General features: G+C 40.3%; 2 protein-coding genes across 2 annotated transcripts; both read right to left on the reverse strand.

Annotated features, from left to right (window-relative positions):
• Positions 1-16,217: 16,217 nt before the first annotated feature.
• Positions 16,218-26,563, reverse strand: CAVIN4 (caveolae associated protein 4). Its single transcript, XM_060013359.1, has 2 exons — positions 26,156-26,563; positions 16,218-18,617 (listed from the first exon to the last, which is right to left on the reverse strand). Exons 1-2 carry the CDS (start codon positions 26,561-26,563, stop codon positions 17,937-17,939), a joined length of 1,089 nt encoding a protein of 362 aa, XP_059869342.1. The 3' UTR covers positions 16,218-17,936.
• A 520-nt stretch (positions 26,564-27,083) lies between these two features.
• Positions 27,084-121,634, reverse strand: TMEFF1 (transmembrane protein with EGF like and two follistatin like domains 1). The gene is made up of 10 exons (XM_060014423.1): positions 121,071-121,634; positions 95,093-95,202; positions 78,364-78,493; positions 74,727-74,753; positions 72,448-72,544; positions 57,305-57,453; positions 54,835-54,900; positions 42,718-42,841; positions 31,679-31,837; positions 27,084-28,177 (listed from the first exon to the last, which is right to left on the reverse strand). The coding sequence occupies exons 1-10, from the start codon at positions 121,264-121,266 to the stop codon at positions 28,093-28,095; spliced, it is 1,143 nt and encodes a 380-aa protein (XP_059870406.1). The 5' UTR covers positions 121,267-121,634; the 3' UTR covers positions 27,084-28,092.
• Positions 121,635-135,272: the final 13,638 nt, after the last annotated feature.

Raw genomic sequence — 135,272 nt, forward strand, 5'->3', positions numbered from 1 at the left:
AAACCATTGTCAAAATGGGTTTTTATGTCAAATGTTTATGCCCACTTTTTCTAAACAACACAAGGATATTCTCACACATGTAAAGGTACAGACACATATAAAAAACATGTAACACACATACTTTCATTATTAAAAGTGCTTGAAGAAATCAGCATACTGAAGCATAAATCAACATTAAGAACTCTAGAAGAGGGACTTCTCTGGTGATGCAGTGGTTGACAATCTGCCTGCCAACGTAGGGGACACGGGTTCGATCTCTGGTCCAGGAAGATCCCACATGCCACAGAGCAACTAAGCCCATGAGCCACAACTACTGAGCCCACGTGCCACAACTACTGAAGCCTGTGCGCCTAGAGCCTGAGCTCCACAACAAGAGAAGCCCCTGCTCGCCGCAACTAGAGAAAGCCCACACGCAGCAACAAAGACCCAACACAGCCAAAATAAATAATAAAAAAAATTTTTAAAGGAACTCTAGAAGAGCAAAGAAGTTTAACACTGAAATTCCTTAAATTTAAATCATAAATAAATACAGCTCTGGGTTTGTAGCAAATGTATTTTACTGTTTAAAACTTGCAAAATGAATTAATGTGATTTTGACTCAGCGTTGTCTGAGCACTAACAAATTCATAAATAAGCCACAACAACCATGCCAAGAATATTTCTTGAATGCAAGGTAAATAGCTACAAGACCTTTGGCTGGTACCATGAAAAATGAAGTACAGGTAATTAGCATAACAGTGACTTATTAATCCTGCTGTTGGAAAGCATGGTAAGCATTTCCAACATGTACGCCCATATCATGTACGCCCATATTTCCACTTAAAAAAGAAAAGATGTAGCACACTTAAATGTGCAACTCTTGAAATGAATTAATAATTTCCGACTTATATGGGTACCACTATAAGTAACCTCAAGGAATCCATATCATTTCCACCCAGAATGTTTACTTCTTGTAAAGAAAGACAAGTCTTTCCCCCACAAGGTCAAATCACTACTTTTTATGGAATGTCAGCTAAATGCTAACCAGATATCAAGGCTTCTAAAAAGTTTACATGCCTCTAGACCAAATGTCCCCTAATTTTGTCTTAAAGGACCAGACAGTAAATATTTTTGACTTTGCAGACCACAGGGTCTCTGTCAGTGTATTCATAGTTGTACAAAATACTGACAGTATATCAACAAATGGGTATGGCTGGGTTCCAATTAAATTTATTTACCAAAACAGGCAGAGAGCCAGACTTGGCCCTAGGGACACAGTTTGTTGACCCCCTTGCTCTAGACCTTTCCTCTCGAACTCACAGTTAGTGCAAAACAAAGACTGAGGAGAGGGGCATAAATATTCCTGTCGCCTCCGCACGCACTGTCAGGTCCCTATTTTCCCAGATGAATCAGAGCTCAGGGTCCTTGTGTCTCCCTAGAACTGTTCTCTAAATAGCACAGTAGCCCCTCAGGCAAGCAAGCAGAGAATCTCTCCTTTGTCTTGCTTATTAGTATCCCAGATTGTTCTTCCGAGTCAGTGAAGAAGTGGAGATGCAGAGAACATTTTCAGAGAAATCTTCTGTAATATGTGACTCAATCTCACTTCAAAGGGATCCTCTTCTGGCTCAGAGAAAGGCCTTCCTTCTAACCTGAAACACCACTTCTTTCTCAAAGGAAATTAAGTACCAGAGTGTCTTAGCCTGCCATCTTGTGGCGAATTGGAGTATTTCCAAAGGGAAATCCTTGGGCCAAGACAAGGGCAACAAGATATTGAAAACAGTTCCCTTTAGCTCAGTTTCTGGAAAAGAATCCGAAAAGGAATACATATAAATATATATATACATACATATAACTAAATCACTGCTGTGCTGTACACTAGAAACTAACACAACATTGTAAATCAACTATACTTCAATTAAAAACAAAAAAGACAAGGGCAACGAGGTGACATGCCTGCTTCATAACAGCCATTCTGTAACATGTGCTAGACATGCGGCTATACAGGGAACCAAAAGAGCCACAGTCTCTTGTCCTCAAGGAGCTTACGGTCTGTAAGACAGCAGATAAATACTAATTTTTAAATTGCACAAACATATGTAAAATTACAACCAAGAAAAATGGTCTGAAGGAGCCTTACACAGGTGCTCTGAAAGTAAATAAAAGGGATTCGACCGAGGCAGGGAAGGTGGAGAAGCTTCCCTGAGGATGGGATGATTAACTCAAAGTGAGTAGGGATTTACCAGGCAAAAAAGTGAGGGAAGATGACTTCAGAGAAAGGGAACAGTGTCTGTAAAAGCTCTGTAGCAGGAGGAAAGCAGGGGGGGACTCTGGTCTGAGATAAGGCCAGGGAGGTAAAGAGGGGCCAGCTTATGCAGGGCCTCCGAAACCATGAAAATGAGGGGGGTAGTTTTTTATCTTATAAGCAGAGTGAAACCATAAAATGGTTTTAAACAAAGAGGCATGACAAAATCAGATTTACATTTCACAACGATTACACTGTGTTATCAGTCAGGGTCCAATCAGGAGACAGAAACTACACAGTAATTTGAAGAGGGAAAGTTTAATATCAGGAATTATTAACTATTTAACAGGAGGTCAGAGTAATGAGGGACTGGGCTGTAAGACAGGAAGAGAATTCTAAAAAATACAGGTGTAGCAGCTACAAGGAAGAGCCACACCCCAAGGGAGGGCCTCCCACTCCCAGGGCTGAGACCCAGACCTTGTTGGAGAGGGAACCTCTGTGGCTCCCTGTATGGCAGAGAAGCTGCAGAGCTGGAAACCCGTCACCATCCCCCTCTAGGGTGCCAAGGGAAGCCGTTCAAAGGGCAGGAACTCTCTGAAGGCACACTGCTATGAAGCCACCCAACGGGGGCACCACAAGAAGTTTCTGGCTGCTGGGTGCTCCTGGCCACTGTGCACTACAGGAGCTGGGCCCAGGATCCTGGGGCTGGAGAAGCCGTGCACACCGCGGAACCTGCAGAGTGCAGGACATCCCAAGGAGGAAAAAAAACTCCTTCCTCCTACAGTGTCTCTCTAGTGCCCTCTACTGACAGAGTTTAGCATCACGCCAGCCCGCAAAGGAAAAATATTTAAAGGACCCAGCAGAGCAGGCAATGCAAGTGGATTTGAAGCTGAGAGGCTATAAATTGATAACCAGAACACATTGGCCTCCATGTGGTGAGCCTTCTAAAAGAGGAGCAAACAGACCAGTTAGGAGGTACTTAAGCAGTCCAGGAGAGAGAAGAGAAAGTGGGAATAATCTATAAGGTGCTGGACAAAATACACTTGCAAGTCCCCCATGGGCTACAGGAAAGACACCAAAAAAGCACAGTTTATGTCCTTGTGCTCAATGGACTTGCAGAAGTGCTGCCTCAGAAATCATGGCTAAGAGAACGAGGAGGGTCAGCTGGCAGGGGTCCCAGGACAATAGATGGGCAGCACCAGCCATACTGAGGCAACTCTTTCTATACAAAAGGCACAGGAGTAGTATTGCTCCCAAGAGACAGATTTGCCAGGCTTAACAAACAATCAAAGCTGCACGCAATCCATGCAAACGCTACCACAGCCGGGCTTGCAAGAGCAGGCCTTTTGGGTCTCATAAGTTACTAGAGAAGAGTGAGCATGACTTGCGACAAACCATCCACTCCCATTTTAAAAAAGCTTTTAAATGAGTGGTCTTTTTTAACAGCCAGCAAGCCTGACTTTCTGGTCTTTCATACAGATCTTGAACCTACCCACTGTATGAAGATCATCAGGGAGGCAGGGTCCAGGTGAGGGGGGTAAAGTGCCGCAGCTTGTCTGTAAGGAGTCACCCCCTCATTTTTCCAAACCATTAACATCGCCAAGGAGTAGAACTTGAGTACCAACTGGGAAGCGAAGGTTGAGGTAAATTTCTCAACAACTAAAGTTTACTAAGCACAAAGATAAACAACTGTGTATAATGGATCCTTCTGGGCGGTGAGACTGAGGATGGGGAGGGGAGTGGGGCAGTGATTTTTAAATAAACCCTTCTACGTGGTTTGATATTTTTTTAACCAGGCGTGAGAGGAAAGTGGAGAGAAGCTTTCCAGTGGATAAGAGAAAGTTGTTAGATTATGACATTGGACTGGAATTGTAATTACTCAAAGATTACTCTTGAGTCTGAAAGTGACCACAGGACTTCTTATCTGAGAGTGGCTAAAGAAGTTATAGGATACGCCTGAGCTAATCAGTGGGGAAAGAACAGTTTCCCTCTGCTGGCTCCCCTTTGATTCCAGCTCTCAACACAACTGCACCCCTAGCGTTGAGAAAGAATTATGTAGAATAAAGCTCTGCTTGTTCAGTGGAACTAGGATTTGGACACGTCTGAATTTAGGGGTAGTCTTGGTTCCTGAGATAGAGATCAGCAAGGTCTTTTATTCCGGGAAAGTTTTGCTTGCTTCTTGCAGTTCAATTTTGATAATGCTGCAGCATCAAACCCAAACTCTTCCTGTTTCGGAGGCGTGAATCGATATATCAAAATATTTTGAAGCATGAATCAGTCATGAAACAGACCATCCTGGTGCGTTTGCAAAGAAGGACTCAGCTAAAAACTTCTTGAATCCATCATCCTGCCCATAAAGAAAATATAAAAGGGCAAGAGTAAAGTTTGTAAGGGAATTGGAGGATTTCTTCAGAGAGCCTTGCTGATCCTCCAGAGGTGGTGGGTGTGAGAGCCCTGCCTTTCTAACTTCAAGCTTAGCAAGGGGACCTCTGCAAGACCACCCAAAGAGCTTACACTTCCGGAGTCCCAGTGGATCGCTGTCTACTCCCACCTGGGAAATCTGGAGAGCAGCGGTGCCTTCCACAGGTGGCTGGTTCTCTTTCTTGTGGTCTTTCAGAGGTTCCTCCTGCAATGCCTCTCCTCCAGCAAATCCCTGACTACACCCCACCACCCTCCGCAACTTCCGCATCTAATAGTACAGCTCTAGGCCCTCTGCTGAGGTCTCCTCACCTCTGAGCAATGCCCTTAAGGAGAGTTCTTTTCCAAGTGACGTCCACGCCAGCTCCCTACCACAGACCCACATGGTGCAGAGAAAACTCACTCATCATTGTCCTTCTCTCATTATAACAACGTGTTCATAATCTAATTCGACCCAGGGAAAGAAAGTGCACTTGTCTTACCCTCAAATCTTTGAATTAACAGCTTGGACACCAGCCATTAATAACAATTCAACGAGAGAATATTGGTACTTCGACTGCAAAGAGACCAAAACACACACACACACACACACACACACACACACACACACACAATTTAGATTTCTGGCTTGCATGGGTGGGGCTACAAAATATTCCACCTTATGTACATAACCATATTTTAATTAACAAATTCCCTATTTGTTAGACGGTTCGATTGCTACCAACTTATTTTATTAACGCAATTCCTGGAAACCAAAATGCCGAGTCACGTGGGACTCCAGGCAGGCGCAGAGCTGGGATTCTAACGCACCAGAAGAGAAACGCCATGCCCAGCAGGCCTCGGCGCTTGCGCACTGGAGCCGACCCTTCACTGTCGCGCTTGCCGCGCGCATGTATCACCCAGGCAGTGCTTTTTCACATCCATCTTCCCGGCTCCCGTAGGCCTCCTTCCAGAAATTCAGCTTTCACTCTTCCTGCTTCCTCTCTTCCTGCTTCCTAGAGGATCCCGTTTCCAGACGGTTAGGGGTGGCTTCTGAAACCGCCCAGTCCTGGAGAGCACGCCCCCTACGTCCTCCCCTAATGGAAGCGTGCGCTCACCATCCAATCTGGGGGACCGGGCGGGGCCCCGGGGAGGGAGGAACCCTATCAGAGTCGAGGCCCCGCCCCTTTCGCAGCACCTGTTGGGACAGGGGGCGTGGTATTGTACTGAAAGATTTGTGAGCGTTAAAGGAAGTACTAAAAGTTCCTGACGCTTATAGAGCATAAATAAGTTGTAGCTGTTGTTACTGCCTCCATGGCTACTCATTTTCCTTCCAGCGTCAGTAGTAGTTTATTTCCTCCTCTCCGAAGATTCCTCTTGCGCGCTCGATCATCTTTCACCTTCTCAAGAACTTTTAACCAGCTGTCACTCCTGTGGCCTTCACTTTCTAGTTTTCTAACTGGACCTTCTCCTTCAGCCCGTCTTCCCATCATTTATACACAAATATCCTGTTCTCTTAGCTCCTCACTGCTGTATCTACCTCTCCTTTGTCGCTCTTCCTGTCTATTGAAAACCAAAGTTACCCCGTCTGTCTCTTCTTCGTCCCTCCAAGCCCATCTACTTCACTGGAATCTGGCTGCTTCTACTCACGCCACTAAAACTGTCCTCAGCAAGGTCTTCAGTGGCCATATCATTAAATCCAAAGGACATTTCCGTGCTGCGTTCCCTACAGCACCTGACACATCTGCCTGTATTCGCTGTAAACTCCTTTGCTGCTCCCTCTGCTATCCATAGCGCTCACACTCCTGAGAGGTTTTCCTGCCCCTCTGATCACTCTTTATCTGCCACGGGTTTGTCTTCCTTGCCCTGCCTCCCTCTGCTGCTTCCCAGGTCACACTAGTCCTCTGTGTCACTTTCCACACTCCCATGGGTGAGCTGTCTCATGTCATTGTTTTGCTGTGCCAATGACTCCCAAATCCATACCTCTAGCCCACATCTTTCTTCTGAGCTTCAGACTCTTGGCTATCCCAAAGGAACTTCTGACTTAGCACCTCCAAAACGTATCTTTTCCAGAAAACCTGCTTCAACTTCACATCTTTTCCTGCGTTCCTCATCTCGGTGGATGGCATCATCTGCTGCCTCAAGCCGGGAATCGAGGCGCTACCTAGACTCCTCCCTCTCCTCCACGCCCAGTTGTGGATCAGTTTCCCTAGGAAACAGACGCTGAGACATATGTGCAAGTGGTTTGGGGGTATAGGAGTGCCTTCAGAAACAGCACCTGTGAGGGCTGAGGGAGGGAGGATCCGAGGAGGGAGTTGAACTGTTCACGGTAGCCTCAGCCAATCCTGTGGTGAGCTCTGGACCTGGAATGGCCCTTCAAAACTGTCCCAGACTTAGGCAAGGGGTGGAACACATATCCCCCAATCAACCTGTCACTGGATGTGGTGGGCTGCTCTCAGGAGGCAGTGTGACCTTAGGTGAGGTGGTCTCCTTGCTGAGGGTAATTCCTGTGGAGGGATTAGGCTGACTGCCATCAGCCATCAAAACTCCCAGCACCCTGGAGGAATGAATGCCCAGTCTTAAAGAGGGAACCTGGGCATCACACCACAGTACCCACTAGACCCCTCACACTCGAGTTAGTCATCAACCGTTTTACCTATTTCTGCACTTTAATATTCAAATCAGATCCCACCTCCTTCACACTACTCTCTTTACTATTCAAAAAAATATCTGAGAGTCTAAATGTATCAGGCACTCTGGCAAGGACAGAACGACGGGTCAAGCAGACACCATTCCAGCTTTTAAGATGCTTAAGGTCTAGTTGGGAAGCAAATAAATATATACTTTAAAACTGTAAGTGTTCTGAAGAAAAACTAAAAGTGCAGAATGCTATGATATCTTATAACAAGGGAGGCTTGCCCAGCCTGGGAGTGGGGTGGAGTCCGGGAAAGCTTCCCTGAAGAAGTGTCATTTGAGCTGGAATCGGAAAGATGAGTGGGCATTAATTAGCAGGTGTGTACTTGGTTGTTGGGGTGGGTAGGGTGGGAGAGATGTGGACTGGCTAAGGAGACTGCCTGTGCAAAGGTCCTGAGACAGGTGGAACAAGGTGTTGGAGGACCCACAAAAATGCCAGCACATCTCAGCATGTCTGGTATGCAGAAACTGAGGGGGAGTAGTAGTAAGAGATCATCTGAAGAGGCAGGCAGGAGCCAGGTCCCACAGAGCTAAATATTTGGATCTTTTTCCCTAAAAGTAATGAAAGCCACTGAACAATTTTAATATTTATGTAGTATAATGATATACCTTAGGCAGAATATTCAACTACCCCCAATCAATGCAGATAAAATGGATCATATAGATATACGAAATAGTTAAAATCTAAATTCTGCTAATCTTTTTTAAAATTTTAATTTATATATTTAGTTTTGGCTGCGTTGGGTCTTCGTTGCTGCACGCAGGCTTTCTCTAGTTGCGGCGAGCAGGGGCTAATCTTCGTTGTGGTGCACGGGCTTCTCATTGTGGCGGCTTCTCTTGTTGCAGAGCACAGGCTCTAGGCGCACGGGCTTCAGTAGTTGTGGCACACGGGCTCAGGAGTTGTGGCTCACGGGCTTCAGTAGTTGTGGCTCGTGGGCTCTAGAGCGCAGGCTCAGTAGTTGTGGCACATGGGCTTAGTCGCTCTGCGGCCTGTGGGATCTTCCCCGACCGGGGTTCGAACCCATGTTCCCCTGCGTTGGCAGGCAGATTCTTAACCACTGTGCCACCAGGGAAGCCCAATTCTGCTAATCTTCAGTACTGGGGGAAAAAAAAAAAAGTTTTTTAGTGCGGTACTATTATTACTACAATAGCCTGCTTCTCTACCTCTAATGGCTACTCATGGTTCCTCTGAAAAATAACACCTAGCTGCTACTGACTGCGTACTAAGTGCCAGCATGTTAAGTGCTTTGCATAAATTACCTGACTTAATAAAACACCTTTACAAAGTGGGTACAATTTAGAAACTGAGATACGGAGAGTGCAATTCGCCCAAGTTCTTACAGTCAGTATGTAAATGGCAGCGTAAGACATGAAGCCAGATGTCCAATTATAAAGCTAAAGCTCTTGACTGCTGCACTCAATACCCCATTTAAGCGTTGGGAACCACTTAACTGCACCTGACTTTGAGTATTTCCCCACTGCCCTCAACTCCTCCCATCATGCCCTGCTCGTGACCTCAGACCCCTTTTGTAAATCAGTGTCAACCTGACTCCCGGTCAGGTTTGGAACACACACACCCTTAGATACCACACAACAAACCACAGGCTAGAAGGGCACTCGTAGAACCAGAGCACTTTCTCCCAGTGATTCCACCCAGTGCTGACTTATTCTCCCTCTACCAGCCCATGATTTTCCTACCACAATCTTCTGGCAGCTAAACCTACCAGTTTTAACAAATACTTGTTAGAGGAATGCAAACTCACCAGAATATGATCCAAAGAAAAACAAGGAGGCAAGTCTACTGTAATCTTCTCCTAAGATTATTATGATTGTTTTATCATCCTGTTTGTGATTTTTACGTTAAAGCTCACCTTCTATTTCTAATCAAGAGCTGGAATGTTCCAATTTGCAGGCTTATAAACAATTGTGAAAATATCCACTAGATGTCAGCCTTGAGCTGCAATGGGGTTCCTGGGATGTGGCAAAGGACTAAACTATTAAGGAGAGCATAGAACGGAAAGTGTTTGGAGTTTGGATGATTTTTCCTTTGCACTGTGAACTAAGACAGGAACTCTAGTTAGCTTTTTTTGTTTTTTATTTTTGGCTGCATTGGGTCTTCGTTGCTGCACGCAGGCTTTTCTCTAGTTGTGGCGGGCAGGGGCTACTCTTCATTACGGTGCACAGGCTTATTGCGGTGGCTTCTCTTGTTGTGGAGCACGTGCTTTAGGCACGCGGGCTTCAGTAGTTGTGGCAGGCGGGCTCAGTAGTTGTGGCTCGCGGGCTCTAGAGCGCAGGCTCAGTAGTTGTTGTGCACGGGCTTAGTTGCTCCGCGGCATGTGGGATCTTCCCGGACCAGTGCTCGAACCCGTGTCCCCTGCATTGGCAGGCGGATCTTAACCACTGCACCACCACCAGGGAAGTCCCTAGTTAGCTTTTTGTATGAACACAATGGTTTGACTTTTCAACAAGTATAAACAGATCAATAAATTACATCTTGTCACTCTGCTCAACAAGCTTAATATGCCCCCTTCTCCTTCAGAGTAAAAATCACACTCCTTACCACAGCCTATGTAACACCCCACTGGTCTCACTCTTCCATCCTCACCCACTTCAGCCACACTGTCCTCTGAACACACCTGAAATTCTTTTCCCAGAAATTCTTGCATTAGATTCAGGACACTGACTGTGGCCACCTTCTCAAGAGAGGCTTTCCTGGACACGCTTTGTAAAACAGCACCCATTGGGCACCACCCCACCCAAAATGTCCCACCTCCTTACCCTGACTTATTTTTTCCTAACACTTTTCACTGCCTAACATATTACATTTACTTACTCATCATTAGTTTCCCTCTGGAATGTTAGTTTAGCTCTCTTTGAAAGCAGGAACTTTTTGTCTTTTTCACTGCTTTTTTTCCCCAGAGCCTAGAAAAGTGCCAGGCTTATAGGAGATGCTCAATAAATACCAAATAAATAAATGACCTTAATTCAAAGATATTAAGAAAAGATGTCATACTTCAAAGAATCATTTGTTTTCATTCAGTAACTACTTAGTAAATACCTAATATAAAGAAAGCACTGAATTATGGGAGGTACAAGATAAGATATTATCTTATTGGTGGGAAATAGTCTCTTGCTCTTAACTCATAAAATCCCAATAAGCAGGCATGAACAATGTTTTAAGAGGCTTTACAAAAAGAATAATATGAATATGACAATCATGGCTGCACATTGTAAGAAACTACGGAACAACAAAAATGTGATGCATGCATTCATCTCTAGGCACTTCATTTACTACCCTACCTTAAAACAGAAGAGGGTTCAATTCTTAAACCCTTTGAAAATGTTTCTGCACAGTAGGGGCCTTTCTTTGTGGAAATCCCCTGCATTTGAAACCCATTTATTTTGCTTTGTCCTCAAGGACAATGGAGACCACCCATTTACCCTTATTCCTCAGCGTGTACTATTTCAAGGTGTTCCTGGCTTTGATCTTTAATTTGTAGCTGAGAGAGTTGTTTTTTTGCCCAGAAGACTCACGACTAAGTTCCATGATTTCCATGTCCATTCTCTGCATTCCTATATCGTCTGCCCCTGGGGAAAAAAATGTAATAATCATTGCCTTTTCGGCACAAAATTTTGAGAGAAAGTCAAGAAACATAATCCACCATATGTATCTGTGGCCTCCATCAAACCATAGGAGTAAATTCAGGCTCCTTTGGTCCCTATAACCAATGATTTAGTCTCTCTCCGGCCCCTCTACCCTCACAGATGCTGTCATTCTGGAGAGGAAAAACAAGGAGATGTTGAAGTAGATTATCACTGGAAGATGATTATTTAAGAATATGGGAGAATAACTAGTAAATCTTAAGTGATTTTACCCTCCAACACAGGTTTGCCTGTAACGTTGGTGATTTTTTATGTGAGACGGACGTATGAGTTTCAGGTAGAGAACATTTGGGTGCACTCTCCTCATGCATCTATAACCTATGGTTTAACAGGATATTTTCTCTCCTCTTGAAGAAAATTTAGTCCTATTTCTTAACAGTTGACAAGCATACGAATGTTTCCCTCTGAAATCTTCTCCGTTGCTTTGAACCAGAGCCAAGCACATCCCGTGCATAATTCTGCTAATTTATTTCTTCTCCTTACAGAAACTTTCCAAATAAATGTGGCCACTTGAAAGGTACTAATACAATTAAAGTGAAAGACTCATTTCAATGGATTTTATTTTACCCTAAAACAACATATCTACATAACCACAGTCTGAGAATTTGAAACTTATTCAGATAAAAGGCCTAATGAGACTGATAAGTTGTGAATATTAGCCCATGAGATTATACGGGTAACTTGGCTGCTTTGTAATATTATGCTGTAGGCAAACTTTAGCCATTAAGTAATACCTTAATGGACTAACAGCAAGAGACTGAAGGAAACCCTCCAGACTGTGGTGCTCATTGTAGTTCTAAATTTAAGGTTAGAACAATATTTAGTGCTTCTCTTATCCTAAAGTGAATTGTATCAGGGAGGTCTGGAAACCAGACAGTGTTTAACAGAGAATTCTTGCCCTTACGAAGATGGTTAATAGACTGACCAGGAGAAAGTTCTTGAAATAAGAGCCCACGAAGAATTGTTCAGAAGAAAAGCTGAATTTACAAGTTAGCCAACTTCTTGACCCATTCCTTTCTTGAAAGATCTTTATCCACTGTTTCTTTCAAAGTCAAACTGCCAGAACTTTCTCATGAAAACCCACAATTTCACTTACCTGTGCTTCGTCTAACAAGTGTTTCTCCAGCCCTCTCCTTTGGTCTGGGACCTGTAGTATCTACTTGCCTGCCCTCCTCGTGGTCCTCAATTTAGTGTGTCCAAAATAGGCCTCAGTGGTAGTGGCTACCTTCCGTGGGCTAGGTTTAACTCTGCACATGAGGCGACAGTACAAGCCAGGCTATGGCTTCAAATCAGACCCTTCGTTCTGGGATGGTGGGTTTTCTGGGTCAGGAGCCCCAGCCTCCCTGCCTCCCATCTCCTTACTACCTGCCCACCTGAGCCAGGGGGCAGAGGGGGTCCCTCCATATCCCCTGCTCCCCCTGGCTGAGTATGTGAGGCTGGCCTGTGGGCTTCATTGCTAGCTGATAAAATGGACCCTGCTTCTGCTCCACAAACCTTGCTCTCTCTACTGCCACACAAAGTATGCAGGTCCCCAGGGACACAGCAGGGAGTCTCTCTCTCTCTCTCTCTCTCTCTCTCTCTCTCTCTCTCTCTCTCTCTCTCTCTCTCGTCTTAGGTCTAAGCCACATTCTCCAACAGAATCCACCAGATGCTCTGCATTTGGGGGAAGTATTAGACATTTGCCCAGCCAGTAATAAGATGACACCTTGGTCTCCATTTTGCTGGTGATCCTTAAACGAACTCTTCCATCAGCCAGAACCTTGGAAAAGAAGAAAAATGGGTTGCATCAAAGCCTATCTTGAACCCCCAATACATCTGTGATGCCATGACTCAGATCTCATGTGACAGACACCAAGGGATGAGGTTTGAAACCAAAGCACCCATGATGAGATCGAGGCTCTTACTGTAGCCCCAGCAGCCGAGTAGCTACATGAACCTGGGTGACTGGCCTTGGCCAAGGTACCAGGTTACAGCAGCTTTTACTGTAGTGTCAGCTGCAATACCAAGCACAGCTTTGGCTAGAACCCTTGGGAGCCAAACAACAGCTGAGATTATAAAAAGAGAAATAAACAAATCAAAAGCATCCATTCTAAGATCAAGGGCAGCTTTTCTTTGGACCATACAATGAGCAAGCAAAAATCTGGCCTTGAACAAAGATACTGATGGGAGAGAAGCTCTCACAATGGCCTTACATCTGAAAGGCAATGTTGCTTCCCAAGAACTTTGGAGTCCTGGTGGAGAGGGCAAGGCACTTGCTAGAACCAGGAAAGGATCACTCCAAACGAGGCTTTCTTCAAGCATGGGTGAGAGCCACAACGGCTAGATTAGGCAGACCTCAGTGTGGGAGCTTCTGGAGTATACGCATGGCTCCCCTTTGTTTCTCAGGTTATGCAAGGGACCGGCAACAAAGGCTGTCAGAGCAGAGAGTGAGAGGGGCAGCAGGAGAGTACTGTCTAAGAGTCCCCAGACAGGATACCACATTTCCTGTCTCAGTGAATGGCAGGACCACTCACCCAAGTCAGAAACCTGGCTATCATTTGATCCCTGTCACAAGCCACATCTAAGTTTATCCCGTGCAGAGCTCTGTTAATGCTTGAGGTCAGGTGCTATTCTCATCTGGAAAAATGTAAGGGGCCTAGTAACTGGTCTCACTGCCCCTGCTGCTAACAGAACATCCTTCCACAAACATCAGTCATGGCACTCCACAGCTTTCGATCTCAAAGGCTCTCTATGGCCTTTGACATAAAACCCAAAACATCTTCATACAACCTCTCCAGCTGCATCCTGCCTTGAATTCTGTTATTTAGCTGACACTTGATTGGTCTTCAAATGCCAAGTGACGCACCATTTTCTCTAGCTTTCCCTGACACCCCCTCCTCAGCTGGTTAGACGCTCTTCCTCTATGCTCCCATCATCCTTTCTTAGACATGAGGCTCCAATCACATTATGCAGTGATGTTGGATTACATGTCTGTCTTCTCCACCAGAGGAAAAGCTCCTTAAGTGCAGGGTCCATATTTTTCATATCATGATACCTAATGATGCCTAGCACTTGGGAGGCTCCCAAGTGCTGGGGACCCAAAGATGAATAGAATAGAGTTCCTGCCCCTGAGCAGCACAGTCTAGTCTAGAAGACAATCACACAAATGAACTAAAATGTAATGATAAGTGGTATGACTGACATATAATCTAAATTCTGTATCAACATCTTCCATCTCTACAGTTCCATGATATTATACACATCACTAGTCACGTTGCTGAATTTTGGCTTGACGGACTCCTAGAAACAGTGAGTCTGAGATCAGGGCTGGGAAAGGGGAAGGAAGAAAAGGGGAGAGGGGGAAGGGGAAGAAACAAGGACTATGTTCTATTCATCTTTGAATTCTCAGTGCCTCACACAGAATCTGGCAGATCAAAGGTGCCATGTATATTGACTATATGGAATTAATCACACCCTTCTTAAGGGGTGGGAGGTAACCAAGCAAAGCTAAAAGAAGGAAATGGACATTATCACTGAACTTGAAACTCATCTCCCAAACCACAAGAGAGACCCAACGGCATGAGCAAAGGCATCAAGAGGCAGAGCAGTCTAGGACGGCCCCTGACAAGCACAGCTGAGTTTAGGAAGATGCCCAGAGTAAATTCAAAGCCTGAGGATGTTCTGCCACTCCAAGCTATTCTCTTGGGGATCCTTGGATGTCCTAAGAGACTCACAGTGAAGAGCTAGTTATCCTAGATCTCCTATCCACCCAAGAAATACACTGAAGGATTCTGACATGCTAAGGACAGCTATAAATCCTCAGAAATCACATAACTCAGAAGTGGTCACAAGAATGACACACAAAACTCAGCACTAAGGCTTATTCATTTTTCATTCACTACAGACCAGATACTAGCATGCCCCAAATTCCAACAGAACTGAGGATGAGACCACAGTGGTCATTCTCCCTAGTCTTGACCCAGATATGCCACAGCAATTATTGGGGGATTGTAACCTATAATATTTTTAGTAGGGTTCAATAAAAGCTATAGAAAACATGTCTCAGAAGAAAAACAGGGCCAATAATTTCATGTTTGGGGACTGTAGAGTTAACAGTGATTCTGTGAAATATTTTACATAAATGACCCATGCTCTCTAGCTGATAGAATCACAGTGAACTTCAGACTGTTCTGAACCAAACCCTTATACGTACATGGAAGGTAAACAATAGAGTCAAAATGAAATACTGTAGTTTGGTTTGTATTTTTAATTTATGAAAACCCATTCAAGGGAGTTTACACACACCACAAATACGCTCTCAACAAGCTGAATTTTCATGCTCCTCTTATCACTATTTACATTGGGCCCTTTTCTCTAACCTATGGCCCAGAACCAGGCCACCATAGACCCTGAGAGGAAAGCCTCTGGATCCATCATGTGCAGGAGACAGAGTTGCACTTTCCTCTTCTCGTCTGTCTATTCTATAGTAGAGCCTGAGAGTGGGCTCCATGCCCTGGGTGTCTATGGATGTCGCATTGTTCTGCCTCACAGAAAGAAAAGGGGAGAAATCCTGCTAATGGTTTTATTTCAATAAACTGTTTAAAATCTAACATATAATTTCAAAAACACAGAAGAGTAAAATGAGGAGAAAATCTGTGTCGTCTGAAACTTTAAAAATAGAGAATGTTGACTATATTCCTTGCATTAAGTGAAGATGTATGATTCTGCAGCCTATAATAAAGACATTCTTTATGTCAAGAGAATGGGGTGAAAGGAGAAAAAAATCATGAATGTGGAATTGAGGAACGCTCTAAACATGGGGGGAAATGTTGAGAGACAGAAGTGACACGTAGGGGAAAATCCTAGTACCAAGAAAGCAGTGTAAGTTACAATGAACCTCTGGGAACATGAAATTGTTCAGAGTCTACCATGATGAAGAGCTGGCCAGGCTATAATGCCTTCTAAATCAAAATTCAAACGTACCTATGTGGGAAATGTTCCATAACATATCAAGTCTGCTTATATAATGGGTCAGTAAGCAAATGGACTTTACAAAAATTCCTTGACAGTGATATTTTGCTCAATTGTAGGACTGTGTAGGGCCAGAAAAAAAAAAGCATATAACTTCTTTACATTCTGCTTAACCTAGAAACATATCTATAGGGTTACTGTATCAAATACATGCCATACTGTTTGCATTCATTATTAGTAAAAATATTTACAAAAAGGACACTGACATCAAACTTTGTAATAATGTCTTTTTTAAATTCAAATTTATTATGGCTTTAAGGAAATGTGTGATTAGGCATCCAAGCTCTTTCTAAACTCTAACATTTTAAAAATTATTCCTTTTAAAGTATTGTTCAAAGCTGTATACACTTTAGTTTTCAATAAAAAAAGATAATGAGATTAACAATTCATGATTTTATGTATTCACGCAGAGTGAAGAGGAAATGATGCTGAATCAAACTCCCAAACCCAAACAGCTGGGTAACTGAGTTAAATATTTTAAAGCTGATTCTGTGTGTGTGTGTGTGTGTGTGTGTGTGTGTGTGTGTGTGTGTACAATTTTTAATTACTAATTGAGCATCCAAAACTGACTGAAAGCTGACTGCTGTCCAAACTCTTCAAATTCCACAATTCCATCATTTCTTCCCTTTTACAAACCAGAAGATTTAAACATACACAAGTGCAGGACCGTTATGACCATTTCTCTTTCTTTAGCAATAATATCTACTTCTAGATTGGCTAGGTCTACAGCTAACAAATAAGTGGAATCTGGCTTCCTCCCAAAGCAGTTATGATGAACACCTACGAATACTGTTTTGGACGGATGGGCCCTGAGGGGTTCACTCTGGAAATCAGAAGCATCTGAGGTCATTTCCAAGCACTGCACAAGGGCTGACTTCAGAAAGCCCTCTGGAAGACACAGCCACAGTTGCAGGCTTCATGCTGCTCGAAACAATGCTGCTCCAGTCCACCAGAGATCTGAATCAGAAGAAAATCAGAAAAGAATTTTCCAGGAAACGTTTTAAGACCCAACTCAAACCCAAGGTCTGGTTTTAGTCTTTGACAAAAAAGATGTCACCCAAACATTGACTTTTGATTCCTGATTCTGTGAAAACGCTTCTGAAGACCAACTTTAGTGTCTGTCCGACCTAGGTCCTCACTGCTTGGAGCTCAGGACTTTTTCAGAAGATGGAATTATTTCGATTCTGCTTTTGAGGAACCAGTGGGGTTTGTTTTCTCTGGAAATAGCTCTTGTTCCCCCAGAATGTATAACATTTCCTTATCTTCACAACAGTCCTCTGAGAAGGGTAGGACAGGCGAACCCTCTCCGTTGTACTGACCAGACCATTAGACGACTTGCCAAGTGGCTCCCTGTAAGCAAAGCTGTGATGCCAGAACTAAACGCTCAAGTCCAGCACTTCAACGTTTTTACGCAAAGGCATCAAAAAGGGGTGTGACTGCTAATTTACTAAAAAATCTATTGATGTGAACATACAGATAAAATACACATGTGACTTATTCCCCTTTGAGCTTGGCCACAATATTAATCTAGACCAAAATCGAGAGTTCACTTGCAAATAAATCATGGCCATAAATTTGGCCTTCATTTATTGTAGACTACCGAACACCTAACTGGGCCTCACTAGGAAACTATTTTTCTGATGGGCAAGAGAAAGGAACTTAAAAATCCACACAGCTGCCATGAGAGGTGACCTAAGAGAGAAAGCTGATAGAATCATGTAAGTCCTGGGGGAGGGGAAAAAAAAAAGAATTCCCCAGGAAGTGTATATTAATTAAGCAAATGTATATTAATAATTGTATTACCTTTAAAATTTTAAACCTAAGAAATGAGACAGCCATACCACTTATGTTTTCCTATATGGCATATACATGTAAATGACTATGCTAATTAAACTAAAACTGTGTGATTAAGGAGACTTACAATTATAATATACTTAATTCCTCTTTATAATTACTGCTTTAAATCTAGCAAAAGAGATTCGTCATCCTCTACTTTCACCTGGGGTTTAAAAGTAACTTTTAAAGGCTCGGGGGTCGAGATTTCCCCACCTTCTCGGGGAGGATGTGAGGCTCTGGCCTCCTTGGGGTCTGTTTCACTGAGCACCTCGGTGTACAGCTCACTGATGGGGCCCAGAGACTCGCTCCTGGCAATGATGTCCACCCTTATCTCCCTGACCTCTTCGGGACCTTCGGCCGCAGCACGGTCTTTAGTTTTCCGAAGGCTATGCATCTTAAAAGCTTCCTTTGAAGGAGCTGCATTAGAAATAGATTTCTTAAACCTTTCCCCTGACTGCTTCAGCCTCTCCCCTGACTGCCTTAACCTCTCCCCTGACTGCCTTAGCCGCTCTCTCCTCTCTGGCGTCACTATTCTAGTCCTAATTCTGTTCACTTTCTTGTCAAAATTCTGCCGTGTCTTCTGCATGTTTTCTTTGGAAAAGGCCTTTTTGATATTATCAATGCGCTTCCTGCCTGACTTTTTAAGCTTGGCAGATCTGCTCTCTTCAACATAATATTCTTCATCCGAAGACAGATCAACTGGGGGATCGAAGATATCATCCTCCTCCTCTGGACCCTCAGCAGTCAAGCTTCTGTCTTTCATGATAGACAGGGACGTTGGACACTGAATATCCTCCTGAAGGAGAGAGAAAGCAAGCGTGTTAGCGATGGGTTCTTTAACCTTCCGGCCACGCCTTTTCAATCTCCTCCACGGGCTGCTTATCCTCCCCCCACTCCCTAAATGCTGGCATTTCTCAGGGTTTCTTTTTCTTCATCTCCCAAGCTCACCCCGAGCAAACTTATCCACTGCTCTACCTTCACATCCAGGCAAGCAGACTCACAAATCTTTTACCTTCACCTCTCCCCTTCCCCTAAGATAAAAACCCATTTCTACATGTCAGAAAGACTTCTCCACCTAGATGTAACACAGGAACCTCTAACTTCACATATCCAAAAATCAAGGCCCAGCCATCATCCTTTCCTGGACCTCTCAGCACCAATACCTCCAGGTGCCACCCAGAAAAACCTCAGAAGCATGGTCCCAAATATTCCCTCTCTTCATCCCATTTCCAACTGGTCACTAAGCGCTGTCGATAATATTGCTTAATAACTACTAACTCTTCTGTTCCCGCCTCCTTCCTCCTTGCCTCTACCAACGTCTTAGTTCAGGCCCTGTCATCTCAGGCCTGAACTCGTGCAATACTTATACCTCTAAAACATCACCAAAGTACTTCCTGAGAAATGTTTCTAAAACATAGCTCTGATCACATGCTTTCTCTACTTTAAAACATTGGGGAGCTCACCAATACTCAAAGGACAGAGTTCAAATTCTTCAGTATAATTAGAAGGCTCTCCAGTTTGAGCAAAACCTACTTTCCCACTCCTCCAGTCCAGCAACACAACCCCTCTGAGTTCCTTAAACACATACTGTTTTCATCCCTGCATGCCTTTATAAACGTGGTTTTTGCTACCTTTCACCTCTTTCCAGCTTTGTGAATAAAATCTTTCTTCGAGTCAATTCAAATATCCCCAACTTCCCCCAGAGGTCAAACCTGTCTCCAATCTATACCATAATGACACATGCATTCCTCTACTTATAACATTTATCACAGTCTGAATTGAATCAGAACTCTACTCATTTATATATGTCTCCCTGAGGCCTTCACTAAATAATAGCTTCCAGGAAAGCAGAGATGTATCTTATTTATGTCTTATGCCTGGCATCTATCAGAGTGCCTTGTACATAGTAGGTATACTCAACAAATGACGGTTGGAACAAATAAGAAGCATACGCCTTCATTCAACAAATTGTTACTAAGCACCTACCATGCACCAGTCACTAGTCTAGGAACTGAGAACCTCCCTCTTTGAATAAAACAGAGTAAAAGGGCTTCTCTGGTGGCTCAGTGGTTGGCAGTCCGCCTGCCGATGCAGGGGATGCGGGTTCGTGCCCTGGTCCGGGAAGATCCCACATGCCGCGGAGCGGCTGGGCCCGTGAGCCATGGCCGCTGAGCCTGCACATCCGGAGCCTGTGCTCCGCAACGGGAGAGGCCACGGCAGTGAGAGGCCCGTGTACCGCAAAAAAAAAAAAAAAAAAAAAAGAGTAAAAGAACTTGTATTCTTGACGAGAGAAATAAACAAGTTACTTACATAGTATGTTGGATGGTGATAAGTGCTAAGGTGAAAAATAGAGCAGGGCAGGGGGATACACAGTGACTGGGGAGGACGCTCGGAAAGGCCTCACTAATAAGGTGACATCCAAGTCTAGACCTGAAGGTAATGCATATAACTGGGAGGAAACGAGAAACAGCAAGGAAGGCAGTGTGGCTGAAGCAGAGTGACCAAGGGGCAAGAGGAGAGAGGGTAAGAGAGGTAGTGGGAGGGCCAGCTCACGTAGGGCTCTGTATCCGATCATAAGGACCGTGGCTCTTACTCCGAGTGCGATAGGAAGCCTTCTAAAAAGTTTTGAGGAGGATAGTGATATGACTTGACCTATGTTGTAAAAGGGTCACCCTGCTGAAACGAGGCTATCGAGGGCAAGATGAGAAGCAGGGACAGCAGTTAGAGACCACTGAGCTCAATCAGGTAAGAGATGGATCAGGGTGTGGACAGAGGTGGTGGTGAAAAGTGGCCTGATTCCAGATCCACTTTGAAGGTAGGAGCCAACAGGATCTGCTGCTGCTAGATTGAGATGTGGAGAGTGTCAAGGATGATTCTCTAGTCCAGGGCCTGAGCAGCTGAAGGACAGATTAGCCATTCATTGAGATGGGGAAGGATGGGATCTGAACATGCTGACTTTGAGATGCCCACTGTACATCCAAGCAGAGATGTTGAGTGGACAGCTGAGTACATAAGTCTGGGATTCAGGAGAGAGATCTGGACTAGAGATAAATTTAGGCATCATTAACATAAAGATGAAACTAAAAATCATGAGACCAGATGAAAGAGATCACCAAGAGATTGAATGAATGGGTCTACACTCCATTATTCAAAACTCCTTGGAACCAAGCTACCTTTCAGAAATCAGAATATTTCAGATTTGGGGAAAATAATATATTACATAACATTCCCAGTGAGATCTTGGGAAGAAACCTTTTTGTGGCAAAAAAATACAAACATTCACTCTAAGGTGGGACAAAGAGTATAAACAGCCTCATGCTACTTGAGGTTGGGTTTTGGCATCCACTGAGTTCAGGTAAAGCTAGGTCTTGCTGCCAAATAAGTTACGATAAAAATTTTATTTTTACAGATTTTTGAATTTTGGTGTTATTGATACATAAATGGATTTTGGACCTGAAGATAAGAAGGAAGAGATGAGGGACTTCCCTGGTGATACAGTGGCTAAGACTCCACACTCCCAATACAGGAGGGCCCGGGTTCAATTCCTGGTCAGGGAACTAGATCCCACATGCTAAAGAACTAGATCCCACTAAAGACCCTGCATGCTGCAACTAAAGATCCCTCATGCTGCGACAAAGATCTCGCACGGGGCAACTAAGATTCCATGTGCCGCAACTAAGATCCAGCACAGCCAAATAAATAAATAAATAATTCAAAAAAAAAAAAGAAGAAGAGGAAGGAAGAGATGAGAAAGAACCAAAAAGGATAAATGTCAGCCAGTGAGGCAGGAGGAAATCCAAGAGCGAGAGGCACCCCCAGAAGCCAAGGGGAAAAAAGTTTCAAGAAGAGAGGGAGGGACCAACTATGACAAATATGTCAAAAAGGTAAAAGCACTCATCAAATTGGATTTGGGAACATGGCAGACACTGGTAACCTTGAGAACCAGGCCAGAAACATGGCTGCTAAAGGACCCCCACTTTCTATTTCGGGGTTATTTCTAAAACTAAACAGGAAAAACTTTAAAGATCATGGGATTTTTAACTGAATCCACGAGTTGAAATTTCTAAAAGAAACTGTGCTCCTACTTGAGATCCAGATTAAATCTGTTCAACCAAAAAATTTACTGTGTAAGAAATACATTTATACGTATTCCAAAACCTATCATCCTGATAGTCAAGAACGTATCCCCAGAACTTTACTTCTCTGGATACTTATTTAAAATTAAATTCTTTGGCTACAGGATTGGAGAGTCTAGGAACTTAAAAAAAAAAAAAAAAAGGTAGAGTGGGTATCTCATAGCTCTCTGATGAATCAGAAGCAGCAACATTATTCCTCTCCTTTCCTGACACCTACTACAGGGAGTAGCTTCAGCAGCACTGAGTGGGTGGGTATGGACTGAGTAGGTATAATTAGAAAAGGAGCCAAACAATAATTACTGTTTCATATGAAAAAACCCTCACAATCCTGCTGTGAAGCAATCAGTTATGGCTTAACTCAAGAATCACAAACCCTTCTTCAACTGCACAACAAACTCAGGCTTAAAAACAAAACAAAACAGGGGTAGAGACAGAGAAAGTACCTGCTATGTAAATCTATTTGTTGCAACTCCTCTGAGTCAAAGATACCATGAGTTAGTGGTGAATACACTGTAATAATAATTGAAAATTATAGGGTTGAATTATAGTTGATTTCCAAATACAATTATTATACATTTTTTCATGTAAAATTCTAGGTAAAAAGATGATTTTTGTAACAAAATGAGTATTATGAGTCAGAGTATAATGGCCTTGATTATCAAAGTAATACTGCTAAGAGAATTTCGAATATTTAGAAGTCCGGGACTTATCATTAGGGAATGGCCAAATACCTCATTTGGGAGGCACGGGCATGTGGTTAGTAAGCAAAATTGTTAGAAGATATGGGAAGCCTCCTGGCTTTCTTTCATGGTGAGGAGGTTGCTAAGGTGAAAGCATGTTCAAGGAGAAATCATAACTGTATGATAAAGAGCAGATAATTTTTTTCAATGCCAGTGTCCACATTAGGTGAAAGCTCTGCCGTACACAACGGTGGGAGATAAAATAGCAATAAAGACTTGCCACCAAAAGATATATCTAGGGAAATCTTTTTGAGGAAAAACCCAAATCGAAATGAAAGTATGCTAGAGCTGAATTACTCAGCTTCAAGTTAATTTTAGTGGAAGGAGCAATCTCAATATAGCCACTTAAACATATTAACTGTAAGAATGAATTATAAGAATTTTGGGAGTTCCCTGGTGGTCTAGTGGTTAGGATTTGGAGCTTTCACTGCCGTGGCCTGGGTTCAATCCTTGGTTGGGGAACTGAGATCCTGCAAGGTGCGCAGTTTGGCCAAAAAAAAATATATATATATATATATATATATGCACACACATATATATATGACTTTTAACTGTTAAGCATATGACTTCTAACTGTTAAACCCATATGAATGCTGTATACAGTGTTCTAATATCTAATGAATCATTGAATCCATTGGTATTTATCTTTTCTTTACATGCTCTCCCATTACAAGAGATAGCCACTGCTTATAGATAAAGTGCTGCTTACTCTGAACAACTTAACTTCACACTCTTCATAGCATTATGTCTCTCACTAGTGCCTCTCGCTTCCTTTTTCATACAATCTTCTATTTATTCAAGTAACTGTAGGTGCTCAAAGAAAAAAAATAGCAACTTTCAGGGAATAAACAGGTGAATATAGAAACAACTTTTAAAAAAAAGAATTATGTCAATAGACAAACAAGGGTCAATTAGAACTTCTCAGAAACTCCTCTGCTTTCTTTAGCCTTTGTAAATCTTGATTGTTAACCTGGTCTACTCTTCACACAAAGGTTCTCAGGAGAAATGCTGGATACCAAGAATGTTTCCTGGCATGCCCCATGCAAGTGGAGGGTGAGTTATACCCATTACTGTTTGTTTGTTTTTTTTAAACATCTTTATTGGAGTATAATTGCTTTACAATGGTGTGTTAGTTTCTGCTTTATAACAAAGTGAATCAGTTATACATATACATATGTTCCCATATCTCTTCCCTCTTGTGTCTCCCTCCCTCCCACCCTCCCTATCCCACCCTTCTAGATGGTCACAAAGCACCGAGCTGATCTCCCTGTGCTATGTGGCTGTTTCCCACTAGCTAACTATTTTACGTTTGGTAGTGTGTATATGTCAATACTACTCTCTCACTTCGTCCCAGCTTACCCTTCCCCCTCCCCGTGTCCTCAAGTCCATTCTCTACGTCTGCATCTTTATTCCTGTCCTGCCCCTAGGTTCATCAGAACCATTTTTTTTTCTTAGATTCCACATATATGTGTTAGCATATGGTCTTTCTGACTTACTTCACTCTGTATGACAGACTCTAGGTCCAACCACCTCACTACAAATAACTCAATTTCATTTCTTTTTATGGCTGAGTAATATTCCATTGTATATATGTGCCACATCTTCTTTATCCATTCATCTGTTGATGGACACTTAGGTTGCTTCCATGTCCTGGCTATTGTAAATAGAGCTGCAATGAACTGTTAATGCCCGTGGAAAAGTGAATTCAAGAATGGATACTACATTCTCCAGTACTAAATTTAGATCCCCATTACATATACTACAACTGGCTTCTGAGAGTAAGATGACTGATTTTTTTTTTTCAAAAATTTAAGTCTGGAGAAGGACTTCCAGGGACCTGGGAGGAGAGGGAAATGGTAAAGGCCTTCAGATGGCATAGTCGAACTTGACTACCTTTGAAGTAAGCAACCCTCTCTCTCCTCCCATTCTTCCTCCTAAATAACCAACAGGCTCTTAAATACAGATCCAAAATACCACTCTGCCATCCCCGTGTAACCTTATCAGCCAACAGTGGGCTATGGAGAATTGACTAAAGTGTAAAGAATGCCCCGGGAGTTATGGCCCACATCCCTGGTATCTTTCAACTACCTACCAACTGTGTTCCTATTTCAATTTGTTTTTATTCTTCTAGGCCTTTTCCCTATGCATATGGGCATACATTAATTTTAAAAATACAGTGTGATAACACTGCATATATGTACCAGTGAACATGCCCGCACACATTCCTGATTTTATGCTTACAACAAATTCTTTGACATTAAATTTTGGGGCCAAAAGGTTTGCGAATTTTTAAGGTTCTTAACACATAATACCAAAACCGCCCTCCAGAAATGTACCATTTAATATTCTACCAGCAGAATATTTAAGTGCTTATTATTTCCTACTCTTAAACTCTGCGAATGTTTCAGTAACTGCAAATATTTACATAGGTGAAAATGGAATTTTGCTCATTTACTTTGTCTTTTGTGAACCGACTGATAATGACTTTCCAATTTTTCTACCATGAAAGTTCAACTTTTTCCTTTTTAATTTGTAAGAGTTTTAAAATATATTATAGATATTAGGCATTCACCATGGATGTGTTCCTATTTCAAAAAATATGAGTATCAAGTGCAGAGTAAGATAGGAACTTATTATCTCAACACACAACGCCACACAAAAACTATCATGTAAAATCAGCTAAGTAGGGACTTCCCAGGCGGTCAGTGGTTAGGACTCTGTGCTTCCTCTGCAGAGGGCACAGGTTCGATCCCTGATCAGGGAACTAAGATCCCACAAGCTGTGCAGTGCAGCTAAAAGAATTCAGCTAAGTAAAGACTTGGTAATCAAATATAAGGAATTACTTATGTGACTCCTACATTTATATAACTATAAGAAAAAGAACAACTGTCTGATTGTTCATTAAGAAATAGACCGTTTGTCTTATTATTGTGACTTATACATTATTATAGGTAAAAATTCCAATAGACAAATTATATTCTGAAAAGTTTACATTTTACTGTTTAGGGCTTTCTGGGCTCTCCATAATAAGGGAAAGAACCACTTTGCAGAGCTACAGGTCCTCAGTTTCTTTTTTTCTATAACAAAGAGGTGTTTTAAACTGGAGGCTTCTTAGATATCTTCTAGTCCTAACCTTCTCAAAGGCTTTGAGAGGGCATCATGCTAATACAGCTAATATGCCAAAAGCAGCTTACCAATATTAAGTTTCAAAGGCAAGAAATAGACTCAGCTATGATCCACAGTTCATATTACATGAAATGGCTGAGAAGCTCAAAACACTGACATGATCGTATACCAGTTAACATAGAAATGGTTTTATCCTGAGATCTCTGATGATACAGAACTCCACCACACACATATACACAATCGTTACCTTGTGACAGGTCTGACAAGACCTGTTGGCCATTAAAGGACGAAAGAGACAGCAGTAATCGAGCTAAACACAGGTGCCAGCTTACCTGGAATATTACCACACGGAATTTGTTCTTCTTCATTATTTCCTCTTGCTTGGATTCAACTTTTTTGACGTGAGTTTGTTGCTTCTCCACTCGGGCCCTCACTTCTTTAATGTGAGCACTGATCTTTCGCGTTTTCTCCATCAGCTTGTTAATGACATAACCTGTGTTGCTGTGTGACTGCGAAAACTTCAGCAGGTCAATCTGGACGGTCTTCATGGCATTTTCCATCGCCCTGTGTCTCTCCTCTATCCTCTTCTGGCTGGCCTGCACGCTGTCCACGATGGCAGCTACTTTGTCCAGCACAGTCACGATGGTAAGAGCAGCGTCTTGGTCTTCATCTTCTGTCACACTCGACAGGCGATTCTGGTGGATTTTATCAGCATTTGAAGCAGACCCATTATGTTCCATTTTATTTATTTCTCAGTGAAAGATGTCTTAGCGCAATCAATTCTGGCACTGAGAGCAAGAAGTTAGCCTGATAACAGGGAACAGGGTTGTTTAAAGGGTTGGAAACCCCACCCCTGGAGACTGGTCAAGTATTTGTAACTACAAATACCCATACGTGACTGTTCTGCAATATGAACCCTTGCAAAAGCACTGGGTGCTGTTCCAAACATGCTTACTGATGACTAAGGGACTCAAATAAGACTGTGTGGGTAGAAGAGGAAAGCTTTTTAAAAAAAAAGTTCCCTAAGGCCACCATGTTACTAATATTAAGCCTCGAAGCCAAATAACCAAAAAGGCAAACTCCAAGCGCTGGGTGAAGCTTCTACCTTTAGACAATTTCAAGCAGTATTTGTAAAAGCAAATGGGAATTTTGAACTGAAATCTGCTTTTTCTATTAATTTCACATATTAAACATACTGATATGTCAATATCAAAGAATGCAGTAAATAAACACACCAAAACAGAGGCCGTATAGTGAAAACATTATATTATAACATGCTTTTCCAAACCAAATATTAAAATTAATATTTTGAACATATTCTTAAATTCTACATGCATACTTCTGAATACCTAAACTACATGTTAAACAGCTGAATACATTCTATTCACACTTCAGATCTTTAAACACCAACAATCTATTAGTATAGCTATTACTACAGGACAAATTTGGAGAGAGGTCTTAGATGATTTTTAAGCTCATGTGAAGAGCACCAATCGTTAACAATCATTTTTGCATTTATTCACAAACACTGATACAATTGGTTTATTTATGTTAAAACAAATATTTCTTTAAAAATGAATGTGTATAGAAGTAGTTTAAATGATAGCGTAAGCTTTATTCCAATCTGTTTGTTAAACAGACTATTTTCACAACACCTAAATCTACTTTTCAGTGATCCGTTCCATCATTGCTACCATATACTTTTAAAAATTCAGAATTATTTTTTCAAGGAGAGAAAGGATCAAATTCCAGTCCATACACCTTATAAATATTTTACATCTAACACACACAGCTTTACAATTCATGCGATAGGCAGTGTCTAAAAAATCGGTTAATAAATCTCAAAAACATTGAAATGTCTAAACACAGAGTCTTCTAGATTTTCTTTTGTAAGAAAAGTAATCTGTAAACATCTTTACCTTCAGTTCATGCTTGGTCATTTGCTGTGGTCATTGTGGAAGAAGTGGGTCTGACTTTATAACCATTTGTGAAGTGGTCCATCTTTGCAAAAATATTACATTCCATGGGTAAAGAACAAGTCTTAGAATTACCATGTGGTACAAATTTGTGAAATCAATTTCTGTATTTAAAAACATAAAACAAAGACTACTAAACAGTCCAAAACTGTTGTAGCTGAATATTCTAAATACAAGCTAACAGTACTACACTAAAAATGTCCAAAAATAAGGCCTCTGAAATAAATATTTCCATTCTTTAAAAAAAGACAAATGTACATCACATGGTCAGTGTACATATAAAAGTCATCAGTTTAAACCATTCTGGATGATGTATCTGAAGTAAAATGACCTAGGTTTTGCTTCTGTCGTCGTCCTCTATTGTTTTTAGGGCATTTTCTGTTGAATTAAGAAAAAAAAAAAGAAAAATGTCATTTTGTTTAGGATATTTCAAATGTTTCCAGAGTAACACACACTTCACATGTAAAGCCATACTGCATGTGACCACATGAAAGGGAAACAGACGCTATTTGATGAGAGACCAACATGTCAGACTGCCATCTTCTCTACAAAGCTGGGAGGTAAGAGGGTTTGATATATGATGCAGGTATGAATACAAATGGAACTCACTCCTGGAGTCTCCCCTGGTGCATGTGCATCCCCGAGAGGAATCCCCACCCTTCTTCTGGCCTGGCAGCTCCCAAGACACAGTGACTGCTAACATATAAACTCGTGACAGTAGAAAGGCTCCTGGCTTATGTACTTTCCCTGAGCATGATGACACCCCCAAAAATGACAAGGACAGCTTAAATGAAGGAGAAATCAGGAAGAAATGTGCTTATTAACCTCAGATCAGAATACACAGGAAATGCCTAGCAATTTCAGACAGTAACTAAGAAGAAGTCGTTCCACACCCTTCTAGGGCACACCACAGAACCCAGAATAGAACTGCCCTCCGGGGCATAAGGGATATTCCTCGACTCTGCTCTCACTGTTCCGTACATGTTCCTCCGCGGGGGTATAAAGCTCATCGTGCCGTCACTGCTCTTGTGCTTGCCCACTAGAATGCAAACATATCAGCTCCTACTGTGCACAAAGTGCTATGCTACACAACATGGAATAAAGGGACTGAGATGAGTTCCAGTAATTCTGAGTTTGGGCTCTGCTAGAAACTAGCTGTGCAACCTCCTCTTCCTATAAGCAAATATTAAAGTTGGACTAACCTCTAAAATCTCTGCCAGCAAGGAACTTATAATCTAATGGAAAGAAAGTCTTGAGAGAATGAGTGCTTCTACTGTAAGGTTCCAGGTTTTTATTCAGTTTCAAAGAGCACTACTTTGTCTTGACTTAAAAGCCTTGATGGTAACGCTTCCATTTTACATAACTGTTTTTCACAGATTTTATCTTACTCATCCTCATAAAAACACTTGGAGGTAGACAGTGATGGAATCATCTCCATTTCATAAATGGGGACACTGGTTGAGAGGGCAAGCAACCCTCTGCAACTGTCACAAACTCACCTTGACATTGGACAAGTTCCAACTTCCCGGGACCACGGTTTTTTCATCTATACAATAAAGGGATCTGGCTAAGGTGATGTTCAACATTAAAGAAGATTACAAGCATAAAAGAAGAAAATTTCACTTATGCAGTCTTGATAAGTGGGTCAGTGAGAACATCCTTTTAAAGGAAGATTCCTCATATGTAACAGCCACCCCAGGATAAGTGAAGAGCTGTCCCGTAATGGACTATGTGGGAGAGGCACTCCTTAAAAATGCAATGCAGATAAGTCCAGGCGCATAATTATAATATCCTAAATCCACATGAGCAAGACATTCTAGAGGAGAAAATGCCACAATAAAAAACCCTCAGGGAGAGATCTATGATAAATTCAATGAGTTGACCCTTCAGACATAGAGATGGAGGGCAGTGTAGACACTGTAACACAGTTAAAAATAAATATATGGCAATGCTGACGTGTCTGTGAAGGCAGCAAATGCATTTGGGGTATAAATTGGGGGGGGGCGGGGTACTACCTTGAAAACTACTTGCCGGGTATCTTTAATTTAGTCATTGAGGATTACAGCACAGTGAGAATCAAAGCAGAGAGCTGGACAAAAGGCTGGATACGATCTGTAAAAGGGCTGAACTATCTCTGTGATCTTGGCTAAGATACTTCCCATCCCAGGGCTCCAGTTTCCTCACTTCTCTAGAATGAAGGGGTTGAATGCAAAATAACTCCCTGCTGACTTTAACATCCTTTGATCTTAAAGATGGCACTGTCACTGGGTCTCAAAATCTTCCCTTCCCTTTACCTAATTACCTTATTTCTTTCATTCATCTTCAAAATCATCTATTACTCCACTCCTGCTTTACTCTAATGATGTCCTAAATGGTCTCCCCCAACCTCACATTTTCTCTCCTCTGGTGAATTTTTCAGATGACACTCGGATTAATGCTCTGGAAAAAGGGTTCATACCAAGTCCCTCCCCCGTTCAAAAACCCTGAACCACTACAAAATCAAGTTTGAACCTTGCTCCCATGCAATGGTCATACTTGGCAAATATATTTCCCAAGATGACTCAACACAGACCCTCTTCCTCTTGGTGGTTCAGTGGAAAGAGGAATGATTTAGGAAATGGGGCAGCACCAAATCCAAATCCAGACACTTCCACTTGCTAGCTGGATGACCACAGGCAAATTACTTAACCTCTGAGCCTATGTTAAATAGCCACAGGCAGCCCTGCTGTTACATGTAGTTTTTTTTTTCTATTTTCTCTTTGTGCTGTCATTATTTTTTATAATATTATGTCTCTACTTTAATCTACTGTCCAATTTTATACTCAGTAGTCTTGCCTAAGGGCAGATCATCTGTTCTACAGAATAAAAGTCCACTGGCTTTAGTGCTTAAATTTTATGAAAAATATCTGCTTCTCAGAGAATATTTTTTATCATTTCTAGATTTATCATTTTAGCTCCAGATGGCTGAGACCACTGAAGATCTGCTTCTATCCTGTCTTTGGATAGAAGAGCCATAAATCCATTATGGCCTGCCAATATCTGCACTTGATAAATTCCAACCCTCTGCCCAGAGTAATACAGAAAAGTATAGAGATGATGTTTATGGGACTCTGAACCAAGCCTTAAAGGAGGTAGGACAAAGCAAGCAAGAAGAAAAGACATGAGACTGGGAAGCATAAAGACAAGATGAACTTAATTTGCTTTTACATCTCCCAGGTCCAGTTCAGTTCTGACTTACATATTTCCACTCAGCCTGGAAAACACCCATTTTTAGGCTAATTGCACTCCAAATACGTCCTTTAGTTTGGGGGCTAGTTATGATAAACTCCAACAGTTTTAGTTATGATAGAGAATTTTGAAGTTTAATATTTATGACTGTATTCCAGAAAATGAAGTAATGTTAAGACAACATATAAAAAAGCAGTTTTCTTTAACCTCTGATTTCCTCCCTTATTATATTTACTATGGATAAAGTATATTCTTAGGGCATAAGACCTAGTCAGTTCTGCAGGACTTAAAACGTTTCTGCATGGCTCTTACGTGCATGTGCAGACCATTCTGCTACCATCGCTGTCCCTAAATTCAGTGCTTGAAGCACACACATAGTTCTAAGATCTCGAAATTCCTTTATGCCACTGAATATCCTCCCGCTTCCTCTGCTTGCAGCCTGTAACCCTGGGAGTGAGTTCTTGACCAAATTCTAAAGCAGCAAGACACTGAGAGGTCAGACCTACGTGGAAACCTTAGAGAACTGATCCTAGGATTTCTTCCTAATAGGCTGGTGGACATAAAGTCCCTATCATTTTGAGTGTTTCAAGGTTCTTGAACACAGCTACCCACCTCTAATTGAAAGTTGGTGTTTCTTATGCCATTACCTACCTTGTTATGCACATGACAATTGCTACTATAATGGCAATCTGTACAGCTCCAATAATTGCTGCAATAAGAACATGAGTGAGCTTTTGCCTACTTGGCACTACATAGAGAATACTAAAGTCTGTCTTTTCACAGTGCTGTCCAGTGTAACCAGATTCACATCTGAAAAAGGGAAAAAAAAAGGATTCCTATAAATTTCAATAATTCCAGGTTTTAAAATTAAAACATACAAAAGAATGACAAACTTAAACAAAAACAGCAAATCAGGCACTCTCCCACCATCTAAAAAAAAAAACATTGCCATCATTGTATTTCCTTCTACTCTTTCTAATATGACTATTGTATAAAGTGCTTCTTCCACTTATCATTATATCACATTAATTTTAGAGCTGCTAAGTAGTCTTTATACTACTTTATTACTGCCATTTAAAAATGGATTCACAATATCCCATTCGGTGGCTATAATACAGCTAACATATCTATTCCTTGCTCTTAGACGTATCAGTTATTTTCCATTTTTCAGAATTATGGATTAGGTGTGGTGGATATTATGATGAATGTGCACTTTTCTATATTTAGTGTTATCCCTTAGGCTAGATACTTGGAAGTGGGATTATTGAATAAATAGATATAAACATTTACAGTTCTCTGAACGTAACACCAAATTATATTCAAGATAACTTTTCAGTACACATAATACAATCACTTAAAATGCAGGGGGGGAGATGAAAATAAGTTATTAATGACAGAAACACAGCCAAGCAGTCAAATAGGTGTGAATCTTAGAAATTATCTGAATTCCAATTAAGAGTAAATAAAAAGGCAACATCAGGTGATGATAGTAACTTGACAGGGGGAAACATTTAAGATACTTAATAGAAAATTCCCATTTTTTAGTTGACAGAAGCAAAATGTGTAAATTAGCCAGCCTTCGGTTAGAACTGATTAATAAAACATCTGACGTATAAGGATATTTATTAATGACCCACACTTCATTACAAAAAATAATTTTTAATAAAACACACATAGCAAGAAAGAAACCTGGAAGTAAACAGGGGAAGCCAGGGGTGATGTGAGTCCACAATTCCTACCCTTGAGGTTCCTAGCCGCCTGCCAGAAGGTTGCACACTGGGTTCTAAGCTTCCTAGCAGACAGAAAATAGTAGTACAGTAGATATACAGATCAGAAAACATAATTGAGAGCCCATAAATACACCCATACATCTATGGTCAACTGATTTTCGACAAGGGTGCTAAGGCAACTTGATGGGAAAAGAACGGTCTCTTCAACAAATGGTGCTGGGACAACTGGGCATCCACATACAAAAGAATGAAGCTGGACCTCTTTCTCACAACATACACAAATTAAGTCAAATGGATCACAGATCTAAATGTAAGAGCTAAAACTACAAAACTCTTGGGGGGAAAAAAGGAAAGTAAATATTCATGACCTTAGATGAGGCAATGATTTCTTCATATGACAACAAAAACAACAACAAAAAAGTTAAATTGGGCTAAATCAAAATTAAATCTTTTGTACATAAGGACACTATCAAGAAAGTGAAAAGATAACCCACAGGAGAAAATTTTTGCAAACTATATATCTGATAAGAGACTGTATCTAGAATATATAAAAATACTATTACAATTCATTAACAAAAAGACCAAAAAATACAAAATAGGCAAAATATCTGAATAGACATTTCTCCAAACAAGATAGGTAAATGACAAATAAGCACTAACATCATTAGTCATCATGGAAACACAAATCAAAACCACAGTATGATGAGGTATCTAATATAGCCATTAGAAATCAAAAAGTCAGATAATAACAAGTGATGGCAAGGTTACTGTAAAGAACATAAAATGATGCAGCCACTTTTGATAATAGTCCGGCAGTTCCTCAAAAAGTTAAACATAGAGTTAGCATTTAGCCCAGCAATTCCACTCCTAGGCAATTACCCAAGTGAAATTAAAACATATGTCCACACAAAAACTTGCACAAAATTATTCAAGGCAGCATTATTCATAATAGCCAAAAAGTGGAAACAGTCCAACTATTCATCAACTGGTAAGTGGATTAAAAAATGTGGTATTACCCATCCAATGAAATATTATTCAGCCACAAAAAGGAACAACATACCGATATATGCCACAACATGGATAAACCTTGGAAACAGTATGCTAAGTGAAATACACAGAAGACCACATATTATATGAATATAATCCACTTAAATGAAATGACCGGAACAGATAAATCTATAGAGACAAAGTAGATTATTAGTTGTCTAAGGCTGAGGAGGATGGGGAGATTTGGGAATAATAGCTAAAGGGTATAGAGTTTCCTCTTGGGGTAATAAAATGTAAAACTGACTGTGGTGACTACACAACTCTGTGAATACACTAAAAACCATTGGATGAAGGAAAGAAGGGGAGAGGAGAGGAGGGGAGAGGAGAGGAGAGGAGGGGAAGGCAGGGAAAGGGGAGGGGAGGGGAGGGGAGGGAAAGGGGAGGGGTGGGGAGGGGAGGGAAAGGGGAGGGGTGGAGAGGGGAGGAAAAGGGAAGGGGAGGGGAGAGGAGGGGGAGGGGAGGGGAGAAGGATAGGGGGAGGGGAGAAGGAAAGGGGGAGGGGAGAAGGAAAGGGGGAGGGGAGAAGGAAAGGGGGAGGGGAGAAGGAAAAGGGGAGGGGAGAGGAAAGGGGAGGGGAGAAGGAAAGGGGAGGGGAGAAGGAAAGGGGAGGGGAGAAGGAAAGGGGAGGGGAGAAGGAAAGGGAAGGGGAGAAGGAAAGGGAAGGGGAGAAGGAAAAGGAAATGAAAAAGGAAGAGGAAAAGGAAAAGAGATAAAATCACTGATACAAAATACAATCTCCACAAAATGAAATCAAGCCAGTTGTTCAAAAGAATCACAGTAACTGGACAACTACATGTAAAAGAATGAGATTAGAACATTTCCTCACACCATATGCAAAAATAAACTCAAAATGGATTAAACCTAAACATAAGACCTGAAAACCATGAAACACCTAGAAGAGAACATAGGCAGAACACTCTGACATAAATCGTAGCGATATTTTTTTGGATATAGCTCCCAAGGCAAAAGAAATAAAAGCAAAACTGAACAAATGGGACCAAATGAAACTTAAAAGCTTTTGCACAGCAAAGGAAACCACAGACAAAACAAAAAGACCACCTAATGAATGGCAGAAAATATTTGCAAATAATACAACTTATAAGGAGTTAATACCCAAAATATATAATCAGCTCATACAACTCAATATCAAAAAAACAAACCAATCAAAAAATGGGCAGAAGGTACTTCCTTGGTGGTCCAGTGGTAAAGAATCCGCCTTACAATGCAGGGGACGCAGGTTCAATCCCTGCTCAGGGAACTAAGATCCCACATGCCATGGGACAACTAAACCCACATGCCACAACTACTGAGCTCACGCGCCTCAACTAGAGAGACTGCATGCCACAAACTACAGAGCCCACATGCCCTGAAGCCTGCGTGCCACAATTAGAGAGAGAATACCCAGACGCCACAGCTATAGAGAAGCCCACGCACTGCAACGAGGAGTCCTCGCGCCACAACTTAAGATCCCGCATGCCTCAATGAAGATCCTGCGTGCCGAAACTAAGACCCAATGCAACCAAAAATAAAAATAAATTTTAAAAATTAAAAAAAAAAATGGGCAGAAGACCTGAATAGACATTTTTCCAAAGAAGACACACAGATGGCTTACACATGAAAAGATGCTCAACATCTCTATTTATTAACAAAATGTAAAACAAAAAAAAAATGAGATATCACCTCACATCTATCAGAATGGCAATCATCAAAAAGTCCACAAATAACAAATGTTGGCAATGATGTGGAGAAAAGGGAACCCTCCTACACTGTTGGTGGGAATGTAAATTGTGCAGCCACTATGGAAAACAGTATGGAGATTCCTCAAAAAACTAAAATAGACCTACCTTATGACACAGAAATTCCACTCCTGGACATATATCCAGAAAAAAACAAAAACACTAACTTGAAAAGATACATACATCCCAATGTTCATAGCAGCACTATTTACAATAGCCACGATACGGAAGCAATCCAAGTGTGCATCAACAGACAAATGGATAAAGAAGATGTGCTATATATATATATATACAATGGAACACTCCTCAGCCATAAAAATGAATGAAATTCTGCCATCTGCAGCAACATGGAAGGACATAGAGTATATTATGCTTAGTGAAATAAGTCAGAGAAAGACAAATACTGTATGATATCACTTATTTGTGGAATCTAAAAAATAAAACAAATAAATGTAGATAGCAAAAAAGAAACACACTCACAGATATAGGAAACAAACTAGTGGTTACCAGAGGGGAGGTGGAAGGGAGGAGGTACAAGATAGGGGTATGGCATTAAGAGATACAAACTACTATGTTTAAAATAGATAAGCAACAAGGATATTGTACAGCACGGGGAATTATAGCCGTTATTTTGTAATAACTTTTAATGGACTATAATGTATAAAAATACTGAATCACTATGCTGTATACTTGAAACTAATATAATATTGTAAATCAATTATACTTCAATTTAAAAAAATAAAGAATCACAGTTACTATTTTTAATAAATTTAAGGGAACTTTATCTCATTAGTCCTCACTTAAAGAGGGTATTTTCTGGTAATTCCCTGGCAGTCCAGTAGTTAGGACTAGGTGCTTTCAGTGCCAAGGGCACAGGTTCAATCCCTGGTCGGGGAACTAAGATCACCACAAGCCGTGTGGTGTGACCAAAAAAAAAAAAAAAAAAGGAGGGTACTTTCTCATACAGGGAACTTCCCTCAATAATACAGCTGCAATAAATTCAATAATGAAGTCTCATAGGATTATTTAAAATAATGCCTTTCATGGTAGGCTAACAGCTAAAACTCAAAGCTCAGTGAAATAAAAATAGTTCCATAGGGAGCTATAACAATGTCCTAGTTATTCAGCTCTCTGACACTTTAGCTTAACCCAAAGATTAAAAATCAGAATATCGGGTTTCCCTGGTGGCGCAGTGGTTGAGAGTCCGCCTGCCGATGCAGAAGACACGGGTTCGCGCCCCGGTCCAGGAAGATCCCACATGCCGCAGAGCGGCTGGACCCGTGAGCCATGGCCACTGAGCCTGCGTGTCCGGAGCCTGTGCTCCGCAACAGGAGAGGCCACAACAGTGAGAGGCCCGCGTACCACCAAAACAAACAAACAAAAAAAAATGTATAGGCCATATATGATTCAGGCAATCCTCCCTGGACATTATTTTCTGCACCTGACTTTAGGGTTATACTCTCCAAATACCCAGAGTATTAACTTCTAGGTTAGCACTACTTTTTCTGTTGCTGGATAAAGGCAGATCCAGACATTTGGTCCTCTACTGCCTATTCTTTCATCCCCATACCCTCCATAGTAATCTCATTCACTCCCATGGCCTCATGGGCTGACTCATTCACTCATCCATTTAACACATTTATTGAGAACCTGACATGTGCCAAGTACTATAATGGGCATTTAGGTTACATCAGTGAACAAAGATCTCTGGCCTGTTTACCCTCTAGTCAGGGAGGGAGGGTCAAGAAACACGCTAAGCAAATTAAATGGTTATGTTAGAAGGTGACATGTACTACACAAGAGAGAGGAGAGAGAGAACTAAGGGATAACATGAATGCCAGGTATGGGCCAGGAAGGGAGGACTGCAGCTTTAAGTAAGGTGGTCAAGGTAGGCTTCAGTAAGAGACATGTGAGTAAGGATGTGAAAGAGGTCAGGGAGTTTGCCATGTGGACAAGTGGGAGGACAGCATAACAGGCAAAGGAAGAGTCAGCACAAAGGCCCTGAGGTGGGAGCATAAGTGCACGGTGTGTCCAAGAAATAGCAAGTATGGCTGGAGTGGGACAGCCGAAGGGAAGCAGGGGACCAAGACAGAGAGGTAAAGGGGCCCACCTGTGAAGTTCTCCTCATTCAGAAGATGGAGGAGTTGCTGGAAGGGCGTTAGCAGAAGAAGGACATGAACTGACTTTTATTTTAAAAGTCTCACTCTGGCTGCTGTGTTGAATATGGACTATTTAGGATACAATCAGGAAGGCTACTGCATAATGCCAGAGGGGAAAAATGGTGCCTAGACTAGGAATGGCAGTGACAATGATGAGAAGTAATCAAATTCTGGATATATTCTGAAATAGAGCGAACAGGACTCTTCAACTGACTAAATATGGAGTACGACAGAGACAGAAGTCAAAGATGTATCAGAAGTGTTTTGTCTAAACCAATGAAAAGATGGAGTTGGCATCAACTGAGATGGAGAAGTTATAGATGGAACAGGTTTACGGGAGGGTAGACAGATCAGGAGATCAGCTTAGGTCCTGTTAGCTTGGGGTGTCAGACAACCATGTGAAAATGGCAGTGAGGGAGAGAGATCTGTGAGTCCCACACTGAGGAGAGAGGTCTGGGATGGGGGTCATTAGCATATGACATGTAAAGCCCTGAGGCTGGATGGAATCACTAAGGAAAAGGACCAGGGCTGGATCCTGGTGGTACACCAACACTGAGAGACCAGGAAGCAAAAGAGGACCCAGGCAAGAAGGCTGAAAGGAATGGCCAGTGAGGTAGGAGAAAACCAAGAGAGTGTCGTCCTGGAAGCCAAGTGAAGAATGTCTATCACACAGGAGGTCAAACGCCACTGATCGTTCAAAAGTAATTTAAGACTGAGAATTGACTAATGAATTTAGTAACAAGAACAGTCTCAGTGAAGTGCTGGGTGGCAAAAGCCTATTGGGATGGATTCATGAGAGATGGGAAGTGAGAAACTGAAGACAGATTATAGACAACTGTTTTGAGTTCTTCTACAAAGGAAAGGACAGAAATGGGACAGTAGCTGGTAGAGGTCTTTCAAGGTAAAAGAAATAAAAATATATTTACAAATATATTAAAAAATATATGTACACAAGAATATATGATAAGAAGAAAAGGGGGGAGCACTGCTGGCAGTGATAGTAAAAAGTCTGTGGGCATTCTCCTCATATTGCTTCAGTTTTCTCAGTGAACTTGGAAACAAGATCATCAGCTGAGAGTGAGGATGAGAGAGGAGTGAGTCTGAAGAGAGGGGTGACGGTATAAAGCAGTCACCTTATCTAGGACAGGAGGATGAATGGACCGCAGTTATAGAGTGACTGCAGGCAGTATACAGGGCCCACTGAGTATAAAGGTCAGTGAGACCAGTCAGTCTGGTGAGTGTAGGTATACAGCAGGCGGGAAGCTGGAATGAACCTGGATTATAGTTTTGTCAAGTGAGTATATGATGAAGCAAGAGACGGACTGCAAGGATTGACCACGAGTTAAGCTGAGTAAGGAGGCGATGAGGACATGCAGGGTGAGAGATCAATTACTTGGAGGCCCAGTGGGGTGGAAGGACTGCTGAGTAGGAATTAGAAGGGATACGCTAGAGATGGAATGATTCCCAAACACACCTTCAATGTGCATCTGTCTCATGAGTTCCAAAACCACAGATACCCAGTAGCCTACTAGGTAAGAGGATAGCCCACAGGCACCTGAGAACAAGCATTACTAAGCTCAGTACATCATGTCCCCGCAAACCTCCTGCCCCCATTCTCCTTCCCCACTCAATTCTGCATCAGCCAGAAACCAGGGAGACTCTTGATTCTTCCTTCCCATGACCCTCCACCAACTCCCACATTCCCATCTTCATACCCAACTGGTCACCAAAACCTATGGATTCAGCCACCTATTTTCTCTCTGCAACTTATCTCCTCATCTCATTCCTACTACAACTTCTTTACTTGGTTCAGGCTCTCACTGTTCACTCATACACAGTCTCCTAACATTCAGTCTTCTAATCCATTTTTCACCAAGCCACCAGGGTGGCTTTCAGATCTGACCACATCGTTCTTATTTAAATCCTTAAATGGCTTCTCACTGCCTTTAAGACAGAGGACAACCTCCTGGGTTGGCACAAATGTCCCTGTAAGACTTGTCCCTCCTCCTGCAATGTCCTCCATGCCCCCTTCAGGTTGAAGTGCTTTTTTGAAGTCCCAAATCACCTCATGCATATCTACGTATGATAGCATTTTTCATATTATATTTTAATTGTGTATTATTTGTCAGTCGCTGCCACCAGACTGTATGTTTTTTTGAAGGCTAGATCCATGTCATATTTGAATTTGAGACCCCAGTGTCAGGTAGGATTTGGTACCAAATAGGCAATAAATAAACAAACTAATGATGGGACAATGCTAAAAGATTTTAACCTAATAATAGGACTGTGCCTAAAGGGTGTTCATCTCTGCCTGTTTCCTGCTACTCAAACACATACACCTACCAGTGGAAATGCACGTGATACTATGGCCTGGTTCTTGTGGACACTATAAATGCTTAGACAAAAAAAAAAAAAGATCACCTGCTTTTTGGAGTTACAAGAATGCAGAAAAGAGATTCTGTAGCATTTAAGAAACACCTCTGGTCTGAAGAAGAGGGAAAAGTTGGCCATGATCACATGTCATTCAAAAACTATTTACTGAGTAGCTACTGGAAGTGGCCTTATGCTACTAGGCACTAGGGAGAGAGTGGTTGGCAGAGCAGAGTCCCAAACCTAATGGTGTGTACAGTCTAATAGCATCAATTGCTATTTCTTAAACACACATTGTGTAACAGGCACTGTGCTCAGCACTCTGCATACACTAGCTCATTTAATTTTAACCACACTAGGAAACAAGTACCATTATTATTTTTTTTACAAATAAGGAAAATGAGGCTTAGAAATTTTAAGTAACTTCCAAAGGGCATAGCCAAAAACTGGCCAATCCGATATACCTGATTCCAAAGCCTTTAACTACTAAACCATTCAGTCTTCTTTTGTTTTTTTTAAACAAATTTGGTCTATTCTTCAGTTCTCTTTTCTGTTTTTGTTTTTTTATTTTATTTTATTTATTTATTTATTTTTATTTTTGGCTGCGTTGGGTCTTCGTTGCTGCGCACGGGACTTCCTCTAGTTGCGGCGAGCGGGGACCACTCTTTGCCGCAGTGCACGGGCTTCTCACTGCGGTGGCTTCTCTTGCTGCAGAGCACGGGCTATAGGCGTGCAGGCTTCAGTAGTTGTGGTGCACGGGCTTAGTTGTTCTGCGGCATGTAGGATCCTCCCGGACCAGGGCTTGAACCCATGTCCCCTGTATTGGCAGGCGGATCCCCAACCACTGCACCACCAGGGAAGCCCCCATTCAGTCTTCTTACTGTCAATGAGTAAAATACTACAAAGTGACCTGGTATCATTTCATTATCAGGACATCATCCTCTCTCATCCCTCAATGTTAGGTATCTTAAAAGACACTCTATCCTAAGAGGACAACACGATCTGATCTTCTTTCAAGGTATGTATGTCACTGTGAGACAAGTATGAGGAATCCACTGTATGATTTTATTTTAAAACTGGCCTGTTCTCCCTTGCATGGCTATATTTTTTTTTAACATCTTTATTGGAGTATAATTGCTTTACAATGGTGTGTTAGTTTCTGCTTTATAACAAAGTGAATCAGTTATTACGTATGTTCCCGTATCTCTTCCCTCTTGTGTCTCCCTCCCTCCCACCCTCCCTATCCCACCCCCCTAGGTGGTCACAAATCACCGAGCTCATCTCCCTGTGCTATGTGGCTGCTTCCCACTAGCTAGCTATTTTACGTTTGGTAGTGTATATATGTCAATACTACTCTCTCACTTCGTCCCAGCTTCCCCTTCCCCCTCCCCGTGTCCTCAAGTCCATTCTCTATGTCTGCATCTTTATTCCTGTCCTGCCCCTAGGTTCATCAGAACCATTTTTTCCCCCTTAGATTCCATATATATGTGCTAGCATACGGTATTTGTTTTTCTCTTTCTGACTTACTTCACTCTGTATGACAGACTCTAGGTCCATCCACCTCACTACAAATAACTCAATTTCATTTCTTTTTATGGCTGAGTAATATTCCACTGCATATATGTACCACAGCATGGCTGTATTTTTTTCAATGTTCAGGAAAAGAGGTGGGGTGGGGGGGAGGCTGGTGCTAGCTCCTTCAAAGACAAGAAAACCTTTCAATCAGGAAGAAGCAGAAAGTTTAACAAAGAATTCTTAGTAACCATTAAAACAGTTTATAGTGTTTTGTTTTATTTTTTAAGTAGGAGGAGAGTGGGGCAGGGGGGTAAAGAGTCAGGAGAATGGAGCTAAAGGAATAGAGGAACCAGGAGACCTGGTTTCACACAGCTTTCTTTTACTTCTTGAGAGAAAGATTCACTGGCCAAACTGCAGGGGGGCAGGAGTGAGCAGAATGAGAGCAATCTCCCCCAGTCTGGAAACATTGCCTGGCCCACTAGACCATCCTGAGGTGGAGGACAAGCTCCCAGAAGCAGCGGCAAGAAGTGTTATCAGTACAGACACAGAAGAGCAAAAAGCACAAAGATCATCAGGTTGAGTATCAGGAAATTTGAGACCTAGTTTTGTCTCAGCTCTATTTCTAACTTGCTGCTGAGTTTCAACAAGTCGCATAACCTCTCTGGAATCGCACAGTTAAAGATTCACACCCTTTCTGTTTCCATCTCTCATATCACACCTGATTCTACATCCACATTCCCTCATTTTTAGAAATCTATTTTACTATAAATTTTATTTGAGTTACATGTCCTCGGTTCTTAACACATTCTCTAGTCCCTCAAACCACTCTGTGATAGACTGCTTAAAAAACAGAATAATGTTGGTTTATGGCATATTTTTATATTAAAAAATACATAGCATAATATTAAAAATGTTAAGTCCATCTCAAAACCCTAAGAGAACATTTGTTTTTGTTTTTGCATATTACTTGCCAGTTTTTTCCAAATGATGCTGCTAATTTATTTTTTAACTCAATTGTAAATAAATACTACCTTTTAGTAATATTTTTAATCCACATTTCATTGCCTTCTATAGAGCAGTGACCAATGATGGAAAAAATGTCTCACCTCTGATCTGGAGGTACTCTGACTTACCTACAAGAAGCCTTCTGAGTAGAATAAATGAATTCACATTTTCCATGGATGCAGTAACCATTGAGGTTTTCAGGGCAAGGCATGTGGTTTCCAATATAAACATCTTCCCTTTGATCACTAGCATCTTACAAGAACATAAAACAGGTCAATAAACAGTGAAAAGCAAACTGAAAAATATGGACTTTTCAAAGGTTCTAAGGCAACAAATAAATTCACCCCTTGCTGGGTAATTTGGAAAGGAAATGTATCAGATAGGAGGCTGGACAAGAACCAAGGTCTCATTATGCCACAAACACAGCAGGTAGGCTCTTTAGACTCAAAGCATTTAAAAGTATTTGCAGGATGTGACCACTGTGAGCTACTGCTGTTTAAAAACAATCTGCCAAAAAAAAAAAAGAACCAACAAACCTTCAACATCTTTGCTATAAAAATAAATGTTACTTCTAAAAGAAATCTCACTTCCCTGACGGAGGGATGGCGTATACAGCATTGGCTTTTGGAAAGCTGACTTACTGTAACCATTCACCTTGAGGCTATGAAACTGAGGCCAAAGAACACTGGTATGGCAGAGAACAAGTATGAGATTCTGAAATTTTAGGATAAAAGGTTTATTTTGGTATGAAAACTATCCAGCATACTGATTTTTTCCCAAATGAAAATAGTTTTGCTGTTCTTTTTATATAGTTTTTCTTCATATATGTTACTATAAAAAAATTCAAATAATACAGAGAACAAATAAAAAAGAAATTTAAAATCACCTGAAATCCCTCTAACCAAAGAGAACCATTGTAAACGTGTTAATGAACATCTGTTTGGACTTAGGCATACTGATTTGAACTGAACTGTGTTGAACTGAAGAAAATAAGAAGGGTGGTGAGTAATTCCACTATCAGAAATGGGAAGAGAGTCAGGAAGGAAAGATAGAAAAGGGCAGGAAAGATGAAGGCATGGAGACCCAGTCTTCTAAATCAATGATATTCATTCATTCATTCATTTCTCTCTCTATCCTTATTTGTCTCTTTCTCTCATATAGTTACATACGCACGTACTCATTCACATACACAATCTGGAATCGATTTTTTTTTTTACTTTTTTTTCTGGCATATACTTAATACTTTAGTCCTCAGCTCTATGGACCCAGAGTTCCCCAATGTTTACAGGCCTGTCCATGTGTAGCAAAAATTCCCAGGCTTCCTGCCATTTCGTACAGTTCCAGCTTACAGATTCTGTGCATAATTAGCTGTGTGACGTTGAACATACCACCCTCTCTAAGCCTGAGATTTCACAACTGTAAAGTCGGGACCACAACAGGACTATACTTAATGCAGTTTTGAGAGGATTATGTGAGATAATTAATGTACGTACAAGACCACTAAACCAACCAGCTCTCCATGTACCAGATCATGCAACAGCAAAGGCTTATCTCCCCAAAATACAAAAAGTGTTAATATAATCTGAAGAAAGTTAATGGAGACAAATTAAGAAGGAATAAATAGGAGGCTATGTGTATATCTGTTTATACAAGTGTGGGGAGAGGAAAAGCAAGGGAGAAATGGGAATAGAAGTACCAAGTGTGAAAAAACTGAGAACTGAACATGCAGATTTCTCTGGAGATCAAAATTTACATACAAAAGGAAAAACATTTAATGACTATTAAGCTCAAAGATATGATAACTACAGCAGAGAGTATCACATCATCCTTAACAAGACCAAACTTACGTCATTTTACCTCAAATTTTATATATTTACATTATACTAATTTATGCCTAGGAAGAGCACTAAACTAGGAGAAATCCAACACGTAAAGTCTCAATTTTAAGGGTATCTCTGCTATTTTGTAACCTTAGTCAAATCATTTCTAAGAGAGTTGAATGAGATCAGCAAAGTCTATCAGAAGTATAATACAAGACATGTACATAATTTTTTATTTTCTAGTAGTCATATTTTTAAAAAGAAATAGATAAATTAATTTTAATCATATATTTTATTTAACCTAATATATCAAATAAATAGCATTTCAACATATATAATCAACACATAAAATTTTGATAGTTTACATTCTTTTTTCTCAAATAGGTCTTCAAAATCTGATGAGCACTCCACACTCACAGCACATCTCAATTCCGACTAGCCACATTTCAAATACTCAATAGTGTCACATGTGGCTAGTAGCTACCGTGTTGGACAGCACAGAATAGGTTACTTATACATTTATCATCATTCATCACCTTCCATATGTCAGGGACTCTGCCAGGTGCCAGGGATAGAAAAACGGTTAAGATATATCCTGTCCTCAAAGGGCGTATAGGGTCTCCTCCAGCTCCCAAACTGTAATTCTGTTGTGGCAAAAGAAATCAATCCCTCCTTTGGGCTGCTATAACTCTAGCACCCACTTCTGTACTACAATACTCACGATATTGTCTTATAACTATTTAGGTTTTTTAAATCAGTCTCTACCATAAGACTGTGAGCTCCTTGAGAATCTAGATGCTTGTATTACTCATTTCTGTATAACTCCTGACACCTAGCATGTAGTACTTTCTTGCTATGGTATCAAGCCAAAAGTACTATTCTACCTTCGCAATCAAGCCATTAAGTGACTCGAGAAATGCAACTGTCTCCCATAGTGCTTATCACCACCCTGCAACTTCTCAGAACATGATATTTTCATGGTATGATACACCAGGAAGTATATAATAATAGGATTATAGAGACTGGGGTTATGTACTAACCTGTAATAACAAAGTCCTATAAAGTGTATAACAAAAAGACCATATTGGTCTATAGAGACTGTGGTAATGTACTAATCTACCATAAGAGAGTCCTAGAAACAGCAGGAAATTTCAAGAATAATGCTGAGCTGAAAGCGATCAGAGAATTCATATGCACGATAGCAATAAGAAAAAGTTAACTAAATTAATAATGGGTTTTGAGAAATTAATAGACAAAGTATGACACCAATAGCATTTACTGAATGAATTAATAAAGAATGTGGTATCAAGCTCTAGACAAAGCAAAGCCATATAAAACATGGACACGTCTATTAAGACTTTGAAATCTGTGCCTATTCCAGAGTCCAAATTCAGCATCCTGCTCAGGGCCGGCACTATTCATTCCTTTATACTTACATACTATTTCTGTGCACATCCATATGCTCAGCTAAGCTGCAGAAGGTATAAAGAAAAAGCGGTCACAGTCCCTACCCTTATGAAGCTTATAATCAATTTAGGGAATCACACAAAAAGCTGAACAACAAAAGGGAAGGGGTCCCACATGAGAGTGTACAGCAAAATACCAAAAGAAGGTTTTATAATACTAGGTGCTATGGAAGTTCACATGCAAAGGAGAACTCATTTTAGGCAAGATAACCCAGGAAAGGATTCATAGAAAAGGTAGGACTCAAGTTAGGTCTCAAAGCATAGACAGATTTAGATAGAGGAATGGTGGAAACTGAAAGACAGGTATAACGCACCTGTTCTCACTCTCAAGAACGAGAGTTAAATGACCTAGCAAGAGCAGTACATTCAGACTGGAGAGAGGTGTAAGTCAAAGTTGGAAAAATAAGCTGAAATCAGAGTACGGAAAAATCTGAACCTCAGGTGAGAAATGTTTTCTTAATCATATGGACAAGAAGGACCCTGAACTCCTCCTAGCTGGAAAGCAACACAATGAAAGCCACGTTTTACAAAAGAAGTTAACTGAGAGTGGTTACCTAGGGCTGGTGATTCGGAGGCAATGAGGAGTGACTAATGGGTGTGAGGTTTCTTTTGAGGGTGATGAGAAATGATCTAAAATTAGATTATGATGTGATGCTAGTACAACTCTGCAAATATACTAAAAAAAAACCCACTGCATTGCACTCTCTAAACAGGTGAACTTAATAGTATGTAAATTATATCTCAAAAAGCTGTTAAGAATTAATTGGAAGATAAAGGTAAAACCAGGTGACCAATTAGGAGGTTACTACATAATCCAAACTGTGGCACTGAAAAGCTTGAGCTCAGAAGTTGGAATAGATATTAGAATCACAGAAAAAAATAAATATGGCTGGAAGATGCTTTGGAAAGTAAATGAGCTCAGAAACTCAGATCTGAAAGGGTCCTTGGAGGCCATTTGGTCTGATGAAGGAATTTCTTTAGTTATAGCCTCGAGATCCCATTTCTACTTAAACACTTCCAGAGATAAGGAACTCAACATAATACAGTTAATTCCAATACTATCAAATTCTCCTCATGTTAAGTGAAATCTCTCTCTCATTAACTTTGTGTGGATTTCCCCATGTCTGCTCACCACCTAACCCACTGCCTACCAATTTTTTTTCTTAAGGTCAAACTTCCCCAGTTCCACCCTTTATATAGTCTGCAACAACCAACTCACTAACATTTAAGTGCTTAGTAAAACAGAACTGACCTCCTTATTGAAGATGCTCCTAATATAGAGTTGTGTAAGACAACTTTGCTTCAGAGAGGATAAACAATTGGTCAATAAACATACAAAAAGATGCTCAACATCACTAATCATTAGGCAAATGGAAGTCAAAACTACAAGATAGCACCTTAATACCCATTAGGATGACTACTACCCCAAAACCAGAAAATAACAAGTATTGGCAAGGATGTAGAGAAATCGTAACCCTTGAGCACTGTTGGTGAAAATATATAGCAGTACAGCCACCAGGGAAAACAGTATGGTGCTTCCCCGAAAAATTGAAAGTAGAAGTACCTTATGATCCAACAATTCCACTTCTGGATATATACCGAAAAGAACTGAATGCACGGTCTGAAAGAGATAGCTATATACCCATATTCATAGTAGCATTATTCACAATAGCTAAAACAGGAAGCAACGCAAGTGTCCATCAATGGATGAGTGGATAAACAAAATGTGGTATATTCATGCAATGGAACATTATTCCGGCCTTAAAAAGGAAGGGAATTCTGACATGTTATAACATGGATGAACCCTGAGGACATTATGTTAACTGAAACAAGCCAGTGACAAAAAGACAAACACTATATGATTTCTACTTATGTGAGGTACACAGAGTAGTCAAAATTATAGAAACAAAAAGCAGAATGGTGGTTACAAGGGCTGAGGGGAGGGGGGAAATGAAGAGTTGCTGTTTAATGGCTATAGTTCCAGTTTCACAAGATGAAAAGGCTTCTAGAGATGGACGGTGGTGATGGCGGCACCACGGCATAAGTTTATTTAGTACAACTGAACTAAACACTTAAAAGTGGTTAAGATGGTACGAGTTGCTATATATATTTCACCACAATAAAAAAATTGCAAAAATGACTCTAATGTGAGCCTAACGACAGGAGAGAGAATGTAGTAAACTGAGTTCAAATTTAGACCTCCAGTCCTCCGGAAGGTATTTATTAAGCACCTATCATGTTCCAGGCAAGACGGCAGTTCCTGGAGGTTCAGGCAATGGCAGTTCAAACAAAACGTAAGTGCAAAGACCCACTAGGCAGCTGAACGTATGAAACTAGTTCTTAGAGAAAGATTAAAGCTAGAGAACAAGTGTTCGCCAAGGTGATAGCTGAGGGCAGATTAAATATTCTGAAGAAAATTAGAGAAAGTAGGCAAGAGAAAGCAGGCATTTTTTCCACAAATCCCTACAGTTAAGAAATTCAATATACTCTTTCTTGCTTCCCCTATACCACCCTGCACCCCAAGCTTCATCACTAACACATCCTTCCCTAACCCGAGTCTCCTTGGACCCCAACAGAGAATTATTTACCTAGGTAGAAACTCTTACCTACCCTCCAACACCCCCTATGCTCTCGTGTCTAAATCCCACTCTTTTCTTTATCAACCCTAACTCTTTCTTTCCTGGTCTTTCTACTCTGCCCAGTGAAATACCTTTTCTAATGTGCAGAATTCTGGAACAGTTGTGATACAAGAGAAAGAGCACCAGGGCTTAGGGTCAGAAAGTCTGATTTCTGATCTTTGCTCTGCCATTCTACATGAGCCACAAACTCTCACAGTTTCAGCTTCTTCATCTGCAAAATGACAATAATATGGCTGTGATGAGGATTAAATATGCGTAAGCACCTGGCACACAGTAGGGCGGTGCCGATTAAGAATTGTTGAGTGGATGAACACCCTACTGTCACTCATGAACCACATGAAACATGCTATAGACAGGTAGACTCACCAATGGCGAGAACTTTTAACACAGCCAGGCTTCTAACAACGAAATTAGAAAACAAAAATATTTACAATCATCATAATAACATTGATAAGGAATTCAGTGACACAGCATTTAATACTGAAAGTAATCCTAGGTAGTAGATATCACTGCCCCCATTTTATAGAAGTGATCACTGAGGCTCAGAGAAATCAGGCCACACAGCCTTTAAAGTGTAGACCAAGTCTACTTCAGAGCACAAGCTCTTAACCATCACACTATTACTTCACCAAGCTACGCTGGGAGATGGGTAAGGAATGGACATAAGTGGAATGTCCAAGCACCTGTTCTCTAGGCCAAGTAAATTAGATAACTTCAAAAAGGAAAGATTAAAAGGCATTAAAGATGTAATGAAGCACAGTTTCAGAAACCACAGCAGAGATGGAGCCTCACACGGCAAGAACTGGGCACAGTCCTGAACAAACAATGCCCTCGGGCAAGTGGTGACAGGCTCCATGAACAACAGCTGCAACTGTTAGTCTCTGAACAATTATAAAAAGTGTGCTTGGTCACCCATCGGCTCCTTCCACCCACAGAGGCATGCAGAAACAAATCTGCCACCAGCGGCAATGTTTTCAAATACAAAGGGGAGTATGGTTCTAAGTGATTATATTGTAAGAAAGCCCAGCTCCAGATGGCTTATCTGCAAAGCCATGTTTCACTGGCAACCTGTCCTGGTCCATCCATGCCGCACTCAAATAAAGCATCAGGAGTTGCCATTAACAACCAAGACATGCACCTAGAAGATGCTGCTGAGGCAGAAACAACATCAATGCTGCCAAGGTAACTCTAGGGCTCATTATTTCCACAAATCCCTACAGTTAAGAAATTCAGTATACTCTTTCTTGCTTCCCCTATACCACCCTGCACCCCAAGCTTCATCACTAACACATCCTTCCCTAACCCGAGTCTCCTTGGACCCCAACAGAGAATTATTTACCTAGGTAGAAACTCTTACCTACCCTCCAACACCCCCTAGTCTCTCATGTCTAAATCCCACTCTTTTCCTTATCAACCCTAACTCTTTCTTTCCTGGTCTTTCTACTCTGCCCAGTGAAACACCTTTTCTAATGCACATAAACTCATCCATCTCCGCAGCTGTTTGCTTAGGAAGTACTCCTTTCATCTCCCTGATATACCAAAATCACATTACTCCTCCATCCCCCTTCCTTTCATCTTCCCCTGCTGTGCTCACCACCTGTCACCTCCAGATCAGCATCCCACTCTCATCTCCCAACGAAGGCCCTCCCGTGGGGGTCTGTACCATCCACCTATGCAGCCTTCTAACCATCCTCATCATGACTCTCCACCACGCTCCACAACACACACTCTCACCTTCCTTCAGTGATTTTAGCAACTGGCTCAGGCTTACCTTTTGATGAGGCAAATTTATCAAGACCATTTTTAAAAGGGCATATCAAACAAGCTGTATTAATACGGTTAGATTTTAGGCTGTATGAAAACATCTTTGGATAAAAATGGCCACATTAAAATGTCATTTGCCACAAAGGAACTTTCTGGGTGGATGGAAACGTTATAGACTACGATAAGGTGTAATGCAGATGGGGTATATCCATTTGTCAAAACTGATAGCTAACATTTGTGCATTTCAGTGTATGTACATTACATCTAAAAAAAAACCTGTAGGGCTTCCCTGGTGGTGCAGTGGTTGAGAGTCCGCCTGCTGAAGCAGGGGACGCGGGTTCGTGCCCTGGTCCAGGAGGATCCCACATGCCGCGGAGCAGCTGGGCCCGTGAGCCACGGCCGCTGAGCCTGCGCGTCCGGAGCCTGTGCTCCGCAACAGGAGAGGCCACAACAGTGAGAGGCCCATGTACCGCAAAAAAAAACCCTGTAAAATACGAATAATGATAATCCACTGGGTAGAGATATATAGGCAAAACAAGAAAGACAGAATGCTCTTAACCATTGATGGTGGCTGGGTACATGAGGTTTCATCATACTATCCTGTTCGTTCATGTTTGAAATTTTCTACAATCAAGTTTTTAAAATGTCACATACCCAGCTCCCACACACCTCATGCTCTGCCATCATATCCCTTTATGACGTCAACATCTGCAACCAAGCTTCTAACACTGCGATTTCAATATTTACCACAGGTTTTCCAACAGCCCAAGAAAGGCACTGATTCAGCCACCCTGCTGGACATTCAAATACTCCATTCTGGGAGCACCCTTCTCCAAGAGCTCAGCTTTACAACATTCTTACTGAGCACTAGCTTCCAATTTTTCTTTCTGATGCTGTGTCCCTGCTTTTCACTTTGTAGCCTCCATTCCTAGATCCTGCTTACCTAGTCTTGGTTGTGTACTGGGGACACAAATATTTACTAAAGGGCTCCTATAAATGCTTGTGAGAACAACAACAAAAAAAACAAAAGCAAATGGGGTAAACATACAAAATAGAGTTACCTCTGACCTTTATTCCTTACTACTAGCACATGTGTTAACTCTTACAGTCTGGATTTCATCTTCACAACTCTATAGAAACTCCTTGGTCCAAGATTACCAATGATCCCCTTGTCTTCAAATTCGATGCTTGTCATCTAAGTCCTTTACGCAGCGTTTTAAACTACTAGCCAACCTTTCTGTTTGACTTCTGTGCCACTGCACTCTTGATTTTTTTCCTCTGGATCCTCTTTCTGCTTCATCCTGGCCTCCTCTCCTTTCTTTTTTCTTTCCTTCTTTTTTTTTTTTTAATATTTATTTATTTTTATTTTTGGCTGCTCTGGGTCTTAGTTGTGGCATGCGGGATCTTCGTTGTGGCATGTGAGATCTTTACTTGCGGCATGTGGACTTCTTAGTTGCAGCATGCGGACTTCTCAGTTGCTGCATGCAAACTCTTAGTTGCAGCATGCATGCAGGATCTAGTTCCCTAACCAGGGATCACACCCAGGGCCCCTGCATTGGAAGCATGGAGTCTTACCCACTGGACCATCAGGGAAGTCCCTAGCCTCCTCTCCTTTCTAAATAACAATGTTGTCCAACAGAACTTTCTGCAACTCTTGATATGTTCTATTTCTATGCTGTCCAATATGGTAGCCACGGGTCACATGGAGCTACTGAACATTTGAAATATGGCTAGTATAAATGAGAAACAAAACCTTTACTTTTATTTTATTTTAATAAATTTAAATTTAAATAGCCATGTGCCCAGTGGCTACCCTACTAGACAATACAGCTCTATAATCTCTCTCACTTGTTCTCATGACTTCGGTTATCACCTCGACTGACTCACAAATTTATGCTAATAAGCAAAGTCACCTGGGTGAGTTCCACAAGCAACTCAAACTACAAAATAAATCACCTCCATCGTCAACTCCTCCCTTACCTTACGCCAAACACCTTTCCCCTCCCAACAGTCTTAGTTCTATAAATAGAATCCATCAACTAAGTTATCTGAGCTTGAACTCTTTATCCCCCATATCTAAGCAGGATCCTTCTGAGTTTACTTAACTGATCTCCCTGCCTCTAGTCCAAAGTACATAATAAGCACAATTTCTGCCAGATATAATGCATTCAACTGGTTAACTTTGTTGTCTTGCCTTTTTCAAATATATAATGATTTTGCCACTGCCCACAAATGAAGTTTAAACGCCCTAGGATAACACAGCATTCAAGACTTTACACATGGGAATTCCCTGGCAGTCCAGGGGTTAGGACTCAGCCAAAAAAAAAAAAAAAGACTGTACACAATCTGGCCCCAAGCTACTTTTCCAGTCTTGCCTTCCACTTCTGCCTCTTAAGCCCCCTACTCTCCAGCCAAAAACGGATTCCTTATCATTCTCCAATACATTCTCTATCACAATGTTTGTCTGCATCCATACCTCTACTCATGCTCTTCCATCCTCCTTAAATACCCTTTTGACCTCTGTTCAAATCCTAACCATCCTTCAAGGTTCAGCTCACATTCCGCCTCTTTCATGAGTTTCTCAGATCTTCACCAACCCCCACCAAATAGTAATCTCTTCTTTTCTGAGTTCTCACTGCACTTTTCAACAGCACTACATTTATGACAATAACCCATTTCTACTTTGTTAGAATTAGGTTATATTCATTTCTTATTGTATCACAAGCTATTTAAAGATGGATGTCATGTATTAGATATCTTTCTATCCACCAATAATTCCTAGTAAAATAACCAGTATAAAGTAGGCACTTAGTAAATTATATCTGCTGAGTATGATAATTTCATTTGCATTATAGACAAATTCTTATGTGCAAAGAATGTTCAGTATCTCAGAAATGGCTTAGGCACTAAATTATCCCTGTAATTTTATCAAAGGCAGACAAGTATTTTGGGTATACACAATTCCCCAAATTGCCTTAAGTAGGAGCTTCTAACTACTGAAAAAGAGCCTTCCTATTCTGGTCATGTACTATCAGTATAAAGAATAAAACTAGCACCGATCTATTATGTCTCCTATGAGAATACAGAGACTTCTTATTTTAAATATAGCACTTTGTATCAACAGAGGAAACTGATATGTCAGGGGCTCATGGGATATAACTGATTCAAGTGACAGAAATAACAAATTATTCAAAGATAATAACAGCTACCATTTCTTGCACACTTATGAGTATGTCAGATACTATTCAAAGCACTTGACACGCATTATCTCATTTAACTTTTATGACACTCCATGAAATAGGGCCTGTTATTCTCATTTTATATATTTTTTAGAAATTAGGCATAAAAGGTAGATCACATATCTTTAAAAAATTGTCCATTAGCATAACCAAATGTGTAGAAGATGCACACGTGGAAAAGCAATTATACAGAAGCCTTGGTCTAGGATCCCAAGATGGAGACCTGCTTTGGTTCACTAGCTATAACCTCACTGAGCCTCAATGTTCCCACTGGTCCTTACCCCTCAGAGTAGTTGTAAGAACCAAATGAAATAATGAATATGAAAATGAGGAGTGAAAGAGCACTGGACCTGCAGTCAAAGGACCTGAGAATCTGACCTTTACTATATGTAAGACTTTGTACAAATAAACCCTACAGTTTCTTTGAGCTGCATCCATTCTTTTGACAAGTGTGGAGCATCCATGTAAGTACCAGACATTCTGCTAAGTGTTAGGAATCCCAAAGTGAACATGAGAGATACAGTCTCCTGTCCTCACAGAACTCATAGCCTAGAGGGGGACACAAATGAGTAGAACAGACAGTTATACTTAGAGTAGGTTAAGGGGTTGGAGAGGGGAGTATGCAGGAGAGGCACCTAATCTAGATTTAAGGGTCAAGGGATAGTTCCCAAAAGGAAATGACTTCTACGGTGAGACTGGAAAGATGAATATTAGGCAAAGAAGAGTTCCAGGCAGAAGGAACAAGGTTCAAAGACCCATGCACAGAGGGTAAGTGTTAACAGTAGATTCTAGAGAGGTAAAAAGGATTTTACAAGCAAATATGAGAGAACTTTCTGTATAATTTCTTACAACTGCATGTGAATCTATAATTATCTCAATAAAAATTTCCATTTAGGACTTCCCTGGTAGCACAGTGGTTGAGAGTCCGCCTGCCGATGCAGGGGACATGGGTTCGTGGCCCGGTCTGGGAAGATCCCAAATGCCGTGGAGCAGCTGGGCCCATGAGCCATGGCCGCTGAGCCTGCGCGTCCGGAGCCTGTGCTCCGCAACGGGAGAGGCCACAACAGTGAGAGGCCCGCGTACCGCAAAAAAAACAAAAACAAAAACAAAAATTTCAATTAAAGAAAAGCATATGTGAAAGTACTCTGTAAACTGAAAGGTACCTTAACTGTTTCAGTATTATTACTAATATTCAACTGTATATTGCTACAGAGAGCAAAGTTAGAAACGTCCTTATAATGGAAATAGAACTACTAAGGACAGCTAGTGACCATATTTCAGTAGTTGGCCAAAATTTGGGAAATTGTGATTCAGTACCTTTCACATCTGGTCGATATTGTAGTCCATCATCTTTCTTTCCCAACAAACTAGTGTCATCTGTGTCTGTAAGAGAAAAGTTTTCAAATTAAGATACATATGATGTTTAAGTCACACCACGAAACTCCTAAACATTCCAAATGCTCCAGGTCCTTCCCAACTCTCTCCACTTATCCTGCTCACATTTTCTACCACTCTCTTGATCTATTGTGCCACTTCTATCTCAGCCTCAAGGCATCCCAGATATAAACGCACTCTGCGTGATGAACAGTCTAACTTCACTCAGACTTCAGCTCAAATATCATCTCCTTAAAAAGTCTTCCCTGAAAAAACAAAAGTCTTCCCTGTGCTAACTGAAATAACACATACCCTGAAGAGAAAGGATTAGTCCTTTCTCCAAGGGACAATGGTCTCAAGATTTACCTTCTCCCACCAGTTTCCCTGGAAAAATATCAGATTAAGATAAACGTGGAACCTCAAATGTGTTATCAGACAAAATTTACTATAAAAATGACCGCTGACTGATTAATTGTAGTAGGACAGGAAGACTGTACATGAACCATAAACACCTGTTGAGAAGCACAAGCTTCAGCTTCCCAGTACTAGCGGGTGTGGGGGTGGGGTTGGGGGGAGGAATACTCAGGTGTAAATGGGTACCAAGACAAAAATTAAGGACCAGTGGGCTTCCCTGGTGGCGCAGTGGTTGAGAGTCCCCCTGCCAATGCAGGGGACACGGGTTCGTGCCCCGGTCCGGGAAGATCCCACATGTCGCGTAGCAGCTGGGCCCGTGAGCCATGGCCGCTGAGCCTGCGCGTCCGGAGCCTGTGCTCCGCAACGGGAGAGGCCACAACAGTGAGAGGCCCGCGTACCGCAAAAAAAAAAAAAAAAAAAATTAAGTACCAGCTACTCCAAACTCACTTCTAAATCGGCATGAGTTTCAATTAACAAAATCCTCAAACGACCAACTGTTCTGAATTTGAAATTCCAGATAGTACCATTCAATCACGTACCAGTTCCTCAGAAAAGATATTCTCTCTCTAAGCTACTCTTTAACCTACCTACACTCTAAATGCCACCCCATGAAAGAAAAGCAAACCATACTACTTCTTCCACCTATAAGGGGTCCCTATCAGCAGTTTCCTGTACCATGTGCACACCTGACCCCCACGTGGCAACCCTATGATGAGCTTCTTGGGCATTCTTCGGTAGCTTAGACCACAGATATTGCAATCAGTTGTTCAGTATTTCACAAATAGCTTGCTATCAGTATAAAGTAGCAAACTTTGGCTTGCAACTTTCTTCCCTTAGCTCAGATAAAAACATATCCCTTTAATAAGTCCAAAAAAGGGACGGGGCTTAGAGGGAGGGTGGGTTAGACCTCGTAAGCAGGAAAGATGCACAATCCTAGGCCATGAGAATGTGTGGGGCCCTTGTTTGTTACTAGGAAATGATATATTATTTCAGCCCATGTATGTATTACTGAGGAAGAAGGTTGAAAAACTGTGCCTTTAGTGACTGGATACTTCTAGTAGGAAAAGAAACCAAAATTCATTCTTAGTTGGTATCATGGCTTCTAAATGATGGCAAGAAGAGAAAAAGAATTTTAAACTGAAGGTAATAATTTTTCCTTACACTCTATAAATTCACGCCAAAATCTCTAACAGTATATAATATGTAGGAGCAAAAACTACAGAGAAAATGTGAAAACAAAGTAAACTATTATTCTCTAGAAAAAAAGATGAAAAAAAATATGGTTGGGACTTTCCTGGCGGGCCAGTAGTTATGACCCTGTGCTGCCACTGCAAGGAGCACGGGTTTGATCCCTAGTCCAGGAACTAAGATCCCACATGACACATGGTGCAGCCAAAGAAAAAAATATGGTAATACTTATAGTTTTACTATAATTAAAAAAAGCTAATTCTTAAGCAACTAAAATCATTACAAATTTGAGACAACTTTCAAGAACTATAAATATATCTACAAGTCCATGTTAGGATCAGCTTAGTAACTAAATAAGTAAACCAAGACCATTGTTTGTATCTTGAGATAATGAAAATAAGTGGGAAAAAAAAGCTAAGTTAGTAACAGATCAAAGAAATTCTAAAATATATAGTAATAAAAAAATAAAGCATCAAAGATTTCTCATTTTCCAAATTTGGAACACTACCAAAATGTACAAATAAGACTGCAGACATGTGATATTCAATATTAAAGACAGGGCTTCCCTGGTGGCGCAGTGGTTGAGAGTCCACCTGTCGATGCAGGGGACGCGGGTTCGTGCCCCGGTCCGGGAAGATCCCACATGCCGCGGAGCGACTAGGCCCGTGAGCCATGGCCGCTGAGCCCGCGCATCCGGAACCTGTGCTCCGCAAGGGGAGAGGCCACAACAGTGAGAGGCCCGCGTACCGCGAAAAAAAAAAAAAAAAAAAAAATTAAAGACAGGTCTCTAGATAAGTAGAATGAATTTTACCTGTGCAATGACCAAGATGCCTTATATCAATTTGTTCTTGTTTTATACAAGATGCTTCTCGAACAAAACAGGGATTGTTATAGGAACTCCCATCAGAAGCACACACAGGATTAAAACTGTATCCACTGCAATCTATATTACATACACACCTGTTGGAAAAAAACAAAAATTACCTATATTTTACAACAAAAGTATTTCACAATGCTGTAACAGCAAAAATGAGCAATTCTTTTTTTTTTTTTTTTTTTACTTTTTAACTTTTTTATTGAGGTATAGTTGGTTTACAGTATTACATTAATTTCAGGTGTACAACAGTGATTCAATATTTTTAGAGATTATTCTCCACTTAAAGTTATTATACAATATTGGCTATATTCCCGGTGCTGTACAATATAACCTTGTAGCTTATTTATCTTATACATAGTAGTTTGTAAGCAATTCTCTTTTTCTGCTTTCTGTAACAGAAGTCAATACATTGTTTTAAGTCACTGATAAAAGTTTAAGCAAAGTGACTGCTCAGCTAACAATTTCTTTCAGGTGAGAATTTAGAGATAATTTCATCCAGATATTATTAATCCAGTAGTTTCTCTAAAATTTTCATATCTAAAGATAATAATCAAGGAATGTCAAATGTCAACAACATTAGTTAGAAAGCAACATGGTATAGCAGAAAGGACACAGAATTATAAGTCAAATGTCATGAATCGGGCTTCCTTGGTGGCGCAGTGGTTAAGAATCCACCTGCCAATGCAGGGGACATGGGTTCAAGCCCTGGTCTCGGAAGATCCCACATGCCACGGAGCAACTAAGCCCATGTGCCACAACTACTGAGCCTGCATTCTAGAGCCCACGAGTCACAACTACTGAAGCCTGCGCACCTAGGGCCCGTGCTCCGCAACAAGAGAAGCCACTGCAATGAGAAGCCCGTGCACTGCAACCAAGAGTAGCCCCCGCTCTCCACAACTAGAGAAAGCCTGCACACAGCAACAAAGACACAATGCAGCCAAAAATAAAAATAAATAAAATAAATAAATTTATTTAAAAAGTCATGAATCTAAATCCTAGCCCAACTAATAACCAGATTTGTGTCCATATTCTCCTTCTAAGTCTTAGTTTACTGATCTGTAAAACAGAGCTAATAATATATGTAACCTTACCAAATAATTGGGAAGATTAAAAAACATAATAGATATAAAACATGTAAAATAGAAGACCCTCAAAATTGTTTCCTAGCTGCACATCCACCTGTAAAACAGACTGTCCACTTAACACTGAGACTGCATTATAGAGAAGGCCAAGAAAGTCCAAGGTATCGTCACTCCTCTCAAGGACAGTAAAATCTAACTGGGAATATAAAAATAAAAAACACAGAGACTCTCCTGCTTCCAGCAACATGGTGAACTCAGAACCTGTACTAATCCTCCTAATGAAAACAACAAAAAATACTGGACGAAATATTTCAAAACGTCCTCAAATGCATTCATAAGTTGTCAGGAAAGCAAGGAATTTTAAGACAAAAGTTATATGAAGACAGGAATAGAGAAAGGTCAGTTAAGTTTACTAAAGCTGATTTTCACCTTGAAGGCATTTACCAAACTAGGTAAATTCAATTATCAATTTTTTGGTTTTGTAGGCCTCTGAGAACAGAAGATGAATAATACTGACCTACCTAAGGTAGAGAGTCTAAACACTCTAGAGAAAAGCATGAGGGTAGAGTATAAATGAGATGTCATATTCCAAGGGGACTGTTTTAAAGGAAAAAAATATTCTGCTGTGGTTTACACAGCATTGAAGAGAGGGGGAAAAAAACATCTCCCCAAGAATTCAAAAGTATAAGCCAGCCCTCACATGAGTAATTACGACTTAAAATACTACTTGGGTGTTCTGAAAAACCTCAAGTCCAGCATTTATTTTAAGAGTCAAAGACTGGAAGGGGCCCTAGACAACTGACAAAAGTAAATGCAATCCTCTCTGTAGAAACCCAACTTTATTATCCTAGACCTCAAACATTTCCAAGATACAGTTCTGAGCAAAACAAGTATATCACACACATGCTCACTCACTCTCATACCCACAAGAGACAAGGAAATAAAACACCATGGGCAGAGCAAGCTGATATGAAAAAGAAACAAAGAGAACTTCTAATAAATAAAGAATGCACTGTTAGAAATAAAAAATTCATGGGCAGATTTAACAGGCGATTAGATAAACTAAAGGTGACTCCATGAACTGGAAGACAGGTCAGAGGAAACTACTCAGACCATGGCAGAGTCAAAGAGACAGAACATATGAAAAAAAAATTAAGAGACATGGAAGACAGAGTCACAAGAGCTAATAAAAATCTGACTGGAGTTCCAGATGAGTTAAAAGAATAAGGTGGGGGCAATATTCTCAGCAATTTCTCAAACTTTCTAAAACTAAAGAAAGATACTAATCTAAATAACCAAGAAGCTTAATAAATTCTAAACAGGATTATTAAAAAGGAATCCAGACAGTGAAATATCACAGTGGAATTTCTGTAACAACAGCAACAAAATAATATTTTTAAAGCAGCCAGAAAGAAGAGAAAGATTACATTCAAAGAAGCAACAAGAGAGACAGGTGTCTTCAAAAGCAATACTGAAGCCAAATTGTTTATTTATAGCCAAAAGACAGTGAAATAATACCTGCAATGTGCTGGGATAAAATAGAATTCTATGTAAAAAGATCTATCTTTCATGGTTAAGTGCAAAATAAAAATAATTTGGAAGAAGTAAAAATTTAGAGTTTGTCACCTGCCAACTGTCAATAAGGGAAATTATAAAGGCAGTAGAAAAATGATCCTACAAGTAAGATCTGAGATGCAAACATAAATGAAGAACAAAAGTGTAAATATATACATAATATTAACAAAATACTGACAATATAAAATAATGACAACAATGCTAGGTGCTGCTAAATTTTTTTTAAAACAGTAAATTAAAATATTGATAGCATACAAATTGGGAGGGACTGAAATTACAGTATTTTAAGAAGAGCAAAGATATTGATGAATTTTAGACTGCGATAAGTTGAATAAGCACGTTAATGCTAAGGTTACCACCAAAAGGAGTATGTATAACACTGAAACTAAGAGAAAAAAACTCAAAAGAATGCAAGAAAGGAGAAACGAACAGAAAGCAAGACAAAAGTACAAAATAAGATTTTTTAAAAATCAAAGTACATCAGTATTTATTTTATATATATATATATTTTTTAATTCTTACCCTTTATTTATTTATTTATTTTGGCCATGGCACAGGGCTTGTGGAATCTTAGTTCCCCAACCAGTGATTGAACCTGGGCCCAAGGCAGTGAAAGCGCCAAGTTCTAACCACTGGACCACCAGGGAATTCCCTATAATATATTTAAGTGAACTAAACTTTCTAGTTAAAATACAAAGATAGTTAGGCTGGATAAAAATACAAAAGCCAGCTATATGCTGCTTGAAAGGTACATATTCAACTGTAATGATATGGGTAGTTGCCAGGGGCTGGGGGAGGGGGGAATGGGGAGGTTACTGTTTAATAGATATAGTTTCAGTTTTACAAGATTAAAAGAGTTTTGGAGATGGATGGTGGTGATGATAGCACAACATTATGAATATATTTAATACCACTGGACAGCACACTTAAAAATAGTTAAGATGGTTAATTTTATTATGTGTATTGTACCAAAATAAAAGAATTGTGAGAGATATATCATACCTGGAATGGAAGAAACCTAGTATGGCTATATATCTTGGCTATATATCTATATATATGTCAAACATAAGAGACTTCAGGGCAGAAAAGATTTATGAGAAAGAAGATCCCTCATAATAAAAAATTTTATTCACCAAGAAGATATAATTCTAAATATTTTTAAACAGCCTCAAAATCTATAAAGCAAAAACTGATAAAATCACAATAAAAAACAGCCAAATCTACCATAGTAGATTTGAACGTGCATCTCTCTGTAACTCATATATCAAGCAGATAAAATATCAGTAAAACTGAAATAACTAGAGATGAAAGGACATAATGCTGGGATTTTCTTTAAAATACTGCCCCCAAAAAAGGTGGAGGGAGGGCTTCCCTGGTGGAGCAGTGGTTGAGAGTCCGCCTGCCGATGCAGGGAACACGGGTTCGTGCCCCGGTCCGGGAGGATCCCAAATGCCGCAGAGCGGCTGGGCCCGTGAGCCATGGCCGCTAAGCCTGTGCGTCCAGAGCCTGTGCTCCACAACGGGAGAGGCCACAACAGTGAGAGGCCCGCGTACCACAAAAAGAGAAAAAAAAAAGTGGAGGGAAAAAGAGAGAAAACAAAATTGGATTTTTTACACTAACTGAAACTGAGTGATGGGTATATGGGGAGGGGTCCACTTTATTTTTTTCTCCTCTTCTACATGTTTGAAGATTTCGTTAATTCCTGGTGAATTAAAGACCTAAATGTGAAAGGCAAAACTACAAAAGACTTAGAAGATCAAACATAAGAGACCAATAAATTTAACTTTGAAATAAAGAACACCTCACAAAGAGAATAAAAACGACAATCTGCAAACAAACAAAAAAACTACAGCCCATGTAACCAGCAAATAATCAGTATCCAGAATACATATAAAAATTAATTTAGGGCTTCCCTGGTGGCACGGTGGTTGAGAGTCCGCCTGCCAATGCAGAGAACGCGGGTTCGTGCCCCAGTCCGGGAAGATCCCACATGCCGCAGAGCGGCTGGGCCCATGAGCCATGGCTGCTGAGCCTGCGCGTCTGGAGCCTGTGCTCCGCAACGGGAGAGGCCACAACAGTAAGAGGCCCGCGTACCGCAAAAAAAATAAATAAATGAATAAATAATTTAAAAAATGACATAGAACTTGGAAGCATATGAAAACAATATATGTAAAAAGGTGTTCAATCTGCTCAATAATCAAAAAAATGTAAATTTAAACCACAATGAGATACCATCACATTCACTAAACAGCAAAAATTAAGAGAACAATACCAAGTGTTTACAAGGATGAGGAGCAAAGGGAATTCTTATCCTCTGCTGAAGGGAGAACTTACTGGTACAACCACTTTGGAAAACAGGCATTACCAGGAAAAGCTAGACATGCACATGCCCAATAATTCCACTCCTGAGTAAGGCCCTTGAAAATCTCTTACACATGTGCACCAGAAGACATGCATATGTTCACAGAGCATTATTCATGAGAACAGAAGACTGGAAACAATCCAAATGTCCATCAACATTAAAATGGACTATAAAAGGATGTGGAAACGTTAAGCAACTGAATTCAACTAAGCAACTATGAGCATTAACGTGAATAAATCTTAAAAACATAATGCCGAGCAAAAGAAGATACACATAGTATGATTCCACTTATATAAAACTCAAAATCAAACAAAAGCCAAGTAATATATTATTAGGAGGGTTATCATGTGATAAAACTATAAGGAAAGCAAAGGAATGATTTCCACAAAATGCAATAGAGTGGGTGGATCAAAGAAAGATGCAGTTGGGGAGGGTCACAGGGCTGGGGGCAGCTCTAAAGTATTGACAATACCCTATATTTCTTGGCTTGGAAGGCAGGAGTCACAATTTGTTTCATTTTTGCACATTAAACTAAATGTGTAAGTTTTTCATAAACTTTTCAATATATGCTCTGTTTCACAATTTAAAAATTAAGGCACCATAAAAAAACTTTAAATTCATAAGAATATTTACTAACAAGTCAAAAATGGCTTTTACATTTTTAAAGGGGTGGGGAGAGAGAATATGTGACAGAGACCATATGTGGCCCCCAAAATGTAAAATATTTACCATCTGGTCCTTTATAGAAAAATTTTGCTGACTCCAGGTTTAAGGAATAAATGGTGGCCAATGGAAGAAAGTATTACAGAACAGTTTCAGGGATGAGAAAAGGCTGAGCAACAAAGGCAAGATCCCGAACCAATCTAGTAAGGAGAAACGAGTGACTCAGAAGAGGGCACTACAGCTCAACAGGAACCTCCTTGATCACGTGTAGAAAAGGTCCATGTAAGACCAAGAGCTGTGAGAACAACCATTGCTAATGTTTTCAATAGCACGTGACAAAAGAAAATGAAACCACCATCTCAAGGAACGTCCAGCTCAGTGAAACACTGAGGAGAGGAGGACAGTATTAGACCCTAGAGGCTGCTGACACTACTGATTACAGCGGTTCCCCGTGTCTGCACACTGGCAATGGCAGCAGAGGGCAGGATGCTCAAGCACAGGAGTGTGCACTAAAATGGAAAGAAATCGCTTCAGCAAACACGTCAAATTCAAAACATTTAACAACCATTTACTCTGCACCTACTGTGCAGGGATAGTCACATTTGCCTCTTTAATCATGACAACAAATTATGAACAGGGAAGCTGAATATGAAAGACATTAAAAACCCTTAGATCACAAATCTAATGAGTGACTGAGATGGTGTTCTCCCCACTCATCACAGTTGTCACATAAAACAGACATCTCAGCAAGGAAAGTGACAGATGAAAGGAGATAAGTAGTTATTTTCCACACTTATATCATGAAAAATCTTTTCACTAAATTGGTCTTGCTTTTCTCTCAAACACACCAGGAACACTCCTGCCTCAGGGCTTCCCCTCTTCCCGGAACACTTTTCCCTCAAACATCCACTAGGTTTGATCCCTCACCTTTTTCAAGTTTTATCTCAAAATATTAAATGAACAGCCAAAAGTTAAATCACTAAGCATCCATTTAAGAAATTAGAAAAAGAGCAATGGAATAAATCCAGTGAAAACAAAAAAAGAAGGGGAAAAATATAGATGACACGGATATGGATACAGATTTATAGATACATCTAAACAGAAATAGAAAACAAAGTTACAACAGAGAAGATCAATAAAGCCAAAAGTTGGTCCTTTGAAAAGACTTTCAAATCAACAAAGCAGGATGAGAGAAAAATCAGTATCTGGACTTAAAAAGACTACAGATTATGGTTTAAAAGATAATAAAAGTTTATTGTAAACAACTTTATGCCAGCAAATTTGAAAACTTTGGTGAAATGAATAGCCTTTAAAAAATATTAACTATTAAATTTGACCAAAAAAGAAATAGAAGCTGAATGGTACTAAAATCATTAAAGAAATCAGTTTAAAAAATGTCCCTCAAAGACAGCATCAGATCCAGGTGTTTTTTTAAAACGAGTTCATGAACACATTCATTCCAGTCATTCAATAAATAGACATTTCTATTCTTACACAAAATCATCCAGAGAATAGAAAGCACACTTACTAATTCATTTTATAAGGCCATATGACCCCCAAAACAATTTAAAGTAACAGATTAAAACTCACTGAATAAAAATGAATAAAAGAAAACCTCATACTTATAGCAGATAGAATACCAATAATGCAAGCCACAAAAACATACTGCAATCATAAAACAAAAATAGGATGCTATGAAAAGAGCACCATGAGAAAAAAACGAGCTCTTAGAAATTGAAAAGTACAGGAGAAATGACAAATTCAAAAAAACAGCAAAAATTTTTCTAAATAGAAAATAGGAGAGAAAAGAAAATTAAAGGACTAGTCCAGAATGTCCAGCATCCAAATAACAGAAATACCAGAAATAGAAAAGAGAGGAAAGGAAGTCATCAAAGAACTAACTGAAGAAAATTTCTCAAATCAGAAGTCAGTAAGATTCTAGCAACTGTGAAATTTCGTTATACTGAGGACCAAAAGGAGATTCTACATGCTTCAATAGAGAGAAAACAAGTCATATACAAAGGACCATGAATCAGAGTGGTTTCAGACTTCAACTGGAAGCTAGAAGCCAACAGAGCAATGCTTTCACAATTCTGAGGGAAAATTATCTGCCACCTGGAATTATGCACTCACCAAGTCATAAGTCAAGTATTAGGTGTAGGATAAAAACACCTTAAATATAAGGTCTCACCTTGTACCCTTTCTCAAGAACCTACTGAAAGATATACTATAATGGAAGAGTAAAACAAAAAAGTTAAAGGTAAAAAAATGCAAGAAACAGGATATCCTATGTAGGAGAGAGGTAAAGGAATTTCTAGGATGATGTTTGTGGTATAACAAAAAATATGTTTAGTCTTTGTCCCCTGCTCCTGGCAGAGCTCCTAAAAGCCTTGGAACTTTGACAAAAGAGTCTTTTGTATGCCAATGAGATGACTCAGCTCTTTCCTTAATTCCAAGTCATTTTAGCAAATTATAGAACCTTAAGGGAGGTCTTAGGAACCTCCAGATTCATAGTATCCTGGGCAGAAGTGCAGGGAACCTCATTTGCAGCTGGTGTCTAAAACGGGGGCAATTTGGGGGTCTAAGCCCTTACCCTGTGGGGTCTGTGCTGACTCCAAGAAGTGCATAAAAGAAATGAATTGTAGGACACCCAGTTGGTGAAGGAGAAATGGAGAACTGATTGTTGTTGGAAAAGACACAACATTGAAGGAAGATTCCAAGATGACAGCTATATTAAGAGGGCAACCAGTCCACATTGCATTTTTTTGTTTTGTTTTAATTTTTGGCTGCGTTGAGTCTTCACTGCTGCGCACGGGCTTTCTCTAGTTGTGGCGAGTGGGGGCTACTCTTCATTGCAGTGCGCGGGCTTCTCATTGCAGTGGCTTCTCTTGTTGCAGAGCACGGGGCTCTAGGCACACGGGCTTCAGTAGTTGCAGCACGGGGGCTCAGTAGTTGCGGCACGCGGGCACTAGAGCACAGGTTCAGTAGTTGTGGCGCACGGGCTTAGTTGCTCCATGGCATGTGGGATCTTCCCGGACCAGAGATCAAACCCGTGTCCTCTGCATTGGCAGGCAGATTCTTAATCACTGAGCCACCAGGGAGTTCCCCACACTGAAATATTGATAATTTCACTCTGTGTACAGTTGTATTGCTAGATGCCATTACCAAGATGCCTACTGCCCTCTTTTTAGCCAGAGAAGAGAATGCCCAGGTAAGCCTGGCTCAGATTCTTAATTGTACTTGCCTTGATGAAGTTCCTGCTCTCCCCTTCATGTCAACTACCTGAACCAAACGAGCACACTCATTTAACTGACGTGCTCCTGAGAGCTGGAGATCAGCTACAGTGAGACTGGAAGTAGAAAACACAGAGCAGTCCACTCTCTGACCACATTTCTGCCAATCATCCGTACCTGGTGACATGAGAATCCTACCAGATGTCTCAACTATGAGCCCTATGACATTCCCCATAACACTCAGGGTCTTGCCCACCCACTTCCCCAGAAGGGAATCTTGTAAACCAGGAAGCCAAAAGTCAGACTCTGACACAGACTGTTCAATGTGTCTTCTTCCGTAAGCCTTCATCTAACAGTGCCAGCTAAGTCAACACTCGGTACTGTGAATTTGGCAATATTCTATTTTGTGCCCTAGATGTGAGGTATATAGATGTAGTATTCTCTAAATTGCATGTGTATGTTTTAAACACATCTGTATGCAAAATGTACATTTTACAAAGAAAGTTTTAAATAAAGAGTAGAGCAGTATGTATAGTGCACTGCCATTAGTTTAAAAAAAGGAGAGGAAGAGAATTCGTGTACATACATGCTTGTACATGCAAAAAATACCTCTGGGAGATTAAGAAACAGATCACAGTGACTGCCTCTAGTGAAGACAATTGGGTAGCTGAGGATCAGGGGTGGGGTGGGAAACAGACCTTTTACTGTAAAGCCTTTTAAAGCTTCTGAATTTCTAACACTATGAATTTCAAAGGCATGAATGCATACATACATACATGAATAAATTCAATGACTTCTCTGATTTAGCTCTAGGATTTTGGCAAATCACAACTCTGAGTCTTTAATAATAGTGATAATACCTCAAACACTGGTGACAGAATCAAATAAGCTTTTGTAAAAAGCCCTTTGAAATAATTAAATACTATGTATATCTGAAAGGTATTATTATTGAAAAATATCTATCCTGTCTCTTCCTTTCCCCTTACTGTGCATAGAAAGTGTCATTCCTTCTCCATATGGTAAGTTTTATTTAGCAGTTAGGAAAACACTGGCTTCAACTAATTCATGTGAAGTTAGTTAGATTTCATAAACACCTAACGAAGACTGCAACAAGTTCACCTGCTACAAATTCCTCACAATACTACTAGTCCTTTTCACACATGTTAAACCCTCACAACGCACCTTTGTGTGGCTCTAAGTGAACAGGAAAGCCCTGTGTGAACTGCCACGAGTTCAACAAGACCTATAGAGGGACCGTAAGATACCCAACCTTATGGCAAGTTCATCCAACATAGAAACCAGCAAGACAAAGTCCCTGTACTCAGGGAGCCCACAATCTGTTAGTTATCCCAACAGTATAAGTGCTATGTGGAGGTTGTTTTTCTCAAGACCAAGGGAGAAACACAGAGTTAGTCACCTAACTCATAGGGACTGCGGAAACAGCAAGGGAGGCTGCTAGGAAGAGGTGCTGAAGTCATACTTCATCCAAGCTGGAAGGAAGAGTAGGAATTAAACAAGTAGGTATACAGGGGTGGGACTTCAGGCAGACAGAATAACAGAGGCAAATCATCAAAGAGTAACAGAGCATCCAGCAAACTGCAGGAGGCCATGGGGATACTGTGTTCTGCATTTCTGGACAAATGAGCCTGTCATTATTAACATCTGGGTTATACTTGGTATAAAATAACGTTTAATAGTGTTTATTTCCTGTTACCAGAGCCTAATGGACAACATACAATTATTTTCCCATTATAATCTAAGGGGCCTTGGTAGAAATTTATTAAACCTAAATAGTTTTAAAAGTCTAGATTCCAAATATCCAGAGTCAGGCAATGTTAAATGATGAAAATTATTGTCATCTCTGATTAGGAGGAAAGCAGAAGCGCAGAGTAGATAACGGTAGAAAAGTACTCCTTTGGTTGTTCTTTTTTTTTAAAAGTATATGCAACTTCCAGAAAGGAGGACGTTAATGGAGACGACAGATGTACATCATTACTCTCTCTGTTTAAACAACAACAACAAAATTTCATTCCACGTTCTGAGGGAGAGACTCATCAGACTGTGATAGTGGCCAGCAACTGTGTCCAAGCAGAAAATGGTACCATAAATGACAAAGATGTCCAACAGGTGAATTAACTGGTTCTCAACGTTGTCTGTCATACTGCACACCTACATGATTCTTTCTCTGAGCAACTCTGACAGCTTACATCACTCAGGGGAAAAGGGAAACAGCATCTCCAAAATGACTGACATCAAAGAGGTAGAAGAGCAGGGACAATTTCCATAAAGCACATGGCAGACGAAGTTCAAAGGAATAATTGGAGGTTTTTTATAACTCGCCTGTACTGACATCATGCCAGATGATTTTACAGACTATTCAAATCGTTCATGGCAGGGATTTAGGTCAGGTATATAAAAGGTCTACCTGGCTGAAGGAGTTCTATGATTATCTGGTCCCACTGTCCAAACAGCTGAGGGCTATCTTGTAGCAATAACCTCAGTCTTGGACAGGTTAGAAATATTGTTTAGATAAAGAGGGGGTGTGGTTGCTACGATTATGTAGTTTAAGAAATACAATTTTCTGTAAAGCAGGTATTGTTTCCAAGTTTTAAGACTAAGCAGAAAATAAAAAAGACTAAGCAGAAAGTCTAGCCACTGTATGTCACAACGGTCGCAGTGGAATACTGAAACCTCACCCATGTGGGAGTCAAATTTCTTGGAACCTCAACTACCTCGCTCTAGGTATAAATTCAAAAGGTAAGCATCAATGAAGATAGCCATCACAAACCCATGCAAAGCCCCACGATGCCATTAGAGAGACACAGTGTGCTTCGGGAAGAAAGAGGAAAAAAGCCTCTCACAAGCAAAAATAATTTAAATTATAAATAAAATAGCCACTGAGCAGACAAGAGAGACAAAATTCATGCAATATCTGACGTTCATACACTCCACGAAGAACCTATTTACTCTGATTTTACATTTAGAATGTATTCCTACATTAGATATAGTTTCTATAAGCATACTGTTTCCTATTTCAGGGAAGCAGAGAGGCAATTAATAAGTTGGAGTCATCTACAGTCAGAATCACTGACAAGGCATACTGACAGCCCTCAGATGCAACAGCGAAGAGCCTGACATGGGAGAAGAAAAATCAATTTTATAAAACAATGTAGAACCCAAAACACAAAGCAGAATGGAGCCTTTAGTAGGCGTGAAACAGCTACCACTAAAAACATCAGTGGCCTCTGAGATGATCATCGTATTACACACGTGTGTGCACAACAGAATGGATAAATCTCTTGTCATGAGACCTGTGTTCTGGTTCTGCTGCTTGATCACAGCCATTCAGCTTCTTCTGAGCTCAGCTCCCCCAGTAAAATCAGGATAATACTTCTTTGCCCTACCCACTGGACAGACTGCCATAAAGAGCTGAAAAAATAATCTATATAACAGCATTTGAAAAATGTAACAAACTATACAATATATGACTCTAAGAATATGTTAGAATATGTTTTGTATACTGTTTAAGACAATACATTTAAATCAATTTCTATTTAAATGGCTAAATAAAAAACTACACTTCTCTTAATAGCAGAAAATTAACTTACATGGTACCATTTATCCCCTCCCCCAAATAGTCAGGTTTTTTTCCTACTATTAGCAAGAAGAAAAGAAAGAGTTGTAAAGCAAGAGAAAGATTTTAGCATCTGAAAAAGGATAGATTATATATATACGTATAACTGAATCACTTTGCCGTACACCTGAAACTAACACAACATTGTACATCAACCATACTTCAATAAAAAAAGAAATTTTAAAAAATAATAATAAATTAATCAACTACAAAAGGAAAAAAAAAGATTAGCTGCCCTTTGGAAACCAGATAGGTTATATATAGCATTTCTTTTGATATGAAAGACATTTCAAAATGAGAAAAGATAAAATATTTTTTTAAATGAAAATGAATATCCATACCTAAAAATGTAACATGAAATAAAATATTTATTATAGTTACATTACAGAGCAATTTTTTTTAACTGTAGGTCATAATCAGTATGGAAAATATTAGAATACATTATTTTTAGTAAAGGTTAAGTATTATTTTATAGAATTTTGTTTTACTTAATATCTATTATTACTATGTATATATGTACTTATTTTCTAGGTAAAGGTACAGTTTGCTTCCTTAATGTTCTCCTATTATTGCATCAATTTCCTGGCCTGGTCTTGGCTGCCTGTCCCAATCTATCCACGTGCTCCTTAGGAAGCTCCTCAGCCTGCATGCTCCTTACTATTGGTAAGCCCTTCCCTGGTCTATGCCCACTTTCTTATGCTTAGAGCCTGTACCTGCAAGAACTGCAGTTACAACTTCTCAAATAGACACACACAAAATGAATTTAGTATATACAACAGAGTTGCTCTGACTGGGCATAGGCTACATATTCCATCAAGAAAAGGGGTACACAGAAAGATGTGTATTTTATCATATAGATGTCATACTTGGGGCCACCTCTGAAACTACACAGAATCCATTCTACTTCCCAGCAAAAGCTCTCTATCTCTTTCAATTAAGGGATGGAAAATGAAAGCAGAGAAATGTAAAAACTAGGACTGAAGAGAGGTACCGTCAAAGGAATAACAACAGATCAACTGATCAAGCCAATCAATCACTGACAGCTCTTCTGAATCTGAACACTATTATAGAACAGTCCTGAGGAAAAGTACTGAAAAGAACCAAATATCTACAAAAATACACATACACACACACACACACAAATGCTGGTGTTTCATCATGCATATCATCAGTACAAAGAGAGAAGAAGAGAACATAATACCTATTACCTGTTCTCTCTGCAAGTCCCCATTGCTATCATTTCTCTCATGTTCTACAGGCCAAAATCTACTTTGGAACACATGTTCTTACAAATCAATCCACTCTGATTGAAACAGAGGGACATGTCAATCCAAGTGACCAATATGCAGAAACAGAGCAAACTCAGGGTTTGCTGAATTCACTTTTTATTGACCGTGTCTTTTGCCAATTCTCACCTACTTTCAAACATATATCAAGTAAATTATCAGACATTTAATTTTACCAAGTGCCAGACAAATAGGTGATTCTGTACCAAAATACTGAAAATGTGGTTATCCTGATTTGTAAAACTCATTCTGGGCATAAATGCTAATTAAACCATACTACCATTGATCAGTAAAAGGCTCAAATAGGCATTTAAGGGCTGAATAAAACATGAGTCTGGAAATTCACAGTGAAAATACATATAAGTAAGAAAGAACATGCAAATCTCTATAAAATAAGTGCTGTAAAATATGCACTAAGGGAAAATTGAGGAAGTGAAGAAGATCCATTTGTGTTACATAAGGTCCTAAAGGCAGCATTAAAGCTTTTAGAATCACCTATGCAAAAAGCAAGCACCACAGAGAATTGAAAGAAGGTTGAGACTGGGAATAAACAAACAGGAACCTGATGAAAGGAGGAAACAAACATAACTGTGTTGATGAGGTCTATATTGTTACTACTCCACCAAACAACACCCTTCTCACAGGGAGTGCGCAGGAAATTGGACAGACAATGCTGTCCAGCTACAAAACCCACCTTAGTGAAGGCTGAACATGAGTGAGAAAATAAAACAAAATGTCAATCAGTGCAGCTGAGATTTCCAGAAATAATTTTTACTTATTATATAATATTTACTTACTATCTCTAAAATTTTGAATTTTTCTTAATACACTGAAATATATGAAAAGTTTGTGTATAAAAATGCAAGTTAAGAAAAACTGTTTATCATTGATACTAGTTAAAAATATAATAGTAAGATAATTCCAAATAAGAGCAATTCTGATGAATAAAATTAGCACTTGGTATAAAATATGTAAAACTATCAGTGAAAAAAAGGCAGTGGTAAAATGAAAAAAATTATAAATGGATTTCCATTCTATATAGCTATACTATTAAATATTAATTTATTAAATAGCTATAGTATTATATCAATTTAAAAGCCAGTAGACTAGCATTAAACAAAAAAAACACAGACGGCACACACAAAATACACAGAAGCAAATTAGATGATACCTTTCTATAATAATAATAATGCTGATAATTAACCTCCAAGTAAGTGTATCCCCTTCCCTCAATCAACTCACCCAACATTTTCTGCATCTTCATCACACTCAGCTTTATATTTGCAAGGTCCACACTTGGAGTGTTTTCTGTGAACTTCTGCCCCTGACCCTTCCTCTTCTGTTTAAAAAGAAAAATTAAATTTTCAACCAAAAGTTGGGATCCTTTCCAGATATGCTTCATGTTTTCAGCAGCCATTATCCTATTTTTGGGGAAAATGTACCCAAGCTCTTGAAAAAAATCAGTTCCAAAAATCTATCAATGCTCGAGTCCAAAAATGTTGTCAGTACAAGAGTACAACATATGCTGTGAAAAAAAAAAAGTATTGGGGCTAGAAAAATAATCCCTTAACCTATGTACAACGGAACAGTATGCTAGATTTGGTTGATTCTTTAAAAGAATTACCATAACATTAAATAAGAGAGAGGAAAAAAAAACATGAGCCAATAAATTAGTCCAGTGATTACCCTATTGAAATAGCCTGTGCAATCCAGGTTAGCAAATAAGTGATTAAACAAAGCAGAGTCTAACCACTACCTTTTCCTCACATCAGTTTCACACCTGCCTTAAAAATTATCTCCAAATTTTGAAAAGGAAAGGGGTCTATTTACAAAGGACTTGCCCTTTTCTACTTTACCACCTAGCACAGCCAGCAACACTCAGAATACAGAAGGGTATGCGTCTCCTATGACCCAGCACAAAACAACAGTGCATACCACCAGCCTCCAACTCAGCTCATATCCCACATTTAGGGAACCCTATACTCCTGGGTCTTAACTAGAGTGGATCCTATCCTGATAACCTCAAACTGGGCAGGGAGATCAGTTCTGAAGCCAAATTAGGGATTACAGTTTACTCAAGGGATTTCCCAGTCTGGTTTGGGAAAGCACACCTTACTGAGGGGGTGTCAATCAGCAGAGAAGATGTTGTAAGGAAAGCACACACAAACCTAAGTGCCTGTTTGGTACTATTATCAAACTCGCCATTTTGTGTGTCTGCCTACACTTTAAGTAGAAATCCTCCCCAAATTCTAATGAATACTCCCGAAACAATTCCAGGGAGCATAATCCTAAGTATTTCTAAGGCCTCAGAAACATAATGAGATCTAGAAATCATACAGCCGCCATGAGCTCACTAAAGTTTGTATATTAATCTGAGCAAACCACTTAGCCTTTCTAACTCATACTCCCTAAAAAAAAATTGCCAACAACCGACATCCTCAGGGCAAGATATCCAGTATTTGTACCATATAAGCAAATCTGGAGATCAACTTCCACTTCTTTAACATAGTAACAATGACAGTTTCCTAACTGAATATCTGACCACAGGGGCTGGACCACATGACCCTTTAAAGTCCTTTCCAGCTCTAAGATCCAGAATTTATGATCTCATCCTTCACACATAATCACGAAGTTTCTGCTTGAACATGTCCATTTAAATTAAATTCTATTGTTGGTCAGTTTAAATCTTTTTTTTTTTTTTTTAAGGTCAAACTGTCATCCTTGAAATTCTTTCTCAGAACAGTTCTTCTACTCTCTAGGTGACCTTCAAAGTCCCTTCCAACTCTAAAATGTTAGGATTCTATGAAATGTAGAAGGGTGGAGTAAGGTTTCAGATAGTACTGAAACGATCACAACTGTAGTTTTCATTTACATAAGGGTGAATTTTACCAGAGTATGTTTTTTCTTTTAGTGCATCCCCAGAGCACCTCAAACTTACTTTGCATACAGTGGATACTCATTAAGAATTACAGCCTCATTAGACCATGAAATAGATCAGTCATTCTCAATTCTAATAATTCAGAGTAAACTGAATTACCAAATATTAGTTTTTCAAACTGTTTTTAAATATTGTACCTTGAAAATTCCTTATGAGCAAAAATTTGTAAGCAAGGGATGGGAGAGCGTTACATATACTCTGGTCCAAGCTAAAATCATCTGGGGATGATCCTAAGGGGAGGGCACCTTGGTGTAACTTCAGTTTAACAGGAGCAACATTTCCCCTTTGTCTGACAACAAACCTATAATGAAAAATAAATGCAGGAAAAAAAGAATGCTAAGGGCTAAGGGGGATAGAGGGATTGGAGGTGATAGCTGAGGGGTACAAGGTTTCTTTCCGGGGTAATGAAAATGTTCTAAAGTTGGCTGTGGTGATGAATGTACAATTCTGTGAATATACTAAAAGCCACTGAATTACATACTTTCAATGGGCAAACTGCATGGTATGTGAATTTTATCTCAATAGGGCTGTTTTTAAAAAGTGAAAGAAAAAAATACTTTTTTAAGGGGTATTTGAAACTTACCTCCCTCTCCAGATCCAGAACCATTATCTGAGAAGAAAAATAAAGAATGAATATGAATACTTTTACTGGAAATCTCATATTATCAAGTAGTAAAATTTCTTATCAAAAATCAAACTGTGGGGCTTCCCTGGTGGCGCAGTGGTTGAGAGTCCGCCTGCCGATGCAGGGGACACGGGTTCGTGCCCTGGTCCAGGAAGATCCCATATGCCGTGGAGTGGCTAGGCCCGTGAGCCACGGCTGCTGAGCCTGTGCGTCCGGAGCCTGTGCTCCGCAACGGGAGAGGCCACAACAGTGAGAGGTCCACGTACCGCAAAAATAAATAAATAAAATCAAACTGTGATATCCATTCTCATGTAGCCCCTTTTCTCATTTTTTCTGGATATCTAACAGTTTATTCTTATATACTTATTTTGTACCTTTCTTCAAATATAAATTACTTGGACACATAATCCATACCTCATACATCTTTGTAGCCCATTCAGGAAATACCCAGGTGCCTTGTACAGAGTAAAAACCAATAAATATTATAAAGTAAATGGCTAAATAGAAATAAATTTAAATAACTCACTTAAAAGGTAGAAGAAATTTTTAATTTTGTTAAAGCTTGAAAGGAATAAAGAATAAACTGCTTTTATTAGAAAGGGAGGAGAAGAGCTTTGGGTCTTGCTCCAAAAATCTTCTTCATTAAATCTGTGGATAACAGCCAAAAGCCAAAAGATATGAAAAGCCCCAAGGTTTAGAAGGAAAGAACCTCAAGGTTGAGGTTTTCATATTACTGATGAAATTAAGTTCCTCTAGGAAACCTCACCAGAAGGAATCTCACCAAGGTGTAGGTGAGAAACTTGTTACTAGTCAAATTAAAGAGCCTCCCTCAAAGTTACCAGCAAGAAGCCAGAGTAAAATGTAATTAATTTAAAATATGTATTTTATAATCCTAAAAGAACCAACATATGGCGCAGAGCATGCTGAAAAGAGGGCAATGGTGTGGTATCATAAGTGTGGAACAGAGATGGCAAGTGATGAACTTAACACTTTACCCAGCACTTTCTAGGGAGGAGGATTTCCTAGAGAATCCATTCCAGTTCTTCAAATAGTTCTCTAGAGTGGGAGACACCCTCAACAATATCGCTCCCTTCCCCCCTTCCCTTCAATCTCCTGCAGACTATAATAAAAGTCCCAAACGTGGTAGAAACAGGAAGAACTGGGAAAAAAATACATATTTTATATAGCATCCACTTCAACTCTTCATGGAATTTTATACAAAGTCTTACATTGTATTCATTTTGATTGATCAACCATAAAATAATTATATCTTCTCTGAGAAAGTAAAGAGGAAAAGAAAGAGTAAAAGAGTAGAAAAAAAGACAAGGAAAAAGGGAACTCAAAAGTATTTTTATTACCAAACTTTGCTTAGGAAAACTCTCTTTTTCCCTTCTATTCCATATACATTGACTGGGTACTTATTATGTGTTAGACAACATACACATAATAAGTAAAAGGTAGATATAAACTGATAAATAAGACAGTTCCAGTGCATGACATACTTACTCCCAATCTTTTTTCCAACTAATGTCCAATTTTAATAAATATAATATCTCACACCTTCCTTAAGGGTCATTTAAAATTCTGAAATAAATTAAATATACTGTGACTATTCTGATAATGAGGTTGAGTTCTTCTTGTCAATCATATTTTCACTGGACACACGCCTTCCCCTGCCCCAACCCTGGGATTATGATATACCTCCCTAGGCAGGATATAGTACTTTCCTGTTGAGAAACAGGATCTGGCCAAAGGCAGATGTGTTGGATAAATGAAAAACAGTACGATATTTACATAGAGATATGCACAAAGTGTGAATAAATTCTGCCAGGAGATACCAGAGAAGAAAGATTTCACAGAGTAGAAAAGGCTTAAGCTCAATCTTAAAGCATAAAAAAGTTCTCAAATAAGCAAAGGAGAATGTTGTTCCTAGCACAGGGAATAGGACCAACACCAGACCAAATGACATGAACAACTCTGGCCCCAGCCAGAAGATAACAAAATCAATACAGCACCTTATAGCTTAGCTCATTCAATTCTCACTTAACCCCAGGAGATGACATCCATCACAATTTAGGTATGTAACTGGGGCTCAAAGCAGCTAAGTGACTTGTGTAAGGTCATACAGTAAACAAGAGCTGGAGTTACTTTAAAGCCAAGTCTTGTAACCCTAGTGCAGTGCTCTTTCCAGCTCTTTCCACTCTGCCTCCCAATGCTTAATATTCACTGCTTATCAAAGCAGTTGGTGTCTTAAACTTCTCATAAAGGATGCATAATTAATTTGGCATTATAAAGAACTCCATATTCCTTTTTAATTACTAAATTAAGTCTGTGAAACATAATGTACTTAGAGAAGTGTATAAGAACCATATCAAATGATAGTCTATTGGCCTAAGAGCATCTAATTATTTAGTGTATGGAAAAGAATTTGGCCTTGCCCAAAGAGAGTTTTGGCCTTCGCCCTCAGCTTCTGGAAGGCAATCGATGTTTAGGAAGGGAGTTGACCACATCAGACCTTAGGGTGGGACAAACCACACTCAGTACTCTTAGGGCAGGGGCTGGCCACACCAGAAATACCAACCACACAGTTCAGAGTGGGGGCTTTGAGTCATGTGGTATTAGTGTACCCAGAGTTTGAGATCAACCACATGGACCATCAATCAATTACACTTACGTAATGGAGCCCCAATAAAAACATAGGCACTGTAATATACAAGGAGAGAAAGGAAATGGAGTAATCGTATAAGAATAGTCTCCACCTTTACTGCTAACCTTCATACAATAATTCTATTACAATACCTCACTCTGCATCCCTGCCCCCAAACGCAAGTAAGATACTAATATTAATGTCTTCCAAAATTAACCATTACCAATTCAGGAAGGAAAAGACAAGGAAGTAAATACAAACAATTGGGGGAGGTGGATGACTAGGGCTAGCAAACAGAAATGAGAAGATATAAAAAGAAAAGAGATTGGACAGAGACACATCCTGGGATGCCACTAATGATTTCCTATGGATACTCCCCACTCCTTCCCCATCCCCCAAGATAAAAATCAACAAAATGGATCCCATAGCATTTCCCACCCCAAATCCTATCCTGTCATATATTCAAACCATAAGGCAAAAGATATGCAAAGTCCCCACCAAAAAAAAGCATTAAGCATTAAAAACGTCCTGAGAAGTAACAGTCAGTACAAGACTACCAGGGGTTAAAAAGCAACGTGAGGGCTTCCCTGGTGGCGCAGTGGTTGAGAGTCCACCCGCCGATACAGGGGACACGGGTTCGTGCCCTGGCCCGGGAGGATCCCACATGCCGCGGAGCGGCTGGGCCCGTGAGCCATGGCTGCTGATCCTGCGTGTCCGGAGCCTGTGCTCCGCAACGGGAGAGGCCACAACAGTAAGAGGCCTGCGTACCGCAAAAAAAAAAAAAAAAGCGCAACGTGAAATGGAGGCAAAAAAGAGCTCCCCCATTCCCCACATAATCATCACCAAATCCATACAGCAGTTTTGGGAATAAAGCTCTGACTGGAAACTTCCTCTTAAAAGTATGGGAGAACCATTTCTAACATTTTTTCAGAAGAATATCACACATACCAGAGTAGCATGGTCCCCTTGCTACTACTGTTATCTCTTTCTGGTGCTTACAAGCAGCCCTTCTGAGGAAGCATTCATTTTGGTACGTGTCCCCATTTGATCCACAGACAGGAATATAATTTGTATGGCACTGCAAAAGAAACAAAAATAAATTCTCAGACTAGGCATGAATATTAATAGTTCATTTCATATTCATGAATGCAATACCATAGTATTATGACATACTTCTACTACAAAAGAGTTTGTTCTTTTATTTGGTTTTTAAAAAGAAGAGTTATGCTTCTTTCTCATACCTTTTTTCACATTCATAACGAAAATTAACTATCAACTATCCATAAAAATGAGAATGAAAATCCCTATCCTATCTACATCATTTGCTTGTGATCCAGGGAGATAATATAAAAGGAAATGCTTGTCAATGTTTGTCATGAGCACTAATGATGTAATGTCATTTCATTATTATCAAAATTCACTTATTCAATACGTCTAGTACACAAAGTCTCAAGGTAAATGCTATAGAAGAAAAATGAACTCTGTTCTCAGAGACCTTACGATCTTGTTAGCGAACCATATAAATAGGAAATACATATATATGATCATGTACTAAATCAAAAGTGTAGACAATAAGTGTAATATCTAATACCTATTACTGTAAACTGAAGTATTCAAGAAAAGCCTCCTCAGAGAAAGTGAAATGTGAACTGGGCCTTGAAGGATTAGTAGATGAAAAGAAAAAAGATGATTCATGTTTGAGAAATGACACTGAATTGGTATGTTTAAAAAACTTTAACACTTCTAAATGTCAAAAATATCATAAAGAACTAAAGTTTTAAAATCTGGGGAAAATAGTATAATATGACATAACTTATTACTAAAAGAGAGACAGTACAAATTAATACAAAAGATAAATTTACAAAAAATAACAAATGGTCAATTAATATATAAAAAATGCTGAGTTTCACTAGCAATCAGAGTGGTACATGAAAACGCGATGCTGTTTTTAGCTTATAAAGCTGGTCGTTAGACAAACAAAAAATTCAATTTGGTGGACATAGCAATATACCTGTTGTGCTAATTTAAACTGGCTCAATCTTTTGAGAACATAATTTAACAATACGTTTCAAGAGTTCTAAAAAAGAAATGTGATTTTTTTATCTAGAATTACACATTTAAGGATATATCTGAAGGAAACTATTGTAGATGAAAATTTATTACAGTCATTTCAAATAGAAATGTATTCATATCTAAAACATAAAAACAACCTAAATATCCAACAAGGCAATATTTATTTAAACCATGCTATATCCGTTCAAGGAGTCACTGAGCATTATCCTTTATAAGAATACTGTGTGACAGAAAAAGATAACGTTAGGTGAAAAGTAGGTGATAATACCATATACGTAACTTCTGAGAATTTTGTGCCCTTTTTCTTTTTTTGGATGCGTTGGGTCTTTGTTGCTGCGTGCGGGCTTTCTCTAGTTGCGGCGAGCAGGGGGGTACTCTTCATTGCAGTGCACAGGCTTCTCACTTTGGTGGCTTCTCTTGTTGTGGAGCACGGGATCTAGAGCACAGGCTCAGTAGTTGTGGCTCACGTGCTCTAGAGCGCAAGCTCAGTAGTTGTGGCTCACACGCTCTAGAGCGCAGGCTCAGTAGTTGTGGTGCACGGGCTTAGTTGCTCCGCGGCATGTGGGATCTTCCCAGACCAGGGATCGAAGCCGTATCCCCTGCATTGGCAGGCAGATTCTTAACCACTGCGCCACCTGGGAAGTCCCTGCCATTTTTAAATGTATTATCTAGTCCACAAAACTGAATGCAAATTTCTTAAATAATTTGATAATATAAAATAAAAATACAGCAAGAAAATAAATTACATATATATACACATATATATCTCAATTATTTAGAAAAAATAAATATTCATAGAGTAAATCCTGGAAGAAAACACCAATAAATTTTTCACATTACTTGTCACCAGAGTTTTTTATTTCCATGTATATGGTTTTCTGTATTTCTCAATTTTTCTGCAATGAACAAGGCTTATTTTTATCATTTATTTATTTTTTAAAAAGTGGTCAACTTACTTTATGAATCATAAATATGGCATGCTACCCCAGGTCAAACACTGGTAAAAACAATTTCTAATAAAATATTTTGTAACCAAGTTGATTTGCTATACAATATCAGCAGACTCCTACATCAACTTTAGTTCAAATTAAAATTTTACTTTAGGATGCCTTCCTATACTCCTCTAATTCTTCAAGGATCACTTACTTTATTCTCTCCCCTAAAATGTACACAATAACTTGTATGATGTCTGCAGGAATCAATGTTACTCTGTAATTATACAATGTATAATTAGCAAAAAAGACCATAAGCTCCAAGATGTCAAATGCTAAGTCTATGGACTTCTCAAGCCAACTCTTCACTCAACAAACATTTAATAACTTTCTAACGTAGTGCTTGCAAAGGTGCTAATATCGCCCCCTAGGGGTGGGTGCCCCTATGGAGGCATTTTTGGTTGTCATAATGAGAAAGGGACATTACTGTCATTTAGCAGATGGATTCCAATGGTGCTCGATGTACTGCAAAGGAAAGGATAGTTCCACACAACATACATACCATACAATTTCTGAGTGCATCTCTAGCCATTCATGTAGGAACTATGGTAAGGCCATATACAAATAAGACTGTTCTAGCTTCTCCTAATAGCTTTTATTCTAGCATCCACCATACCTCTACTTTTTTGTTTTCAAATACTACTAGTATGAAATTGCTGCTGCTGATCTTTTTAAAAATCCAAATGTTCATTATAAGTAAATATAAGCATCTACTATATTGTCTTCTAGTGTAATCATGCCCAAACATTTACATTTTGAAATACTTATTTTACTATAAATTACTTTCATTTCTCCTTTACATTGCAAGTGTATATTATAGTGATTTCTTTAATTATGTGTTTATGTGGGCTACATTATATACAAATTTCATTTAAGAATAGAAAAGAAATGGAATATAAATTATTGGTTATAAAAAAGGGTTATGAAGTCTGATAGGGCTGAGAATCTATATGGTAATAGCTAAGATTTATTGAGGAGTTTCTATCTAGTAAACACTGGCTACAACTTTAAATGTCCTAAACTAACTTAAATATAACAATCCTGCAAAGCACATGACTTGGTGCTTAGAGCTGGGGCTCTGAAGCAAAATGCTGATTTCAAATCCTGGGTCGACCATCCGTATGACTATGGGCTAGCACCAGTGCCATTTCCCCTATCTATAAAATGGTAATTATAATAGTATCTACCTAATAAAATTGTTGTGAGGATTAAATAAGAGAAATCCATCTTTAGCATTTACATCTAGCCATAGTAAATTCTCAACAAACATCAGCTGGTTCTGCTACTGCTATTATCATTTCTGAGGCTTAAGTCTTGCCCAAGGTCACAGCTAACAAATGGAAGACCCACAACTCCTGACAAGTGATGTTCTCTAACCACTACACACCAGTTTTTCAGCAGGATCTCACTATATGTCACTTGGTGGTAGCGAGTAGGGGGCTTAAAACGGTGTAGGCAATGTCCCTGAAATGCAACCTAACGAGCACATACCAAGGAGTGAGCATGAGATGGGAGAAGCAGACCTACGGTTCTTAGGCCAGCCTGTTTCCAGAAGTCTCTTTTAAAAGCCTCTCATTATGCTATGGAAAAATTAAGGGATTTCGGCAATTTTAACAACATACGACTTCTGACTTGGGCACTGACTCTAACCTAAGGTCTGCCTCCTCTATACTGCCACTCTTGCTGGGGGAAAGAACTCTCCCCTACACCTTCTCTTTAGCTGCAAGAGTGATTTGAAGTAGTTTACAAAGGTGCAGCAGTGTACAACTCTGCAGCCACATCCATTCAAGCATTTATTGTATACCTACTGTGTGTCAGGAACTGTGCTGAATACAATAAATAATATTAACAAAGTTGTGATGGATTAATTTTATGTGTCAACTTGACTGGGCCCCAGGGTGCCTAGATTAAATATTATTTCTGGATGTATCTGTGAGGGTGTCTCTGGATGACATTAGCATTAAATCAGTGGACTGAACAAATGCCCTCTCCAATGTGGGTGGCATCATCCAATCCACTGAGGGTCTGAATAGACCAAGAGGTGAACGAAGGGAGAATTAACTCTCTGCCTGACTGGTGAGCTAGGACCTTGGTCTTCTCCTGGTTCTCAGGCCTTTGGACTCAGATGGGGACTTATATATCATCTCCCCTGATTCTCAGGCCTTCAGCCTTAGATTGGAACCACACCACCAGCCTTTCTGGGCCTCCAGCTTGCGGACTGCAGATTGTGGAACTTCTCAGTGTCCATAATTGAGTGAGCCAATTCCTTATAATCTCTTTCTCTCCTCTCTCTCTCCCTCTATATATCCTGTTGGTTCTGTTTCTCTGGAGAACTCTGACTAATACAAAGGTCTAATAAGTGGACACAGTACCTAGCAAGAGCAGACACTAAAAAACTCAGGAAAAAAGACATAGGCCCAAGAACTCCAGTCAGAAGAACAAAGAGAAAGAAAGAAGAAAGAAAACAGGGAAAAAGCCATATGCACTCCTCTTTGTATATTACCCAGGTTTTAATGAAAAGATGCAACACTGATCATTTTTCTTTGTTCAACATTAATAAAAGCAGCTTTGTTTATATATGTGGCAAGATACAATAGCTCTTATCAACAGGCTGAACAAAACGATTTTAGAATTTTAAATCCTGTTATTATCTGTTAAAATGTGTTTAAATTATGTCCCAGAAAGCTTATATTAACACTGAAAGCATGAGGAATCATAAGGGGTTTTTTTTTGAATTTTATATTTTATACAGCAGATTCTTATTAATATCTCTTTTATATGTATTACTGTATACATATCAACCCCAATCTCCCAATTCATACCACCACCACCACCCTCCCCCCACTTTCCCCCCTTGCTGTCCATACTTTTGTTCTCTACATCTGTGTCTCTATTTCTGCCTTGCAAACTGGTTCATCTGTACCATTTTTCTAGATTCCACACACATGCGTTAATATACAATATTTGATTTTCTCTTTCTGACTTACTTCATTCTGTATGAGTCTCTAGGTCCATCCACATATCTGCAAATGGCACAATTTCATTCCCTTTTATGGCTGAGTAATATTCCACGGTATATATACATCTTCTTTATCCATTCGTCTGTTGATGGGCATTTAGGTTGTTTCCATGACCTGGCTACTGTAAATAGTGCTGCAATGAACATTGGGGTGCATGTGTCTTTTTGAATTATGGTTTTCTCTGGGTATATGCCCAGTAGTGGGATTGCTGGATCATATGGTAATTCTATTTTTAGTTTTTTAAGGAACCTCCATACCGTTCTCCATAGAGAATTGATCCAGTGGCTGGATCAATTTACATTCCCACCAACAGTACAAAAGGTTTCTCTTTTCTCCACATCCTCCTCAGCATTTGTTGTTTGTAGATTTTCTGATGAGGCCCATTCTAACTGGTATGAGGTGATACCTCATTGTAGTTTTGATTTGCATTTCTCTAATAATTAGTGATGTTGAGCAGCTTTTCATATTTCTCTTGGTCATCTGTATGTCTTCTTTGGAGAAATGTCTATTTAGGTCTTCTGCCCATTTTTTGATTGTGTTGTTTGTTTTTTCAATATTGAGCTGTATGAGCTGTTTATATATTTTGGAGATTAATCCTTTGTCCATTGATTCGTTTGCAAATATTTTCTCCCATTCTGAGGGTTGTCTTTTTGTCTGGTTTATACTTTCCTTTGCTGCGCAAAAGCTTCTAAGTTTCATTAGGTCCCATCTGTTTATTTTTGTTTTTATTTCCATTACTCTGGGAGGTGGGTCAAAAAATATCTTGCCACAATTTATGTCAAAGAGTGTTCTTCCTATGTTTTCCTCTAAGAGTTTTATAGTGTCTGGTCTTACATTTAGGTTTTTAATCCACTTTGATTTGATTTTTGTGTATGGTATTAGGGAATGTTCTAATTTCATTCTTTTACATGTAGCTGTCCAGTTTTCCCAGCACCACTTATTGAAGAGACTACCTTTTCTCCATTGTATATCCTTGCCTCCTTTGTCATAGATTAGTTGACCACAGGTGCATGGGTTTATCTCTGGGCTTTCTATCCTGTTCCATTGATCTATATTTCTGTTGTTATACCAGTACCATATTGTCTTGATTACCGTAGCTCTGTAGTCTGAAGTCATGGAGTCTGATTCCTCCAGCTCCATTTTTGTCCCTCAAGATTGCTTGGCTATTAGGGGTCTTTTGTGTCTCCATATAAATTTTAAGATTTTTTTGTTCTAGTTCTATAAAAAATGCCATTGTTAATTTGATAGGGATTGCACTGAATCTGTAGATTATTTTGGGTAGTATAGTCATTTTCACAATGTTGATTCTTCCCATCTAAGAACATGGTATATTTCTCCATCTGTTTGTATCATCTTTCATTTCTTTCATCAGTGTCTTATAGTTTTCTACATACAGGGCTTTTGTCTCCCTAGGTAGGTTTATTCCTAGGGATTTTATTCTTTTTGTTGCAATGGTGAATATGACTGCTTCCCTAATTTCTCTTTCCGATCTTTCATTGTTAGTGTATAGGAATTCAAGAGATTTCTGTGCATTAATTTTGTATCCTGCAACTTTACCAAATGCATTGATTAGCTCTAGTAGTTTTTTTGGTGGCATTTTTAGGATTATCTACGTATAGAATCACATCATCTGCAAACAATGACAGTTTTACTTCTTCTTTTCCATTTGTATTCCTTTTATTTCTTTTTCTTCTCTGATTGCCCTGGCTAGGACTTCCAAAACTATGTTGAATAATAGTGGCGAGAGTGGACATCCTTGTCTTGTTCCTGATCTTAAAGGAAATGCTTTCAGCTTTTCACCATTGAGAATGATGTTGGCTGTGGATTTGTTGTATATGGGCTTTATTATGTTTTTCTGTCTTGTTTTGTTTTTAATTTTATTTATTTATTTTAATTTTTGGCCGCGTTGGGTCTTTGTTGCTGCGCACAGGCTAAGCGACGAGCAGGGGCTATTCTTCATTGAGGTGCCCAGGCTTCTCATCGGGTGGATTCTCTTCTCACAGAGCACAGGCTCTAGGCGTGCGGGCTTCAGTAGTTGTGGCACTCAGGCTCAGTAGTTGTGGCTCACGGGCTCTAGAGCGCAGGCTCAGTAGTTGTGATACATGGGCTTAGTTGCTCCACGGCATGTGGGACCTTCCCAGAGCACGGCTCAAACCCATGTCCCCTGCATTGGCAGGCAGATTCTTAAACAATGAGCCACCAGGGAAGCCCAGCCTTTATTATGTTGATGTAGATTCCCTCTATGCCCACATTCTGGAGAGTTTTTATCATAAATGGATGTTGAATTTTGTCAAAAGCTTTTCCTGCATTTATTGAGATGATCATATGGTTTTTATTTTTCAATTTGTTAATATGGTGTATCACATGGATTAATTTGCATACATTGAAGAATCCTTGCATCCCTGGGATCAATCCCACTTGATCAGGGCGTATGATCCTTTTTTTTTAAAATAGATCTTTATTGGAGTATAATTGCTTCACAATACCATGTTAGTTTCTGTTGCACAGCAAAGCAAATCAGCCATATACATACACATGTCCCCCTAACCCCTCCCTCTTGAGCCTCCCTCCCATCCTCCCTATCCCACCCCTCTAGGTCATCGCAAAGCACCGAGATGATCGCTCTGTGCTGTGCTGCTGCTTCCCACTAGCTATCTATTTTACATTCAGTAGTGTATATATGTCGATGCTACTCTCACTTCACCCCAGCTTCACCCTCCCACCCCATGTCATCAAATTCATTCTCTATGTCTACCTCTTTATTCCTGCCCTGCAACTAGGTTCACCAGTACCATTTTTTTTTTTAGATTCCATATATATATGTTTGCATACGGTATTTGTTTTTCTCTGACTTACTTCATTCTGTATGACAGATTCTAGGTCCATCCACCTCACTACAAATAACTCAATTTCATTTGTTTTTATGGCTGAGTAATATTCCATCGTATATATGTGCCACATCTTCTTTATCCATTCATCTGTTGATGGACATTTAGGTTGGTTCCATGCCCTGGCTATTGGAAATAGTGCTGCAATGAACATTGGGGTACATGTCTCTTTTTGAATTAAGGTTTTCTCAGGGTATATGCCCAGTAGTGGGATTGCTGGGTCGTATGGTAGCTCTATTTTTAGATTTTTAAGGAACCTCCATACTGTTTTCCATAGTGGTTGTATCAATTTACATTCCCACCAATAATGTAGGAGGGTCCCCTTTTCACCACACCCTTTCCAGCATTTATTATTTCTAGCTTTTTGATACTGGCCATTCTAACTGGCGTGAGGTGATACCTCATTGTAGTTTTGATTTGCATGTCTCTATTAATAAGTGATGTTGTGCATCTTTTCATGTGCCTCTTGGCCATCTGTATGTCTTCCTTGGTGAAATGTCTATTTAGGTCTTCCGCCCATTTTTTTACTGGATTGTTGATTTTTTTTTGATATTGACCTCCTTTGTCTGTTGTTTCATTAATCCTTTGTCTGTTGTTTCATTTGCAAATATTTTCTCCCATTCTGATGGTTGTCTTTTCATTTTGTTTATAGCTTCCTTTGCTGTGCAAAAGCTTTTAAGTTTCATTTGGTCCCATTTGTTTATTTTGTTTTTATTTCCATTACTCTAGGAGGTGGGTCAAAAAAGATCTTGCTGTGGTTTATGTCAAAGAGTGCTTTTCCTATGTTTTCCTCTAAAAGTTTTAAAGTGCTCATCTTACATTTCAGTCTTTAATCCATTTTCAGTTTATTTTTCTGCATGGTGTTAGGGAGTGTTCTAATTCCATTCTTTTACATGTAGCTGTCCAGTTTCCCCAGAACACCACTTATTGAAGAGACTACCTTTTCTCCATTGTATATCCTTGCCTCCTTTGTCATGGATTAGTTGACCACAGGTGCATGGGTTTATCTCTGGGCATTCTATCCTGTACCATTGATCTATATTTCTGTTTTTGTGCCAGTACCATACTGTCTTAATTACTGTAGCTTTGTAGTATAGTTTGAAGTCAGGGAGCCTGATTCCTCCACCTCCATTTTTCTTTCTCAAGATTGCTTTGGCTATTCAAGGTCTTTTGTGTTTGCATACGAACTGTAAGGTTTTTTGTTCTAATTCTGTGAAGCATGCCACTGGTAGTTTGATAGGGATTGCACTGAATCTGTAGATTGCTTTGAGTAATATAGTCATTTTCACAATATTGATTCTTCCAATCCAAGAACATGGTATATTTCTCCAACTGTTTATGTCATCTTTAATTTCTTTCATTAGTGTTCTATAGTTTTCTAAGTACAAGTCTTCCACCTCTTTAGACAGGTTTATTCCTAGGTATTTTATTCTTTTTGTTGCAACAGTAAATGGGAGTGTTTCCTTAATTTCTCTTTCTGATTTTTCATTGTTGGTGTATAGGAATGCCAGAGATTTCTGTGCATTAATTTTGCATCCTGCAACCTTATGGTGTATGATCCTTTTAATGTGTCGTTGGATTCTGTTTGCTATTATTTTGTTGAGGATTTTTGCATCTATATTCATCAGTGATAGTGGTCTGTAATTTTCTTTTCTTGTAGTATCTTTGTCTGGTTTTGGTATCAGGGTGATCATGGCCTCATAGAATGGGTTTGGGAGTGTTCCTTCCTCTGAAATTTTTTGGAAGAGTTTGAGAAGGATGGGTGTTAGCTCTTCTCTAAATGTTGGATAGAATTCACCTGTGAAGCCTTCTGGTCCTGGACTTTTGTTTGTTGGAAGATTTTTAATCCCCGTTTCAATTTCATTACTTGTGATTGGTCTGTTCATGTTTTCTATTTCCTGCTGGTTCAGTCTTGGAAGGTTATACCTTTCTAAGAATTTGTCCATTTCTTCCAGGTTGTCCATTTTATTGGCATGGAGTTGCCTGTAGTAGTCTCTTATGATGCTTTGTATTTCTGCGGTGTCCGTTGTAACTTCTCCTTTTTCATTTCTAATTTTATTTATTTGAGTCCTCTCCCTCTTTTTCTTGATGAGTCTGGCTAAAGGTTCATCAAATTTGTTTATCTTCTCAAAGAACCAACTTTTAGTTTTATTGATCTTTGCTATTGTTTTCTTTGTTTCTGTTTCATTTATTTCTGCTCTGGTCTTTATGATTTCTTTCTTCTACTAACTTTGGGTTTTGTTTGTTCTTTCTCTAGTTCCTTTAGGTGTAAGGTTAGATCGTTTATTTGAGATTTTTCTTGTTTCTTGAGGTAGGATTGTATTGCTATAAACTTCCCTCTTAGAACTGCTTTTGCTGCATCCCATAGGTTTTGGATCGTCGTATTTTTGTTGTCATTTGTCTTTAGGTATGTTTTTATTTCCTCTTTGATTTCTTCAGTGATTTCTTGGTTATTTAGTAACGTATTGTTTAGCCACTATGTGTTTGTATTTTTTATGCTTTTTTCCCTGTAACTGATTTCTAATCTCAAAGCATGGTGGTCCTAAAATATGCTCAATATGATTTCAATTTTCTTAAATTTACCAAGGCTTGATCTGTGACCCAAGATGTGATCTATCCTGGAGAATGTTCATGTGCACTTGAGAAGAAAGTGTAATCTGCTGTTTTGGGATGGAATGGCCTATAAATATCAATTAAATCTATCTGGTCTATTGTGTCATTTAAAGCTTGTGTTTCCTTATTAATTCTCTGTCTGGATGATCTGTCCATTGGTGTAAGTGAGGTGTTAAACTCCCCCACTATGACCGTGTTACTGTCGATTTCCTCTTTTATAGCTGTTAGCAGTTGCCTTATGTACTGAGATTTATAACTGTTATATCTTCTTCTTGGATTGATCCCTACTACAATTATGTAGTGCCCTTCCTTGTCTCTTGTAAAATTCTTTATTTTAAAGTCTATTTTATCTGATATGAATATTGCTACTCCAGCTTTCTTTTGATTTCCATTTGCATGGAACATCTTTTTCCATCCCCTCACTTTCAGTCTGTATATGTCCCTAGGTCTGAAGTGGGTCTCTTGTAGACAGCATATATATGGCTCTTGTTTTGGTAGCCATTCAGCAAGCCTGTGTCTTTTGGTTGGAGCATTTAATCCATTTGTGTTTAAGGTAATTATCAATATGTATGTTCCTATTACTATTTTCTTAATTGTTATGGGTTTGTTTTTGTAGGTCCTTCTCTTCTTTTGTGTTTCCCACTTAGAGAAGTTCCTTTAGCATTTGGTGTAGAGCTGGTTTGGTGGTGCTGAATTCTCTTAGCTTTTGCTTGTCTGTAAAGCTTTTGATTTCTCCATCGAATCTGAATGAGATCCTTGCTAGGTAGAGTAATCTTGGTTGTAGGTTCTTCCCTTTCAGCACATTAAATATATTGTGCCACTCCCTTCTGGCTTGTAGAGTTTCTGCTAAGAAATCACCTGTTAACCTTATGGGAGTCCACTTGTATGTTATTTGTCATTTTTCCCTTGTTGCTTTTAATAATTTTTCTTTGTCTTTAATTTTTGTCAGTTTGATTACTATGTGTCTCGGCATGTTTCTCCTTGGGTTTATCCTGCCTGGGACTCTCTGCGTTTCCTGGAGTTGGGTGGCTATTTCCGTGTTAGGGAAGTTTTCCACTGTAATCTCTTCAAATATTTTCTCAGGTCCTTTCTCTCTCTCTTCTCCTTCTGAGACCGCTATAATGTGAATATTGGTGCATTTCATGTTGTCCCAGAGATCTCTTAGGCTGTATTCATTTCTTTTCATTCTTTTCTCTTTATTCTGTTCCATGGCATTGAATTCCACCATTCTGTCTTCCAGGTCATTTATCCATTCTTCTGCTTCAGTTATTCTGCCACTGATTCCTTCTATTTTATTTTTCATTTCAGTTATTGTATTGTTCATCTCGTTTGTTTGTTTGTTCTTTAATTCTCCTAGGTGTTTGTTCTTTAATTCTTCTAGCTCTTTGTTAAACATTTATTGCATCTTCTCGATCTTTGCCTCTATTCTTTTTCCGAGGTCCTGGATCATCTTCACTATCATTATTCTGAATTCTTTTTCTGGAAGGTTGCCTAGCTCCAGTTCATTTAGTTGTTTTTCTGGGGTTTTATCTTGTTCCTTCATCTGGTACATAGTCCTCTGCCTTTCATTTTGTCTGTCTTTCTGTGAATGTGGTTTTCATCCACAGGCAGGATTGTAGTTCTTGCTTCTGCTGTCTGCCCTCTGGTGGATGAGGCTATCTAAGAGGCTTGTGCAAGTTTCCTGATGGGAGGGACTGGTGGTGGGTAGAGCTGGGTGTTGCTCTGGTGGGCAAAGCTCAGTAAAACTTTAATCTGATTGTCTGCTGATGGGTGGGGCTGAGTTCCCTCCCTGTTGGTTGTTTGGCCTGAGGTGACCCAGCACTGGAGGCTACAGGCTCTTTGGTGGGGCAAATGGCCAGCTTTGGGAGGGCTCATGCCAAGGAGTACTTCCCAGAACTTCTGCTGCCAGTGTCCTTGTCCTCACAGTGAGCCACAGCCACCCCCCGCCTCTGCAGGAGACGTTCCAACACTAGCATGTAGGTCTGGTTCAGTCTCCAGTGGGGTCACTGCTCCTTCTCCCTGGGTCCTGATACACACACTACTTTGTGTGTGCCCTCCAAGAGTGGAGTCTGTTTCTCCCAGTCCTGTAGAAGTCCTGCAATCAAATCCCACTAGTCTTCAAAGTCTGATTCTCTGGGAATTCCTCCTCCCGTTGCTAGACCCCCAGGTTGGGAAGCCTGATGTGGGGCTCAGAACCTTCACTCCAGTGGGTGGACTTCTGTGGTATAACTGTTCTCCAGTTTGTGAGTCACCCACCCAGCAGTTATGGGATTTGATTTTATTGTGATTGCGCCCCTCCTACCATCTCGTTGTGGCTTCTCCTTTGTCTTTGAACATGGGGTATCTTTTTTGGTGAGTTCCAGTGTCTTCCTATCGATGACTGTTCAGCAGTTAGCTGTGATTCATGTGTTCTCGCAGGAGGGAGTGAGCACATGTCCTTCTACTCCGACATCTTGAACCAATCTCCTCATAAGCAAGGTTTTTAAATGAATCGAAAGATACTGCTAAAGCATTCGGCAGAGTAGTGTTTAATGGGCATGTGAGGTCATTGTTCTTAAACTGGCACAAACCTAAGTCTAACTTGAACAGATTTATAAGCTTGTAAGAAGGCAGAGGAGTCAAAGGAAGGTTCGCTCAGCAGCAGGATCAAATCACACTATAAGCCCTTAGGCAGTTTGCTCCTACAAGGCAAGCAACTTGTCTTGAAACATCCTTATATCCCTAGCACCTAGCCTAGTGCCTAGCACAAAGTAAGCACTGGATAAATGTCTACCGATCTAAACTCCTAACTTTTATTTTCCTTTCTTGCTTTGCCACAAGGTAAGAATACAAGGGATTCCAGACAGATCATGAGAAGATTCTCTAGCTGGTCAAAAGGTCAAAAAGGCTTCATAATCTTAGAGTTGCAGAGAAAGACTTTCAAAGAATGAACAGCAGAATCATAAAGACAAATATAAATATGAAATGAAAATTTTAAACTTCTTTATATCAGAAAATATAAACAAAATGAAAATTAAAATGACACTAGGATAACTTTTTTAAAACACAGAACTCTTTTTATTAATCTATATAAACTAAAAGTAACCATCTCTAAGGTAAATACTATTAAGTGATTTAGTACTTAAAAGAGAAATTAAAACACCTATGTGTTTGTATAACAGAATATTTCTAGAAGGAAGTTTAAGAATTCACAGATGTTGCAACTGGTATTCTAGAATGGAAGGAAGACATTTTTTCATTATATTATATATCTTATAAAATGTTTCAGTTGCTTACTATGGGCATATATCACTCTTCTAAAAAATGTATCAAAATGGAACCTACATCACAGGTTCTCATGAGAGTTTATGAGTTATGTAAACTTATATATATATATATATAAAATATTTAGAATAGTCAATGGATATAAAATGCTCAGCACAGTAAGCAATATTTTAAGGACACAAATAGTATATTATATATAGTGTATACACATGTCTGCCCAAATCAACACAAGGGAAAAAGAAAATACTAAAAATGAACAAAGAATATGAAATATTAATTCACAAAAAATGGTCAATAAGTTTATGACACATTTCCAATTTCCCTAGTAATCAAATGCAAATAAAAAAGCTTTTTCCCTTTCAGATTTATATAATTTTAAAGGACTGACAAAATCCACTACCAAGAGGTTGAAAGGAGACAAGCAGCCTGATACACTGCTCTTAGTGAGAATGTTAATCTGTACATGAACATCTCATTGGCCCAACAATTCCATGTCAAAGAATTTAACCTAAGGAAATATAAGACAGTTGGAAGAAGGGAACAGCCCCAGTTTTCCCCATACAGGATGCCTGAAACACCAACAAAAACCTGCAATCTTTGTGGCATGAAGAACCAAAGCCACTGGAAAGTGAGAGAGAAAATCCCAGAAAGGAGAGAGGGAGCACAGAGTCCCAGATTCTGTGGCTGACCTCTGAACCAAGCACTCATGAGGCACACTCCAAGTAGCCCAGCTAAGACTAAAAGAAATGATATTTGTGTTTCTACCCCCAACGGGAAAAACAGAGTCTGCAGTGTAAGTTCAGCCAATTTAACTGTTTCAAAAATGACAATACTCAGAGGAACATAATTCAAACACTCGAAAACATATCATTCACAATGTGTAGGATATATTCAAAATAAATATGAATAAAAACACAAGAAAATATAATGTATTCTCAAATGAAAAGGCAATCAACAGAGATGATCCCTAAGATGTCCCAGACATTGAAATTGGCAAAGATTTTTAAAGCAGCAATACCTATGCTCAAGGAAAATATTCTTGTAATGAATGAAAAGACAGGAAATCTCAGATAAATAGAAACTATAAATTCTTAATAAAATATCTGAAATTAAAGACTCACTGGATGGGCAGAATGGAGATGACAGAAGAAAGGATTAGTGACCCTTGAGATAGGTCAATAAAACCTATATAACGTGAAGAATAGGAAGAAGTAAAAGTTCACGAGGGCTTGGTATACACCATGTACACCAACACCTTCTTTTAAGGAAAGAAGCCCACATTAGTTACTATCATTTTTAAGAAGGTTTCGGGAGAAGGAGGGCAGTCAGACACATCACCACCTATTTTTTAACTTAATTTTTATTTTATATTAGAATATAGTTGATGTACAATTTTGTGTCAGTTTCAGGTGTACAGCAAAGTGATTCAGTTATACGTATACATATATCCATTCTTTTTCAGATTCTTCTCCCATGTAGGTTATTACCGAATAGAGTTCCCTGTGCTATACAGTAGGTCCATGTTGATTATCTATTTTATATATAGTAGTTACACTGGCCTGACTATTGTTACATGAGCAACCATGGAGGGGTGGGCACAAGGTTAGCTAAGCGACTTCAAAGGTGGCTAGTGTGAATAAATAGTGGATTGTAAAGTCCCTTTTGACCAAGAACAACCTTTTTGGCTGGTCAACAGTACACTCCCCAACACTTCCTCCTTTACTTAAAATTTCTACTTCTTTTAATGAAAATAAACATGATAGTTAATAGTTTTCAAAAAGGCTTCATATTCAAGCTCCCTTTCTGATTTTAATTCTCATTACAATATCATAAGAAAGGGTGGGAAATACGCCTTCTCTTTTCAGATGGATCATACAAAAACATGCCTGAAGTTATAGGGTTACTAGAAGTAACTGACTATCCTATGCTTTTATTCCTGATCTGTTCCCTTTCCTACCTTTAAAATCCAAAATGTGGGTACAGTTAGAATAAGATTATGAGTTTAAAAAATTCTAGTTCCTTCTTTGTCTCATCTCAAATCCTTAATAAGGGACCATCTTGTGAACAATATTCTGAAGCCAGATTATAACTTAATCATGGAAAATAAACAACAAAAAAGAATTGAGGGAATTCCCTGGTGGTCCAGTGGTTAGGATTGTGCGCTTTCACTGCCTAGGGTGCAGGTTCAATCCCTGATCAGGGGACTAAGATCCCTTAAGCCAGGTGGTGCAGCCAAAAAAAAAAAAAAGAAGAAGAATTGAATGTAACACATTTCATTTCCATTCCTTTTGTGTTTTTAAACAACAAAATCACAACTAAAACAGCATTTGAAAAGCAAAGATATTCACACTTGGTTTGAGGTTCCCCTTTCTAGTCCATCACTAACCCTGATCTACCCTGAGGTACCAAATCAGTCATGTTCTTTGGCCTAAAAAGATGAGACAGCAACAAATAAGAATGGAAGGGAGATAGACTAGAAAGAGAAGGAAATGGGAAAAAAAGGCCAACATTTTAAATAAGTGACTCTACTGCAATCTGTACTTTATTTCCTTTCAGTGACAATTATACCTTACATTTGAATAGAACTGTAATATATTTTTCAAGGCATTTTCACATTCTATTAGAGCCAGTCTGCCCCCGTAATTCAAGAAAAGAAGCATGGAAGGTACAAATAAGAGCGCTTCATCTGACAAAAAAGAATCAGTGGGCTGTCAACCCAAATTTCTTGTGGGGTTCAAGGTGTTTTAATAAGCTTTTTAATTTGAAAAATGTGGAATTACAAAACATGACAAATGTAAAATTTTGAAAAGAGATTTGATTTCCTTACCTGAAATTGACATGCACATTTCAAACCATCTCCATCTTCTTTACAGACTCCTCCATATTTACACGATGATTCATCACAAACTCTTATATCAGATTCCCTCACATTTAATTCTGTAAAAGAGGAAACATTGTTTCATATATATTTGTCTTTTTTATCCAAAGGTACATATATAAATAAAAGAAAAAGTCTTTACACCTCATTCACAAGTATAATAATAAGACACAACATACAAAAAACAAGTTCTACTGGACACAAAATGTTCAAGATTCTGCAAAGAGAGTCCTACATAATAATATGCCTAAAAGTATATAAAAGCAAAGAAAAATAAAACTCAGGATTTCATATAATTCCCAAAGATAAATCCAAAGAATCTTTATATTTTTCCTGCCAAGAGCTTAAGACAGTCTTCTTACTATTGTCTTAACGTTTTAGATTATTTTTCTAGTGTTTAAGTTACTTTTAAGGATAAAAAATAATAACTAAAAAGAATCTTGATTCTTCTGGTACCCAAAATAAGTTTTGTATGATCATTATTCACTCTAGAACAAATAAACAGTTTTAATTACAAAAGAATTATGAAGTAAGCTTGAATCTCATACAACAGGAACATATGGAGCATTTACTTGCAAAGAAAGATTCAAAATCTTTCTCAACTTAAATTTTTTAAATGACTGATTTAATTTTACTACCACAGGAAGCAGAGCCTATCAATAATACTAGTATTCTGTGGTCATTCTGTGCCTGTTCCAAAACTGTCAGTCTTATTCTGGAACTATCAAAATAATCTCTCTAGGAAACGTAATAAACTGCTTCCAGGTTAATGCTAAGTAAAGCAGCCAATCACATGGAATTGGGTGAAAACCACTACAAAGACAATTTTCATATCCTCCCTACTGGGAATGAGAGCTGTAACAACAAATGCACTTATACAAACAGTAAACAAATGGTTGCTTAAAAATTCATCCCAGTGTAGAGGTGAACTCATGAGTCTGGGAGCAGAGAGGCCTAAGTTAGCTTCTGACCCTGTGGCTCAATAGCTGAGAGACTCTGGAAAGAGCACAAGATCTCATGAAGCTCTAGATGGAGACAAGGTCTTGGCAAACAGATCTCAGCGAGCTTTTCTCCAGCAATCCTTCCTCCCTGGTTGTTTTCTACTTCTAGACTTCAAATCAGGACTCGGTGGACTGAGTCAAGGACGTTCTACTTCTCTATCTAGTGACATCTGTCCTGGTTGACCATCATTTCCTCTCTCTGCCCCACTTGTCCTCAGTGCTCTGCAATGTGTCTCAGGTCTCCTCCTCCTAGCTGACCCTCCAACGAGCTGGCAGTCAAGTACCTAAATACACAAGGAGTTGATAGTCACAGTACTTATTTGAGAAGCCACTCTGCACCAAGCACTGCACTAAAGTAAGCATATGTCTATGTAACTATTGGTTACAAAAATTTTTTCTTCTTTTCCTTAAGTGGATATCAGGTGCACAAAATTGGATTGCTCTAAAGTTCAAGCATATGTGTAAAATTTAAAAAAAAAAAAGATGAGTAGAAATGAAAACTACAGGAAACTAATGCAGCTGTTTTGTTGCTCTCTCTGTTTCTCTCACTATTCAAGGCACAAATGACCATCTTTCTATTCTTTCATCCTGGCTCTGGAGGCTTTATGTTCTTGGTTTTCCTCAACTCCCACTTTTTGCTTGTTCTTCTCTTCCCCGCTTAACCTCTTGCATTAGCTCCTGAGGCTCAATCTTAAGTGTGGGTGTTGCTTTTTTCAATCTGCCTACATTCCTACTGGGAACCTGCACAAGGTCCGGGTTCCAATTACTGTCTAATGTACATTGTAAAACCCAAGGAAGATAACTATACATTAATAAAGAACTGCTCTGGAAAAGAAGATAAGAATGCATAATATCTTTGCTCAACCACAGGCTTCATCAATTTAAGGGACCATAGAAATAAAAACAATTGCACAATTTGAGAAATAAAATTTAGTGTATTTCTCTTATTTCTTTTCTTTGTAACCTTAAAGTTCACACTGGGTTCCAATACAATCACACATACCAAACAAGAACAAAGTTTTTATTTTGTCCATGGGTCAAGATCATGCTCTGAGTTAAGACTTGCTATCCTGGCTTGAGATTCTTTTGAGTTGCAATGTTTTACCTGTTGCATTTTAAAAGTGCAACGAGATTGCAATCTAGAGCCTAAACCCTCCCTGCCACTAAGATTCTCACATCTCTGTGAGAGTTGTTCAAGCATCTGTTTGCATGAGGGACGAAGGAACATTTTTAGAGAATAATCATCCTTACTAAAGTGAGGCAGAAAAGCTCAGCCTGATAAACAAAGCCTTGGTTGGAAAGGAGGAGTGATCCCAAGCACAGGGTGGTATCTCATCCAGACTGCCCCAAAGGGTCATCATGACGAGACCGAGAGGCTAACAATGAGAAACTAAAGAATGCCTTTCACTAAAAACTCTGAAGCACCCAAACAATCCCACTCCTGGGCACATAGCTGGAGAAAACCGTAATTCAAAAAGATACATGCACCCCAATGTTCACTGCAGCACTATTTACAATAGCCAGGACATGGAAGCAACCTAAATGTCCATCAACAGAGGAATGGAAAAAGAAGATGTGGTACATATATACAATGGAATACTACTCAGCCATAAAAAAGAACAGAAATAATGCCATTTGCAGCAACATGGGTGGACCTAGAGATTGTCACACTGAGTGAAGTAAGTCAGACACAGAAAGACAAATATCATATGATATCGCTTATATGTGGAATCTAAAAAAAAAGGGTACAAATGAACTTATTACAAAAAAGAAGTAGAGTCACGAATGTAGAAAACAAACATATGGTTACCAGGGGATGGGGGGGAGGGATAAATTGGGAGATTGGGATTGACATATACACACTACTATGTATAAAATAGACAACTAATAAGAACCTGTTGTATATAGCACAGGGAACTCTACTCAATACTCTCGTAAGGGCCTATATGGGAAAAGAATGTAAAAAAAAAAAGTGGATACATGTATAACTGATTCACTTTGCTGTACACCTTAAACTAACACAACATTGTAAATCAACTATACTTCAATAAAAGTTAAAAACAAAAACAGGGCTTCCCTGGTGGCACAGTGGTTGGGGGTTCGCCTGCCGATGCAGGGGACACGAGTTCGTGCCCCGGTCCAGGAAGATCCCACATGCCGCGGAGCGGCTGGGCCCGTGAGCCGTGGCCGCTGAGCCTGCGCGTTCGGAGCGTGTGCTCCGCGCGTTCGGAGCCTGTGCTCCGCAGCAACGGGCTTAGCTGCTCCGCGGCACCTGGGATCTTCCCGCACCAGGGCTCGAACCCGTGTCCCCTGCATTGGCAGGCAGATTTTTAACCACTGCACCACCAGGGAAGTCCTCCAACAGTGTTTTATGAGAGGCCCGCGTACCACAAAAAAAAAAAAAAACCAAACAAAGCTCTGAGGCAACAAGACACAAAGAGCTCCACTTTGATACCCACATGACAAGATATAAGAGGGGTAGAAAAGGGGCTAGGACACCTCACCACCCCTGGCGCAGCACACCTGGGCAGGCCAGCACAAAGCCAAGGAGACAGTGGTGTCAGGCTCCAAGGTGCACCTCTGATGTCTAGGGGCAGGTACCAATGCGCAACTTCAGGGGCAGCTAACATCACAAGAAAAACAAGACATGCTGTGTGGCAGCGGCCAGAATACATTAGTGAGCCTACATGGTACACCCCTGGGTAACTCCAAAAATAAACTTGGCAAGGAGGCATTCTGTGGGAGCTAGAGGTCCTACATTAACAGGTAAGGGTGAAAAGTCATGAAATTCTGATTATACTGGTTACTTGTCATGTTTTATTTTACACCTATCTTGCTATCAAATCCATGCTATTTTCATGTGTGTTAATGTGGTAAATGTGATTATGTAGTTAGTTGATCAGGAAGCAATTATGTATCTCCTATGTATCTAATATTATGCTAAGAATTTGGGATACACTGGAAAGAACATAACAGGGAGCTTATGATCTTGCTAATAACATGTGGAACAATAAGTGATTAATTCAATATAAATATAGTCTATAATAAGGGGGAAATTGTGTTGTACAGACTATGTTTGCTCTAGGAGTTTCAAGAAGTAGGAAATAAAAATAGATTTGAAGTATAGGGTGCAGTGTCAAAGATGGCAAGACTTGCACTGACCTTGAAAAATTAGTAACACTTTTTCTGATTATAAAACTAATATAGATAGTATCATTACACAAAATTTAGAAATGGCATTGTTTTAATTGCCCACAATATGTGGTAATATTAAAAGAGAGAGAAAAGAATGTTCTTATCTATGAACAATGTAAGTGAAAGCAGAGACACAAATAATTTAATAGTATGCATAAATATTAATTATCAGTGGTTCCCAAACCATGTTCCTTAGGAAAACTCGTGTCCTAGACTATAATGTACCTTCATTAATATCAAGTAGAATTTCAGTTTCTCATTTGAAAGGGAAAAGCTTCAATGGAGAGAATTTTCTCATTTTAAGTGAGTTTTTTTTTCACTTAGATTTCTTAAACCCTCACTATCTGAGATACTTCCTTGCTAGCTGTCAACAAAACCAATGTTCAACAAATAGGTAAAGAATATTAATAGAAAAATTCCAACAGTGTTTTATTTTTCTTAATGTATCTTTTTTTTTTTTTTTGGCTGCGTTGGGTCTTTGTTGCTGCACACAGGCTTTCTCTAGTTGCGGCGAGCGGGGGTTACCCTTTGTTGCGGTGCGTGGGCTTCTCATTGTGGTGGCTTCTCTTGTTGCAGAGCACGGCATCTAGACCACAGGCTCAGGAGTTGTGGCACACGGGCTTAGCTGCTCCGCGGCACGTGGGATCTTCCCGCACCAGGGCTCGAACCCGTGTCCCCTGCATTGGCAGGCAGATTTTTAACCACTGCACCACCAGGGAAGTCCTCCAACAGTGTTTTATGAGAACACAAGATCATGAATGTCACAAGCTCACAAACATACACTTTAAATTGTTTTGTCATTGTGGCCGTCGTGGCTAATTGCCTACTTTGGATCTATTCTCTCCTTCTTACTTAGTAAGGGAACCCCAATTTTGTTCTGGGAAACAAGGTACTCAGCTAAGTAATCTATTTCCCCAGATCCCTTGTTGTGTACCACAGTTGATATATAAGCACTGTCCATTCTTCCTTCCTTATTCCATTCTTTGTTCTGCTTGGAAAGTAAACCTCTTGCCTAAGGTTGTGGAAACCATCTTACATGCGTGAAGGTGAAAGCTACGAGCTAAAGATGGTAGACCAGACAGACGGAGCAAGAGTGTGGAGAGAATTATGGAATCACCACACCCACCCTGGACTTCATCCCTTCAGACTTACTGTTACGGGAAATGAACACATAAAGTCCTTATCATTTAAGCCACTATTGGTCAGGTCACTGATACATGTAAGTTAAAGACAATCCTGACATAATCATTGCATGTAAATTTAAGATAAACATTTCTAAGGAAAGTCTTAAATAAAGTCTTAAATAATCTGGTGCTACATCACAGTTTACATGATAAAATTACATTATCAAGAGCGTCACGACTGGTGCTCTGACCCCTCCCAAATTTGAGAACTACTGCCTTAGCTCAAACTCAGTATAGTAGGAATTCTATATTGGGATCATCTTCTGAATGTTACTTCTTTTCAAGTATTCTGTTCAGTACCAGGCATCAAGAGGGCACTCTACTACCTGTCAGTGATGATGATAATTACACACCTGCCTTCCTGAGCCCAAAATGGAAATTCAGCAAAAAGGATGAGCCATTTCTAAGGCCCTCAAAACTCAGTTCTCCAAATAGAAATATTTTACACAAGGAATCACTCAGCAGAGTGGCTCAAAACAGAAACACTTTGCTCTGGTTACAAATGTGCCAGACATATAATTCTCTAAATGTAAAACTTGTCTCAATTCTCATTAACATTTCAAAGCTGGGGAACAATACACAGTAAGCGAAGGAACCCTACTTACTGTGAGCCTGAACTGCCAGAATCCCCAACTTTTGGCAGCACTAACTAGGTTCAGGCTGCAGTTCAAAATGAGACCTATTAGCACTCCAGAATGATGTGACTTTCCTACCACCGTTCCAATTAAACAGAAGGTAGTTGGAGGATCTTATGAGTTAGCTAGAAATTACAGGAGCCAAAAGTGAATTCACTTTGGAAATGTTACGACAGAATTGAGGGCTTCTCAGTCTCGGCACTACTGACATTTTGGGTTAGCTACTTTGTTGGGGGCGGGGGCCATCCTGTTCACTGCAGGATGTTCAGCAACATCCCTGACCTCCACTCACTAGACGCCAGTAGGATCAGCTGTAACAACCAAAAATGTCTCAACATTACAAAACGTCCCCTAGGGAACAAAATCACCCCCGGGTTAGATCCACTATAAAAGATAAAATGAAAGGCTTTACATTTAATTCTCTAACACAATCATTACAAAGAAAGTAAGTCAAATAAGCAGCAATCTGCAAGATCTCTGCACATTACTATGGCTGTTTTTCATTTCAATAGGAGGACCTAAATATACTGCCTCCAAGTTTATGTCAAGTCCTGGCTCAGAGTGGGTGCCCCTCCTTTAATAATGTCTTAACCTCTAGAAAGCCTGGCTTCTTCCCCCTTCATATCAAAACTCTATCAAAGGTCAACATGACCTCTACTCTAAAGATCCATACCTTTTTTCTTAGTCTTACAACTCTTTTCTTGACCTTTCTACAGCAATTGACACACCTGGCCTCCCCTTCCAAACGAATCATCTTGATTATCCCCCCAACTCTCTGACCACTTCCCTTTTAATCACTTCTTTTCCCTTCTCCTACTGCTCAGTCCATGTCACTCTTAGAATTTATTCCCAATTTAATCAACTCTCCAGATTAACCAAAGTGTGCCTTTCTCTGTAAAACATACAAACCAATGCCCATGGCTCAATGAATCCTCAAGGCTACTAGGTCACTCTCTCTCTAGAACATTCACGAGTACTTTAGCTCCAACCAGGAGAGCAGCTCTTGTGCTTCAAGAGTCAGTTATGTATGTTATACAGCTTGTGTATGCCAACTGTATTTGTTATTGTAATTCTGTGGTTTCAACTCTTCATAAGAGTGAAAATAAATTGTTTCTATGAAAGCAAAATTGAATTCTACAGAAAGACTTAAGATGAGTTGCTTTTTACAAATAGCTATTGCCTTAGGTGTAGGCAAGATAAAAACCTAGATTTTTGTATCCACAAGTCTTTAAGTTCCTTTTTAAAGACGTTAGAACTGGAATGTGTACTCAATGCATTATGAATCTAGTTTATTCAAGAAAGGGGAAATTCCAGCTCTCCTCAAAGAAAAATTCTGGGACCTCTTTCAAAATACTGTTTAATAAATATATATTTTTAAGTTAAAACGCTACATGCATTTATGAATTATTTTGTCACTCCACACTTAAAAAACTTTGATTAACCAACTACCAGAATCTTAAAGCACTGAGACAAGACGGCTCCTACTATATATAAAAATATTCTGCCCTCAGCCATCCCATTGTGATATCTCATTTTACTTCTTCTCTCTCAGCATTCTCATGCACTCCCACCACTCAAGTCTCCAGTTGCTTTTCCCCAACCTTATTAAGCCACTTCCATCTGCTTTTGCCAATGCTATTTCCAGCCTTCAGAGCATTGTTGGGCAAAGTCCTATAAATGAATAAATAATACTTAACAATAAGTATTCTTTAAGTACTTATCAACACGTGGAAATTTTCAGTTCATCGCCAGTTGATTCCTTATTGACTCCCCTCCAGGACATGTTCAAACTCTGTATGTCGTTCTTAAGAAAATGTCAATGGGTTTATTCTCATTCTCTAGATGTTTATAGTATTTGGGAAAACCTGCATACCAATCCAGTCTTACAGGACCCCTGTAGGATGTTTTCACTCCCAAAAACACTCCAGCTTGTTCACGATCCCATATCCAACTGCCTACAAGACAGTTCCATGATCTCTACACTGAAAACAGTGGAAATATTAAGAATATTTAATGTTTAAATATTTAAACATTAAAATATCACCAGGAAATGGTGTGACACAGCCATGGAACATTAAACAGCTGTTTAAAAGGTTGTATATATTATATAGCAATGTGGAAATAGCTGATGAATGTCAAGTGAAAAGGCAGAAGACAAAGCTATACACATACACCAAGCTAATGTATAAAAAACACATATAAGGGGCTTCCCTGGTGGCGCAGTGGTTGAGAGTCCACCTGTCGATGCAGGGGACACGGGTTCGTGCCCTGGTCCGAGAAGATCCCACATGCCGCGGAGTGCCTGGGCCCGTGAGCCATGGCCGCTGAGCCTGCGCGTCCAGAGCCTGTGCTCCGCAACGGGAGAGGCCACAGCAGTTGAGAGGCCCACGTACAGCAAAAAAAATAAATAAATAAAACACATATAGGAAAATCCAGCCAGGAAAAAACAAAAGTTGGTTAACAGGGGCTGTGTTTGCACCAGTTGAACATGGATGATTTTTTCTCTTTAGAAGTTTCTATACCAGTTATATTTAATGGGGGAAAAGACTCAATGTGATTTCAAACAACCCCAGAGACAGCTTGCCATACAATGGACAAAGTGTGAGTTTGGGGGTCAATACGGGCCAGGTTCACATGTTGGTGCTTAACATTGTAGAGTATACCACCTTCCCTAGGTATTGTAATGATTAGATGAGATAATGTATTAAAAAGCAACAGTACCTAGAACAAGTAGGTATACAACAAAGATTCACTTCTTCTCTTTCCCCAGACCAGTTTGAGAGATACCTTTAATGACACAAATCATTGAAAATCAAACAACAGATCTATCTAGGAAATGTTGACTTCAGGGACTTCCCTGGTGGTGCAGTGGTTGGGAGCCCGCCTGCCAATGCAGGGGACTCGGGTTCGAGCCCTGGTCCGGGAAGATCCCACATGCCACGGAGCGACTGGGCCCATGCGTCACAGCTACTGAGCCCACGTGCCACAGCTATTGAAGCCTGGGTGCCCTAGAGCCTTAGAGCCTGTGCTCTGTAGCAGGGGAGGCCACTGCAATGAGAAGCCCGTGCACCACAACTAGAGAAAGCCCGTGTGCAGCAACGAACATCAATGCAGCCATAAATAAATAAATTTATTTTTTAAAAAAATGTTGACTTCAGTCTCAGCAAATGAGATGAATTAGGAATTAAATTCTCTTCAACTTGTTTACTAAATGAACCATATTACATTACTGATTTTCTGCTATAAAGATATGAGGGGGAAAATAAACTACACTCATACTTCATGATATAAAACCAAAAGCAGTTTACATTAATATTAAACAGCATCCGCAGCAGAGATGACTAAAAGTTCTCTAAGCTATATTTAACGAAGGAAATTCACATGTGCCACATAATTATCTGACTCCAATACTTTTCATCCCATTCCGCACACTACTGCCAAACCACCCTTTGTTAAACACCACTTTGATCATGTCAATCCTCTACCCCAACACCTACAATCACTCCCTGCTGCCTACTTCAATTCTAAATTCCTCTATGTCAGTATGCTTCAGGCAAGGTGATGGGGAGGACAGTCTATTGCAGGATCAGAAAGAAATACCTAGATCTTGAGCTGGGTATTAATGGTACCCAGGGTCTTTCTAGCCCTTTCAAAGATCTCGAACTTCAACACTCTCTCCCTTACTATTTCTCACTAGCTTGGCAAACCTGTGTGCTTCACTCTCACAGATATATAAACTGAAGTCCTATATGGTTGCCAGGGGACAGGGACAGAAGAGTATTGGGACTGTTAATAGGTATGGAAATTCTTTTGGGGGGCAATGGAAATGCTTTGTAATTAAATAGTAAATAGTGGTGATGGTTGCATAACTGAATATATTAAAAAAAACACTGAATTGTATAAAATGGTGAGTTTTATGTTATGTGAATTTATATCTCAATAAAAAATTAAAAAGTTTAAGAATCAGAAAAAATAATCACGTTACCTAAATTAAAAAAAAAATGAACAGGCATTATAATTCAGTGTTTAAGAGGCAGACCCTAGAATCAGACCTCCTAGATCAGTATCCTGGCTCTATCACTTATCAGCTATGTGACACCTTAGGAATTTACCACTCTGTGCCTCCGTTCCCTCATCTGTAAAATGGGGACAATAACACTAGGGACAATAACAGTACCCATCTCACAATGTTGATGAAGGATTAAATAAAGATAGGGAAAGCACTGAGAGCAGTGCATGACACGTCATAAGTGTCATATGTTAAGTGTCATATGTTAAGTGTTTGCTATTATTTTTTTATTAACACCAGCTCTGGAGAAGGTGTGGAAAATGAGCACTCAAACCAACTATACCAGTATAAATTGGCAGAACCTCTCACAGGATAATATGGCTGTATACATGGAAATTTTAATTGTCTTTATGCCTTAACCCCACAATTCTATTCCTAGGAAATTATGATAGGGATAGAAGACAAAACGTATAAACACGTAGGTACAAGATTGGTAACATCAGCTTTTTTTTTTATAGCAGCAAAGTGGAAAAAAACCTAAGTGTCCATACGTTGGGAATTAATTAAATAAGTTATTGATGAAATATTATGCAGCCATAAAAGTATGCAGCAGAAACACATACACTGATATGGAAAGACCAAAATCCATTATGAAGTGAAAAAAAGCAGGTTATAAAATTATATAGGGACTTCCCTGGTGGTCCAGTGGTAAAGAATCCGCCTTCTAATTCAGGGGAGGCGGATTGGATCCCTGGTCGGGGAACTAACATCATCCCACATGCCGCAGGGCAACTAAGCCAGCACGCCACAACTGCTGAGCCCTCGCGCCTCAACTAGAGCCTGCATGCCTCAAACTACAGAGCCTGTGAGCTCTGGAGCCCGCGCACTACAACTAGAGAGAGAAAACCCACACACCGCAACTAGAAGGAAGCCCACGCACCACAACGAAGAGCCCTTGCCGCAATGAAAGATCCCACATGCTTCAACGAAGATCCTGCATGCCACAGCTAAGACCCAATGCAGCCAAAAAAATAAAGAAACTATATAGTTATAATGCAATTTATATTTTGCAACATATACATGTTTACATAAGTATTTTAAAATTCTGCATGTATATTCAGTGTATTTCCTCCATCAAAAAATTTAAAATATCAATAAATAAATCTAAATACAAAAAAACACCCTCTGGTTCTATTTCTTTTTTTGGCCGCTCCACATGGCTTGTGGAATCTTAGTTCCCTGACCAGGGATCGAACCTGGGCCCACAGCAGTGAAAGTACTGAGTCCTAACTACTGGACCGCCAGGGAATTCCCATCTCTGGCTCTATTTCAAACCATTATTCCTTAGTGTCTGCAATACCAAATGGAATGGGAGGTAGCCAGAAACCAGAAGTCACCCACAAGGACAGAAATCTACAAAACAACCTGCAAGTTGGCACGGAAGAAACTGATATTAACTATTCTAAAAGAGAACTTTAAAAGGACTTCACAAACTCTGGTGCATTAGAAAGAGTTCCAGATTCAGAGTTTTGATTATTTGATTAAGTAACTATATAATCTTGGCCAACACTAAATCTCTCTGAGAAATCCCAGTTCCCTAGAGTAAAAATGGGTATAATAATCACTCCTCTGAGGGTTGCAAAGATTAAATGACATCTTTACAAAAGACCACTGGAAACTGTAAAGGTTACTTCTCCCCTCTGGGACAGAAACTCTGATACAACCACAACCTTAAACCATGGCAAACTGTTATAAAATAGTGAATAATTTTTTTAAAACTAAGTTTAATTAAATGGTAATTAGGAAGCACTTATGGTCTGAACATGGAGAAGGAAACAATGGTAAACATAATGGCACCACCTAAAAAATATCTCAAACTACTTTAAAGTGAAAAAAACTATGAAAAAATGAACACAAGACACTAAACAAAGACTGAGCTGACTTGTGAACAATAGAGGATCTAAATATACAATAAGGCTAGAAACAACAGAATTGAAATAGAAATAACAGCAGTTTAGATTCACTTGTAAAACAGTATTATACGAAAGCTGACAAGGCAAAATAAGGTAAACTGAAAAATTCCAAAAGATCTGTCCTGTGAACAATAGTGGCTCCAGGTTAAACAGCATATGCCAAAGCAAACACGCATATCAAGGAAAAAGTTCAAACTTTTTCTGGTATAAATTGAAATCGTTTCAGCATAAACATTACGATACTGCAGAGGAGAATGGCAATCATCACAGACTTCTTCTTTACATTTTTCCATATTCCTCAAATTTCTTATATCAAACAAATACTGCCTTTATAACAAAGAAAAAAGGTGTGGGGTTTTTTTTTCCTTTTATTTTTCTTTTCTTTGCTTTTTTTTTTTAAACCATGGAAAAGAAAGACTCAGAATATTTGCACAAAAATGAGAAAAATGGCGCCATGGCTGAAAAGTTTCTGAAGGCAGAAGAATATGTTAAGAACTTTAGAATTCAAAGACTGATGAAACTACTGAGCCATGAAAAATACATGACACTTGTAAAAAGGAAATAGATTCAAATAGTAACAAAAGATTAACAGTAAATCATCTAATAAACTAAAAGCAAATACTGAGGGAGTTTTAAGATTTAAACATAGAATTTCAAAGTGCATGAGAAGAAAAATATGCAAAATCCTAAATGCTTCGTTTCTCCCATGAGAGAAGCTAATGATGGAATTAATAGTAAGAATAATGAAAATAGTTCTGCTAAAACAATGTTTCTAATAATGTAAAAAAGGGGGGAGAGGGAAGGAGGAGGTAAATGGGTTGACATTATCTCCCAATTCAGCTTTTACAAAATTGAGGGCTTCCCTGGTGGCGCAGTGGTTGAGAGCCCGCCTGCCAATGCAGGGGACACGGGTTCGAGCCCTGGTCTGGGAGGATCCCACATGCCATTGAACAACTAGGCGCGTGAGCCACAACTACTGATCCTGCGCGTCTGAAGCCTGTGCTCCCAACAAGAGAGGCCGCGATAGTGAGAAGCCCATGCACCGCGATGAAGAGTGGCCCCCACTTGCCGCAACTAGAGAAAGCCCTTGCACAGAAACGAAGACCCAACACAGCCAAAAATTAATTAATTTTTTAATTGAAAATTTACACGCCATTAGAGAAATCACATATATAGGAGAAATGAGGGATAACATATATGAACTTAAAAGATGGTTGGTTATAATAAAAAAGACAATAACAAGTATTGGCCAGAATATGGAGAAATTAGAACCCTCAGACATTGCTGGTGAAAATGTAAAACGGTGCAGCCACTTCGGAAAACAGTTTGGCAGTTCCTCAAAATGTTAAACATAGACTTACCATGTGACCCAGCAATTCTGCTCCTAGGTATGTACCCAAGAAAACTGAAAACATATGTGCACACAAAAACGTGTGCATGAATGTTCATAGCGGCATTATTCATAATAGCTCAAAAGTAGAAACAAACCAAATGTCCATCAGGTGATGAATGGATAAACAGAATGTGGTATTATCCATACAATGAACTATTATTTGGTCATAAAGAGGAATGAAATTCTGAAACATGCTATGACATGGATGAACCCTGAAAACATTATGCTAAGTGAAAGAAGCCAATCACCAAAGGCCACATATTGTATGATTCCACTTATATGCAATGTCTAAACTTGGCAAATCTACAGCAAAAGATAGATTAGTGGTTGCCTAGGGCTGTGGGAGTGGGGTTTGGGGAGTGACTGCTAAAGAATATGAGGTCTCTTTTGGGGAGGACAAAAAAGTTCCAAAATTGATTGTGGTGATGGTTGCACAACCTTGCGGCTATACTAAAAACAACTGGATTTTACATTTTAAAAGATAATCATGATCATGGAGGGTAGCACAAATATCATAATTACTTCACTTAATGTAAACGGGCTGAATACCTATGAAAGCAGAATGGTCTACACATACATTGGGAAACAAATCCCAACACTTAAAAACTAAAAAACAAACACAAATCCAAAAAGGAATGGGCAACATTATGACTTCAGGAGATTCTTTAAATCTGCCTTGCACAAAAATAAAAAGTACAACAAAAAATGAAACAAAAACTATACAATGTATATGTCCCTAACAGAATAACAAAAATATAAGAAAAATTGTGAAAAATAAACCCGTATCATAACTGGAGGCTTCAATGTTTCATTAACAATAGACAACTACACAAAGAATTAAAAGTACAGAACTGATATAAAGCATAAATTAAACCATTTCCCTTGGTAGGAGCCAACTTGGCAGAGTCAGGTTCAGAAAAGAAAGATTTAGATACATAGATATAGATATAATATAGATATAGATGTAAGGTAGATAGAGATATACATACATAGAGATAGATAGACTTAGATACAGAAAGAGACTATGATAGAGCAAATGTGGTGAAACCTTAACTGGGAAACCTGGGTATACTACATCAACTTACCTCAAAGTTTAAAATTCAAAAAAAATTTTTAAGTTTAAGTAAAATTAATAGTTATATAATAGGAAGACTTCCCTGGTGGCGCAGTGGTTAACAGTCCGCCTGCCAATGCAGGGGACACGTGTTCAAGCCCTAGTCCGGGAGGATCCCACATGCCACGGAGCAACTAAGCCCATGCACCACAACTACTGAGCCTGCGCTCTAGAGTCCGTGAGCCACGACTGCTGAGCCCACGTGCCACAACTAATGAAGCGCGGACGCCTAGAGCCCATGCTCCGCAACGGGAGAGGCCACCGCAGTGAGAGGCCCACGCACTGCGGGGAAGAGTGGCCCCCGCTCGCCACAACTAGAAAAAAGAAAGCCCGCGTGCAGCAACGAAGACCCAACGCAGCAAAAAATAACTAAATAAATTAATTAATTTTTTAAAAAAAGTTATATAATAGGAGACTAAGAAGCCAAGGAAATAACACTTTATTTTCTGAGGTATATTTCATAAAATGTGTTCTCATACTAGAACGCAGAGACACAGCCAGTTTTAATGTGAAAACCTAGAAATTCTATGACACATTCTTAGACCATAATGCAAAACCAAAAAACAATCTATCTGTAACATATCTAAATTCATAAATTTTACAACAATGATGAAAGGAATGTTATCAAAAATGCCTGTGGTCTTAAGGGAAAAGAAAAACAATGATCTGTTTCCACCTCAAGAATTTAGAAAGAAAAAAAAGGGAAAGTTGAAAAAGAGGAAGTACTAAAACTAAGATATAAAATTAATAAAGGAAAACTAAATATGATAAAAATATCGTTAGAGAGTGTTTCAAGGAAAATCGTATAGTCAGAGATAGCAGGGTAGCTTTCAAATACGAAGAGGTAGGAGGTGGATTCAAGGCAAAGGTTGAGAAGGAAAAGAACAGAGTGCAGCACTGTGGGTGGAAATGTAAATTGATACAGCCACTATGGAGAACAGTATGAAGGTTCCTTAAAAAACTAAAAATAGAACTACCATTATGACCCAGCAATCCCACTACTGGGCATATACCCTGAGAAAACCATAATTCAACAAGAGTATGTACCACAATGTTCATTGCAGCACTATTTACAATAGCCAAGACATGGAAGCAACCTAAATGTCCATCGACAGATCAATGGATAAAGAAGATGCGGCACATATATACAATGGAATATTACTCAGCCATAAAAAGAAACAAATTTGAGCTATTTGTAGTGAGGTGGATGGACCCAGAGTCTGTCATACAGAGTGAAGTAAGTCAGAAAGAAAAAAACAAATACCGTATGCTAAAACATATATATGGAATCTAACAAAAAAAAATGGTTCTGAAGAACCTAGGGGCAGGACAGGAATAAAGACACAGAAGTAGGGAATGGACTTGAGGACACGGGGAAGGGGAAGGATAAGCTAGGACGAAGTGAGAGAGTGGCATGGACATATATAGTACCAAATGTAAAATAGATAGCTAGTGGGAAGCAGCCGCATAGCACAGGGAGATCAATTTGGTGCTTTGTGACCACCTAGAGGGGTGGGATAGGGAGGGTGGGAGGGAGACGCAAGAGGGAGGAGATATGGGGATGTATGTATACGTATAGCTGATTCACTTTGTTATAAAGCAGAAACTAACACACCATTGTAAAGCAATTATACTCCAACAAAGATGTTAAAAAAAATAAAAGAACAGTGCAGCAGAAGTTGCAAGGAGTACAGGCAGGAGAGGTGCTCAGATGGTAAGGGTTTGAAACTGCAGAAATAAGGATTTGCATTTAAGTTGGTGATGGTGAGTAACAGGAATGAGGGAAGGAATACACACCAATTTGACCCTCCTCCAAACAGGCTCTCCATCCCAAATCAAGAGCATCACAGTTCATCCCGCCTCCTATGGCAGATGATCCAGAAGCTAAGGGAGAAAAAGGTCAATGAAAGGATGGCTGGGTAGGGACTAACAAAGTGAACAGCTGATGCCCCACTAGACAACTCTGGAGGATTTTTGCCACGTGGCAGGAGCCTACTGTTACCAATACCTCCAAGTTTAGAAGGGCAGACCACAATCCAGATTTTTAAGTGACACCTCAAGATTTTTAATGGTTAACAACCAATGCAATTTTTAAAAATACAGTGCAGGCCAAACAAGTCTTCTGAGTTCTCCCCATTTCCACTACTGTTATCTTTCACCATGCTCCCAGTCTCTTCCCTTCTCCCTTTCATCTTCAACAATTCCAGACTTTGTTTTCTAAAACCACAATGTCACTCGAATCCTTTAAGTTTCCCTTTGTCTTCAGAGCAAGTGCCAAACCTTCAGCTCAGCCTTCAAGGCCTTCCTCTAACATGGTGGCAGTTGTGCGACTCACCTCCTGCCTTAATCCCCACATCCCAGTATCCCCAAATATTCCCCTCACTGTCACATCTTTGTACCTTTTCCAACAGCATTCCCATGGCCCAGAGAATACCCCTTCCAACTCTTCTCAGTTTCTACGTTCATTCAGTCATTAATTCCACAAATAAATATGAGATGGGGGGCTTCCCTGGTGGCACAGTGGTTTAGAATCCGCCTGCCAATGCAGGGGACACGGGTTTGAGTCCTGGTCCAGGAAGATCCCACATGCCGCAGAGCAGCTAAGCCCGTGCGCCACAACTACTGAGCCTGTGCTCTAGAGCCCATGAGCCACAACTACTGAGCCTGCATGCCACAACCACTGAAGCCTGCACGCCCTAGAGCCCATGCTCCGCAACAAGAGAAGCCACCGCAATGAGAAGCCCGCGCACTGCAACGAAGAGTAGACCCCGCTCGCCTCAACTAGAGAAAGTCCGTGCGCAGAAACAAAGACCCAACACAGCCAAAAATTAATTAATTAATTTTAAAAAATGTATGAGATGGGCATCTAATTTTGTGCCAGACACAGTTCTAGGCACAGATAACACAGCAGTGAAAGAAACAGACAAAAATCCCTGCCCTCATGGATCTACACAGAGGAGTCAGAGAATAAGTAACATGTATAACAGGTCACACAGGAAAAGGTGCTTTGGAGCAGGAAGAAAACATAAATGAGGATTCAAGTGGAAGAGGGGCAGAAGGGGTGGAAGGTGGAAAAGCGTGCAATTTTAGGGCATCATTTTGCAAGTGATGTTAAAGACGTGAAGGAGATGAGGGGATAAACAACTGGGACAAGAAGGTTCCAAGCAAAAGGAACATCAACAGCAAAGGCCTCAGGCAAAAGTGGGGCTGGTGTTTCAGGCTCACATTCTGCCTGTAAAACCCAGCTAGAGTGCCACTTATTCAGAGAAAGTATTGTTTTGATGCCTAGAAATCAGAATTATTCATTCCCTCAACACTGTATCTGTATCTTCCTTAGGGCACCTTGCATAGTGGAAACTCTCACTGATGAATTAATCATAAAAGTCAGGTAGAGCAAGGAATCATTTTTTAAAATGACACATAATTATAGCCATTTTTAACTTTAAACATATAAATGTACATTCATTTCCCCATGTGCCATCAAGACCTCTGGGTCTGCCAAATGCAGCCCCCCCCTTCCTTGGATAAACCACACTCATAGTCCGTTATCTACAATGTCCGTTTTCCTCTCTTTTACAGTAGAACGGGACTTTAAAATACTTGCAAAGTTTGCTAGGAGCAGAGTCCTTCCAGAGATTTATAAGGTTTCCCCAATCTGTTTCAAGCTGTCTTTACCACAATGTAATTCATTGAAAGGCAATTCTTTCAGCTTCATGCCTTTATCAAGTCTTTCCAAAGCAATGCATAAAAACAATTCCTCGTGCATTCACATTTCATCTATTTGAGTAATATTTACTAATTTATACTCACAACTACCAGTGGTATAAGTAAATCTGAGAACAAACACAACTGATTCTTGGTAAGCAGAGAAATCAAATGATACACAGACAAACCAGAGTTAACCTACCCCTGGAGCATCTGTGTGCTGTGGGATTTGGACAGTATGGTTTACTAAGGGAATGTTTAATACAGAAAGTTAAAATCAAGCCCAGCAAAGGATCTGAATAGACATTCTTCCAAACAAGATATATAAATGGCCGTTACGCATATAAAAATGTGCTCAATGTCATTAGGGAAATGCAAATCGAAACCACATTGATCCACAACTTCAACTAGGACTCCAACTAAGATGACGATAATCAAAAAGACAATAACAAGTGTTGGAGAGGATGTGGAGAAATTGGAACCCTCATACAGTGCTGGGGAAAATCTAAAATGGTTGCAGCTCCTTTAAGAAAGTTTGCTAGTTCCTCAAAATGTTAGAGTTAAACAAGAAAATTGAAAACATATGTCCACACAAAGACTTGTACATGAAAGTTCACAGCAGCATTTTTCATAAAGCCAAAAAGAGTAAACAACCCAAATGTCCATCAACTGACAGAAAACCAAAATGTGCCATATACATCCATACTGTGGAATATTACTCAACCATAAAAATGAATAAAGTTCTGATACATGCTACAACATGGATGACTCCTGAAAATGTCAGGCTAAGTGAAAGAAGCCAATCACAAAAGGCCACATACTGTATGATTCCATCTATATGCAACGTCCAAAATAGGCAGATCCATAACGTCAGAAATAAGATTAGTAGTTGCTAAGGGCTGGGGGGAAAGAGGAACATGGAATCACTGTTAATAGGTGTGGGATTTCTTTTTGGGGTGAAATGTCTTGGAATTAGATAGTGGTGATGATTGTACAACTTTGTGACTATACTAAAAATCACTTAACTGTACACCTTTTAAAAATTCCAATGCTAAAAAAAAAAAAAAAAATTCCAATGCTGTCAGTGTTCAATAAATGCTTACTTTTGAGTGGGGTGGAGGGAAGAGGGAGAAAGCCCAGGTCTAGTAAATAGAAATTTCCTGTGTATATTTATAAGAGGCTAACTAACCACCTCTGTTGGAACATAAGGCCCTTGAAGGCAGAGATGACCTCTCATATATTCCCTTAATATCTAGTATATTAGGTTATACTAGGCAGGTATTCAATCAAGTTTCACTAAATAAGTTAATAAACACCCACATATTACATACCAGGGAGGTAGAAGTGTCCTGATCAAGATTTTATACTAATTAGGAAAAATTCACTTTTTATTCCCCAAAATCCTGAATTGCCACTAACAAGGCACTTCTGTTAGGTCCCATTTGTTTATTTTTGTTTTTATTTCCATTACTCTAGGAGATGGATCCAAAAAAATATTGCTTCAACTTTATGTCAAAGAGTATTCTGCCTATGTTTTTCTCTATGAGTTTTATAGTATCTGGTCTTACATTTAGGTCTTTAATCCATTTTTAGTTTACTTTTGTACATGGGGTTAGAGAATGTTCTAATTTCATTCTCTTATTTATTTGTTTGTTTGTTTGTTTATTTTTTGCCATGCCACACAGCTTGCAGGATCTTAGTTCCCTGACCAGGTATCAAACTTGGGCCCTGGCAGTGAAAGTGCCAAGTCCTAACTATGACCACCAGGGAATTCCCTCCAATTTCATTCTTTTACACATAGCTGTGCAGTTTTCCCAGCACCACTTATTGAAGAGATTGTCTTTTCTCCATTGTATATTCTTGCCTTTGTCATAGATTATTTGACCATAAGTGCATAGGTTTATTTCTGGGCTTTGTATCCTGTTCCATTGATCTATATGTCTGTTTTTGTGCCAGTACCATACCGTTTTGATTATTGTAGCTTTGTAGTATAGTCTGAAGTCAGGGAGCATAATTCCTCCAGCACCGCTCTTCTTTCTCAACATTGCTTTGGTTATTCAGGGTCTTTTGTGTTTCCATACAGATTTTAAAATTTTTTGTTCTATTTCTATGAAAAATGCCATTGGTAACTTGATAGGGATTGCACTGAAGCTGTAGATTGCCTTGGACAGTATGGTCATTTTATTTATTTATTTTTTAATTTATTTATTTTTGGCTGCATTGGGTCTTTGTTGCTGTGTGCAGGCTTTCTCTAGTTGTGGCAAGTGGGGGCTACTCTTCGTTGTGGTGCATGTGCTTCTCATTGCGGTGGCTTCTCTTGCTGCAGAGCATGTGCTCTAGGCACGTGGGCTTCAGTAGTTGTGGCTCACGGGCTCTAGAGTGCAGGCTCAGTAGCTGTGGCGTACGAGCTTAGCTGCTCCACAACATGTGGGATCTTCCCAGACCAGGGATCAAACCCGTGTCTCCTGCATTGGCAGGCGGATTCTTAATCACTGTGCCACCAGGGAAGTCCCAGTATGGTCATTTTAACAACATTGATTCTTCCAGTCCAAGAACACGGTATATCTTTCCATCTGTTGTGTCATTTCAATTTCTTTCATCAGCGTCTTACAGTTTTTGGAATACAGATGTTTTGCCTCCTTAGGTAGGTTTATTCCTAGGTATTTTATTCTTTTTGATGTGATGGTAAATGGGAGTGTTTCCTTAATTTCTCAACGAGGCACTTCTCTTAATCTGAAGTTTATATCATCCATTTATATCATCCTTACCACCACCACAATCCAGAGGATCCACTTCTAATTCCCGTGACATTTTAAAAACCTACTTTAAATTCTCCACCTTACGTCTCTCACCAGTGCAGCTTGTTGGTCTCTCTGAATGTTTTTCTTTCTCTTTAACCCCATTCCCTAAGACATCTATGTCTCACATGTTTAGCCTCATTTTTTCTTCTCTAACACCCTAGAGCCAAAAAAGACTATTATCATTATCTCCACATTATAAATGAAAAGGGGGGGGCATGTCTAAGGTTACCTGGTCTCCTGGGTTCAAGGTTCATTTTTCTTCACATAAATCCTGTATTTCCAGACTTTTTTCTCTTTGGATGAACATGGAGCTTTCTGATAAGTTAGATTTTTAAAAGAATAAGTACAAATAAAAAGATAAAATCAAAACAATAAGTATAAAGTCCACAATGAGTGGAGAACTGAGACAGAGGACAATTTTTTTTTAAGTCTGGTTTAGAACAAGAAGAGATAAACAAAGGGCCCACTGCTTAGGGAAGATGTTGTAATATCAAGAAATAACAGGGATAATACAGATCCTTTCAGTTTCTTCTTTGTTTACGTAATCTTCTCCAAAGAGCATGATCTTCAAACTAGGAAAGGTAGAACTCTGATAAAACAAAGCTAACATCTAAGGTAAGTGGCATGGAAAGTGGACAGTAATGGAATAGAGATCTTCAAACTAGGAAAGGTAGAACTCTGATAAAACAAAGCTAACATCTAAGGTAAGTGGCATGGAAAGTGGACAGTAATGGAATAGAGAGCTAGTTCAAAAGAATTTGCTTTCTGATCCAAACAAATCATACTCCATGGTACTGAAAAAACTTTAAGATCTGACTGATGATTATCTAAGCTGTCTTGACAAGGTGCCAGAAGACCAGAAATGAGAGAATGCATTCTCAATTTTCAAAAAAGGAGAAATGGAAATCCAGAAAGAAAATCCATAAGTGAAGTTGCCACATATCCACTGAAAAACTCTAGAATGGGTAAATAAGTTTTTGAACACAATAAAAAGAAAAGGCCACCATGTGCTCTTGATTAAGGCAGACTATATGACATTTGCTTTTTGATATGATTACTAAAATGGAAAATGGATGATACAGACATATATATATACTGATTCAAACAAGACAATTTGACAGAATCTTTTAATGATAGGCTGGCGAACAAAACGGGAAAATGTTGAACAGCAGAAGCTCAAAAATCTGTCAAATGCAACTAGGAGGATGCATAGCTGGCTGAACATCTGGTTGATTAATGTATCAACATCAACCGATTTAGAAGCAAGTCAGCAGTAAAATATCACATAGTTCCATTCTTTTCCACAATCTAGACAACTTCTATTAATTTAATAAAGCCACAGATCTGCTCTTCACATTTACAAGGGCCACAAAGCTGTGAGTGACCCAACTTACACAGCCAGACAGAATCAGGCTTCAGAAAGGTCAGAGTAGGCTGAAATGACGGTCCAAAACCCAAAATGAAAATCAACAGGGAGTCAAGGCCAGCATTTAGATTTTAAAACTCAAACATGTAAAGGAGTAAACTTTGTGGAAAATAACTAGGTAATAAAAGCTACTAAAAAAATCTATGCACAATCTCAACCTGCATTAATAGATGCCTATGTTCAGACTGGAGTATTATAGCTCTCTAATTAATCAACTTAAAAAAATTTATTTTCCGGGGCTTCCCTGGTGGCACAGTGGTTAATAATCCACCTGCCAGTGCAGGGAACACGGGTTCGAGCCCTGGTCCGGGAAGATCCCACGTGCCACAGAGCAACCAAGCCCGTGCACCACAACCACTGAGCCTGTGCTCTAGAACCCGTGAGCCACAACTACTGAGCCCACATGCCACAACTACCGAAGCCCATGCGCCTAGAGCCCGTGCTCCGCAACAAGAGAAGCCACTGCAATGAGAAGCCCGCACACCGCAATGAAGAGCAGCCCCGGGGCTTCCCTGGTGGCGCAGTGGTTAAGAATCCGCCTGCCAATGCAGGGGACACGGGTTCGAGCCTTGGTCCAGGAAGATCCCACATGCCATGGAGCAACTAAGCCCGTGCGCCACAACTACTGAGCCTGCACTCTAGAGCCCGCAAGCCACAACTACTAAGCCCGCGTGCTACAACTACTGAAGCCCATGTGCCTAGAGCCCCTGCTCTGCAGCAAGAGAAGCCGCTGCAATGAGAAGCCTGCTCACCGCAACGAAGAGTAGCCCCCACTCGCTGCAACTAGAGAAAGCCCGCATGCAGCAACGAAGACCCAATGCAGCCAAAAATAAATAAATAAAATAAATTTATTAAAAAAAAAAGAGCAGCCCCCTCTCGCCGCAACTAGAGAAAGCCCACACACAGCACTGAAGACCCAACGCAGCCAAAAATAAATAAATTTATTTTTTAAAATTTTATTTTTCATATGAATCATTCCCAGGTCTTCATCCTAGAAAGAGTTATGACAAGAATCTACAAATATCATTTAGTTAAAACTCTAGCTTTAGACCCAGTTATTCAAGTATATCTTAGCATTAGGAAACATTTTATTTGATGAGCCTAATTTACTGTTATATATATCAAAATATCAATATACCCTTGAAAGAAGACTCAGATATTATTAAATCCAAATCCCTCTTTTAATAAAAGAGGAAACTAAGAAGAATTAAGTAACTTGCTCCGAATCACACAGTTGCTTAGCAAGGGCCAAAATCCCCAAATCAGTCCCTTTTTTCCACACCCTGTGGGTTTCCAGCCCTGTATGTCCTTTCTTAAAACTTGTACTATCCATAAAGAGTTAGAATGCATACACAAAAACATCCGTCAATACACACTTTATTTTGCTAAGGACAAATTATCTCAGCAAGAACAAATAACCACAGCACATTAGCCCATAAAATATTTTGACATGGTGTGATCACTTACTAGTTTGATAACCAGTATTTGTTACAAAAAGGCACTCTAATATACAAATGACTTTTATTTTTAACCATTAAAGTGTGATTAATGGTTAAAATATCATCCCATATTCCACTTAACGTTAGAAAAATAGGGACTTCCCTGGTGGCGCAGTGGTTAAGAATCTGCCTGCCAGTGCAGGGGACATGGGTTCGAGCCCTGGTCGGGGAAGATCCCAGATGCTGTGGAGCAACTAAGCCTGTGCGCCACAACTACTGAGCCTGCGCTCTAGAGCCCGCGAGCCACAACTACTGAGCCCGCGTGCCACTATTACTGAAACCCGTCCACCTAGAGCCGGTGCTCTGCAACAAGAGAAGCCCGTGCGCCCCAACTAGAGAAAGCCCACACGCAGCAACGAAGACCCAACACAGCCAAAAATAAAGTTTTTTTTAATTAGAAAAATAAAGTAAAAGTTATTTCATGGGTGGAAAAGTTTTAATGGACACACTGTTGTTTACTATGCTAACCCCTCCCCGATCATAAAACATGTCATTATGAAAATTATTAACAGAATTTTAGACCTTCAAACCTTAACAGCAGGCCAAAGGTTTTCTTCATGCAGGGTAGCATAAGCATCTGTGCTGAGGCCCTCTGGCTCCCTCCTCACTCCCCCCAAAAAAATGCCCCTTCAAGAGCCCTTTGGGTACAAAGGTTGTCTGGCAGGCAGACTACCCGGATTCCCTGTGGCCTGTCCACCCTCTCTTTCCCCCTCTCCCCCACCCCCCATGCTGCTTCTCCCACCCTTGGTTCAAAGAAGACAAGTGGAGAATGAGAACTGATAAAAGGGCAAGTTAGCAAGGCTGTGGCTTACGATCACTAGCATCTGCCAGGCCAGCTCCAGGAGGACCTACCCACCCCTAAATGAGACCTGGAAGCCTCTCCTTGCCCCAGGGCTCCTCTGGGACCCATTGTGAAAGGAAAAGGGAACTTCACGGCCAGGATACCCTCCTCCACAGTCTCGTCCCCAGCAGGCTCTTTGTTTCCAGCAGCTGCGGGGGTGCAGACGGCCTTGGAGAGAGGGGAGAGGTCACTCCCGTGCTCCCGTGGCTGCCAACCTCCAGGCCCTCCCGCAAAGCAGACAAACGCACGCACACGATCACTCCCTCGGAACCGCTTCCCTCTTTCCACACCACCTTAACCAGGCTCACACCTTGCTACACAGAGGCACTCCCTGAGACCTAACTGCCTCTTTCTGTTAGCCAAATCCTACACAGGATGATTCCCTAGCTACCCTCCCTCTGAATCGACACAAACGAGGTTCACCCCAGGACCCGCACCCTTCCTCTTCAGTGCATACCCCCGGCACATCTCTGAGCTCCTGGCTTCACCCAGCGCAACACACAAAAGCAGAGGGTCACTTCCCGGGCCCCAGGACCTTCCCTGCTCATATCCATAGACCCGGGGTCACTACAAGCTCCGAGCGCCCACCTCTCAACCCAAAAGACACACACATCCACTATCACTCTACTTGGTCAATCTGCGTCCTCTGGGCCACCCGTTCCCTTTACCCACACGACCCCACTGAGACCCGAGTGCCCGAAGAAGGAATCTCCCCAGCATACGTTCACTCCCCTGGCCCCTCACCGTCACACATACACACAGAAAATCCCTGCCTGGGGCCGCCCTCCCTCCCCTGAGCCTTCACAACACAAACACGCGCTCCCGCGTGTACACCCACGATCACACCGGGGGCCCCGGCCGCTGCCTCCCCTTCGCCGGCCGGGCCTCACCTCCTCCCAACACTCCCGGCCGCCCGCGCCCAGCCACCCGGCACACACGGACTCACGCACAGCCACTCCCCGGCCCCACGCCGGTCCCCAAGCCCGCACCGCGCGCTTGCGCCCTGCCCCGCGCCCTCGCTCACCCTCGGCCCAGCTCCCGGGACCCCCACGCCCGGGCCCGGCCCAGCCGGGTCGCGGGGACCTGCAGGGAGGCGGCAGCGGGAGCGGAGGGAGGGAGGGGCCGCAGGGGCGCGCTCCGGCCAGTCCTACCTGAGCAGTTGATGCTCTTGCCTTTGCCGCCGGGACAGTCCCCGCCGCCGCCGCCTCCGCCACCCGGGGGCTGGTTGGACGCGCGGCTCCCGGGCAGAGAGAAAGCGAAAAGCAGAAGCACCGACGTGTAGCAGCAGAAGGCGAGCGGGGGCGCGGCCGGCAGCCGGAGCGGCGCCTCAGCGGCCGCGGCGCCCATGACTGGCGCCCCTGGACGGCGGGAAGCGCAGGGAAGCGCAGGCCCCGGGCATCCAGCCGCGCGCCGGGAGCCCCGCCGCTGCCTCGGCGCCAACTACCAGCCGCGCCGCTGCGCCCGGTAGCAGTCCCCCAGCATCCCCGCCCCACCCGCAGCGCCCGCCAGGCCCTGGCCCGCCGCGCTCGGGACGGAGTCGGAGGGTCGGGACGGGTGCGCGCGAGGGTTCGAGCCCGCGCCGGGGAGACCGAGGCCGGGGGACGAGCGGGCGCGCGCGCGGCGGGAGGGGGTCGTGGGGCGGGGGTCGCGGGGCGGGGGCAGGCCCAGCCCCTCGCTCGCCTGCTTGCCTTCCCTTTGTGTCCGCAGCCGTCGCCGCCGCGTCACAAAGACCCCGGCCCGCCCGGTGAGGGGAGCGTGACAGAGCCGCCGGCGGGAGGGGTGGCTACGACCCCGCCCCGCGCAGACCCCCAGCGCTCGCGCCGGCAGCTCCGCCCCCGCCCGCGGCCGGCGCCGCCTCCGGGGGAGCTATTGTTCCTGCGGCGGGGCGGGAGCGAGGGGGGTGGGAGGTGCTGTCGCCCTTCGGTCCGGCCACGTGGGGCTGGCGGGCGCCTTGGAGGCTCCGAAAGCATTACCCTAACAGACGTTTTTGCCGCCCTTTGTGAGCATTTTTGAAGCGTTTCTTTGGCCCAGCAAAAGGGCAGGTGGTCTATGATATAGCTATTTTCTAGGTGAAGAAACTGAGCCGCGGAGAAGTGAAGGTGACTTGTACAAGGTCACCTACGAGGAAACGGGCAGGACCCCAGAATTGGAATTCAAGTTCTGACTCCAGCTTTGTAGTTCTTAGAGATGGGGATAAATGGCTAAAGTACTCGGATCCTCATCCCTACCCTATTCCCACAAACACCAAATGAATTTAAAATAGTTTTTTAAATTCTATACTGCCCTCTCCCCCTAATAATAGCTAATATTTAGATAGGATTTGCTACATACAAGACCTGGGCAACGTACTTTACATGAATCCCTTCCAGTTCTTTTTTACAGCCTGCAAGGGAGTTTTCATTCTCATCCCCATTCTACAAAGGAGGAAGTTGAGACCCAGAGAGGTAAAGTGATGACTCCCAATCCAGTGCTCTTCCTACCACATCGTGCAAAATGAGACCCAGCCACAGGCAGTAAGAGTATGGACTGAATTGTTTGAAATTCCTCTACTTTTTTCATTCTATTATGCTGCCTCTCACCTCAGAAGGAATTTTAAAATCTCATTGAAAAACTGATAAATTTGACTCATAAAATTTTTTAATGTGTGGAAAGCCACTACAAGCAAAGCCACATTAGGGATAATGTCTTCAATATAAATAGGAGACAATATGCTTAATATAAATCAGAAGGAAAAAGTTGACACAGTAGAAAAATGGGAAGCTAATGTCTTATTCACATAAAATACAGACAATAAGTATATGAAAAGATACTTAAACCCACTACTAGTAAAAGGCAGATTAAACTTACAAAACTTTTTTTTCCTGTTGATGACTAACGAGTTAAAAGAAATGACAAAACCTAACATTATTAATTTATATGTTTGAGGAGGGCAATTCGACTATGTATCAAAACCTTTAAAATGCTTATCCTTTAATCTAGCAATTACACATATTGGAATTTTGCCTAAAGAAATAACTGGACAAGTACACAAAATGTCTGTGTGGATATCCACCACAGCCTTTTTATAATAGTAAAGGTACTCTAAATATCCATCTGTGGGAACTAAAGTATGGTACCTCTTTTTTTTTTTTTTTTTAATTATTTCTTTCTTTATTTTTGGCTGCGTTGGGTCTTCGTTGCTACGCGAGGGCTACTCTTCATTGCGGTGCACGGGCTTCTCATTGCGGTGGCTTCTCTTGTGGCAGAGCATGGGCTCTAGGCGCGCGGGCTCAATGGCTGTGGCTCGTGGGCTCCAGAGCGCAGGCTCAGTAGTTGTGGCGCACAGGCTTAGTTGCTCCGCAGCATGTGGGATCTTCCCGGACCAGGGATCGAACTCATGTCCCCTGCATTGGCAGGTGGATTCTTAACCACTGTGCCACCAGGTAAGTCCCAGTATGGTACCTCTTTGTACGATGGAGTATTATGCAGTTTTAACAGTGATGATTGGTTAGTGTTTACTGACATGGAAAAAAATGATACTAATGAGTATGTATAAGAAAATCCTATTTTTCTGAAATAGGCATGTGTGTGTACACATCCATAGGAAAAAAGTTCAGAAGAATACACAGCAATATATTAGCAGTGGTTATCTCTGAAAGGTGGGCTTATGAATAAAAGATTCCTGTTCTGGGGGCTTCCCTGCTGGTGCAGTGGTTGAGAATCTGCCTGCCAATGCAGGGGACACGGGTTCAAGCCCTGGTTTGGGAAGATCTCACATGCCATGGAGCAACTAGGCCCGTGAGCCACAATTACTGAGCCTGTGCGTCTGGAGCCTGTGCTCTGCAACAAGAGAGGCTGCAGTAGTGAGAGGCCCGCGCACAGCGATTTAGAGTGGCCCCCACTTGCCGCAACTAGAGAAGCCCTCGCAGAGAAACGAAGACCCAACACAGCCAAAAATAAATAAATAAATAAATAAAATTAAAAAAACAAACAAAAAAAAACTATAAAAAAAAGATTCCTGTTCTTTATACTTTTCTATATTTTTCGAATTTTTGTCAATGAAAATTTTTATTGTTATAACTTTAAAAAGCTATTTTCTTTTAAATCATACTTTTTTCATGCTTTTTATATAAATTCACATTTGTAACATTTTATTAAGATTGCCTCGAACCTCTAAACTGGGCAGTGGCATGGCAATTATTCAGCTAAACTTCAACTGGCTTCTGCATCAGGTGTGATCTCAGATTCCTAATTGCTAAGCCACAGCTGAAGGCTCCTCTCAGACCACTCCTTCAGCAGCTTCTCCCCTAAACTTGACCTCACCAGTGATTTTTTTTCCTGCCATGTGTTTTGACTCACCCAGCCCCAGTCTTCTGCTTTTAATTTTCATTTGACTGCTAACCATAGCCCAGGCAGAAATACTAAGAGGAGACAATCCTTAAATAAAAAACAAAACTCCTGGGCTTCCCTGGTGGCGCAGTGGTTGAGAGTCCGCCTGCCGATGCAGGGGACGCGGGTTCGTGCCCCGGTCCGGGAGGATCCCGCGTGCCGCGGAGCGGCTGGGCCCGTGGGCCATGGCTGCTGGGCCTGCGCGTCCGGAGCCTGTGCTCCGCGGCGGGAGGGGCCACGGCGGTGAGAGGCCCGCGTACCGCAAAAAAATAAATAAATAAATAAATAAAATAAATAAAAATAAAAAATAAAAAAAAAACAAAACTCCTATGGCCATAAATCACAGCTAATTTACTTCTGCATCTTTCTCCAAATCAGCTAAGAAAAATTCAACACAGATTTCTCAAAAGTTTTCAAACTGGAAAGGATTGTACTTCAGAAACAGGAGTTCTCTGACTTCAATCATCCAGTCTCAGAGACAAAAAAAGATCTTAAGAGGTACAAACTACCATGTATAAAATAAATAAGCTACAAGGATATATTGTACAGCACAGGGAGTATAGCCAACATTTTATAACAACTTTAAATGGAGTATAATCTATAAAAATTTTGAATCCATATGTGGTACACCTGAAACTCATATTGTAAATCAACTATAACTCAATAAAATTCTTTTTTTATTGCTTTTTTTATTTGAATTTTATTTTATTTTTTTATAAGCAGGTTCTTAGTTATCTGTTTTATACATATTAGTGTATATATGTCAATCCCAACCTCCCAAATTAAAAAAATCTTAGTGGTTGTTTAATAGAACCCCCATCACATGCTTTAATATTGGTGACCCCAAAATGTCAGATAACAAAAGAGTGGGGGACTCACTACATAAAAACCACCCAGAGAATTTTAAAAGAATATAGATTTCTGAATACCACTCCAGACATTCTGGGGGAAGCTCAAGTATCCCTTATTTATTTTAAAGTTCTCTAAGTAATTCACGTACACTGCCAGTTTGGAACCCCCTGGGCTAACCTTATTAGTTAGTTATTGCTCCATAACAAACAACCACAAAATGTCAGCAATGTACTGTAGTAAACACTCATTGCTCATAGGGCTGGGGGTTGACTATAGGCTTGGCTGGATGGCTCTGCTCTAAACTACAGGTTCAGCTTGTCTTGGCTCCTGTGTACAGGTTGAGTTCTGATCTTCTCCACGAATATTCACTTTGGGGTCCCAGCTGAAAGGGCAGAAGCTACCTGGGGGAACCTCTTTTTATGGAGGTGGTAGTGGTACAAGGGGCATGCCCAATTGTGCAAGCACTTTTCACACCCCTGTTTGTACATGTCTGCTAACATCCCACTGGCTAAAGCAAGTCTCATAGCTGAGCCCAAAGACAAAGGGGTAGAGGAGTCTATTCTTTTTATGGAGGTAAGAAGGAGTGACTATGTAATGAATATTTTTCAACAATAATCTACCAGAGATCCCATACTTGAACACCATTAGTTATGCTCTATCAGCATGTTTTCAGTTCCAAGTAATAGAAAACAAACACTACCCAAATTAACTTAAACTAAAAGAGATTTATTGGCTCAGGTTTAAAAAAAAAAGCCATAGGTAGTGCCCTCTCCTGTGAGTTGGTTTTTGTCCCCAGTAAAGCTTCATTCATGGAAAACATTGCATTCCTTCAGGAAATCTTTGTGAGCATCCGCTGCATGCTAGGCATCACAATAGCCTCTGGGAGAAAGAGAGTCCTTCCTTGCTGGGGGAGGGGGAGGGCGTACATCTAAAAATTAATCATTACAACTCAGTGTGATAAACACCAAACAGACATAGAGTGGGGGCGGAGAGGAGGAGTAAGTGGCAAATCCTACTTCACACTCCCAACCCAGCCAGAATTCTGGCCTTGCTGGATCTCCTGCTGGAGGGTCTAGCTGCATAATGAAGCCCTGATAAGCAGTAATGAGAACTCTGGGACTGACAAATTGGCCCTGGTAGGAGAGGATCACAGTACTTGAGTTCAGTCCAGGAACACTGGAATGATTTATGGTGCAGCCCCAGTGCAAGCCTGGGACTGACCTCTGACCCAACTCAAGAAATTGGACACCACTTCCTAGAGAAGGGGGGGTCTTTTTAAAAAATGAAAAAAGTGGGAAGTTCCCTAGTGGCCTAGTGGTTAGGATTTTGGGCTTTTACTGCCGTGGCCTGGGTTCAGTCCCTGGTGGGGGAACTGAGATCCCACAAGCCTCAAAAACAACAGTAACAACCAAAACAAAAAACAAAACAAAACAAAACAAAAATGGAAAGAGTGGATAAAGTCATTCATTCATTCAGCAAATTTATACCGAAAGTCTACTTCTAGTCCCTGAAAATACAGTGATGGGTACAACAGATCTGGTCCCTGTCCTTATGAAGTTTACTGTCAAATATTAATCAAACAGTTATACGAATAAAAGGAAAATTGCGGGGCTTCCCTGGTGGCGCAGTGGTTGAGAGTCTGCCTGCTGATGCAGGGGACACGGATTCGTGCCCCGGTCCGGAAGGATCCCACATGCCGCGGAGCGGCTGGGCCCGTGAGCCATGGCCGCTGAGCCTGCGCTTCCAGAGCCTGTGCTCCGCAACAGGAGAGGCCACAACAGTGAGAGGTCCGCGTACCGAAAAAAAAAAAAAAAAAAAAAGTAAAATTGCAACAATGTTGACAGAGGCTATGAAAGGGAAGGTCAAAATCTGAAAGAGTGATACTTGTGCTAAGATCAGGAGGATGAGTAGGAGTTAACTAGGTGAAGAAGGATTGTTCCAGGCAGAGGGAACATCAGAGCAAAGGGCCTGTGAACAAGAGGGTCTGAATGCTGGCCAGCATAGTGGGGACAGAGAACAAGATCAACCGGCTTTAAACTTCATTCAACAAATATTTACTGAGCACCTACTATGGCCTATGCACTGTTCTAGATGCTGAGAAACAACACTGAACAAAACAAAGTCTCTGCTTCTCACAGAACTTAGTCTAGTCGGAGAGACCCCATAATAATATTGGTGGAAGAGAATAATTGTTGGGTTGAGCCATGACAATAGTAACTATAATTCACTGAAGACCTGCTACATCCCGGGTACTGCCAGGCACTTCCTATTTGTTGTCACTGATTTTCCCACCTACCCTGCTGGTGGGTATTAGTTGCATTTTATAGATGAGGAAACCGAGGCTCATGAGGTTAAGTAACCTACCTAAACAACAAAGCTAGGAAGTTGGAGTCACCTGGCCCCATCTGACTCCAAAGCCCCACCACATCACAAGCATGAGCAGGTGGAGAGGCATCACCACCCGATACAAGATGGAGCAAAGACTGGCACCACTAATAGTACACCCACCAAGGGGTGTGCACAAGTCATCCTGAGCCCCCTGCCAGCGCGTCAGGAGACTTTTGTTGGGGCTTCTTGTGATTACATGCAGGGATTATTGTGATTACATTGCTTGTAATTACAACTCCAGTTGAAGGCACCGTTCTTGTTACCCACATGGCCTTAATGGTCCTCAATTCTGTAGATGGGCAGAAGCCAAGGAGGCCAGGGTTACAGACGTCTGAACAAAAAAGTGCTGTAGGAATTCAAAGAGTAGCCTTACTCTGCCTGAGGAGAAGAGACTTCAGCACTATAATTCTGTCAATATGAAAGGCTTCTCACCCAAACAGTCCCTGTGAGTGGGTAGAGAGACTGAAGAGGTATCTCTGGGTTTTGCCTGCAGGTCTTCTTGTCATTCAGTTGTTCAGTATTGCGCTGAATACAGAATGAAGATTTTCTCCATCTTTCAGCAAATGGAAATTTTCAGATGCAATTCAAAAATTTCTCCAAGGGTTTAACTCATAAAGGATTGTACCAAAGAAATAGCTTCTCTGACAAAGACAATCACACATAAATTGTAGTAAGAGGTATAGCATAGTAATTAAGAGTGTACGCTCTGGAACCAAAGCATCTGGTTTTGCATCTTGACTCTGCCACTTGCTAGTTTAATGACCTTGGATAAGTTACTTCAATTCTCTGGACCTCAGTTTCATAATCTGTAACATGGAAACAGAATTTTTACTTACTTCATAGGGTTGTTGTAAGGATAAAATGGGTTTGCACAGGTAAAGTGCTTTGAACAATGCTTAGTACATTGTAAGTATTCAATAAGTAATTGGCTAGAGGTAGTAGTGGCATAATAAGCAAATAAATGTAAGCTGTTATGAGTGGCAATAGCCATTAACTGCATTTATATACTAGGCTAAGAGCGCCACTTGTATTATCTAATGTAATGCACCCAGAAACCTAATGGGGAGGGTGCTATGATAATATTATCCTCATTCTGTAGATGAGAAAACTGAGGTTTGGAGCATTTAATTATTTGTCCAAGGTTACACAGCTAGTGGGCAGTAGGACTGGGACTCAAATCGAGGTCTGTCTGACTCCAAAGCCTATGGTCACCTTAAGAGTTAAAGTCAGCAGTCAAAGGAGCTCATCTGACCTGGCTGGCTACTAGAGAGACCTGCAGGAGGGCAGCCTGGTGCCTAGCAGGGGCAGCCAAGCTACTGGAGGGGCAAGCTGTGACAGTTAGCCAGGTAGGTCAAAGGGAAGGGACATGCATGAGGTTACAGGCAAGGGCCTGGGAACTTGAGAATGGCATCCATTGGGCTAAGAATCAGGAAGGAGAGATAAAGCAAGGAGTTAAGTACACGCAGGAATTAGAGTGAGTCAAATGGAGCTAAATAATTCTATTTTACCACTGTGTATGTTTAAGTATGTCAGCTTGACTCTGTATGTACACATATGTACTGAGCATATGTCATTTGCCTATGTGTATATATATATGTAATGAGTATATCAGCTTGCCTCTGTACATATGCATAAGTGCCAAGCATATGTCCTTTTACTCTCTGTGTGCATATGTAGGGAATGAGTATATATGAGGTTGCCTCTGGGAGAGTGTGTATGTCTGCATATTTGAGTGTGACAGCTGGACCCTGTGTTTGTACATGCAGCACATTTAAATGTGTGTATCCATGCACACATTACTGTATACAGCAACTCATCAGTACATGTACATGTGAACTTGAATTGAGTTGGTGGTTTTCTAACTCTTCTCCCTTGGCAAACAGTTGAAAATCATTCCCTACAGTCTGATGGCCTTGGGACTCAGCATCAGGGTCAACATAGTTAGACCTGGCACTTAATCTGGGTTCCTAATTAAGAGAGTTGTAAAGGTGAAACAGCAAGACCACATTCTAAAGCTGTTTCTCTCAAAGCAGAACAATAGTGATGAGACTTTGGGCAGCTCTGATAGTGGTGACTTCAACAACAATGGGAGCAGGGGTCAGGGCAGGGCATGGAGAGCAGTGACAGTAGCCGCATTCATCCAACAATATGTAGAGATTGCCCATTATGTGCCAGGCAACCATGTTAGGCAGTGAGGATGCAGATGTGAATCAGATAGACACAGTCCCTGTCCTGTTGTCTAACAGGAAGTCAGACTTTAAACAATCAATTACAGTTATGAAGGGTTTTGCAAAGGAGGTGTAAAAGCAACAGACAGGGACCCCTACCTCCTAGGGGTTGGGTACTAGTATCAAGGAAAGCTTCCCCTAAGACGTGATATTAAGCCAAACCTGGGAGACTGGTGAAGAGTTAGAGGGGGGTAGAGAGGGAACAGTATTCTATGAGGAAAGTTCAACATGTAAGAATGATAAAGAATAGGGCAAGTTTAAGAAACAGGGAAGGGCTTCCCTGGTGGCGCAGTGCTTGGGAGTCCGCCTGCCGATGCAGGGGACATGGCTTTGTGCCCCGTTCCGGGAAGATCCCACATGCCGCGGAGCAGCAGGGCCCGAGGCCACAACAGTGAGAGGCCCCCGGCAGCAGCTGTGGTTGAAGCCTGGAGAGTGAGGAGTCAGATGACACAAAGGATGAAGTTAGAGACCAGACCACACAGGGCCTTTTAAGCCAGAATAAGGATTCAGATTTGATCCAAAGATTATGAATAGGGAATAACCTGCTCAGATTTATGTTTTTAGAAGATTACTTGGTTATGAAACCCTGTAAGTCAACTATACTTCAATTAAAAAAAAAGATTACTTTGTTATATGCATGACCTGTAAGGTATGTTAATTGTATCTCAATGACACTGTTGAAAAATAGCTTGGGCTGTAGTGTGCAGAATGGATTGGAAAGCCAAAATGTACCCAAGAAAACCATGGGAGAGCTATTAGTGGTCTGGGTAAGTGATGATGGTGGCTTGAACTAGGGAAGATGGGGATAAGTAAATGAATTAGACAGGTTAAAGAGGTAAAATCAACAGAATTTGATGACGAACTAGATGTGGGAGCTGAGGGAGAGAATGTATCAAGCCATGGTTATCCCTAGGTTCAAGGGTGTTTACTAAAATAGCCACCTCTGGAGAAAAAGCCAGTTTGGAGAGAGGATGAGAAGCTCAGTTGTAGGCACACTGAGTTTGAGGGGCCACTGAGGCATCTGTAACAAGACATCCAGTAGCAGTTGGATGTATAAGTCTGGTGCTCATAAGAGATTTACAATGGACATGTAAGTGTGGGAGTCATCAGAGAAAAAATTAATTGAAGTCATAGAAGTGGGTGTGACAACTTAAAAGTATATGAGATACAGTTGGCCCTCGAACAACATGGATTTGAACTGCAAGGGTCCACTCAATTTTTTCAATAAATAGGTACTACAGCACTACACCCTATGAGGTTGGTTGACTCCTCCAACGCAGAGCTGTGGATTCAGAGGGCCAACCGTAAAGTTATACTCGGATTTTCAACTGTGAGGAGGGTTGGTCCCCCTAACCCCCGTGTTGTTCAAAGGTCAACTGTCCTATAAAATTAGAAGAGGGTCTAGCCTGAATCCCTGAGGAATTCCAATGGAGGGAAATGTGAAAGAACTGCCAGAAAATTAGGAGGAAAACCAGGGAAAGAACAGGGTCACAGAGACCAAGGAACAAAAATGTTTCAAGAAGGAGGACATGGCTAACTGGTCAAATGCTGCTAAAAGGTCAAGCAAGACGAGTACTGAATAGTGTCCAATGGATAGAGTCACTTGAAGTCATCGTTGATCTTAGCAAGAGCCATTTGGTAAAGTGGTAGAGGCAGGATCCAGATTGGAGCCTCCCAAGACATGAGTGGGAAGTAGGAAGTGGAGACAGAACGTTTGGACAGCTTGGCTGTGAAGAGAAGAAGAGAAACAAAGCTAGAGGTGACTGGGTGGAGGAGGGACTTTTTGAGATGAGACTGTAAAATATTTAAACAATGATGGAAAAGATCCTGGGATGGGGGAATTGACTATACAACACAGGAAAAAGGATAATCAGATGTGTGAGATTCTTGAGAAGACAAGGAGGCGTGGAATTCAAAGCATGGATGGAGGGACTGACTTTTGAGGGAAGACACTTTCTTCTTTGAAACAAGAGGGAAGAGTGGAGGCTGATATGGGGGTAGGGTTGGGGGTTGTATGTATGGTATTGAGACACTGAGGAACACCCTGGATCTTGGCTTCAGGGTCTCTTTCTCCAAAGAGCAAGGAGGGCAGCGTGGAGTGGGGATAGTGGGTGGGGGAGTGGCTGCATCAAAAGGTAGCTGAAGGCAGCTTTGGCCCCCTGTAATCTCCAACAACTCTGTCAGCCTTTCCACCCCAATCTTCATTACCATCTTTGCTGTGAGCAGTTGCAGCCTCTCAATCTTATGTAAAAAGTTACTTCTCTTTAAACTGACTTCTGACATGCAATATATACAACAGATACCACTTCAGATCAAGTACCCTGACCCCTCCCTTTCAATTGGATTACTGCCCCAAGTCCCTACTACACAGCAATTTGAGGTCAGATTTGAGAAGGAAGAGAAAATTGTGAAGTGGTCATTGATGATAAAGGAAGAGAAAGCACATGATTTTCCCCAGTAGCGCTCAGGAGAGATCGACAGCACCAGAGGCAGACACGAGAGGGACCCTGGAGTAGGCGTGCTTAGAAGGAAATCGGGAGCCTTTCCTTTCAGGTGGGCATTTATTAGCATTGGGAAAAGAAAACAACACCTCTTATTACTCACCTCTGGCTCGGGAGTTCTAAGGAAGATGGCCTCTTATGAAAGTTGGAGCAAAGTGGACCCTGTGCTTTCCGAGTAGCCAGGCGTGACTTGAGGTGACCTAAATTCAGATTTTCTCCAATCTGGCATACCTTCTTTCTGTATAAATGCTGGCAAATGGCCAAGATTGGTTTAATCACCATTGAAATCCCCATGAAATAATTGATTTGAGTAATGATCATTGATGGATGCTAAAACCATGGGGTGAAATGTGGCTGGGGACAGGATATTCAGAGAGACTTAAACTATCACCCCACATATAACTAATTAACTATGAGTGAAAGGAAGTAACTTTATAATGGAGAGACCTAGCAGATGCTGCCTTCTCCAGGTGATCAAATTTAGCCTCACCAATGGTGGGGCAGCTTTCGACCATGTGGCTCCTGAAACTATGTAAACAGAGGTACGTGAAGTTATCTATAAGATAGTCTTGCCAAAGAAGTTTAACCTGAACCTAATCACGAGGAAGTAATCAAATAAATCCAGAATGTGGGGCACATTGATGAGGCCTGGACTTTAAAAGAAATTTAATGTCATGAAAAACAAAGGAGAGAGATTTCTTCTAGATTAAATTAGACTAAAGACACAAAACAACCAAACGCAATAAACCTTGATTGGATCTGAGAAAATAAACAGCAATAAAAGACATTCTTAAGACAACTGGATAAATTTGAATGTAGACTACATATAGAAGATATTATTGAGTTAATATTAATTTTCTCCAGTGTGATAATGGAGAAACGTGGGATAAGGGGATTGTGGATGTAGGAAAATGTTCTTATTCTTAGTACATGCACGCTGAAGAATTTAGGGGTGAAGTGTCAAAGTCTGCAACTTTCAAGTGGTTCAAAGAGAGGGAAAAGCAAACTTAACAACTGGTGAATCTAGGTGAGGGGTAAAAAAAGGATTTTAAAAAAATTCTATGCAATCTATTTCATTACTTCAAACATTTTTTTTGCCATGACCTTGGATAGCTTCATGCTTCTAAGCATAAACTGTGCTTCCTAATATGCTAAATTAGATTGAAATCTTTAAAAGCGTCATAGAAAGAAAATTGCTCTGCAAAGCTTTTTAGACATAAAAGAACTTCTAATTTGTGTAGGACTATAAGTGAAGATATGGTAAAGTAGGAGAGAGAGCCATGAAATAATAAAAAGAAAACTTTCTGGGAGTTGAAGACCTTTGGGTCTAGCACTTAACCACCGGAGGTATCCGTTTCCTCATCAGCAAAGTGGGGCTAATTGTTTCGCCTTCATTATCCTGCTGTACAGGCACAGGAGAAACAGGATATAAAAAGACTTTATAAACTGGAAATGGGAATGGAAATAAAGTGATTTTTGTTATCATACTATGGTGATGTCCTATTAGCAGTGGTTCTTCAACTTTATTACACCTAACAAGCAACAGGGAAGCTTGTTAGAAGTTTAGATTCCCAGTCTTGCTCTCAGAGATTCTGATTTCAGCAGGTCTGGGCAAGGGCGCAGAACTTGCTTTGGGAAAGCACCCCAGATTCTCTGATGCAAGGGATCTGAAACACTTAGAGAGCCGCCCTGGAAGTTCCTGTGATCTAAAATCCTTGCTACTCAATGTTTGGTCCATAGATCATCAATATCACTGGTACCTGGAAGCTTGTTAGGAATGTAAAATTTGGCCCTAGCCCAGACTCACTGAATCAGAATCTGCATTTTTAACAAGATGCCCAGGTGATTCTTATCCACGTTAACGTTTGAGAAGCACTAAATGGCAAGACTGATGGACGACCTCTCTTTTTTGCCTTGGTCACTGATTCTCAGCTTGCTGTCAGACAGAATTGGGTATCACCTTTGCCGTTGCTGATACCTTTAACCTCACTTAGCTCTTCTCTCTGTTTCTCTCTGCTAGGACTGTTCTCATCAGTCCTAGCAGATGATAATCATAACCAGCCATAAGCAGACTAATCGAAGCATACTAACTCGGGATCTAAATCTAGTTAAGCTAGCTATGTGATTTTTTTCTTACTGTGGTGAAATACCATAAAATTTACCCTTCTAACTGTTTTTAAGTGTAAAGTTCAGTGACATTAAGTTTATCCACATTGTTGTACAACCACCTCCAAAACTTTGGGTATGTGATTTTGAATAAGACACTTAACCTCTCCAAGCTTCATTCCATTATCTTTAAAATATGGAATATTACCTACTCCTGCAGAGTATTTTAAGAATAAAATGAACTAATATATGAATGTTCTTAGCACCCATAGAAAATATTCAATAAATGCTAACTTCCTTCCATTTGAAGTAGGTTTTCAGGCAGCCCTGGATGTTTACAACAGATACCATCTACTGAAATCAACTGATAAAGTTTTAAAAACAAATACAAAAATCTACATATTCTGGGCACATTGTTGCCTTAGAATAGGGCAATCTGTAAAATAGAATTATTCTATAATCTATAGAAATGGGCAATTTAAAAGAGCCAAAGTAACTAGCAGCCAGTTACAACTTGTTGGGAAAATTACATTTTGGGAAGCAACAACCTTTCTGTGCCCATTATATAGAAATTCTTGTGTTGCCTATATTTAGATTGTTTTAGAAACAGTTTAAGTACAATCACTATGCTAATATCAATAACTTTCACAAATAGCACTTTCAACCTTGGGGCTGATCCACTTGGATGCATGATTAGAATTCCATTTATGTACACATTATCTTTTAAGGAGAATGCTACATTGAAAACTTGTGTTGCATACAGTAAATTGAAAAGATTAGTTTAACTTCAGAATTAGACTAATTAGAACAGGGGAAGGGAATGTAGACATCCTCTCCTCCAACACTCTTAATTTACAAACAAGGAAATTATATTAATCCAGAGAGTGATGAGTTACCAGCAAAGCTGGGA

Source organism: Delphinus delphis, chromosome 6 (assembly GCF_949987515.2).
Source record: "Delphinus delphis chromosome 6, mDelDel1.2, whole genome shotgun sequence".
NCBI classification, from domain to species: domain Eukaryota; kingdom Metazoa; phylum Chordata; class Mammalia; order Artiodactyla; family Delphinidae; genus Delphinus; species Delphinus delphis.

Excerpts from the sequence above, each read along its gene's own strand:
- CAVIN4 (XM_060013359.1), bottom strand. The coding sequence starts at position 26,563 with ATGGAACATAATGGGTCTGCTTCAAATGCTGATAAAATCCACCAGAAT. Across the intron at positions 18,618-26,155 it reads TCCGTGTGGTAATATTCCAG|GAGGATATTCAGTGTCCAAC; the intron begins GTAAGCTGGCAC and ends TCTCTCCTTCAG.
- TMEFF1 (XM_060014423.1), bottom strand. The coding sequence starts at position 121,266 with ATGGGCGCCGCGGCCGCTGAGGCGCCGCTCCGGCTGCCGGCCGCGCCC. Across the intron at positions 57,454-72,447 it reads GAAGATGCAGAAAATGTTGG|GTGTGTATGTAATATAGATT; the intron begins GTGAGTTGATTG and ends TTTTTCCAACAG. Across the intron at positions 31,838-42,717 it reads ACTCAGAAGGCTTCTTGTAG|ATGTGAATCTGGTTACACTG; the intron begins GTAAGTCAGAGT and ends TCCCTTTTTCAG.